Source organism: Astatotilapia calliptera, chromosome 1 (genome assembly GCF_900246225.1).
Source record: "Astatotilapia calliptera chromosome 1, fAstCal1.2, whole genome shotgun sequence".
NCBI lineage: Eukaryota > Metazoa > Chordata > Actinopteri > Cichliformes > Cichlidae > Astatotilapia > Astatotilapia calliptera.
The window spans coordinates 1,270,718-1,414,584 of record NC_039302.1 but is presented as its reverse complement, the minus strand read 5'-3'; the positions used below and the strand labels follow the sequence as shown (position 1 = coordinate 1,414,584).

Below are 143,867 nucleotides of genomic sequence, written 5' to 3'. Positions count from 1 at the left end.
CGTGGGAATTGCATCCGCACCATCACGAAATCAGTATCTAGAGGAGACCTGAACAGAGGAGGTGTGGCCGGATCTATCAGAAGTCCAGCAGTAACCGTACTGCCCAAACATTGGCTGGAGCACATTCCTAACAGGTCTCACACACTGACATGTTGCTTTAACCAGTCAGGTTTACTTTAGGGGACCTCTTAAAGGCTGAATATAGTGAAACTGTGTTATAAATTTCCTGTATCATATATTCACTATGAAATTATAGCCAGGAGCGATGCCTAATGATATGTTTTGATAAAGTCTCAGTCTAGTTTGCCAATGGAAGAACTCAGACTTGGTCAAACCTGGTAAAACATATACAGCCTGTTGAGAAAGTTTCTTTTTGATGTCCACTTTAAAATATTGGTAACAAAAAAAACGTAAATTAAAAATGATCAAGCAATTCAAATAGTTTCTTTTATACATATTTAAAAGATTAACTGTTATTTCTAACTTATGACATTTCAGAAGTGAACTTCTCTCATGCTGCCCATTATGTAAATCTGTAATCTGTATAGATTTCACTATAATCTAAAAAAATAGGTCTATAATTTTTCATGCAAAGACATAAAACATTAAGCCATGACTATGGCATCCTGCTAGTATGTGTCTCTGCCTCTTCCACATCCCCTAAAGTCAGCTTATTAACATGTATATAGAGATACTATTAATAATATGTATATATCAGGCCCCAAAGTATTTGGACATTGACACAATTCTTTTATAGTTTTGCCTCTGTACACCATAGTAGTGAATTTCAAATTATTTCAAAGCTTTTAACTGTATTTTAAATATGAGGGCCAAAGACAGGAGACTATCACTGGGCCGATAAAACAAAATACAAATATTAGAAAGAACTCCAAAAGTTTAGGGGTGGTCAAATCAACACTTTGGTACAATCAAATAAGAATGAAGGCACTCACAACACCAAGAAACTTGAAAGGCCACAGGAAGACAATGAAAGTGAACAATGACAAAATGATTTCCATGGTTTAGAAAAACAAAAGCATAACGTCTAGCTAAGTCAAGAACACTCTCAAGGCAAGAGACACCAAAATTAAAGAGGGTTTACAACAAGGTGCAAGCCACTGGTTACACCAGAACAAGAGGGCCAGGACTTCTCCAGAAAACATCTAACAGAGTGAACATATTTCTGAAAAAAAAAAGTTTGACAGATGAACAAGATTAACTAGTACCAAAATGACGAGAAGAGAAATGTGTGGCAGAGAAAAGGAACAGCTCGTGATCCACAACATGCTAAATTATCTGTCAAACATGGTAGAGACAAAGTTTGTATTGTGGCAAAGGGAACCGAGTTATACTACGCAGATTCGACGAAATGCTGCCAAACTGATCGTCCATGGGTTCCAGGCTTTAGTCAATCATTGACTACAAACGGCTGCCAATCAAGTGCCTCTTGATTTTGATATAACAAGGATTAAACGTTCAGCCCCAATTTGCAGCTAAATAATCCTTAATCAGCATTTTATCAGGGGGCAGAGATATGTAAAGACAGTATCATTTTCCCCTGTTCGACAACACTAGTGTTCTGTGGAGAGCACTGACATTTGTAATCCATGGAAAACAACGAAATGTAATCTGCTGTAACACAAAAGCTGATTGTTATTGTTGTCCTTTTTCATTATAGGCCTCCACCTTTTCTTGGTGGTCCTAGTGGTACCTGCAGATCCAAGTCCTACCATCACATGGTATACAATTCTCCACCTCACTGTTCTGACAGCATTCACTCTGACCCCTTGTGCAGGAAGACTGTACATTCTGTTCATCCAGTTGAAGCTGCTGGGATCATTACTGCACAGAGTTATAGAGGACGCCGTGGTCACACCACCCGCTATGTGATTGTCAATGAGCATGAACCCAGGAAAAAGTTGCTGCGCTCAGCCACACGGATCCCACGCCATTATTTCATGGAGGAACCCACAGAGATCATGGAACTGTACCCACGTAATGTCAGACGCTACACACCACGCAATGCTCACAGTAAACCACGTCCTTACCAGTCCCACGCATCACAGCAACATCCAAGTGAAGAGGATGAGGAGGAAGACCAAGGGAAAGGCAGGAGAAAGATGTCACTAGGGAAAACTCATCGGGCCCGCTCACCGTCTAACCTCCAACAGCCAGCACATTTCTACATTGGTGACCGTCTAGAAACCTACATAACTATATCTAAAGAAAACCACACAGCTCAAGGAAGATATGGGGCTCAAGACGTAGATGAAGAGGAGAATGGAGTAGGAGAAATAGCCTGTGGAGATGAAGAGTCACACTCTGAGTCACAGGCTAATGTGAGAGTAGTTGACCCTCTTCTTCTGCAAACCAGATGTCACATTCATTCCCCGAGAAGACAGTATCTGTCTCAAACTCGGGCCAGACATGTTGAGCCTCATGTGAAGTCCAAGACAAAGCAAAAGCTGGAGAATGTGCAGACTGAGTCAGACTCAGCTTCCCTGGCCTCTAGCAGTGACCAGCAGAATAGCAGCAATGACCAGTATATTCAGGTTATCCACAACAAGGAGCGCTATTTGAAGTCTGGAGCCAGGCAAGGACAAATGGCCAAAAAGAAATCCAAAACCAGCTTTGATCTAAAAATCACTGAATCAAATGATCTGGTCTGCTCCAATGTTTGAAATGTTGGTTTCTGTTAAATAATATATGTAGCATTAGGCATTAACTGACACTCTGCACTGAAAGCACACAAAAATGTCATTTCCTTTCTGTGTTTGTGTGATTCCATATCCTTTTGATGCTGTTAAATAATTGCACTAGCTATTGTGGAAGTGCAAAGAACAATAGAAGAATGTGTCTACTTGTGTAACATCAGCAATAAAAACATAAACAACTTAAATAATTACATTTGGTTGCCTTTTATTATAGATGGATAGATAAAATTGTATCCGAGCTGACTAAAAATACCCAGCTTAATTTGCTGTAATCACGGAAGAGGGTGTTCACGGGTGCGTGTGAAGCTGGAGAAATTTCTATGAGGACTGAGGGACTTCAAAATATGATAGATGTGAGCTTGCTCTCCCTAAATCAAAAGTATATCACTTTATTAAAAGCCACTGGGCTTTTTATCATGGGAATACTGGAATCACGTTTTCTAAAAGTTCACTGAAATCTATTTGTTAACGTTTAATGAATGAATGAAAAGTAATTAAATAAGGTTTAAAGGTGTTTTGTTTTGAAAGCTACCGGAAGTTTATTGTTTTTGATGACGCGATATCTCAGTAACTGATTCCGGTGCTTTGTTTGTACTTTGGGGAAATTAATTGTGCAAAATTACAATTTTGATGCTTTGAATCAGGCAGGGACAAAAGTCGCACCACCCTAAGCCAATGGAAGATAGTTGCTCCGCGATGCGGCCGCTGCGCAGCTCGTCTCATTCATTCTGGCTAACGCTAGCTTTGTAGCGGTGGTCCACACTAACCTGACCAGGGTTTGCGTTTCTAGCCTTCGTTAGGTACTTTTAGCCGCTGGACCTGACTTGTATTGTTAAGATCCAGCGTGACTTCAGTTTTGTGTTTCCCGTCAGCTATTTAATCAGTCTCGTTTGGATTAGGTGAGCAACATTAATTGTTATTCCCAAAAATGGATTTTGAACATAAAGCGAAAGCAGTGGCCGACTGCTTGATGAGCTACAGGAAGGATGAGTCTGGATGGAAAGTCTGCAAGAAATCGGTAAATGTTTCTTACATCCTCATATGAGCTCAACACTATTTCCCTACGTTTTCCAGATACATGCTGTTCTCTGGTCTAGTGGGTTAACTGACGTGGCCCGCGTCGGTAGTTCAAAGTTCACAAACGTTAGTTTGGGATTTCTAACTTGAAAGCTTCGCTAATAACATTTTGCATCCCACTCATTCACCACAGAGAAGTAAAACGTGTGTTTTACTACTGACTAGAATACATATTGGTGGTTTGTCAGTACCGGAGTCCGGACTTTCCGTACTCGTACAGGTCAGCTGTTCACACAGGTAGGTTTATAGTATGGAAGCGTTCCTACTGCAGCTCTCCTCTGGATAAATCTGTACTGAGTCCCAATCCTCTGAACCCTTTGCACAGTACTCTGTGAATTTTATTTCTTATATCGATTCTCCTTCAGCCTCATTTATCTGAATTGCCTCGCTGTTCTCAGAGACGCAATTTAGTTTGCATTGAATTTTTGAGTCTCTAATTCACATTCTCCCGTCACAATGCTGGTTTTCACTGAAGTGAACTACCTGCATCTCTGTACAGAAGTTACAGTGCATTGTTAGATCATCCTGCAATTGCGACATGACAGTAATTTGCCTCACATAGTAAATCTGTCCCATATCTATAAAATGAGATCAATCTTATTTTCTCATATTTTTCTTTTGTCATTTAGTGGAACTTCTTTCCTCCTCCCTGCTAAGAGTTTCTGTAACTGCAGTAAAATCCCCTCCATCCATCACTGATCCCAGCTGACTTGTACTGAAGTAAAAAATAAATCCTAAGACTAAAACTACATTAAAGTGCGTCACCAATGAACACTGATTATACAGAACGTTAAGCACATTTTTATCAGTGAATGTAAATCATAATCTTCAGCTGATGGAGAAACAACTCAACAAGCAGTTTTTATTCCACCAACGTGATGTTCAGAGTTCAGCTGTGACTTTAACAAACTGTTGTTAAAAACTCTAAATATATCAGGAATTTATGCTATGACTTCCGTGATCTGAGCAATTGTTTATTATGTCTGTTGCAATGAATTATGGGACACTGTTCTCTCCCACCTTTTCATAAAGGATGGTCCAGTGTACCCTCTGCTAATGGAAGCATTGAAACTCCTTTCTTTATTATTTGGAGAATTGGAACAGCTCTTGTTAAGGCTGCCACACAGATACTTCCAGGTCACATCTCTCAGTTAGGAGCCTGCCGAATCAAAATGAATTCTGTTTTCTGGCAGGCGGTGACATTCTACTTTATTTAACAAAAATTCAAAAGAAAAAAACAGGAATACAGAGGAAGTCCAGATGTCATGGTTTCCTAGTAGCAGGCGATTCATGCACATCCATTTAAGGTTTTGTAAGTGAGTTGTTACTTCTATTTTTAGACATTTGTATAAAAGTTAAAAATTGAGGTTAAATGATCACAATTCAGGTTTGGATTTACACATCTGTCAAATTGCTTTGTATTTGTATGTGGATTGGAATTTGTGAGTCCTCAAAAGTTAGACAGAAATCACTGTACACTGTACAGTACATGACTATAGGTCAGGAGCAGGTCATCTGTTAATCGAAAGCTTGGCAGTTCGATACCTGGCTGCTCCAAGGTGCATGCCAAATATCCTTGGACAAGATGCTAACCCCAAATTCTCTGATGCACATCGATGTGTGAATGTGCGTGAATGTTAGATAGAAAGTTGTTAAATATAGAAAAAAAGAGAAAACATGCTACATAAGAACCAGTCCATTTATCATGCGTAAATCTTACATGTATGCATTTGTAACACTGAGGTAAATCTCTCTGCTAGGAGAGACCTGGCAGATTGCTAGCAGTCTCTGGTGGGTAAGTCTACTGGTAGAAATTCATCATCATCTGCAGGGTTTATTTAAGCTGATGCTAGCTGAGAGCAGAAAACGTTTAACTTAGTGATGAATTCAGATGACAAACTTCATCATTAGTTATTAAGCTGATATCAGTGTTAGCCTGCTGTTATCCAAGAAGAGTAGGATCAACATCAAAGTGTTCCACACTACCTGGTTTATCCATATTCAAATATACAGAGATTCGTTTGCATATACCTAGTTCAGAGGATGAGCCACAGGGATATTCAACCGTAGTGTTCCCCCATCTGCAGCTACGCGCTGACTGAAGAACATTAACCTTTAGAGGTTAATGTATTTGTGGGGTTTGTAACTTGTAAATCTATGTTTTCTAATAGAGGGTTGATGAACTGGTCTGTTTATTTAGAAAATGAAACGGGAACAGAGTGGAAGCCCAGATGTCACAGTTTTCCTATGGGACTTGAACATAACATACATTTGTGGATCTCATGTATTTTAGACACATGTATGCACAAGAAGCTTTTAAAAAGAAAAATGATTCGATTTGTGCAACTCCAATTAAAAAAGTTGCACACAGATGATCGCTGTTTATTTTAAATGTGTGCATCAAGTTTGGATGGACACATTTGTAAAATTGTTTTTTTTTGTATGTGAATTGAAGCACACATTTGTGTGTACCCAAAGGTCACACACAAATCACTGTGCACATTTGTAAATCTTACACACTTGTGTATCATATACATGTGTAACTCTTTTCATGCAAATTTCTCTGCATAGGTTTTCAACAGACCTGACACGGTCCAGTATAACCAAATGCTGTTCACAGTTATTGTTCCGTTTTCTTTGGCAGAACGATGTCATTGTGTCGTGGCGACCCTCGTCTGAGTTCCCGGGGAATCTGTGAGGAATCTGTCCTTTTTTCACTTCTTTTGCACTATTGGTTTCCTGAAGTATTAAGCACGCATCAAATATACAGATTAGTGCTTTTCTGGAGAAAACATTGCTGTGCAGGTGCAAGAATAAAAACAGACATAAGGATAATAGTGACTTCTTAAACATGTCAAAGCAGAAATGCCTCAGAAAAATGTTTGTGCTTGTTGGGGTTCCTGGAATATTGGTTTTTTGCACTTCTGTTCATCAGTAATTGTAATCATACATTTATCTGTGGAGGATTTTATTCAACTTCTAGTTTAACTCAGATAAAAAAAATAGAGTAGTGTGTGTTCTTGACTTTAAAGTGCAGGTATCAAGGGGAATCTACCAGTTCATGGTGGAAATTCCCTTTTCAGTGCAGCTGGCCAAACGATAAGGAACCCATTTACTGGTTAAGAGACACAGATAGTGGACAGCATATACTCAGTTTCTTAAGATAAAACTAACTCCTTGTTACTGCCAGGGGCAGCACAAAAGTGACCCTCTGGGACTGATTTTTAGTTTTAGTGTTCTTATTTTCCACCAAGTTATCAGTTATGTTACTAGTTAGCTAACAGAAACCAGTGCAAGTCTGTTGACTGCAACCAGCCAACAAACCCAATGATGTCACATTCTGTTCTGCCACAAGATGGCGTTAAGTGATTCAAGTTTTTAAAGCACGTTTATTTCTTAAGTCCAGCTACATAGACAAGTTTTACATCTGTGTCTGTTTTTGAGGGCAGAGCTAGGACCTGGCGTGCACATATGTGGACATCACAGTTTGGGTTGTCTAGGCCAAAATACAAAGTTTTGCTCTGGGGCCTGATATCCACGCACGAGGACATAAAACTACCACTGTTCTTTTGAAATTTAAAGCGAATGTCCTCATATGTGGATCTCATCTTTCTCAGAAACAAATATTTAAAAAAGCCAAAACATCTAATTCTTTGTTTTTACATTCATCAGGTCCCAAAGAGAAATGAAAAACGAAATGAAAGAGTTTGGGTCTTAGGAGCTTAAATATGTGTAGAATATAAATTATTTCATTACACTGGCCTCATAATGAAAGCTTGTAAAGTTACAGCAGATCATTATTACTTATCCTAATGTCTGATGACGATATGAACCTAAAAATTGGCATATAGCTGAACTGCATTGCATAAATCAGAGTGTATTATTATGCTGAGTTCTTTTATTCGTGTAGCACAAGTGTACAACAACAGTTGTTTCAATGTTCTTTACAACATAAAGTAAAGACCCTACAAAATGATCCAATAATCCTCTTTAAGCCAGAAACTGGTTACAGTGGGAGGAAAAACTGCACTCAGGAAAGACACTGAGGGTAAAAATGGGCTGCTCTCTAATTAGATATCTGTTTTTTAAATTGATCATTTCATAGCTCCTATTTAAAGGAATCAGTTTGGAGCCATTGCAGTTTTCAGAAAAGCTAGTGAGTCCACTTTACATACTTAAATGCAGAGCTTTAATAATGCTCAGTGCATCACCTGCATGCGAATGTTTTTGCAAGTGGCATTTCTAACAGAATGTTTTGCTTCTGTTATCTGTGTGCGTAGGTCAAATTGTTTTCTTATACAACAGTGTGGTAGTCCTGCCTTCATAATCTTCTCTCCTCACTATGTGCCATTATCTGATTACACTGGCAGTTATAAGGGTGACGGGATTGTCAACGGCACTCCTGAAAAAGTGTGGGAATGTCTTAAACCGGTGCCCAATGGACTCAGAGTCAAATGGGACAACAATGTCAAAAGGTTTGAGGTTCTGGAACAAATTACAGAGGTGTGTTATTTTTTGTCTCCTTTCTGTTCAAACAATGTTTTGTGATTATTTTCATTATTATTATTTATTTAACCATAGAGTTTTCATGTACACTGGGGGAAATACTTATTTGATCCCAAGCTGAAGTTTGCACAAAAACAAATGTTTTTTGTTTTTTTTTTCAATTTACAGTAGTTTTCTTTAATAACAAGAGACTGAATATCAACCAAAAATCCAGAAAAACACATCACATAAAGGTTATAAATTGATTTGCATGCCTTTGAATTTCACTGAGATAAGTATTTGATCAATCAGAATTCAGTCTCCCACAGATTAGTCATCCAACAACATACTACTGATCTCAACGTGTTGATGAAATGAGATCGATGAAAATGACACCTGTTGGTGCAAATATTTGGAAATGGAAGAAATATAAAATGACAACAAGTCTCTCTTAGTCGGGAGTCCATGCAAGATCTTGCCTCATGGGTAAATCATGAGAAAGGTGCTGGACCAGTTCACAGCTACATGGGAGAAACTTGTTAATGATTAAGACAGATTAGGGGACCATGACATCAAGAACAGCATTGTTCGCATTATGCTTTGGGACTGTTTTTCTGCTAAGGGTACAGGACAGTTTGACTGTATTGAGGGGCCAATGGACAGGTCTGTGTACCATAAAATGAGTCATCCAGAATGACGGTGATCCAAAACATACTGCAATGGCAATAAAGGAGCGACTTAACACAAAACGCACTTGGTCATAGATTGGCTCAGCCAGTCTCCAGACCCGTTTTCATATAGAAAGTCTGGAACGAGTTGAAACTTCAAATTTAGAGAGTTTCTAGAGGAGTGGGCCAAAGCCCGTCCTGAGATGCATGCAAACCTGGCAACCAGGAAGAGTTTCACTACAAAGTCGTGTTTGCTTGGATCAAATACTTTTTCCCCTCAATAACAAGCAGATCAGTTTCCAACTTTTATGTAATGTGTTGTTTCTCTGCATTTCTGAGTAACTATTCTGTCTCTCTCTTCATTAAAATGAAACCACCAGAAAAATTAGGAACTGTTCATTTCTTTGTGAATAAACTTATAAATGCAGTTGGGATCAAATCATTTTTTGCCCCACTGTAGTTTTCCCCTCACATTCTTTAAAGTTCCATCAAGTCATTCAATTTTTAATTTTATTTAAAGCTGCATCAGTTTTTTGTGTTTTGTTTTGTTTTTGCTTTCCTCAAAACTATTTGGAAATCTTATATTAACCAGCATCTATTAATAAGTAGTATGAATGAAAGCACTTCTCACATCTCTTGCCATGGTTACGTGTTTGTCTGTTAATGAAAACTGATAAATTGGACCAATTAGGAAAAGTCACTTACTTTATTTTAAAATGAAATTCTTGCCTGGTGCAGTTTTAAGTGCTTATGCGCTTCACTTGTTCCACATTTGCTCACATTACAGCCGCACTCCACAATGGGTTAAATGTATTTTTCACCTCAGAGTTCTACACACAACACCCCATAATGATGAAATGTAAAAGAAAATAAAATAAAAATGTTGGCTTGAAATTCTTGCAAGTTTATTAAAAATAGAAAAACAAAAGTAACTTAACAGTCTTTGCCGTGACAGGTACAACTGAGCTCGGGTGCATCCTGTTCCCACTGATCATTTTTTAGATCTCCACCTGTGACATGTTCAGTTAATTGGACGTGATTTGGAAACGAACACATCTATCTAAGATCCTCTGGCAGTCTATGTCAGAGCACAAACCGAGTCATAAAATCCAAGGAATTGTCTGTAGACCTTCAAGACAGGATTGTATGAAGGCACAGATCTGGAGAAGCGTACAGGAAGAAATCTGCAGCATTGAAAGTCCCAGTGAGCACAGTGATCTTCATCATCTGTACATGGAAGAACTTTGGGACCACCAGTTATCTTCCTAGAGCAATCTGATCCTTAGTCAAGGAGGTGACAGTCCACTCACTCTCCAGCATTGCTATGTGGAGAGAGAATGAAAGCCACTTGTTTGTAAAAGGCATATGACAGCTGGAGTTTGCCAAAAGGCACCTGAAAGACTCGGATTAGAGAAACAAGATTCTCTGATACGATGAAACAAAGATTTAACTCTTTGGTCTGAATGCTAAATGTCATATCTGGAGGAAACATGGCACGCTCATCACCTGGTCAACCGTCAAGAGACAGGTGGGACTGAAAGATATTGAAGTGCTCCTGGTTTACCTCTCATTACATCTGAGAGAGGGTAAAAGTGCTTAATGTCTACAGGTGATACAGAGTTTATCTGTGTGTCAGTTTGCTATTAGTGAATCATCTTTCATTTTAGTCAAAAATGACAGAATCAAACACAGAATCCAAAGGTGTATGTGATTTTACTCATAGTTAACTGCTTCTTACAGGTTGCTCTATTCGGGGCCTACTTTTCCAGACCACTGTATCCTAATCCAGTTGGTTACCAGGTGCACGGATTTAGAGGAGAGCTACTGATAACTGGTGTGACTGAGAGGAATGCTTGAGCATAGGAACACTGGCAAATGTTCATGTTGGGTCTGTGTTTCCACAAGTCCCGCTAATTCTAGAGACTTATTCATCATGAAGAAAACAAGACAGTCGATCGATCGATTATTTGCACAAGGGAGGCCTCGTCTGTGTCCACCACGAAAGTGACCCCCAGATCTGACCACCTCCTGCTACCTTTTATTGGGAGACAGTTCACACAAAACACGTCAGAACAAAGCCACGCCCCCTTGGTTCTAAGACAAAGCATTTTATGTATATGTGTGGACTTGTGTAAGAGTGTGTGTGTGTGTGTGCGTGAGACCTCCTGCTGACCAAAGGGTCGTAAACCCAGGAAGTTTACATCAAAAGAAACAGATCTTTCAGATAGGATGTATCTACAATAAAACCTCCCCCAGCACAGAGTGGTTGGAGAGGTGGTCAGGATCAAAGCTTTGATCCTACTGCTTGAACTAAGACTGTACAAATTTAAGAAACACAATGGCAACATTCAACAATTAGACTTAACATCTCAGATGGAGCAGGGTTGGCAAACAGAGGGTTGAGTAAATTTGCAATAATTTCAAGCAAACTTTTTGACTTTGTCATTATAGGATGTTGTGTGTGGAGGTTAGGGGTAAAAAATACTTTAATTCATTTTGGAATAAGGTTGAACCATGATAAACATGATAAACACTGCGAATACTTTCTGGATGAACTGATATCAAAATGTGGATCATATTTGTTCTTTGTTAAGCTTTATTGAGTACGTCCCCTTGTCGTCCACTCTTGTGCAGGACATCTCGATCTGCCGAACAGTCACGCCCTCTGCAGCTATGGGCATCATAGCACCACGAGACTTTGTAGATGTTATTTTAATTAAGCAATACGAAGATGGCAGCATTTCTTCAAATGGTGCGTAATGACTCAACGTTTGTCTCTCACTCTTCTTGTACTTCTGTCTTTTTTTACTCTCTAAGGTTGATTGTGATGCGCACTTAAGCACCGTTTTTACTTCCATGGCTCTTTGAGATGTTATGATGATTGGGATAAATCGTGGGAGAAATAATTATCTGATCGCCTGTAAACTTGCACAGAAACGAACAGCGTTGGCTGCTTCAGCACCGTGCTGACCCAATCATGTGGTTAGAGTCAGAGCCAAGTCAGGTTAGTTTGAGGCACACAGTTTACGGTGCCACTCAACATGTCGTCCACCTCTCAGTTTTTGTAAGCTGGGTTGAAGAAACGAGTGATTGATCGTGAAGGGTTTTTTGCACCATTTTAGTTACATTTTAGCAAAGAAGCTCAGAGACGTACAGATACACAGATGGAGGCCCGAGCCTCGGCCATAACAACATATCAAAGCTTATGTGGTGATACTGTCTGAGTAGCGACACTTATGGTTATACCTATATTGTTATATACCGCAGCAGCTTTCTGCAGCGTAATGGTGGGTATAAATACAAGTGTCTGTGAAATGAGGTTTCGGCAGAGGGCAACGCGACCATTACAGCGAGTATACTGTGGCCTTTAAGGTGCCCATATACCCTCTGCAGTGGTTGCTTCGCTCGCCGCCCCACAGTCATCACACAGATGCAGTCATTTGTACCCGCCGCTAAAGCGTAAGAAGACGCTGCAGTACTCTGCGAAACGACAGGTGTCGCCACTCAGATAATATTGCATCATACTTGCTGATAAAGTCGAGAAGAAGTCAAAACCAGAAGCCAGGACTTTGTCAAGTGGTTGCTTTTTGCAAAGTTCCTTCCACAAACTCAAATTTGTAAATGGTTGCAACATCTTCCTCTGTGTGTCAGTGTGTCTCTGAAAACGGTGGTTAAAAAAACCTGCATGATCGTACACTTCTCTTCAACGCACCAGGCTGCAAAAAAATAAATAAATAAATGGTGCAAGACCGGCCGACGTGCCACAAAAATGATGTCTTGCAACGCAGGATGTGATGAGAAAATCGCCATGTGACACAAGCAACACGGTGAGCATAAAACAGCCTTAGGAGGAGCAGCCAGGAGCAGTGTGTGTGCCGTTTGGGCTGCTGCAGCCGTATACACCAGTACGCTCGTAAAGTGAGAGCAGTACGACAGCACTCTGACAGACAGCCCAAGTTCTAAAGACGACGACACTTGGTGATGTAAAGATGTATGACAAAGAAGCAGAGTGGTATACGCAAAGACAACTAACTTTATGAATCATTTTTTATTATTTTAAGCAGTGCTGTCCATGTGCAATGCACAGTTGACTTTTACCTGCACAATGCAGCGCATGAACAGTCTGGGACACTTTCTCCCTGACAGTGATATCACAAATGTCGACTTTATTGTAAAAGACATGATAACAGTGGAGTTGAAAATACTGGCTGTAACTGGATGATTAAAGCAGCTGACCTACTCCCTGGCCATAAAGTCAATTCGGTTTTTGTCGTGAATCGCTGTGTGGCAGGCAGGAGATTGGACCAAATGCAGGACTCACGGACATTGAAGGAGAGAACTGAAGAAGGCAGCTTTATTTTGGCTGTAAAACTCTTCATACAGAAAACAACCTGAAAACAGGGAACTAGAAATACCAACGTAAATATATACACTAAGACACTGGAAACCAGAGCTAGAAACTACAAGGAGCACAGAAGGAAAAACAGCATATTGAGGGTACGACGCGACAACGAGCAGGCGCAGACAGAGGACTAAAATGCACAACAGAGAAATCAGGGAATGGGAGACTGGAGGGAAACACAGCTGGAAATAATCAGGCAGACGAGACTGGGACAGAAGCTGAGCACAGAACAGAACTATCAAAAAACAGGAAGCACATGACAGGGACAGCGATGGGGTTATATGGTGCTACAAGGTCATTAAGATAAGATGGGGCCTGATTATTTAAGACCTTGTATGTGAGGAGCAGGATTTTGAATCCTGGATTTAACAGGAAGCCAAAACAGGAGAAATCTGCTCTCTCTTTCTAGTCCCTGTCAGGACTCTTGCTGCAGCATTTTGGATTAGCTGAAGGCTTTTCAGGGAGTTTTTAGGACTTCCTGATAATAATGAATTACAGTCGTCCAGCCTGGAAGTAATAAATGCATGAACTAGTTTTTCAGCGTCACTCTGAGACAGGATATTTCTAATTTTAGAGATGTTGCACAAATGGAAGAAAGCAGTCTTACATATTTGTTTAATATGTGCGTTGAAGGACATGTCCTGGTCAAAAACAGACATAATAAATAAATGAATAGGACATTCGTCAGAGAAAGGTATAGAAGAAAATAACTGAGGTAAAATCACTATATTATCAGAAGCATTTGCCTGTTCTGAAGACGCCATCAGTTTCAGTGATCAGTGGAGCGTTAGGAACTACAATGCAACATACTGATGCAAAATATGCTGGTTACTGTTCATATGCGTGAGACATGCAATAGCATTTTTATTGTGATGAGGTTAAAGTGCACGTTTACATTGTTACAATCTAATATTCTCAAAAACGTTATGAATCTTTGATTTATTCTCACATGGACCGGTATAAATAGACTCATATGGTTATGTGCTTGTATCTTTTGTGTGATATCAAAAAGCTACCAATACAATTCACCCGAGCTGCGCTCCCCAGTCTGGCTACGTGAGAGGATTCAACCATCCCTGTGGTTGCATCTGTGTCCCCGTCTCAGGGTGAGTAACTAAACAATGCATTTCATTTGTGTGTGTTTGTGTGTGTGTTAAAAGTTTCTCTCTTTTTCCCCCTTGTTTTTTCCAGAGAGCCCAACAAAACCCAGGTGCTGACTTTTTTCCAAACTGACCTAGGAGGCTACCTCCCTCGCTCTGTGGTTGACTCATTCTTCCCCTCCAGCATGGCGGAGTTCTACAGCAACCTGGCCAAGTCTGTTAAATCACTCAAGGACTTTTGACACAAAGAGTTCAATTCCTGCCTGAGGGCTGCTCACGAGTAGTTCAGATGTTCATGCCATTTTTAACAGTCTAAGTCAACAGTAACGAACAAGCTCAGATTATCAGATGATCACATGAACATAGACGTATTTGTACACGTGTTAAAAGCATGAAAAACATTCCTTTTTTATGAGAATAGTGTGGCATTAGACATTTCCTCTTCTTACTTGCGTGTATAGTAAACATGCACATTGCACGGCTCTTAGTCAACGTATGCTGATATCGTTTATTGGTTTTAACTTCATACCTCACATTTACAGCTGGTAAAAGAAGTATGAAACACATCACCGATGTTTCAAGTAAATATATTTCTAAAGTTCCTATTGACCCTTAAATTTTTACTATGTGTGTAACAACCCAGTTAATCCACACATGCAAAGAAATCAAACCATAGAGGTTCATAAAGTTATTTATAATAACAAAAAGGGGCAGAGGTTAAACACGTGAAGAAAGTCATGACTGCAACTGAAATCCATCAGTAATTAGAACGCAATCCTGCCACTTAGTGCAAATTAATATGAGCTTGTTCAGTCCCACCTGATGGCTTATAAAAAGTAACATTACCAAGGTGTCACACAAGAATCTCATGATGCTCTGCAGCAACTTTATTGTTGCAAACGATACTGATGGCACTGGTTACAGAGGAGGTTTTAAAATACTGAAGGTTCCAGTGAGCACTGTTGGGACCATAATCTGACCAAAAACCAGCCACAACCAGGTGATTCCTGCAACATTTCAGACAGAGGAGTGAAAAGAATAATCAGAGGAGTTTTCCAGCAGTGAAGGACCACTTGTAGAAAGCTACAGAAACACCTGGATCAGTAGGTACTGTTATTTCAAAGAAAAAATGAATGCACTCCACCCCCATGGCCTGTATCCATGTTCACCATGCGTAACTTCATTGCTGAATAAAAAGCATGTTGAAATACGTTTAAAGTTTGCTGAACTTTTAAACAAATGCTGGGAGAATAAAGTCTGTTCAGATGAGACCAAAACTGAACTGTTTGATGCCATAATAGAGATCATCAGAATCAGAATACTTTATTAATCCCGAAGGAAATTATGGAAAATTATCAAATTATTATCATCATCATATTATCCAAGAAACGCTATACCAACGGTGAAGTTTGGTGACAGGAACATCAAGGTGTGGGGCTGTGTTTTCAGCTTAGGGTGCTGGCATGCTTCACATAAGTAAATGAAGGATGTGTGGGGAATGTACGGAGACATTCTTGATAAGAATCTGCTGCTTAAAGACTTTATGGGGAAGAGTGGGCCACAACTCCCAGCAATGCATAGTTCTTCATCTTGAAGCTGCCATCACCAACAAAGGCTTCTGGATAAATTTCAGTAACCATGTTCAATACTTACACATCATTTTTTGACATCTATTGTTTGATTTCTTTGCATGTGTGGATTGGATGGGCTGTTACTGACATCTGTTAGAATTTCATGACAGTAGCACTGTTACAAATATTTACTTAAAAAATGAGTGACATTTTCTATACTTATTTTACCTGCTTGTTCGTGTTGTACTTGAATTCCTGTGGTTTTGTTCACCTGCAAACGATGAATATCTACCTCTTTTATCAGTTATACTAAAACGATGAAGTATACATTGGAATTCGTGGGGAGCCCTTGTAAGCAAAACTTTTTTTTTTCCTTCTGGCAAACCTAAAATGCCTTTAAATTGGATATTTTTAATGCTGTTCACCTGAGCAGAAGCGTCTTCCTGTGACTTTCATGGCTGTGTTTTCTGAAGCACAGTTTCCATTCAGTGGAACTTTGGTAGACTGGTTCAGTAATGACCAAATCAATTATATTTCATTTAGGAAAACCTAAAAAGGTTTTTCTTTTTTGTTGTTGTCAATTTTATACCAATTTATAAAACTACGACTGACAGATTTGATGTAAAAAGTTTTGAAAAATAACTATTTTAAGTGGCATGAGGTAACTGCATGTGTAAGACAGAATGATAAGAATAACTGCTGTGTAACTGGCTTAAGATATCAAACTGTTACAACCCAATTCAAAAGAAAAAGGAAATTTTCGGTGACGGTGAAGTATCGGCAAGGTACGGTAAACGTCACACGTGAAACAAACATAATGATGAAATGAAAGTGAGACAGAAAATAAAAATAAGTGGTATTTATAAGATGACTATAAGAGATAAAAATCACAGATGTTAATAAACGCTGTACGCGTCGTGATATTTGGACAAAGTTTTGTTCTGATTGGCTGACCCATTATGGAGGATAGCTGAATATGGGTAAGAGCTTATTTCATCTTTTTCTGTTTTAACAAGTAAGCAAACATTCAATTGAATCTGTAGAAACTACAGTAGTCTATTTGCAGTGTTTTGGGGTTTTTTATGGGGAGGGGTTACAGTTTGTAAATCCTAAAGACAAACGTACGTTTCTGAATGGAAGTGCACTGATTTTAATCTTAATTTAATCTAATTTCATTTTCAAGACAGAGTGGGGGACTTTGCTAGCACTTAATAATAATGCATAATAGTGTCATACTAAGCATTATCAAGGTATTAGCAAGAGCTTAATTCACCTTTTACATTGCATTACACTGTATTATGCCATTTATAAATATAGCTATATTATTATGAATATGACCATGACTATGATTATTGCTAGCAGTGATGTAGTGTCAGTGATTGCTGTACACGGTGTCCGTATACAAAACCACATACTAGGGAGGATTAATTACATATAAAAAAATAAGTACTTGCTAATAGGTAATGCTTAATAGTGTGACACTATAAAGTGCTACTGGAGCTTCACATTAATTTATAGTGTTTTGTTTCTTCAAATTCTATTGATGGAACACATGGATTAGGAATTTTTATTTCTTCAGCATTATGACAATTTTTGCCAATTTGGATTTCCTTTCGAAGAACCATAACTGACAGCATAGACAAATAAAATCCCATTATGATCAATTACCTACAATTATCAACACTTTAATGAACCAAGTTCAAACCAACACGTGTATAATAGTCCCCACTGTATTCACTGATTTGAGAGGTTGTAATCACAGAGTTGTGGTTGTAATCAGTAAAAATAAATGAATATGAGTAAACTTTGAATGCAGCTCTCAGTATATTTGTGAAAACGTCAATCAACACATTTGTGAATATTTTTTCTGTAACTGTATATCATAAAAAGTTATGAAAATATTTTTCAAGTGAAAATGTCAGAATACAAGAACATTTTTTTCTGCACTTTTTATTCTTCAAGCTCTCACGTTTTCCAACACATTCAGGCTCTGTGGTGCCTCGAGGCCACCCTCGTTAAATCTGCTATTGATTGTTTTGTCAAAGACATTCACACCATTGGCCTGCTGGTGTGAATGTCAGTATCCAAGACATTTTTGTGTAGGGCTCTTCCAGTGCTCATCCTGCTTCTCCTTGAATATAGAAGCAGATGATGGTCCCGTTGATGCGTTAGGACCTGTCCAGTTCTCTGGCTGTCTCCTGGAATTTCCTTCATAATCTTGAACAAACCTTCTGGCTATGGCACGTATTGATGTGCTTGGAGGATTTGGACTAGCTGTGCAAGGGTCCAAGTTTCACTTCACACTTACTATAGTTTCACTGACCCTAGCAAAATGCAAAACTGGTAAAAAAACAAAACAGAAACTATGAGAAGACAAAATGTCAGTGGCCTCCGCCTGTAAAACCGTTCCTATTTTGGGGGTCGTCTAATTGTTGCCCCTCCAGTGCACCTGATGTTAATTTCATCAACCCCAAACAGCTGAAACCCCCTGACAAGATCAAAATCCAAGAAGCTTAAGTGACTTCGTGCTATACTTTCATTAAAAAGGTGTTCCTTTCATTTGTTACTTATGACTGCATAATTGTTTTTCAGACATTAAAAACACCTTTACCTAAAACATGACAAATTTCACTATAACAGCCCAGCACAGGACTGCTGTGGTCAGTTGCATCGTTAACGGTGTTTCTTTTTTTGTGGCGGTTTTCTGTAGTTTTTTCAATCTCTTTCATCAAAAATCTCAAATGATTGTCAATTTCAAAGGCAGCTGTGGTAGCAAGTAGGAGTGAAAACAATCAGACATCACCTGAATCCCAGTGACTAAAGCCATTTATTGAAGATACAGGAAGTTGTTCATATGACCTGATTGGTGGCAGAGGGAGTAAAACTGCTTGTTATCACATACTTCAAATGTAGTCCAGTGTCTAATTTCAGGTTTTCATGTACTGCATATATGCTTGGACAATGGTGACACTTGTCATTCTAGATGTAACAAACACAGGCTACATAACTTTGTAGGTGTCATGGAGCAAAAAAATGTCTTCACAAATTTGCAAAGACACTAGTGATCATCTTAATCATCTCTATGACCATTAATTACCATTAATATTGTTATTTCAGGCACATGACTTAGACTGTGAGCACAGAAACTCTTTTTAATAATATTAATTTAAAAATAAAATTCAATCTAGTATATCAATTTCTGTAATTAATTGAATCTCTTAATAAGATTCAGTGTCAAGCTACTGCAGCAGTAGGCAGGCACAGGTACCTGCAGCTGTTGAGCTGCCTCCAGATTCCAAATTGGTTTTGTTTGTCGCCACATTACAAGCTTTTACTGTACAAATATCATTAAGCAAGCAAGTTAAAGCAAAACGAACCTTGCAGTGTTCAAACCCTTGCCAATTAACTGGGTTTTGTATTATTTCTCGAGATGTGCAGTTGTCCTTTAATTCTGAGAAATATTGTTTTGTGTGTTTCTTTAACCAATTTGACAGTTTTAGAGTCTTGTTTGCATATGTGGGATGTTTCCTTTTTCTCGCCACAAGATTGAAAAGCAACAGCTTGTGAAATTTCACTCTTTTCTTCTGAAATTCAAAGTAAGTAGATGCAAAATTACTGCATAAAAATGAAAAAAATTGCAATGTCTTTGGTATAAAACTAAAAGAATTATTAACCTGATGAGATTTTTTAAAAAACAAAAAAGAGAAAAAGTCCAACATCTGTGTCCTTGTTTGCTGCTGAGGCTGCTGTATGCTGCTGTTTTTTTGTTTGTTGTTTTTGTTTGTTTGTCCTGGGGTATTTGTTTTTGTTTTTTTGTTTTTTACTTCAATCAGTGCCCATAAGCTGTGCCGGTCATTCTGCACCCCCCAGCCTCCTCTTGAGGACCACTGTGATGGGTCCTTCAGGCAAAGCCTTGATCATGTTCCATGCCTCAAATCGAGTCATGTCTTGCAGACTTATTCCCTGGACCTGCAACACTTCATCTCCACTCTGCAGACCACTCTGCTCTGCCGCTCCCCCTGAAATATCCAAAAGACATTTTTTTTAATAACTGTCCAAATATTACGATTACTGCTCTTTTTTTTGGAATCAAATTCGTTTTTTCCCCAAAATAAACTACGAAAGAAACACTTGTGATTACGTTTTTGTGAATACTGCCAGCTTCGTGAGCGCACCTGTAAAGATCCTGTTGATGACTAAAGGTCTGTCTCCATGGATTGAGCCTTTTCCTCCCTCCAGAGTAAAGCCAACACCACCAGCACATTTCTCCAGCTCCACACTCATTGGAGCGCCCCATTCCTCCACTGCGACAGCAAAGACACAGAGTATATGTAGCCTGCATAGTATTTATAATAAAAATGTCTATTCTGACCTGGACAAACCTACAGAGCTATGTCTGCATTTTGTCAATGTTTCTCAGTTTAAACATTTGATGTTTTCTGTGTTCTGTTGTGAATATTTGAATAAAACATATGTGTATGATATTTGCAGTCTTTGCATTCTGTTTTTATTTATTTTGCACAGACCCCCAATTCTTTGGAAGTATTGCATTTTGCTTGATGGTTGTGTGATTTCTGCTAAAATAAATTGGGGATAATAAATGTATTCCCAGTTGTCTGACTGACCAGCAGGATTTGGCTCTTCGCTCCTACAGCTTCCTTCCTCTCTTCCCTCCTCCACGACTCTCTTGCAGATGACAACGACAGCCAGCTTCAGATTCCGGGCCTGACGCAGAGCAGTGGTGGCATCAGTGTGCGTGACACCCCACAGTGTTTGTCCATTTATAGACAATATCTCATCGCCTTTCTGAATTGTGCCCTCTTGAGCTGCCAGGCCACTGAGAAACACTTTGTGGACCTAAACACAAGATAATCAGTGAGACACATAGACACAAGTAGGAAACAGCGGCAAATTCAGAGATCAGGTAGAACTAGCCTTAACACAGTTTGGGAGAAGTTGATTTCATATTTGTTTTATTGTTGTTTTGTTAGATTGGTATAAAAATGAATAAAGCCAGATTTGACCCACACAAATCCTGACTAGATTGGAGTAAGTATCGGAGTACTGGTAAACAGATGAACAGATTTTGTTTACTCGATTACTTGAATATGAATACATGAATCTATTAGTAAAGAACTTCTAATGCTGAATTACAAGATAAGGAGAAGTCCCAACACCACTTATTACCTTCACTAAGGATCAGAGAAAGTAGAGCCTGAAATGACAGCTTCACTACCTCATTACATTTTTTATTAGACTCAAAATTTAAATGAGCATTTTCAGTTCTTGTGCAGCTGCTGGTAATAACTCAAACTTGTTCCTAGTGGGTGTTGGACTCTGCCAGGGTTGCACTTTGTCGCCAATTCTGTTTATAATTTTTACAGGCAGAATTTCTAGGCATAGCCACGTGATGGAAGGCTTCCACTTGGGTGGCCTCAGAGTCTCGTCTCTGCTTTTTGCAGATGGTGTGGTTCTGTTGGCTTCATCAGGTGCTTCCCTCCAGTTTACACTGGAGTGGCTCGGAGCAGAGTGTCACCACCTCCAAGTCTGAGGCCTTGGATTGGATAAGAGTGGAGTGCCCACTTTGGGTCAGTGACGAGTTGCTGCCCAAGTGAAGGAGGGTCTTGTTCACGAGTGAGGGGTGAGGGGAGCAGGAGATTGGCAGGGGGGCATCTATGGGAGTAGAGCTGCTACTTTTCCACACTGAAAGGAGGCAGTGGAGGTGGTTCAGTCTTCTGGCAAGGATACCTGCTGGGCGCCTCCTGGGTACAGTGGTTCGGCATGTCCCACCGGGAGGAGGCCCAGGGACAGACCCAGGACACTGGAGAGAGTACATGTTTTTGCTGGCCTGGGAATGCCTTGGTGTTCCCCTGGACAAGCTAGAGGAGGTGGCTGGGGAGAGGGAGGTCTGGACTTCTCTGCTTAGGCTGCTGCCCACGTGATCCAGGCCCAGATAAACGGAGGAAAATGGATGGATGGTATGGCTCATTATCACCAACAGATGTGACGGATATATCTGTTGGTGAAGCCAACTGAATATGTCGCAGAATATCAGCTGAGCAATCAGTTGATGTGGGCTTGCAATTCGATGACCTGATTTGCTGTGATTGCTGTCAATCACTGTTTCATGTTTTCTTTTAAACATTATTTTCAGTGGATATTCACAGGGTTCAATTGCACATTTTTATACTGCATTTTAAACTAATGCCAACTTTTCAGTGAATACAGTTGCAATGCTTTTTATTTCACATTAGACAGAATAACATTTTGGAAAAAATAGATTAGAATTCAGTAATATAAATGTGTAGTGTGTATCTTACAGTAACAGCTTTGTTCTCCAGGTCAGACCCTCCAGCAATGGTAAAGCCAAGCCCAGCTCCCTCGTCTTTATGAAGAATCACAACATGGATGTCCACTAGTTGCTGTGGAAAGATGTAGGTTTACTTGAGCGGCCATTTTTAAGGCATTTTTTCAACAGTAATCCACACATTTTTCTATTTTCTGGATCATGTTTTTCAAATGTAATATTTTTACATGTAATAATAATAATAATAATAATAATAATGTATACTTTATTGATCCCCGTGGGGAAATTCCTCTCTGCATTTAACCCATTCACTCAGTGAAGCGGTGGGCAGCCATTGGGCGCCCGGGGAGCAGTGTGTAGGGACGTGTATATGTAATATTTATTACATAAATATTTATGTAATATTTATGCATATGAAATGTTGCACTTGCTTATTTGAATTTTGAGGTTTTTTTTTTTAATATTTAGTTTCAGGAAAGTTGTTAAGATTCACTGTAGGGTATAATTTAATATTAAAATATGTATAATATAATACATTGTCAGAGGCCAATTTAAAAGGTTCAAAACAGGTTTGAAATACAACCATCCTTGTCATTTTGTTCCAAACACCAACTACAATATCCTACACAATATAGCAGAATCCAGTAAACTACGACACTGCAAAAATATTTAGAGCATGTATGATACTGTGTGGTAAAGAAAATCTCCAGAAGACAAACTGCACAGCGTAACAAAATCAATCATGAATAATGTGTTAACATTTTTCAGTATCCCTCATCCCACACCACTCTGCATTTAATCATAATTATTATTAACCTCTGTCTCTCTTCCACAGCATGTCTTTATCCTGTCTTCCTTCTCTCACCCCAACCAATCACAGCAGATGGCCCCGCCCCTCCCTGAGCCTGATTCTGCCGGAGGTTTCTTCCTGTTAAAAGGGAGTTTTTCCTTCCCACTGTCTCCACAGTGCTTGATCATAGGGGCTCATATGATTGGTGGGTTTTTCTCTGCATGTGTTATTGTGGGGTCTGTCTTAAATACACTCAACAAAAATATAAACGCAACACCTTTGTTACTGCTCCCATTCCCCATGGGATGGACGTAGAGACCTAAAATTCATTCCAGATACACAATATAACCATCCCTCCCAAACAGTGGTCACAAATCAGTCCAAATGTGTGGTAGTGGGCACATCTGCTATATTGAGATAATCCATCCCACCTCACAGGTGTGCCACATCAGGATGCTGATCTGACATCATGAGTAGTGCACAGGTGTACCTCAGACTGCCCACAACAAAAGGCCACCCTGGAATGTGCAGTTTTGTCTCACAGCAAAATGCCACAGATGCCACAAGCAATGAGGGAGCGTGCAATTGGCATGCTGACAGCAGGAATGTCAACCAGATCTGTCGCCCGTGCATTGAATGTTCATTTCTCAACCATAAGCCGTCTCCACAGGCGTTTCAGAGAATATGGCAGCACATCCAACCGGCCTCACAACCGCAGACCTCGTGTAACCACACCAGCCCAGGACCTCCACATCCAGCAGGTTCACCTCCAAGATCGTCTGAGACCAGCCACCCAGTCACACATTTTCACATATCAGACCAGCCTAATATTTGGCCCAATACTTGGGTGATGTTAAATTATGATGCTTTTGAGCTTTTGTTGAAAGGCATATCTGTGGCATCATGGCAGATTTCTACCATTTGCCATGAAATTTATTTTGCAGGCATTCACTTATATATCTATTTCATTTATATTCTGCCAAATCACAACAGCAGTTGCCTCAAGATGCTTTATATTGTAAGATAAAGACCCAATACAGAGAAAACCCCAACATCAATCAAATGACCCCCTTGGAGCAAGCACTCGAGCGCACCATTTCTGAGTAAAACTTTAAAGTTAATTTTTCCTAAGTTCATTGACGAGGATGTATGCAAATGGGATCACTGGTTAGACCCTCTGTTGTTTGCAGTGCAGGAGATGTCCCCGGTCTCCACAGGATTTTGCTCCTTTCGGTTGTTGTTTAGCAGGAAGCCGTGGTGGGTTGGATTTAATTACAGAAAATTGGGAGGAAGATACTTCATTTCAGTCTTTTTTTGTGTCCATTACTAAAGTTTCATTTTGTTACTTCATGATGTATAACTGAAAATGTTAATCTCTTACAGTTTTTACAACTTGTCTCTAAAGATGTTGTGAATTAATGGAACTGTGATATACGACATGTTTGTTTTTTTACCTTCAGTGTTTCTTCATCTAAAGCCTCAACTTCCTGAATCATCTTCTGTATTTCCTGTGAATTGATAGCTGTGATGACAGAGTGCGCAGAAGCAGAAACAGAAGCAGTCTCGTTGTGAACTCCACCCTCCCCTCGATCAGTGATGCACTCCTTCAAAGTGAACAGGCTGTATTTATGGAGACAGAAAGGCATTAGATCTGACGAGTGTCAGGTACCCATGAGCGCAAGCATAGGTACAAGTATAGAACTGTGCTCTATTTAACATGTTTTTAAAAATTAACTACTCCTTCTTTGATTAAACTGGGAGTATTTGTTAACTTAAGCCAAATTCCCTGAGAACAAAAGTTAAACAACAAAGCAGTGCATTTTGCATGTCCACATGTCTCAACTGAAGTGATACCTGAAAGAGAATCCTCTGCCTGACGTGTCCAAGGCTAGATCAGACTCCTGCTGGTTAATGGAGTCCAGTGAAGAGGTGTCCTGCAGGTTTGTGGAGGAAGGATTACCTCCACAGACGGTCAAAGAGCACATCAATGCTTGTGACACCTGTAACAAAAACACACTAAATCAGACACAAATTTAAAATCATGTTATTTTTGTGGGGAAACTGTAAACATACAAAGAGAATTACATCGGAAAGTCCAACAAATATTTTGAATCTGTAGATTGTAAATCGACCTTTGCTGATTTATGTGGAAGCCTTTTTCTTTCAAAACCCCTTCTTCTGTTTAGGTTAGGGAGACAGGTAAGAGGCCTGGATTTTCTTTTGGATTCCTCGTGATGGGTAAGTTAGTTTTGTTTTATTTCTAGAGCTTTTTCTTTGTTGTTTTGGTGATGCCCACCAGACTAATAAAATATTTGGTTGTTGTAAAACTGGAAACTCTGTGGCAGCCTTGGTCCTCCCCTGGGACCAGGAAGCAGGTGCAATGTCTTCTTGTGTTGCTCTCTGGCTTTCTCTAGGCTGGGGTGTAGCAGCACACACAACAGATACACAACATACATTCACCCTGCAGGAAAACGAGTGAAGGAGACCATTACAACCAAGCTGGGTTTGTTGGGTGCAGAGGTTGAAGAAACTTCCTCCCTTTCTTTAATCACACCTGCCCTGTGTCAGATGTTCCATTGACCCACTGAGAGGAATCACTTCAGAAACATCAGGAAAACGAGCTCATCCCAGGGATCAACTAGGATCATAATCTTCACCAGGGGCTCCCTCAGAGAGAAATCTCCTTCTCTACTGTAGATGAACAAACCCAGCACTTTAGGAGCACTCTTATACTGATGTTTGCTTTGTGTGATGGTAGAGTCACTTCCCATCATCCTCAGATAAAGCGCAGAGGCTCTGGACTTTTACAGAATGGTTTTATATCCAGTCCTGTAGAAAGTGCCAGGTGGTTCGTGCCAGGGTGTTGGGCCTCGGATGGGTTCAGCTGCCTGTCGCCTGTGGTTCGTTGAGACTCTCACTCTTAGGCCGTGGGTAACCCATCTGGGGCCTCCCTTCTTTTCCTGCTGGGATGGACACACAGCCAGTATGTGTGGTCTTATGTCTTCTGTACTCCTGGGGCTATGGATGGCCCGGATCTTTCTCTGTCTGCCTCTGGCTCCTGGGGGGCGCTATAATAACTTCCCACCCCTCATTATCAAGTACACTTCGTAACAAACAAAAATACAAAGAGACTCACTCCTACTCACAAACACCACAAAAAGATTGTTGATTTGTGTCCATTTTCACATGTAAGCGAAGCTGGTAGAGGAACAAAATAATATTGTACTGATAAATGTTAAGGCTGAATATTCCCAAACGTGGGAATATTCAGCCTTGACTATATAAAATAAACACAATATATGTGTGAGATTACCTGATTACTGAAGGTAATTATTTTCCCCAGGCTTTCACTCTCTGGGTTGCTCACGGTGTTACTCTCTGTGGCCGGAGCAGCATTCCGAGCAGTCCTTGACAGCTTTCCTTCCTCCTCTGTCCAGTCAGAGCTATTTTGACCTTCAGTTTGATTGGATCTCATAGATGTTTCAGAACACTCAGAATCCACAAGCTCAGACTCCAGGTTGGTGGGTAAGGCTTCACTGCTGTCATGCACTGGAGCAGACTGATAATCATTTATCCCTGACTCCACATCAGTGTTGATAGTCTGAGAATACATGGAATCAGTGGTAGACTGATTAAAATGAGTTTCATCTTCAGAGGACTTTTCTGTTGTTTGTTGACAAGCTTCATTGCTGGCTGAGGCAATGGCACAGGGCGCAACAGAGGCAGGTATGTTGTCTTCCTCCTTACTAGGTGCTGGATCCCTGGACTGGATCTCTCTGGAAAATTCAGTTTTGTTCTTCACATTATCTCCATTTGAGGCAGAATAGGAAGAGCAAGGGGCTCGGGATCCCTTCTCCACTGGAGAGAGGGTTGTTGAAGGAGCCAATGGTCTTCTGTTGCTCCCCTTTTCTGGAGCTTCTGGACTGGAAAAAGTCTCAAAAGAGTGAATCCTTTGCTTGATTGATTGGTTGGTTGCAGATGATGCAGATCTGATGGCAAAGTTTCTACTGAAGCTTGCAGCAGATGTTTGCTCTGATGGTTTTGCTTGCGTCTTCTGGTCCTGCTCATCCTTAATTTTCCTCAGACTCTGGCGAAACCAGGCAGGTTTGGGTGCCACTGGAGGCGCCTTTTTAAGTTCTGAAGGAGTTTCAGATTTATTTTCAGGAGTCATTGCGACTGTGTCATCGACCTCAAGGACATTCTCTTCGTCATTCATTGTAGCAGAAAGGCCGTGTACATTAACAGTAACTCTACTGTCTGTAAGGTGTGGGTAGTGATTCTCGCAGCTTTTCAGAGGAGGTGTTCTCGTGAACCCAGGGATCCCAAAGCTGTTCTTGGATAGGGTGACCAACACAGGCCTGTCTCTTTAGAGTTTTTCTCTTTGGCTGTGAGCAGTGAACAGCTGATGAACTACCTGTACACAAGACACAGACAAAAACAAAAGAATTTATTGTGCATTTGAAACATTTCATGTCACAAACTCAAAATCTGAATAGTTTTAACTTAAAGGTGGATGCATCTTAAAATCCACCAGCTTAAGAAAGACCTCTTGGGTTGGAATCAGAGTTAGGGTATGTCAACTTCTTTGTAAGGCATTTTTCTGTAGACACTGTAATGTCAAATTGTATAAGACTTCATTTGAATTGTTATATCTAGTTCAGGGGTGTCAAACTAATTTTACATTATGGGCTACATACACCACACTTTGCTCTCAAGTGGGCCTGACCAATCTAAAGAAGTTACATATTTAACTGCTTTTCTACATAATAAAGAAAAAGCTGCTGTGGTAAATAAAGAAATCTGTCAGCACGAATCTTTGAACTTCTTCTTTTTCTGTTTTTTAACTGTTGTAAGAAACATGAAATTTCTATAGTAGAAAGTGAAAACAGAAAGTTACAGAGGTTTTATTGGAGACATAGCTTAGGATTTGCAATTTGCTATAATTTGTGAAAGTAGATATTTTTCCCATATTGAACAGCAGGAATTAGGTTTTCTTGTCAGAGGTGGTTTTTAGGGAAAAAACAAACAAACAAACAAAACAAAAACAGCAGCCGACAACACTGTACACAACAGCAGACCAGTGCATAATAAGCATGGGAAACTGGCCTCAACGTACACCGAGAGATAGAGCTGTGCAGGAAATGGGATTTTATTCTGGTGGAAGCAAAACTGCAAAGTAACATGAAGTGCAGTCTTGGTCTTCTTTTGCTGCTGGTTCAGTGAATTTTGGTTGGAAAGTGACAAAACTGCAAAATTACAAACATTTACAACATTTAAAAAACAAAACAAAAAAGCAGCCCCTGCACTATGTTTAATCTATAAATCTGAAATTTGACAGCCTCATATAAAAAACAGTCTCTTAGAGCCATCTCATAGAATCTCTTAGAACCCAACAGGAAGTCAGCCATGTTGAGTCTGCTGACTAATTTTGGCTACATATCTCGCCATTTCTGGACCTCGTACTTTAACAAACTCCTTGTAGGGATTTCATCAGATCAGCGTGATCTTCAGTGAACGGAATGGCTGGAATGCAAAGCTTTTGAGGTTTTTGTGAAAGGACATTGTCATGGCAGCACACCAAATTACGATCACTTAAAACGAGTCTGCTGTAACTCAGTGACAGATTCTGCAAACTCCAGCAGACTTGACAGACATGATGAGAATCCGGATTGATATGCCATATATGACATATTTTATTGGTTTCATACATAAGAGTTTCAAAATGGCACCTTATGCATTTAGAAAGTCCTAAGGAAACACAGCATGAGCTACAAGAATGAAATTTGGTACACCTGTGTAAAATAATAAGGAGGGAAGGACACAAAAGTGCTTCCTAACAGACTTCCTTATTAAGTCTGTTGGGCCCTTGTTGGGACCATTTTTGCAGGATGTTTTACACAGTTTCAAGGCAACAGCCTCACACTGGTACAGGGAAGCCTTAGGGAGTTGGTCTTATGCTTCTTAGTTGTAGCAATCACAATAACACTCTTTTTTTTTTTTTTTTTTTTTTTTTTAGGGTTAAGCACAATATCATACTGGGCACCATAACTAGCACAAACTCTTAAGTAATCAGCACTGTGGTGGGACAAAATGACCACATCATCAACGTACATTAAATGATTAATAAGGTTGCCCACCATACAATCAGTCGTACAATCATTTAACTTGACAGAAAGATCATCAAGATCACCAACATACAAATACAATAATCCATCTTGTCTGACTTCTGTAGATACAGAAAAAGGTTCAGATACCTCTGTACCCAAATTAACTTGCATAGTTTGATGTAAATACCAAAAGTGTAAAATCCTTTATCCATTTGATATGCAGGGACCCCTCTGCTTTGCAATTTAACGAACATCTTCAGTTGATTAACTCTGTCAAATGTTTTGGAAGCATCTAAAAACATTTCACCTCTCATCTCGGAAGCTTCTTCAGTTCCAAGCAATTAGTGGACAGTCCCAGATTTTCAGCCCTATTGAGAGTGTCCCTAAGATAGTCCTGGACCCATCCCTCTTAAGGACACTATTTAGAGCATGGCTTGGACACTCCCAATAGGTCTTAAAATCTGGGACTGTCCACCAATTGCTCTGAGAACGTTCACAGACATTACAAAAGCTCCCTAATTTCACATTATACTCAAAGTTAGAGAGTGTGGTTATCTGTTAAAGGCACTTTAAAGATACTTTAGATAGTCTTTTTTCCAAAAAACTGGCCCCATACAGTGGCCCCTATCAGACAGACTCTGTCCTTAGTCCCACCATGTGTCTCACGTGGGTGAAAACCTCTCTCCCCCAATCAAAAAGCATATACAGACAGACACATTTGTAGGATCACAAATCCCACTTTATTCACCTCATTCTCACAAAGTCTTTTTTCTATGTAACATTTACACTCATACTCCAGAAGACGTATCAGAGAGCAACAGGGGTTAGTATCTTGGCCAAGGTTCTTTGGCATGCAGCCGGGATCAAACCAGCGACCTACTGAGCTAGAGCCACCAGATAAAACCAGTTTGCAGGGAAATCTACACTGACAGGTCCTTATAAAGTCCGCTAACATGACAAACCACTTTCACCACCTTCAAAAATACCAAGGCGGTTTTCTTACCCACCTATCCACACACACAGTGAAATATAGTCACACACAGAAACACACACCTCACCCACACACACACGGTACACACAGACTATATAAGCCAAGACAGCAGAGTTCTGTTCTGTATTTCAGCATGTAAATGAAAACAAATATGGCATCTCAGACTGACCAGGAATCTCTCTCTTCATTATCTCAGGGATAAAATAAGCACACATCATTACACATTTTTGTTAATATTATGACATATTTTCACTGTTAAACTGTAGTTTTTTTCAAAACACATCTACATTTTGAGAAAATGTATTTGTTAGACTGAATTACTGCCTACCTCATATTTTTATTTGAAGAAATATACGAGATAGAAAAGAAATTGCATCTAGTAATCAGCCATTCCTGGATTTGCGTTGTTTTATTCTTGCACAAACACAAAACAATGCTGGTCCTACACATTTTATCACCATGGTTGTGGGGGAACGTTGTCTCGATTCACTCTGTATTGTACCACTGCACATGGTTGAAATGACAGTAAAGCCACTTGGTCTGACTTGACTTGATAAAACAATGCAGATCAGTACTCAGTACAGTGCAGCACTGATTAACAATGCTGCACATTGTTTGATTGCCAGTTAATTTGAGTGTATTTTTAAAACATGTATACAAATAACAATACTTAAGAGAATTGTGTATTTGGTTTGTGTCAGTTGTTGAAAATAAATCTTATTAGTTATTAAAAATGTTAACGTAACATGTTCTTTCAGTTTGTATCAAACCAGAGAGATGCTAGCTTAGAATACTAATATGAATTTATGCAATGCAGAAAAACAATGTTGTGGTAATATTTTGTCCATATTGTCCAGCTCTACTGAAATGCTTTGTCTAATATGATGATCGCTGTGTGATTATTAGGTGATTCTAATGATTCTCACTAATTCTCATGATTTGTGTCAAGCAGAACTGATAGAGTACATAAGTGTTTACAACCAACCTTACTTGACATCTTTGACATTGTGTGATGTCATCAGGAAAGTATGTATGATGCTGTTAAGACTAATTTTTTCCAAGCTGTATACCCACGTATCATCATTCCTCTTTTGCTTTGTTATTATTACACTTTTTGACAGCTAAGCAGTGAACAGAAAAGGACACCAGGGTCCAAGGATTCATCTTTTTCCTTTCATTTGATATTCTTTCTTGAAGAATGAAAGGAGCTGACAAACACTGACAATTTTAGTACAGCTCCAACCTGTTATTAGGAGCACTGCTGCTGCCCTGGATAAAGTCACACCTTTTCTTTTTGTTTGGTGCTTATGGGTGTGTGGATGTTGTGTGTGTTTTGTGATGTATTTATCCTGTATGGCAAACTATACAGAGAAAGACAAATCCTGTATTGAAAAGGAAATGAACAGTCTTTTACTTTCTGATTAAATGCTAATCGCCGCAGTACCAGGCTGAGTTTGCTGTAACATTTTTGGAACAATTGCATTGTCAGCTTGTTCTATAGTTGCATTTATGTGGATAAATAATAGGTAACAGTACCTTGCCTCCGTCCTGTATCTCGACTGTTGTCGCTGCACAGCACAATGTCTGCCTGAGCGAAAGCCTTGCTCGTCTTCGAGTGTTCACGTTCTTCTTCCTGCTTCACAAACAGGAAGCATTGTATCACAAGAACTTCTCTAGCAGCAACCACAGAGAGGTGCAACAACGTACCATACTTCCGTTCAGACATTCAGCTGAGCAACTGTTACTTGACTTTTCGAATCAATACCTTCACACACATATGTATGCACAGACATGGCGATATCGATACAAAAACTAAATGAATTAATAAAAGGAAATCACAATGCTGTTTAACTATAACTGTGCTGTAGTTGTTATGCACAGCACTCGAGTAGAAAAGCAACAACCATCATATTTACCTTTCACACTCTTGAGCAGCACACTAGGTTTGTCAGAGTGGGCAATAAACTGAACTGAGGGTTTGATATCTTGCCCAGGGATACTTTGGCATACAGACTGCAGCAGCCACGGCTCAGACCACCATTAGTGGATGACCTTCTCTAGCTTCTACATGAGAGTCAGCCCACTCGCTTAATAATCCAATGAGTTCCAACTAACAAACCAAATAAAGGCTGCTTTATTAGAAGGCAGATGTAAAAGTGTAGATATTAAGCACTTTACTGCCAAATGATATTAATACAGTAATTAAGTTAAATGACAGGGTTAGGTTTCCTCACATTTCTAAAAGCCGAACCACACAGCGAACCACACACTTCTTCACATACAATTCTTAAGAGTAATCCCAGAATCTTTTGCAGGGTTTTTATATACTGATAAAGAGCTACAGGAGGCGTGAGGAGTGCAGTGAGTCACATGGTAGGTCACTCGTTGCATCTGTAGGATCATTAGTGCACTGAGAGAAACATGATTACTTACACAGGTTTAGCGTGCTAAGAAAAGGCAGCACAGTACGATGGCAGCCGTTTCTGCTGATACATTTCAGGGTAGGAACTTAGAGTGGAAGTGAAACGATTGTGATCTGTCAGTTTCATCTCGCATGCATGTTTTCAACTTCCTTATATGGGCACTAAGCTTAGACACTGTTTGCTAAACAAACATGAACGATGAGACACAGATGTCTCAAAGCAGAAGGCCAATACAGCAAAACCAGAAAACAACAACGCTTTGCCTGAGTGTGTCCCTCTCAGCTTTCATCATTCAAATTGCTTCTTAAACACAGAGAGCACCCAATTTAAGCTTGAAGGTTTCAGAGCTCATCACAGCACAGAAACAGCTTTAGTGAAGCTTATAAATGATCTTCTTATGGCCTCTGACAGTGGACTCATCTCTGTGCTTGTCCTGCTAGACCTCAGTGTGCATTTGATATTGATCAATAATATTTTATTACAGAGATTAGATCATGCTGTAGGTATTAAAGGTATTGATCAGCAGTAGATTAAATCATATCTTTCTAATAGTCTCCAATTTGTTCACATAAATGTTTTTACATGCAGAGCGCACTTTACATACTAAATTTAATTTTAGAAACCACACAGTTTCACGCTAAGACCAATTCTGTTTGCATTATAAATGTTTCCCTCAGGCAGTATTATTAGAAGGCACAGCATGTATTTTCACTGTTATGCAGATGATGCCGAGCTTTATCTGTCCATGAAGCCAGAAATCACACCATTTAGTTTATGCCTCTGAGGGAACCTCAAAGGCATAAAGACCTGGATGACCTCTAATGTCCTGCTTCTAAATCTGGATCAAACTGAGGTTATTGTGCTCAGCCCTAAAATGTTTAGAAACATGGTGTCTAACCAGATGCTTACAATGGATGGAATTACCTCAGCCTCCAGCAACGCTGTGAGGAACCTTGGTTTTGTTTTTGACCAGGACATGTCCTTCAATATGCATATTAAACAAATATGTAGGAGTTCTTATTTCCATTTATACAACATCTCTAAAATTAGAAATATCCTGTCTTAAAATGATGTTGAAAAACTAGTTCATGCATTTATTACTTTCAGGCTGAACTGCTGTAATTCATTATTTTCAGGATGTCCTAAAAGCCTTCAGCTGATACAAGATGCTGCAGAAAGAGTCCTGACAGGGACTAGAAATAAAGAGCATATTTCTCTTCTGGCTTCTCTTCATTGGCTCCCTGTTTAATCCAGAATCCGATTTAAAACCCTTCTCCTCCCATACAAGGTGTTTCATGATCAGGGCTAATCTTATCTTAACCTCATAGTACAATATCACCCCAAAAGAGCACTTTGCTCTCAGACTTAAACTTTACTTGTGGTTTCTATGATATTTAAAAGTAGAATGGGAGGCAGAGGCTTCAGCTTTAAGGCCCCTCTTTGGTGGAACTAGCACCCAGAATGGATTTGGGAGATTTGGGGCCTTGTGGGGGCTAGCTTTTAGACTAACAGCAAATTTAGCACAAGTCCAGCTGAGAGGCCAGCGGTGGAGACAGAGCAACTCTGGGTGCTGACCCGGGAGGCCAGAGGCAGAGAAAACAAGCTCCCATCGCTTTACTGAATGTTGTTGATCCTCCTGTGGCTGAGCAGGCACTCGGTGTCAGCAGGGACCTACTAATGCTGACAGGGATGGCACTGGAGAACCACTGGAGGTCAGTGACACAGGGACCCCTCTGGCTCAGGTTCAGCTGGACTATGACCCACAGGCTCTGGGACCTATTCGCAGTAAGGACCCTCAGACAGTGAGGAACCAAGAGCTTGGGATCTTGCAAGTACAAGAGGCCTTACAGGTTGTGGGTTTGTTGGCACTGAAGTCACTGAAGGCTCTGGGTTCGCTGGGAATACAGGGAACTAAGGGTTCACTGGGGATATCAAAAGTCAAGAGCTGAGCGGCGTGGGATGTAGGCTGCAGCAATGGAGAAGAGCTGGCACGTGTGGAGGCTGGTGAGCTGGTAGCAGGTATGGCAGTGCAGGGTTGCAGTAGCAAAGAGCAGACCGATGGTGAGACTGGTGAATGAGTGTTCCCCTCTCTCATCTCAAGCAGAGGAGAAGCAGTCGGCCAAAACATGGACCTGCCATGAAGTCCAATAACCTATCCATTCCATCCATCCATCCATTTTCTTCCACTTATCCAGGGCCAGGTCGCAGAGGCAGCAGCCTAAGCAGAGAAGCATTTCTGGTCATTTCTGCTGCTTGTAGCCGGGATCGTGTTCTTTGGGTCACTACCCAAAGCTCGTGACCATAGGTGAGGGTAGGGATATCGATCGACCGGTAAATCAGAAGCTTCACTTTTATGCTCAGCTCTCGCTTCACCACGATGGTGACAGTGGTACTGTTCAGGCAGATGGGATTTATTTACAGTGAATCGATGCACAGTGAAAAACAGTTCCAAAAACGTGATCCTTGTGACTCACAGTGAATTCCAACTTCCTCAAATCCCACACCAATATTTACAAAACACCACTTGACTCTCCTCACGTGCTGGCCCCACGGTTTCCTGAACATAAGACACAAGACACAGTCGTTAGTTTCACTACTTGCCAAAAATGTTATTTTCACCATGATGAAATGGTGATTCACCAACAGTGTTAGGGAGTAACGGAATACATGTACCAGTGTTACGTATTTAAAATACAAGACATGAGTAACTGAGTATTCAGAATGCAGTTACTTTGTTGAAATAAATGGATTACACGGCGGTATTTTCCTGTTTGATATGTTAGGCTATGCTCTCTCTATTTTTGGTAATTCCACGCCATTGGAAACCCAAACAAACACGCAATAAGAGGATCTAATCATAATGACGTGAAGAAATATTTAAACAAATTATTAAATATGAAGGCAATAAGAGAGTGTTACAGGCATCGCCCTAAAGCATGCAGCCTGATGGGCAGTGTAGTCCGTGCTGCAGGGAGAATGGACGGCCATACCTGTGATGTGTCTGTGAGCGAGGAGGGAGAAAAAGGAAAAGTACGAGCTGTCACCGAGCAGAAACGGGAGCTGGAAGCATGTAAATATAATAATAACCACTGCAGCCTGACGAGCCCAGTTGTAAGTAAGCTGTTAAGACTCGACTGTACACCGTGTTCGTGTTTTCCTCCGAAACAATAAGCTCTGTTGCAGCAGCCTTTCAACGCCTCTCTCTGTCTCCCACTAGCAAAGTTGACCCAGACAACAAAGTAAAGCTAGTTTTCAGCTACGAGCCCGACACGAACCCGACGTATCAGCCAGAGGTCCCTTTACTACGGTTTGGAGCCGCGGACCTGTTTTATAGGGCTTTGGAGCGTGATGTCACGGGGGTGGGCGTGGAAAGGATTTTGGCCCGATCCGCCATTTTGGGGGTCTAGCGCAAGTGAAGGGGGAGCGAAGGCACACACAACAGCCATGGTTCGTTCTTGCTGTGTGGTCGGCTGCAATGCTCGATCATACGACCGGCAAGAGAATAAGCTTGAAAAGGGTTTATCTTTTAATTCTTTCCCAACCCGGAAGCAACATGACGCAGCTCGTGTATCGATGTTACCAAACGAAGGCGTCTAGCCTGGATAGCAGCTGTGAGACGAGCTGACGTGCAGCTCTCTTCCATCTCCAAATATCTGTTGGTGCTCCGGACATTTTCATTCCGGTAAGTTCTAAATATGTTCATATCTTTATAGCCTATTAGTTTTATTTTCAATGCGCTCTGAGCTCATAGCAAATTAGAACAAACATCCTACTGACTGATTTTGCAGAACTACCTTCTATTTATAGAGTTGCTAATTATTTGGCATTATTGCAGCAAACCAGCCGATGAAATGGATGAAACATTGTGACTGGGTTCCAGCGCTACACAAGGGACCTGCTTCAAACATACCACCATGCCAATCAGATTACTTCTTCCATGTGAGGGTGAAGAGGTGACCCTCCTGGATAAGACAGTGAAGGTTTGCTGGGTTTGGTGAACAGTGTGATAATAAAACCAGGGAAAAATGAAACCTGCTCCTGTTAAATATTCCTAAGTATTGTGTTGTTAAAATTGCTGTATTTTTTCAAAAGATACAGTAAATAAAGTAATGTTAGTAGTGGGTGATATCATGTAAACACTGTCATGATTTTGTGTAAACATTTTGTCATTTGTAAACTATAAATTACATCATCATTGTAACTGATGTGATGTTCTATAAGGCGAGGAATAGTTTTCTATACGAGATCGCTGCAAAAAGTGCAGCCTTACCTAATGTGCACCTACTGTTACTCATTTATATTAAGATTTAAACATCTAGTTGGTGTTGGTGTGGAGAGTAGCCTTCAGTAATAGTAATAAATCACATTCATGTAGTTGTAAAAAGCATGATAATATATTAAGTAATCCAAAGTATTTGAAATACGTTACTCTCATTTGAGTAACGTAACGGAATACGTTACAAAATACATTTTGGAGCATGTAATCTGTAATCTGTAGTGGAATACATTTTAAAAGTAACCTTCCCAACACTGTTCACCGAAGCACAAGTTGGGGTTCACTGACTGTTGTCACGCAACGTTCCAGCATCGACTGAAGCTACACTGTTAGATAGTGCCCAGGTAATGATCCATCAGCAGAAGGTGTGGCTGGCTCAAGAGCAGATCAGCATATCTTTTCTGTTTGACGAGTGGAGCATTACACAGGGTGGTCTGCAAAGAGTGCTTTAGGAACCTTCCTGCCACTGTCTACAGCATCATCCATTAACAGGGTTTGCAGGGCTAAGATGTATTCAGAAATATGCAAGCAGGAGATGGTGAATAAAGTATCACTACTATAGTATAATACTTGTAACTCCTGGGAAAAAAAACAGGTAATGCTTTTCCTTATGTTTGATAAACAGGTTATTGATCAAAAGTTGGAGGAAAGCCACATTTCTCCTTATTTGGGTGAAATCCACCACTCAGGTTTCTTCTTCTGCAGCTTCCTAGGCATCCCCTTATGTCGAGACGCCACTTCAACCATCACCAGGACAGCCACCTCATGGCCTCTGTCAGGCCTGTAGAGCGTCCACATTCCTGTAAAGGGTCTTAGTCTTGTCTGTTGTATCAGAGTAACAGACTGCTTCCAAAACTACACTGTGTGCAACAAAGTACAAAACACAAATATGTGGTGTTAATTATGAGATATTAGTCTTACAGATAAAAATAAATCCCAGCAGGTCTCATTTGTGGCACCCCAACCATGTTTCCAATCTTGGTTCAGGAGACAGCACTGCCAGAGTCTCCCTGCTTAGTTGAAAATCAGGCCTGGGATCCATTTTATATATATTACATACTAGTTTATATACTGTAGTAAATGTATACAAATTCAGTCCCAGAAATTATCCAGAAACTAACTAAAGGTAACATGTAATTCCTAAAAGCTTGTAGATTAAACAAAGTTATTTTAACTGGATAGGATTATCTCGTAGCTGAGGTACAAAACATGCTGGTGACAACAGTGCAACTGCTGTAGGTCCTGGGAGATTCAAAAAAACTGAGCAAGATTTCGAGCTCCATTTTTACAAGCCTGTGCTTCACACTGTAACGGTTGCTAGGCGACAGGAGATAAACCCAGGTGAGGGTGGGAATAGATCGAAGGCTAGAGCATCCAATTTCACTCTCAATTCCAGCCTTCACGGTCCACGAGGAACTCGGCCTATGAAGGACCGAGGCTACATAGACTGGGTAGGCTGGGTCCTTTGAAAGATGCAGCCCCTGAATTTGTACACAGTCTTTGTGTGTGTTGGAGGGAGATGGATATGTTTAAAGAACCACAAGCTCTGTATCAAACAGGGCTTTCATGAGAAACCGAGGTGCCAAATTGCCACGCTGGTCATGTGCCACCTTGTGTCATCTACATCAAGAAGATGTAACCTCGTTTGATCTAATCACGTGTAAAGTAAGCGACTTCATCTTTGGTCAGTTCAATTACACAACACTGATTATTCTGAATACTTTAATGTTTTTGTATCTCTGCAACTAATTTCTTCTTAAAGCTGGCAGTCATGATTTTGAAGCAAGAGGTGGCAGATCCCCCGTTAATGAACAGACCATCAGTGAACACTGATGAAATAGACCAAACACTAATTAAAGCAACAGGTTGGCTCATATTGTGTTTTTTAGTTACCTAAAGTGTTCTTTGTTTCAGGACACAACTATAAATATTTGTAATCAACAGATTATTTAAGTGCAGGGTGTTTGGCCAACATGACACACATGAGCAATGAGTAAGAGCATTTTGAGAACACTTGCTCTTAATTATAGAGCTGGCCTACCATGTGACTGATGTTTCCTTCGCTGCCAGATTGACTTCACCCTTTGCAGCAGTTGGTTTCACTGGTTCTGCATTTGTTTTGCCCCCCCCCCCCCCCCTCCCATATGTACTAGGACATATGCCCTATGTTGAAATATATAGAGCACTTATTGGCCTTCTAAGTATTTGTGCCTGGTTCCTTAAACGTATGGCCTGTTTCTATGCTGCCCAGTGTCCATCAGTCCCTCCTTTTAAACGCTGTTAAACAATTTGAAATCAGATGAGTCATTCTGAGGGTAAACAGAAGCTCCAGCAGCTCTGTGCTGAGGAAACATGGTACATTCACTTATTTTGCACAAAATTCGTGTGTCTTGTCATCATCACTAACCTATGTATTTAAGTCCTTAGTTTCCTCCCGTCCATGGTCTTGTCATTGTCGATCCCTCACATGTGTTCTCATCTCAGTGTAGTTCAGTTGCTGAGTTCAGTTCAGTTTGTCATCTTCTGTTTTCATAATCAATCCTCTGTAGTCCTGCATTTGGGCTCTTTCTTTATATCCACACACCTGAATCATGACACAAGGCTGAAGTTCAGCAGGTTCGAGTCCAGTCCATGTGTTTTTCCCTACTTTCCTGTCTACTGCCCACTATCTTTCTATCTAAAAAAGGTTTTAGCAACCCTGCTATAACTTGCATTATTGTAGGGTCTTTTTATATTGTTGTGGGGTCTTTAACCTAAAATATAAAGGACCGTGAGGTGACTGTTGTGATTTGGTACCATGTAAATGAAAATGAACTGAATTGAATTATTCTTTGTGTAATCAAGAGTTGATATGAGTAATGAGTAATACACTTTTCCCGTGATTAAAGCGGGGGTTACGTTCTGGGGCCACCCCTCGAAGAAGAAACCTTATGTTTGTTTTATTTTTACATATTTTAAGCCATAAAAATCCTCCACACACTTTTGAGATACATCCTTACGTGTTCAGTGAAAAGTTCATAACCTCGACCAGGTGGTGCATTTCAAATATAAAGCCTAAATTAAATAAATAACTAAACCTAAATAACGCCCTGATCATAGGCTGCATCAGCGACATGATGTTTGACGATAAGACTGTATTTATATTATACATTTTAAATTAAATGCCTGCAGGCCACAGAAACCAGATATAAATTTACAAATAAATCCGTGATGTAGTGTCCTCGAAAGGTGAACTACGATTTGGCGCGGGAATACTGTATTTAGCTAACTAAATTTATATATTGGATAAGGTGTAACAGATGTTTATTTATGCTTCTTATTCTGATTAACATGGAAAACAAAAGTGTAACACACATGAATCTACTGTATACACACAGATAGAAAATAAAAATAGGAGCAGACTGTCTGTGGGTGTAAGCTTGAATTAAAGCTTGATTTAAATGTCACTGATCCACTATTTATGCAGCCATAATAATAGACCACCTATCCTCGTTTGTTTATTGTGTGCAGTGTTTCTGCCCATATGAACAACCACAGTGCACAGACTAATATTTCTGTCCTCTGTTAGACTTGGAGAAACCTGTAAAATGGAGACTAGTAAAGCATAATTTGACTGTCCATCCATCCATCCATCCATCCATCCATCCATCCATCCGTTTTCTTCCGCTTATCCAGGCCCGGGTTGTGGGGGCAGCAGCCCAAGCAAAGAGGCCCAGACCTCCCTCTCCCCAGCCACCTCCTCCAGCTTATCCGGGGGAATACCAAGGCGTTCCCAGGCCAGCCGAGAGATATAATCTCTCCAGCGTGTCCTGGGTCTGCCCCGGGGCCTCCTCCCGGTGGGACATGCCTGGAACACCTCGCCCAGGAGGCGCCCAGGGGGCATCCTTGTCAGATACCCGAACCACCTCAGCTGGCTCCTTTCGATGTGGAGCAGCAGCTGCTCTACTCTGAGCCCCTCCCGGATGGCCGAACTTCTCACCCTATCTCTAAGGGAGAGGCCAGCCACCCTTCAGAGGAAGCTCATTTCTGCCGCTTGTATCCACGATCTCGTTCTTTCGGTCACTACCCACAGCTCGTGGCCATAGGTGAGGGTAGGGACGTAGATCGACCGGTAAATTGAGAGCTTCGCTTTTACACTCAGCTCCCTCTTCACCACGACGGACCGGTGCAGCGTCCGCATCACTGCAGCCGCAGCACCGATCCGTCTGTTGATCTCCGGCTCCCTTCTCCCATCACTCGCGATCAAGACTCCGAGATACTTAAACTCCTCCACTTGGGGCAGGAACTCGTCCCTGACCCGGAGTGGGCACTCCACCCTTTTCCAGCTGAGGACCATGGCTTCAGATTTGGAGGTGCTGATTCTCAGAATTTGACTGTGTAATATGTAAAGTGTTTTAGAGCATAACTGCAGAGGAACTTTCCATTCTGGTAATGCTACCCACCCTCTGTAACATACCCTGTGTGGCCCAAACAAGCACAACAAAGGCACAATGAGTTTTTCTCTCTTTCAGCATGAAGAAAAGTTTGCATAGTGACATGAGTGTGAGTCGTTACGTAAGCCAACGTTAATGAGTGAACATAAGTGGCTGAATATCAGCTGAGCAGCTAGAATGTTAAATCATCACATTTACTGGTGTTTGCCTTAGACCCACACTTCTATAGTGTTGTCCAGATAAACATGCGTCTCTGCAAATGAACAATTACATGAAAACGTGAAAATCAGCCTAGCAGTAAGAACTATCCTAATTCTGTTTCCTCTCATTTGATCATGATTATGATGGATCTGTTTTGCCTCAACTGTTTACATGCAGACACATCTGTGTCGGTTATATGTGGAGTTGGACTGTAGTAATTCAATTCAATTCAATTTTATTTATTTACCGCCAAATCACAATAACAGTCGCATCAAGGCGCTTTATATTGCACAGTAGATCGTACAATAATAGATTCAGAGAAAAACCCACCAATCATATGACCCCCTATGAGCAGCACTTTGGCAACAGTGGGAAGGAAAAACTCCCTTTTAACAGGAAGAAACCTCCGGCAGAACCAGGCTCAGGGAGGGGCGGGGCCATCTGCTGCGACCGGTTGGGGAGAGAGAAGGAAGACAGGATAAAGACATGCTGTGGAAGAGAGACAGAGATTAATAACAGATATGATTCAATGCAGAGAGGTCTGTTAACACATAGTGAGTGAAAAAAGGAAAAACTCAATGCATCATGGGAATCCCCGGCAGCCTACGTCTATTGCAGCATAACTAAGGGAGGATTCAGGGTCACCTGGTCCAGCCCTAACTATATGCTTTAGCAAAAAGGAAAGTTTGAAGCCTAATCTTAAAAGTAGAGATAGTGTCTGTCTCCCGAATCCAAACTGGAAGCTGGTTCCACAGAAGAGGGGCCTGCAGAGCGAGAGCGAAGTGCTCTAATAGGGTGATATGGTACTACAAGGTCATTAAGATAAGATAGGGCCTGATTATTTAAGACCTTGTATGTGAGGAATCAGGATTTTGAATCCTGGATTTAACAGGAAGCCAATGAAGGGAAGCCAAAACAGGAGAAATCTGCTCTCTCTTTCTAGTCCCTGTCAGGACTCTTGCTGCAGCATTTTGGATTAGCTGAAGGCTTTTCAGCGAGGACCATCCTGATAATAATGAATTACAGTCGTCCAGCCTGGAAGTAATAAATGCATGAATATTTCTAATTTTAGAGATGTTGCACAAATGGAAGAAAGCAGTCCTACATATTTGTTTAATATGTGCATTGAATAGAATAGAATAGAATAGAATAGAATAGAATAGAATAGAATAGAATAGAATAGAATTCAACTTTATTGTCATTGCACATGTCACAGGTACAGGGCAACGAAATGCAGTTTGCATCCATCCAGAGTGTCACAGGCTGGGTCTCCGACCCAGCACTCTGAGTTCTCTTTGTTTTTTTCTCAGTTTTTTGACATGTTATTAGTTTTTGTGTTATTTCCTATTTTGCCTTTAGTTTGGGCAGTTATTGTTCCTGTTTGGGGTTTTGTATTCATTCATCACGTATTAGGTCTGTCTTATTGTGTTGTCATGTTTAGTTTTCAGTGTTTCCTGTTTTATTCTGACAGTGTCGTGTGTTCTTTGGTCATTGTATTTAGTTTCACTCTCTCTTGGTCCTGTCATTAGGGTTATGTTTGTCAGCTGTTCCCCCAGGTGTCGCCATTTCCCCTGATCAACTCATGTCTGTATTTAAGCCTTTTGTTTTCTGCTTGCCTTTATCAGTTCGTCTGTTTATTTGACCTCAGTCTTAGTTACGGTTTTCGTCTGTTATGTATTATTAGTCTTAGTCATGGTCTTTGCTTGTTATTTTCCACCACAGTCATAGTTTAGGTTTTGGTCTCAGTACCGTTTAGTATTTTGTTTTTTAGTGTCTTGTCAGTTTACTTTGGTTTCCTGGTTTACTCCTGCCGTCATCTAATAAAGGATCACTTTTCTGTTCAAACTTACACTACTCGTCATCATTTGCTTTTGGGTCCTGTTTCCATTCACATCGGCGCACCCCGCCGTGACAGAACGAACCGAACAGTATGGACCCAGCGGATATCTGCGAGGATTTTTTTGAGTTCAGTGCACGTGTGACCATCCTCCAGGGACAATGGAACATCTATTCTGTATGCAGACAGGAGAGTGAGAAGGAGTCAGTTAAAGTTCGGCTTCGCCAGATCCTGTCTGCATACCCTGTCTACACGGCAGAATTGTCGGAGGATGTGCAGGATTTCGTTCGCACTGTTTTTTCACTACAACAACATCAGGACTGCGAACAGGAATCACTGCCGCCGCCTTGCGAGCCTGAGACAGTTCGTGTCGGCTCGCTGAGACTCGCTGCAGCGTCCCCACCTCACAGCTCACCAGTTTCCACGCCCTCGTCACAATAACGCCATGCTCTTGCCACGGTCCAGTGCGGGAAAGCACTGGACACCATAGACTTGGACCACAACGAGCGCCAGTCAATATTCTGCGCTCTATTGGAGGAGGAGCTCCGGTGGAAGCCATGGCTCATTCCGGAGCACGAGCCCTCTTTCCGGGGAATTCGACTGGTTCTCGGGGGACCTCGGAGTTACCAGGGACTTCCGCCCATCGCTCCGCCGTCTTCCACTCCCAAGAAGAAACGGCGTGCGCACCACCGACGCTCCGCATCACGAACGCAAGGGAGTGACTATGTTTTGGCTCCTCATGTTTTTTCTCCGGAGGTTAGGGAAACTGACACTGCTTTTCCGGTTCATGAGCCCGGCTGTAAAGAGACTGTTTGCACAGGAAATGCTAGCCATCAGGCTCAGCTAAGCTGTTGTGGGACTGCAATCCAGGCCGGTTTGGAGCCGGGGACGGAGGTGCTGCTTGTGCAGCCTTTTTCAGTGTTAGCTGGAGGGCCCGAGGAGCCCGTCCGGCCTCACGTTTCGTCTGCTGGAGGTTCGGGAAAACCCAGCCAGCTTTATGTTTCGTTAGCTGGAGGGCCCGAGGAGCCCGTCCAGCCTCATGTCATGTCAGCTGGAGGGCCCGAGGAGCCCGTCCAGCCTCACGCCACGTCAGCTGGAGGGCCCGAGGAGCCCGTTCAGCCTCACGCCTCGTCAGCTGGAGGGCCCGAGGAGCCCGTCCAGCCTCACGCCTCGTCAGCTGGAGGGCCCGAGGAGCCCGTCCAGCCTCACGCCTCGTCAGCTGGAGGGCCCGAGGAGCCCGTCCAGCCTCACGCCTCGTCAGCTGGAGGGCCCGAGGAGCCCATTCAGCCTCACGCCACGTCAGCTGGAGGGCCTGAGGAGCCCGTCCAGTTTCACACCTCGTTAGCTGGAGGGCCCGAGGAGCCCGTCCGGCCACCTTCTGCTTCACCACCTGTGGCTGCAGTGCCACCACCTGTGGCTCCCGTGCCGCCGCCTGCAGGACCACCGCCTGCTGCTTCTGCGCCTCAACCTGCAGGACGACGCCTTGCCTGGTTCTGCCACACCTCTGTCTAAGAACTCATACAAACTCATTTCACCCACTATAGACTGTGTGTTGTTGCAACTTACACAGCCTCCTGCCGCGTCAGCTGGGGGGCCCGAGGAGCCCGTCCAGCCACCACCTGCGCCTGCCTCGCTGTCACCTGGTTCTGCTTCTGTTTCGCCTGGTCCAGCTTCAGCCTCCGCTTCTGCTTCGCCTGGTCCAACTTCAGCCTCCGCTTCTGCTTCGCCTGGTCCAGTTTCAGCCTCAGCTCTTGCTTCTGCTTCGCCTGGTCCAGCTTCAGCCTCCGCTTCTGCTTCGCTTGGTCCAGTTTCAGCCTCAGCTCTTGCTTCTGTTTCGCCTGGTCCAGCTTCAGCCTCCGCTTCTGCTTCGCCTGGTCCAGCTTCAGCCTCAGCTCTTGCTTCTGTTTCGCCTGGTCCAGTTTCGGCCTCAGCTTCTGCTTCGCCTGGTTCAGCTTCAGCCTCGGCTTCTGCTTCGCCTGGTCCAGCTTCAGCCTGTACTTCGCCTGGTCCAGCTTCAGCCTCGGCTTCTGCTTCGCCTGGTCCAGCTTCAGCCTGTGCTTCGCCTAGTCCAGCTTCAGCCTCGGCTTCTGTTTCGCCTGGTCCAGCTTCAGCCTCAGCTTCTGCTTCGCCTGGTCCAGCCTCTGCTTCGGCCTCGCCTGGTCCAGTCTCCGTTTCTGCCTCGCCTGGTCCAGCTTCTGCTTCTGTCTCGCCTGTTCCGGCCTCTGTTTCTGCCTCGCCTGGTCCGGCTCTAGCCTTTGCTTCTGCTTCATCTGGTCCAGCCTCTGCTTCTGCCTCGCCTGGTCCAGCCTCTGCTGCTGCCTCGCCTGGTCCAGCCTCTGCTTCGGCCTCGCCTGGTCCAGTCTCTGTTTCTGCCTCACCTGGTCCAGCTTCTGATTCTGTCTCGCCTGGTCCTGCCTCTGCTGCTGCCTCGCCTGGTCCTGCCTCTGCTGCTGCCTCGCCTGGTCCAGCTTCTGCTGCTGCCTCGCCTGGTCCAGCCTCTGCTTCTGCCTCGCCTGGTCCAGCCTCTGCTTTTGCCTCGCCTGGTCCGGCCTCTGCTGCTGCCTCGCCTGGTCCTGCCTCTGCTTCTGCCTCGCCTGGTCCTGCTCCTGCTTCGCCGTCACCTGGTCCGGCCTCTGCTTTTGCCTCGCCTGGTCCTGCTCCTGCTTCGCTGTCACCTGGTCCAGCCTCGGCTTCTGCTTCTGGTTCGTCTGGTCCGGCTTCAGCCTGTGTTTCGCCTGGTCCGGCTTCGCCCTCGACTCCTGTTTCGCTGTCGTCAGTTCCAGCCTTCGGTTTTGTTCCTGCTTCGCCTCCGCCTGGTCCAGCTTCGGCCTCTGTTTCTGTGTCGGCCTCGCCTGGTTCTGCGGTTGTGTTGCTGTTGCCCGAGCCTCGTTTTGCCCCTCGGGCTCGCCGGCCGCTTTCCGGGCCTTCTGCTGGACATCATTGCCATCGGGGTCGGCCCCCTGAATCTTTGACCTGTGACCTGCTGTGCTCTCGATCTTCGGGTCGGCCCCCTGAGCTCGTGGGCTATGGACTACTGGACCATTGGCCTCCGGGTCGGCCCCCTGAACTTTTGATCTCTGGCCTGCTGTGCTCTCGACCTCTGGGTCGGCCCCCGGAACTCATGGATTTTGGCCTGCTGGACCGTTGGCCTCCTGGTCGACCTCCCGAACTTTTGGACTCTATTTTGTTTTGCTGTCGACCTCCGGGACGGCCGCCTGAACCGCTTCGCCTTTCGCTCCTGTTCTGCCGGGTTCGTGGCCGCCCTCCTGAAGCTGGGTCTCGGTCTTTTGTGCCCTTGTTTTTTTTGGCCTGTGTGCTTCTGGTGTTTTGTTTTTGGTTTTGTTTCCATTCACATCGGCGCACCCCGCCGTGACACAGAGGTGCTTTAGCCATGATATAGATATATTACAATATATATTAGCAATAGTATAGATATGTGAGTATATTACAGAAATGGGTCTATTATGGTATGTTATAATGTACACGGTATGAAGTATGTTGTGAATATTCTATAACTATAAGTATGTACAGGCTGTAGTGAGTACAAGCTATGAACAGGATATAAATATGAAAAACTATACAGAATCTGAGATATACAGCTATACAGAAATGTGAACTATGCAGGTTATAAACAGTTGTAGGATTTAAAATTATCGTATGTACAGAATGACTATTTACACAGAGCTATACAGTAGTGCAGTTAAGATAAGTGAGATATAATTCCTACAGAGGCTATATAAAGTGCTGGTGGTTGTGAGTGGTGGTTCAGTCCATGTTATTATTGTGTGTTTGAGGGTACAGTTGTCCATTGTGTGTGTGTGTGCAGGTGGTTGTGGGTGTGTGTATGTTCAGTCCATGTGTTAACGTGGGTCAGATGTCAGGAGGCAGAGTTCAGGAGTCTGACAGCTGTGGGGAAGAAGCTGTTCCGGTACCTGGTGGTCTTAGTCTGGAGGCTCCTGTAGCGCCTCCCAGAGGGCAGGAGGGTGAAGAGTCCATGTGATGGGTGACTGGGGTCTTTGATGATTTTCCCAGCCCTTTTCAGACACCGCTTCCTGTAGATGTCTTTTATGGCAGGAAGTGGTGCTCCGGCGATGCGCTGGGCAGTTTTCACGACCCTCTGCAACGCCTTCCGGTCCGAGGTAGAGCAGTTCCCATACCAGACTGTTATACAGTTGGTCAGGATGCTCTCGATGGTGCAGCGATAGAAGTTCACCAGGATGTCTGAGGACAGGTGGTTCTTCCTCAGAGTCCTCAAGAAGAGGCGCTGGTGAGCCTTCTTGACCAGCTTGGAGCAGTTGGTCGTCCAGATGAGATCCTCGGAGATGTGGACTCCCAGGAACTTGAAGCTGCTCACATGCTCCACAGCCGTCCCCTTAATGTGGATGGGTGGATGTGGATCAGCATTCCTCCTGTAGTCCACGATGAGCTCCTTGGTCTTCTCGGTGTTAAGCAGCAGGTTGTTTGTGTCGCACCACTCAGCCAGACGATCCACCTCCTCCCTGTAGGCAGCCTCATCGTTGTCACTGATGAGGCCAATCACCGTGGTGTCATCTGCAAACTTAATGATGGTGTTGGAACCATCAGCAGGTCTGCAGTCGTGGGTGAAGAGGGAGTAGAGGAAAGGGCTCATCACACAGCCTTGTGGTACACCGGTGTTCATTGTGAAGGTAGATGAGCAGCGGTTATCCAGCCGGACATGTTGGGGGCGGTTGGTCAGGAAGTCCAGTAACCATTTGCAGATGAGGGAACTGATGCCCAGGTCTGTCAGTTGTGAGTTGTGAGGGGTGGATTGTATTGAATGCTGAACTGAAGTCTATAAAAAGCATTCTGGCGTAGGTGTTGTTGTTGTCCAGGTGTGAGAGGACAGAGTGCAGTGCGATGGAGACTGCATCCTCTGTGCTCCTGTTCTGGCAGTATGCGAATTGGTGGAGGTCCAGGGTGGGGGGAGACAGGATTTGAAGTGTGCTAGGACCAGCTGCTCTAAGCACTTAGTGATGATGGAGGTGAGTGCTACTGGGGGGTAATCATTGAGGCTAGATGGGTTGGAGTTTTTGGGTATCAGGACGATGGAGGTGGATTTGAAGCAGGCCGGTACCACAGCGTGGGCCAAGGACAGGTTGAGTATGTCTGTGAGCACTCCTGCAGGCTCCCCAGAACACGCTCTGAGAACACGCCCGGGGATGCCATCAGGACCTGCAGCCTTGTAGACATTGAACCGGCTCAGAAGGACATATCCTGGTCAAAAATGACTCCAAGGTTCCTCACAGCGTTACTGGAGGCCAAGGTAATGCCATCCAGAGTAAGAATCTGCTTAGATACCATATTTCTAAGATTTTCAGGGCCGAGTACAATAACCTCAGTTTGATCTGAATTAAGAAGCAGAAAGTTAGCGGTCATCCAGGTCTTTATGTCTTTAAGACATTCCTGCAGTTTAACTCATTGGTGTGTGTTATCTGGCTTCATGGACAGATAGAGCTGGGTGTCATCTGCATAGCAGTGTAAATGTATGCTATGTCTTCTAATGATGCTGCCTAAGGGAAGCATGTATAATGTAAACAGAATTGGTCCTAGCACTGAACCCTGTGGAACTCCATAATTAACCTCAGTGTGTGAAGAGGACTCTCCATTTACATGCACAAACTGGAGTCTATTAGATAGATATGATACAAACCACTGCAGCACAGTACCTGTAATACCTACAGCATGTTCTAATCGCTCTAATAGGATATTATGGTCGACAGTATCGAACGCTGCACTGAGGTCTAGCAGGACAAGCACAGAGATGAGTCCACTGTCAGAGGCCATAAGAAGATCATTTGTAACCTTCACTAAAGCTGTTTCTGTGCTGTGATGAGCTCTGAAACCTGACTGAAACTCTTCAAATAAACCTCTGCAGATGATCTGTTAGCTGTTTGACAATTACTCTTTCAAGGATGTTTGATATGAAAGGAAGGTTGGAGATTGGCCTATAATTAGCTAAGACTGCTGGGTCTAGAGATACTTTTTGAGTAAAGGTTTAACTACAGCCAGTTTGAAGGCCAAGTAAGGTAATTGAATTTATTAGGAATCTCATAATGATGATAATCATATCACTTGAATGCATCAGTGGGGAAGCTTGATAAAAATGACGTCAGTGAGCTCTCACCATTTACTTCAACCATCGCCAGTTTGGCACGACTGTAGTCATGCTGATGCAGTTACAGTGGGAACAGAAAACTGTATTAATACATATATTCATTTTTTACCTGTATATATTTTAAATATAATTATAATGACTAACTGATGAACAGGATGTTCTGATAGATGGATAAACTGTCATAGTATAACAGCAGTCTGGAGCAGGTAGGAGGTCCAGCAGGCATGCAGCGTGGAGGTTAGCCAGACGACTCGTAGGCCAGTCAGTTAGATAGAACAACAGACCTTTATTTGGCAATAGCAGAACAAGACCATACAACCAGGTCTGTATGGCTCTACACTACATACATGTACAGGTAGTTACCAGGTAGCACCAGCCTGTTACAATGGTAAGGTCTCTCTAAAACAGGTGTGTGAAAAGCAGCATGCTTAATTGTAATGGGTACTGGCGCACTCACTCTAGGACACTCTCCAACTACTTGTCACGGCTGGCGGAGTGAGCCGTGTGGTGTGAAGGGAAGGGAGGACCCAAAATGCAGCAGTGACTGATGATACGAGTGATGTTTATTTACAACGTGACAATGGCAGAAACAGGCAGTGAGGCATGACAAAACAACTGAAGAAACCTAAACTGGGAGAACTAAATGACAAACCTGAGACCATACAAAAGGGGTGCGGGGCAGAGAGACGCAGAGACAGGAACACCATAGAACACAGAGATACACGGAGGAACGCAGACGAGCCGACAACGAACACAGACCGACACCCACTAAATATACACACACAAGGTAATCAGGTAATCACACACAGGAGGGAAGAACAGCTGAACCTAATACACATGGGGACCGGAGGAGACAAGCTGAACACAATAACAACAGACACAGACCTTCAGAACAGAACAGGAAATCCAGAACACGAGCCTTCAAAATAAAACAGGAAACAGACTGATGTACAACACAACACGGGGACATGAACAGAGCACCAAGGACAGACACAGGTAGGGCTGACAATACACCAACCGAGGGCGGGCGGCGGGGGCCCAGGACGGAGGGACCAACACCGAGCAAAACAAGCTCCAGCGGACCGAGGGAATTGTCCAAAACAAAACACACATGCTGGAGTACAAGGACAAAAACACAGTTCAGGAGGCCGGCCCAGGGGCTAACAGCTCAGAAGTCCAGGACAGTTCATCTTCTGAGGCCGGCCACGTCGGCGACGCAGATCCATAAGCCGAATGAGCGGAAGGCAGCGGTGGCGGAGTGGAGGCAGTTCAGGGGGCCGACCGTGCGGACAGCAGCGGCGGCAACAGGGAAACCGTTCAGGGGGCCGACCGTGCGGACAGCAACGGTGGTGATGACACAAGTCTGGAGGCCGACCGCGCGGAAGGCAACGGCGGCATCTAGGAGGTCGTCCATATCGACGATGACGCTCCACCAGCGGCCCGACAGACGACCGCTGATGTCGAGGCGGCAGTCCGGGACCCGATGGCGGCGTGGCCTTCGTAGCACCAGACGAGACCGAAGCAGAGGCTGGACCAGGCGACGCTGAACCAGACGAGGCTAAAGACGCTGAAGCTGGACCCGGCGACGCTGAAGAGGATGATAAGGATGCGGAGGGTGGACCAGGCGACGCTGATGAGGGTGCTGGAGCCGGACCAGGCCACGCTGAAGACACGGAGGCTGGAGCCGGACCAGGCCACGCTGAAGACACGGAGGCTGGAGCCGGACCAGGCGAGGATGAAGCAGCGGCTGGACCAGACGAGGATGAAGCAGCGGCTGGACCAGACGAGGATGAAGCAGCGGCTGGACCAGGCGACGGTGTGGGTGAAGACAGGGAGACTGGACCAGGCGACGGTGTGGGTGAAGACAGGGAGGCTGGACCAGGCGACGGTGTGGGTGAAGACAGGGAGGCTGGACCAGGCGACGGTGTGGGTGAAGACAGGGAGGCCGGACCAGGCGACGCTGAAGCCGAAGCTGGACCGGGCGAGGATGAAGGCTCGGAGGCTGCAGCTGGCGAGGATGATGAGGCTGCAGCTGGCAGCTGGACGGGCTCCTCGGGCCCCCCAGCAGGCGAAGCAGGAGGCTGGACGGGCTCCTCGGGCCCCCCAGCGAAAACAGTCTCTGGACCAGTGGGCACCGGGGCCCCTGGAACACACAGGTCAGAACCAGTAGGCGCACGGGCCTCTGGCAGGCACAGTTCAGAACCAGGAGGCGCACGGGCCTCTGGCAGGCACAGTTCAGAACCAGCAGGCGCACGGGCCTCTGGCAGGCACAGTTCAGAACCAGCAGGCGCACGGGCCTCTGGCAGGCACAGAACAGAACCAGTAGGCGCACGGGCCTCTGGCAAACACAAGGCAGACTGCAGCTGCACAGAGCATTGACCCAGCTCAGGCAACGACAGCCGGATGCAGTCCTCAGCTGGCTTCTTAATCTCCAGGGGTCCAGAGTCGGCCGGGGGCTGGGACCCAGCCTCTGGGGAGGCCCTGGAGTGCGTCACAGTCTCTGGGCTGGCCAGCTGTTGCGGACTGACAACTGCGTTATGTGGTGTGTCTCTCTGCTTGACATGAACAGGTGAAAAAACAGTGCTTTTCCGGTTGGATGGACTCAACTTGTAGTACAGGCAGAGCTGGTGAAGATGGTGGCTGAATAGGTGGCTGGGTAGATAATAAAGCTGATGAGTCTCTTGCCAACTGAGCTATTGACTGAGCTATGGATCGTAACCAAGTGTCTAATAGGCCTGTCTTCTGTAACTGTAATGGAGGTGGCGATTGAGTGGCTAACAGAGCTAGTGGCTGCTGGGCGGCTAACTGAGCTACCTGCTGGGCAGCTGGCTCAACAAACACAGCCCCGGAATAAACAGTCATTCGAGCTGGCGAAACAGACGGAGTGTCTTTTCCACTCACCACAGCCGGCAGTTCCGAAGTCCTAATCTCCGGCTGTGGGGCGACGCGCCGACGGCGCGATCGTCGCTTCCTCCCGGGCGAAACCTCCGGCGGGCCGGGCAAAACCTCCGGCGGGCCGGGCAAAATCTTCACCGCCGGGCTGGGCAAAATCTTCACCGCCGGGCTGGGCAAAATCTTCACCGCCGGGCTGGATTGGGAAGCGGTAGCGGCTGGAGGGCGAAGGTGCAGCTCATGAAGGAGGAAGTCCCGTGCCAGCGGGTGAAGCGAGTCTAGCAGCCAGGAGTGTGCAGAGAGTAGCTGCTGTAGCCTGGCTTCTACAGCACGGTGGAACTCTTCTTCCTCCTGCTCGAGCCACAGGTTTACCAACCTTGCGACCGTGTCGGTTACCTCCTCCCGAAACTCCTGGGTAGGTGCGAATGCTGCTGGGTCCATGTTGGTCGGCTCGTACTGTCACGGCTGGCGGAGTGAGCCGTGTGGTGTGAAGGGAAGGGAGGACCCAAAATGCAGCAGTGACTGATGATACGAGTGATGTTTATTTACAACGTGACAATGGCAGAAACAGGCAGTGAGGCATGACAAAACAACTGAAGAAACCTAAACTGGGAGAACTAAATGACAAACCTGAGACCATACAAAAGGGGTGCGGGGCAGAGAGACGCAGAGACAGGAACACCATAGAACGCAGAGATACACGGAGGAACGCAGACGAGCCGACAACGAACACAGACCGACACCCACTAAATATACACACACAAGGTAATCAGGTAATCACACACAGGAGGGAAGAACAGCTGAACCTAATACACATGGGGACCGGAGGAGACAAGCTGAACACAATAACAACAGACACAGACCTTCAGAACAGAACAGGAAATCCAGAACACGAGCCTTCAAAATAAAACAGGAAACAGACTGATGTACAACACAACACGGGGACATGAACAGAGCACCAAGGACAGACACAGGTAGGGCTGACAATACACCAAACTTCAGGTTAACCCTAAACTAATACAGATCAGAAAAAACGCAAAACGCTGGGTCAACGACCCAGGACCATGACACTACTACACTAATGGGAGGACAACCCCTAGCAGTCCTATGCAATAATAATGGTTGTCACAATGGTCAATGGTTCCTCTGTCCTCGCTGGCTGAACTTGCCATTTCTGTGTTTCTTTTCCTCCATCCTGGACCTCACTGTGTCTCCCTCCCCTATCTGTGTGTGTGTGTCTGTATCCTCTTCTTTATGTAGCGTCAGGTGCCAAAAGGATCCTGCACTAAAGCCACACCTTGTTGTTGAACCGATCACAAGAGCACTATTTAAAAGAGTGGCTGAGCTTCAGTCAACACTGGATCATTAAGTGGCAATAGTCAGTTTTGTTATTTCGCCAAGTTGGAGGAGACTCGTTGTTGTGCTTTGTTGCATCCAGGAAACTGTGGAGAGTGTTGGAGAGAGCTGTGAGCACATTGTAAATATTTCTGTGAGAATGAAGGAGAATCTGTGTGAGAGATGGATTGTTTGCATCTGGAGCTGGGATTGTCATCACAGAGGGATTCAAGATTTATTGGAACTGTTTCCACCTTGTTGTTTTTTGCATTGTAAATAAACTCACTGTTACCATTCAGCATGTCCTGTGATTGGGTCCTGCTTTCTGCTGCACAACCTGATATGAATACCATTTCAGAGATAAACATTGCTGGAGCCTCCTCAGTCCGTTTGATTGACTTATAAAATGGTGTAATGGGTTTGTCATCTCCCCAGAAATCTGATCCCTTTGGTGCTTTGGCTGGTAAGTGTAGGAATATTAGTAATACAGTAATACAAGAGATTAGTAAAATTTGAATACGATAGAAACACAATTTAATTCCAGCATAATTTAACACAGCTGTTAAATGCTGCAAAAGCCTTAAAATCTGGGCTGTCAAATATATCTTGCGGGTCACATTCAATTATATCCAGCCCACAAGATCATTTCATGTACATGCACTTTCTCTGAAGGTGTTCTTGTGGATGATGATCAGACTGTTTTGGATTTTATAAACAAATACATCACAGTTTAGCTGCCTGATCCACATACACAACATGAACTGTACAAACAAGTAACAGAAGTGCAAAAACAGAACCACTCAAAGACATGAGTTTGAGCTCTGGATGCCGTTTTGGTTTCCCAAACCAACCTGCAATGAGATTACAAGACCCTGTGAAGATGATGAACTGAAAGTAGATTTGCACCACCAGGTGAAAAAATTCAAACTCCTAAACCAAGTTTTGATACCATGACGTACAAGAAAGTTATTTAGCTGTAAGAAACCATCCAACTGTAAGCGGAAACAAACTCCGCTTTGCTGACGATCTGTCACAGCAGGTGATAAAGTCCCAGATGCAGCTGTGGCCAGCGGCCATGAAGGCACGGGTTGAAGGTGAGGCTGCATATTACACTGGACAGGAACTCACCTGCTAAATCAGGTGACACAGAATCAAATGTCTGTAAAAGCATACTGTCTTATACATTTAAGTTTCCTATTTAAAATATATTCTTGTTATTTTTGTGAAGAATCTTATTCTATCTCAAAAGATGTTAACTTTTGGAGAACTTAATGGGGTAATGATCTGTGGTTTTCTCATGGTTCAGAGCATTCAGCAGGTGTTTTAATATTAAAAAAAATACTTTTAATGGTGGCATTTTGCTCACATATACAAATCCTAAAGGTCATTTATGATTGTTCAGCTATTTGCTGATAAACTTTACTGGAAATAACCTCAAGTCATAGTTCCAGGAGACTTTAATATCACCCTCAATGCTATGATGGATAGATTGCCACCTATCTGCAATAGTAGAAACACATTCCTTGTCTCCGCCCTTCTGGACCAGCTGGTGAGCATTGTGAGGGTCATGTTTTTCGACTTTTCCAGTGCACTCAGTACCACCAGGCTGACACTCCTGGGTGATAAGCTGACAACATGCAGGTGGATGCCTTTCTTGTGTCCTGAATTGTTGATCGCTTTACAGAAAAACCACAGTGTGCATCTTCAACACTAGTTCCCTGACAGGTTATCAGCAACACAGGGGCACCACAAAGGACTGTCCTCTCCCCCTCCCTCTTCACCCTCTACACCACAGACTTCCTCCACTGCACAGAGACCTGCCACTTCAGAGGTTTTCTGATAACTCTGCTGCCACGGTTGTTGGATGCATGTGAGGGTGATGAGATGAAGTACTGGGCTGTGGTTGATTCTTTGGCACATGGTGTGAGCAGGATCTGCAGCTCAGCTTGACAAAGACCTAAAAGACTGTGGACTTTAGGAGGACCAGGAAACCTGTGTCCCCTGTTTCAATCCAGGAGGTCAGTGTGGACATTGTGGAGGACTTTAAATACCTCAGAGTACACACTGATAACAAACTGGGCTGGGTCAAAAACACCAGTGCACTCCACAGGCAGTGTTGGGGAGTAACGGAATACATGTACCGCCGTTACGTATTTAGAATACAAAATATGAGTAACTGTATTCCGTTACAGTTACCGTTTAAAAAGGTGGTATTCAGAATACAGTTACTTTGTTGAAATAAATGGATTACACTGCGGTACTTTCCTGTTTCATATTGTCGCGGGTCAGGACTGTTTGGGTTTGTTTGACAGCTACGTTCTGTTGTTCCAGGCGGCAGCGTTACGGTTGCCATGGTTACAGGGCGACGCTCTATCTCTCTCTGCGACTGTGTGTTTCCTGGGTGAGAGAGCGCCTTTTCGTTGTTGTTGTTGTGCTAAGCTAACAGGCAGAATGCTACAAGCATAGCTCTAAAGAATGTAGCATCATGGGCAGTGTAGTCCGTGCTGCAGGGAGAATGGACTGCCATACACGTTATGTGTCTGTGAGCGAGGAGGGAGAAAAAGGTGAGTGGAAAGGTACGAGTTGTCGTCGAGGAAAAACGGGAGCTGGAAGCATGTAAATATAATAATAACCACTTCAGCCAAGAAGAGAGCCTGACGAGCCCAGCTGTAAGTAAGCTGTTAAGACTCGACTGTACACCGTGTTCGTGTTTTCCTCCAAAAACAATAAGTTCCGTTGGAGCAGCCTTTCAACGCCTCTCTCTGTCTCTCGCAAGAAAAGTTGACCCACACAACAAAGTAAAGCTATTTTTGGGCTACGAGCTGACAGGGACCCCGCCATATTAGTCAGAGGTCCCTTTACTACAGTTCGGAGCCGCGGACCTTCAGTAATAGTAATAAATCACAGCAATAGTACATTCACGTTGTTGTAAAAAGCATGATAATATATTAAGTAATCCAAAGTATTCAGAATACGTTACTGTCATTGAGTAACGTAACGGAATACGTTACAGAATACATTTTGGGGCATGTATTCTGTATTCTGTAATGGAATACATTTTAAAAGTAACCTTCCCAACACTGTCCACAGGAAGGGCCAGAGTTGTCTCAATTTTCTGAGGTGGCTGAGGTCTGTTAACATCTGTTGGACAACACTCAGTCTGTTGTGGCCAATGCCATGCTATTGCATGCTAGGCCCGCATGTTGAGGGTACCAACAGACTCAACAAACTGATCTGCAAGGCCCGTAATACTGTGGGGATGGAGCTGGACTCCCTGAAGGTGGTGTTGGAGTGGCAGATGTTGTCCAAGGTAAGGACAATGCTAGGACAACACCTCCCACCCACTCCATCACGTTCTGGCCAGTCACAGGAACACGTTCAGTGAGAGACTGAGATTACCCAAATGCACCCCTGAGCAGCACAGGAAATCACTTCTGCTCCTTGTACAACTCCGCCATCTAATGCACAGTACACAGTGCAACAGCTACACCCTTTTGCACACAGTGAAAATAACAAAGAACAAGTTTTACAGTTTAGAGTAAAATGTTGATCATATATATTTCATTTCTGTAACATTCTGGAAATTTATAATTGAGCTATTTGAGCAATAAAATCATATTTTCTAAACTTTTATATTTTATTATTTAATTTAGTTTGCTCTGTTCCTACTGTCTTGGAGCAAGTGTAACCACATAATTTCCTTGGGGATTAATAAAGTATTCTGATTCAGATTCTTAATCTTCAGTAGTCATTTTAACGAGATTAAAACTGACAGCACTACCTTTCAGTGATAGATTTGACTTAATAGAAATATGGAGTAATAAGGACAATACAAGACTTTCTAGACTAGACTATTACTTGCTTTCTAAAAATATTATACTGTTAAAATTTTTTCCTTGCCCTAACTGATCATCAGTCTGTTCATATTGCTGTATGTCCTGACCATATAGGTCTGACTACAGCAACCCTGAGTTCAATTCAGAGCAGAATTCCTCTTACTTGATAAGTTAGAAAAGTATTATACAAAATTGAATACAAGTACTCATCTGGCGTTTCTAAACTCTTTACAAAACACTCCCAAACTTGAGATGAGGTCTGGGAAGCGCTTCCGCTCCCTTAAGGCCAAAACAGAGAGAATGAGGAGGAGCTTCTTCCCCCAGGCTATTCGGGCCCTGAACCAGGTGTAGGACTGGACTCTCCCACACGTCACCACACGCACCACCACACATTTCCTATAATCCTATAATTCCTATAATTTATAATCCTTATCTTTATAATCTCTTCTGCTATTTGCACATTCTTTACTGTAAATTCCTAAGTTAATTTGTAAATTTTTGTAGTAAATTGTAAATATTGTAAAACTTTTCTTCTGTCATTTAATGGTCGGGCATTGTACAGCTACAAGCATTTCACCCCCATGTCATACTGTGTATGGTTGTGTGTGTGTGACAAATAAAATTTGAATTTGAATTTGAATTTGAATTTGAGATGAGGATCTATGTGATGTTTCATTATTACCCTAAAGGACAGCTGAAAAATAAAAAATCAATAGGGACAGATGGCTTCTCATCTGAAGTCTTTAAATTATTAGCTCCTCAATTAGCTCCTGTTTTATTACAACTGTTTAATGAATGCCTATCAGTTAGTGCATTACCCTGGAGTATGACTCGAGGATTGATTACTGACAATTAATTCTCAAACCTAAAATAGATTTGCTTGATGATTCCATCTTGGCACTTATCTTTGTTTTTACACCATTTATTTAACAGACATTGCTTTGGGGAGTTTTTTTGCAGTGCTGTTAGAATGCCAACTGCTCTATTCATCCAGATTTGATGTGCAACGGGGCATCAGAGAACGGTGTCCAATTGCACCACATCTTTTTCTTCTTGTTGCTCAGCTGCTTTGCTCCCATATAAAATAAAGCAGCATTTCTATCACTAACAGGACAATTCTTATTGGTCACCTTGCTGATGACACAACATCGTTTTTAAAAGATAACTCACAGACTTCTGCAATTCGTCTGTTAGAATCCTTCTCTAAAGCTTCTGGTCTTTGTCCTAATCTTTAAAAGCGTGAATTATAAGCAGTTAAAGAGTGTAATGCTGATCCTGTCTCAAATATCCCTGTGAAAAATTCACTTACTTTTCTAGGCATTAATATTGAACATCATGAATCACAGCAATGTTTCAATAACTTCAATCCCATATTAGAAAAAACTAACAAAGATTAAACTCGTGACTTCTATGAGATTTGAAATTAAAAGGAAGGTTTTTACTATCAAAGGCTGAAGGAATCCTAAGACTAGCATCCATCGCATAATCCCTCATATATGTGAAACTACAGATAAAGCTCTGCTAGATTTTGTATGGAATACCTGGACTCATTTTCTGAAACAATCAATCTTGATGAATGATGACTGATGATGAAATTTCTGGACCACATTTTCTTGATGTTACCACAATAAATTATACTTTCAAAATTAACTGGATAGATAATTAATTAAAGATCCCGCCTTCTTTATGGATTTTTATTCCACATTATGTATTTTTATAGGTAGACGGCCTTGATTTTCTTTTCCTCTGCAATTACAAAATTAACAAAATTCCTCTACAATGATCATCTTTTCATAAACAGATGCTACTTGCATCTGGCTAATTTGTAAACATAAACATGTTTTGCTCTTCTTAACCCTTTCACGCATGAATTATGACAACCTCAATCTAGATTTTTTTCAATATTCATATTTATGCATGAAAAAAGATTTTTGAACTTCATTTTTTTTAAACATGTACTTTTCAAAGAGTTTTTTGCATGTCCACTTAGGTGTACAGCGTGTTTTTAATGTGTGGCAGGGTATGGAGTGACACATCAGTGCCCAATGTAGTGGTTTATGTACAAGTGTACCATCAGCACTGACACAAATACACGGAAACAGCCTTTGAATAGCTGTAACTGTAGAGACCACTATGCATGAAAGGGTGTACCTGGCCTGTACCGCTACGCTGGCTGTCTTCCAAACGTCATCCCCCCTTCCTTGTTTCACTGGTATGGTAATGGTATGATCCAAGTCTACTTGCATGAGATTCACCGCATTGTGTGCCGATTGAAATAATGTCTCACCTCTGCCTGGATGGATTCTCAGCAGTGTTGAAGATTCAACTCCCACATACAGACGCACCATTAATAACTGACATATAAAATTATCTTGCGGGCCAGACATAACTGCGTCAAGGTTTGACACCCCTGATGTAGATAGTAATCCAGGAGGTAGTGGGTGGATGGCTGTGTTGATTTGGCACTATATAAATAAAACTGACTTGAATTGGTCTGAGCTGTGTCAACATGAAGGATCAGTCTGAGAATACATCGTCAACAAAAGTACGTTTTCAAAATCGCTTTATTCAGTTACTCTACTTGAGGATACTTCTGTGACATCAGTGGAAGGATGAAACATTATTTCTGTGTGTGAGTGATTGACTGATCTGTTACTGCTCCTCTCTTTTCCCACTTTCCTTTATTTTGGTCACTTCAGGTAAACTCATTAAGGCTGTTGCTGCTGTTATTTAAAAACCTGCTTCTTTATAGAGCACCTAGCAGTGTTGTGCCAATGTGGTTATCCTTTTACACACTTTCCCAGAAATGTGCAATTGTGGTTTGTCCACTAGAGGGCACCTGAGAGGCACCATAGTGAGTTGTGGTCTTTTTCTCTTGCCAGCATCACAGGCCAAACCCTGTTTTATGTGGACTACAAAGTTCCAGTTGCTTGGCCTTAGATATAAACACACAGCATAAAACTGCAAGTTACAAACATTCTCATCATGGAGACAAGTCCTTAACTGTTAGAGAGCAGCTGTGGCTCAGAATACAGAGCCATCTACTAACTGAATGGTTGATGGGCCAATCCTCAGCTCCTCAACAGACTGTAAAGCTGCTACACAAGTGCCAGTCCAAACAGACTGGCACTTGTGTAGCCCCTTTCTGCACAGCACTCAGAGCACTTCCTACTACAAGTCTGAGAGAGGAGTCTGGGCCAATTCATAAACCTTCTGATAACTACCACTACCACCTCAGCCACAACCTGATCCAGATTCTCCATTTAAAAAAAGGTTTTAAATAAAAAATAAAAATAAAAATAAATAAATAAAATAGTAAATAAAATAAAAAATGCTAAAAGCAGTCAGCTAACGTACTTAGAAAATGCCTTGGTAAAACAGATTTGTTTAAGTCTCTGTGGACTTGGTGAAGGAGATGTATATGCATAGAGTTTAAACTGCATTTCCATAGTGTTTACACTTCAGTTGGAGTCAAAGAATGCAATCCTGCTGTTATCAGTTAATAGGGCCAAACTGAATGGGGGGTTTGGAGTTAGATAGCCTTTGTATTATTTTAGTTACCGTCTTTTTTTTAACCCTTGTTTTTTTGCTAGCCACTATGAGTTTGTGTATCCTTAACTAGGGATATTTATTCATGTACTGCATCACAGTATCACATGGGCCATCTGCCATAACCGGTTGGGGTGAGCAGAGGAAGACAGAACAAAGAAGAGAGAAGAGAACCAGAGAGTGATAAAAACTAATAACTGAATGAAGCAAGGTCTTTGATTTTGTGTAAACCGGACACAATGCAATTCTGCCCACAATTTGGAGAAGTAGATAAACACAAAACTGGCTTTTGCAACTTTAGCCCTCAGATGTTCAACTACACTGAGGTTGGGAAAATGTGCAATCTATAAAATGATCAGATGAAAACAATAAATAGTTTTTCAGTGATTAAACTTTATTAGTCGCAGCATTAAGTACAGTTGGAGTCAAAGCCAGAAATGCAATCCTGCTGTTATCAGTTAGCTATCAGGGCCAAACTAAGAGCCATTAAGGGATTTTAAGTTAGAAAGTGTTTCTTTCTATTGTTTTAGTCGCCATGACATTTTTTTTGTTTGTGGGTATACGTCAACTGTGAGAGACAGAATGTAAAAAAGAAATCAAGGATATCACGTTGCATGATTTTTAAACAATCCCAAGCTTTTTGGATAAGCTGAACTTTCATTGAAGAAGCCTGACGGGAGTCAGCACTCCCAGTGCTCAAGCTTTCTGCTTCTAAATTTAGTTAAAACTGAGGTTATTGTACTCGGCCCTGAAAATCTTACAAATCTGGTATCTAACCAGATTCTTACTCTGGATGTCATTACTTTGGCCTCCAGTAACGCTGTGAGGAACCTTTGAGTCATTTTTGACCAGGACATGTCCTTTAATGCACAAATTAAACAATTATGTAGGACTGCTTTCTTCCAGTTGCTCAGTATCTTTTTTCCTTTCTTTTGCCTGTCCCGTTTGCCATCAGAATTATTGTCTAAAGGCAAACAAAGATGCCCAACGGATTTACTTTACCAAATGGACCATCCCAGCCTTGCCATAATGGTTTATTTGATTCACCTTATATTGTTTATTTTATTTTCACTTGCTAAATACGGGACAGACTTGACTGGGGAAAAGAAAGAGGGAAAGAAAAACAGCGGAGAAGAGGGACGGGGATAAGGGGCAAAAAACAAACACCAACAAAATAAGCAGACAAAAAATCCATCTATCGATCACCTGGGTCACCTGTTGAGAAAGAAAAAAGAAAACAAGCAGACGAAAAAAAAAGAGCAACATAATAAACAACATCACAATGATATATGTGAATATGACAGTAAATACTAAATATTAAACATTATTGTGCAGCACATAAGATCAACAGAACACAGTGTGCTTTGAGGTAGGAGCCAAAAAGGGTGTAGTTTGTGTGTGTGATCACCCGTGTGTACACCTGTGAGCATGGACGCGCTTGTTTTTTGTTTTTTAAAAGGTTCCTTCATGTAATGATCTGCTAGAGGGTGTGGGGGGGCCACAGCCCCGTCCTCCAGGGCGTGAAGCAGGTGTGGAGGAGATCAAAACTCCAGACATCCAGAGGCCCCCAGAACACAAGAGACCAAGGAAGACCAACAGAGGGGCAGCCGCGCCACTGTCCCGGAAAGAGCTGAGTATCTCTAAAACTAGAAATGTCCTGTCTCAGAGTGACGCTGCAAAACTAGTTCATGCATTTATTACTTCCAGGCTGGACTACTGTAATTCGTTATTATCAGGATGTCCTAAAAACTCCCTGAAAAGCCTTCAGCTGATCCAAAATGCTGCAGCAAGAGTCCTGACAGGGACTAGAAAGAGAGAGCATATTTCTCCTGTGCTGGCTTCTCTTCATTGGCTGTATGTTCATTTTTGTTCATTCACCTCTCTGCATTTAATTATTAGTTATTATTAATTTTTGTCTCTCTTTTACAACATCTTTGTCCTTTCTTCATCCGCTCACCCCTAACCGCTCATGGCAGATGACCCCCCTCCCTGAGCCTGGTTCTGCCGGAGGTTTCTTCCTGTTCTTTGTCCACTGTCGCCAAAGCGCTTGCTCATAGGGGCCATATGATTGCTGGGATTCTCATTGTTTTATTGTATTACCGTAGGGTCTTTAGCTTACAACAGCAGTCCCCACCCCCCAGGCCATGTATTGGTCCGTGAGTCGTTTGGTACCGGGCCGCGAGAGTTGAGACTCGGGTGTGAAATTCATGGTTTTCAGGGTTTTTATCAGTTTTTAGTGTTTGTTTTTTTTAATCGTGTTTATCGTTAACTCTGTTTCAGTTCAGTTCTTGTGTAACGTGGTATACCTCAGCCTTTTTTCCCTGTTTGTATTCCTTAAGTATGGCTTCTTGATAGCCACCCTTCCACTGAGACCATTTCTGATGAGGCTTCAGTGAATAGTCGATGGATCAGCTGAAGGGCAATGACATGACTTTGAGATACTGTTCATCTGCTGTAGATAGTTTACAGCAGATGAACAGTATCTGCTGTAAACTATAGCACATATATCCTCCACTTGTTCAGTTTCCTTTGATTTTTTAAGAACACACTGCACACTGAGATGTACCAGGTTTTCAGCTAAAAGCTCTTTGTTGGAGCAAAAATACAACTTTATGCTGTCAAACTGTTATTTTTGGCATTTTTAATAGATTCAACGGAAGGAATCCCTTGGACTGAAATTAAGTGCAGCAGAAAATGTTGCAGAAAACAGGATAATCTGGGATATCATTGGCTAATGACAGGTGATTAACAAGATTTTAGCAAATGAGTGTGCAGTTACAGCCAGACTCAAAACACCAAAGCTGCAAATGTTAATCTAAAGGTTTAGAAATGGGATTTCACAAACCCAATTATGCGTCTTAGTTTTTAATTTATATTAAATATGTTTGGTTTTTTTTGGTTTTTTTCCAACAATATCTTTATTGCGTTTCAGAATTACATACAGAAATTGGAGTACTTCCACAGCAAAGGAGACATCCAGGGCAGCTAAATTATTGTATAACAGTCAATCGCCCTCCCTTGCAAATCAGACACTTATAAGGTGTTAGAGAGCAACAGTTAAGTGGAAGTACGAACTATATGACCTGTAAATAATAACTTAGTCAAACAAAGGAAAAAGAAAACACAACCCCCCCCCCCCAAAAAAAAAAATAATAATAATAATAATAATAATAATAATAATAATAATAAGCTTCTCTATTTCCAAGGGTTGCTCAACATCAACTCAGGTACACTATTGTGCATGGTTCAAAGTTACAAACTCAAATGTACAATTCACACAGCATTAAAGATCAAGTATAAAAGAGATTAATTTAGGAAACTGCAGAGGACCACCAACATTTACACCCCATCTGCCCCATCCACCATACTGCCAAGATCCACATTTCCCATGTATTGCATAAAGGGACCCCAGATGTTTTGAAAAAGTGGTAGTTTCCCCTTGATAATGTAAGTAATTTTTTCCATAGGCAAAGTTGTGGACAATTCCTTAATCCAGTTAATGTATTTTGGTTTACTGGTCTCCCTCCATGAGAGTGCTATGACTCTTTTTGCCAGCAGTAGACATAAGTCCAGGGCGGTAATTACCTTTCTAGACATAAGATGTCCATCAGGAAATAACCCTAAAATAAAAAGTTTAGGGTCAAGAGCTAGTTGTGTACCCAATATAATATCCAGAGCTTGTTTAATCTCTTTCCAAAACCGTTGTACTTTATTGCATTGCCAGACACAGTGGAAAAACGTCCCTTTCTCCTCTCCACACCTGAAACACAAGTCTGGGATATCACCATTATACTTATTAAGCTTTTCTGGAGTCACAGACGTCCTCATTAGCCAATTATATTGCAATACTTTGAGACGAGTATTGGTAGTTTGTGTTTGTGCTTCAGCACATGCCTCCTCCCAGTCTTCGGAGGATAAGTCCTCCTGTAAATCTTCCCTCCAGGCATTAAGTTTTCCTAAAGAAGATTCAGGGGAACCCCCTACTAACATATTATATAATTTGGAGATTATTCCCTTTCCAAAGCAATCTCTTTTCATTTCTGTTTCCAAAGTGGAAAACGGAGGGATTGACAAACACTGATTTTGAGATGATCTAATAAAGTTTCTCACTTGTAGATATTTAAATCGGTGTTTGCATGGGATATCATACTTGGAAATCAACTCCTCAAATGACATCAAAATCTCACCCTCTGATCCCACGAGATCCCCTATTGTCTTTAAGCCTTTGTCAGCCCACTTCCTAAAACCAGGGTCTGCTCTGCCTGGAGGGAAAAATTGATTACCCCATATTGGGCTAAAGCGTGCGAAAGAGGTGGGTTCACCCAGGTACTTTTTAACCTGATACCAGATCATAATCATATTTCTGACTATAGGATTTTTTGTCTTTTTTTTCAACATTTTGACTTTTGCTGAGTATAGGTACTGGGGAAGGGGAAGAGGTACTGAACTGTTTTCCATGTTTGTCCAAGGCGGGGGGGATTTATCTGTAAAATAATACATCATAGTCCTCAATTGGGCTGCCCAATAATACCAAAGTGGATTGGGACATTTGAGGCCTCCTCTTTCATACGGTAAGTACAAGAGTGATAAACGAAGCCTTGGTCGTCTATCATTCCACAAAAAACGTACAAAAATTGTCTTCAGGTGTGAAAATAAGTTAGCAGGGGGTGACAATGGGATGTTCTGGAACAGGTACAAAAGTTTGGGCATTATGTTTAACTTAAGAACATTAATTCTCGCTATAAGTGACAAGGGCAAGGGCTTCCATCTATCTAGGGATGAGGTGATTGAGTCTACCATAGGGGTGTAGTTAACTCCAGCAATATCTCTCAAACATGGCACTATCTTAATCCCCAGATAAGTAAAACAGTCCACCATTTTGAATTGGAAAGGATTTCCAGCACCCTCTCTCTCTCCTGAGTTAAGTATCATTAGTGAAGATTTTTCTTTGTTCACTTTATATCCTGAAATCCGTCCAAATACGTGTAGTAGATCCAACAAGGCTGGGATAGACTCCTTCAGCTTTTCCAAGAAGAGAATAACATCATCTGCAAATAAAGCAATTCTGTGTTCCTGTTGGTTTACTGATAGACCAGTTATGCTCTTATGGGACCGCACCACAATGGCAAACGGTTCGATTGCTAAAATAAACAATAAAGGGGACAAAGGGCACCCTTGTCTACGGCCCCGTTTGATTTCAAATGGTTTAGATATAATTCCATTTGTCAGTATTTCAGCATATGGCTCATTATATAAAAGTCTAATCCACCGACAGAAATGATCCCCACAGCCAAATCTTTTTAATATTTCAAATAAATAGGGCCACTCAACTCTATCAAAGGCCTTTTCGGCATCTAATGATAGTAGAGCAGTGTCCGGTTTTCCCTCCTGACTATGAAGAATATCCAACACTCTCCTCACATTATGAAATCCCTGCCTGCCCGCAATAAACCCATTCTGATCACAGGTAATTAGATCAGGTAAAAATCTCTCCAGTCTTCGAGCCAAAATTTTGCAAAGTATCTTTAGATCCACATTAAGGAGACTTATCGGTCTTAGGTTACCACATTTATTGCACGGTTTACCAGGTTTGGGCAGTAAAGTTATCAGGGCTCCTCTTAATGAGACCGGAAGGATTCCCTTTTCAAATGAATCCGAAAACATGTCAAAAAGAGGGGACAGCAGTTTAGTTTTAAATTCCCTATAAATTTCTGTCGGCAGCCCATCTGGGCCTGGGGTATATTAAATATGTTATAAAAAATATAAAAACATCAGTTATTTTTAAACTGTATTTTTTAATTGGCTGTAAAAAATGAATGTATTTCATTTTTCAGTACTGCGTGAAATGCTTATGTATAAAAGTGGCTAACTTGGGATTTTTATAACATTCAAAAAAGTATAGCAATGATGCAGACGTTAAGGAAAAATAAAATTAGCGTTTACGTGTTGCTTAAAACAGATTTAGTGGGACACTGAGTCAAATATTGATTTTAACTGGTTGCTTCAACAAAGTTTTCCAAACGGAGAGTAAAATACTACATGTGGTGACTTTTACTAACGCAACATTTTTCTAGTTTTTGTGTGCTCATGAACTGTGAAATATTCATGTTAACAAATCCTGATTCACCCCTTTTAGCACTTAAATTCACCCCTCCACAGACAGCAGTAATGGAAACAGCCAGGAGTGTTGCTTTACCAGCATACAATGATACAAATCTAAGACAGTGCTGAACATCCTCAGCACAAAATGACTCTTAGTTAATTCTGTGGTTTGTGGGGTGTACCAGCAACTGAAGAAATGGGTTGAAAGAGGAAGAACTAGTTCGAACAACAATGTTGGACAATTGCAGAAGAAATGTTACTTTTCTTTGGATGTATTAATAATGCACTTTATCTTTGGTAAACTTTGATATCTAAGTAAAGGAATATAATCGAAACAACATTGATATTCATCATGTTTTCTGTTTAATAATTCATTTAATAAGACTGACACTGACACAAAGTACATAATAGTTGATATAGTTTTCGCTTTGATGTATTTTTCACTGATGCTCAGTAAATTAACACAAATCTTGACAGATTTTCTAAAACCAAATATTTGGACTCAATGAAAGGTTAATAAATTAAAGCTACATAACCAAATGAAATTTAACTGGTGAGCGTGCCATGTTAATGCCATGTTCATTGAACTAATCGAGACACCTGCAGCAAACTTAAAATTTTAGATGGAAATATGGTGGCAGGATAAAATTTAATTAATTCAAAGGATCTTTTTTTTTTTTAGTGTACTGATTCGTAGTGCATGCAATGGCTGTTTTCTCATATTCACTGCTTCTGCTTTTGCAAAACTATGTGTAAACAGGACACAATGCAATTGTGCCCACAATTTGGAGAAGTATATAAACACAAAATTGGCTTTTGCAAGTTTTGCCCTCAGAAGAATTTCATCAGTGGGCAGTTTTTGTACTTATACCTCAGTACATCACCACTTTGTAGTTTAAATTAAACAATCAAGATGTGACTGAAGCAAAGACTTTAATTTAAGGGGTTTAACAAAACATTTGCGTTGACTGTTTAGGAATGGCAGTCTCTGAAATGAGCAGAGACTCAAAAGCAACAGGAAAAATCTGATTTTTTTTCATTACTCCAATGAAAATGTCAGTGCCTTTATTGCAGACACCTCCAATTTAGAATAGAACAGAATAGAATAATCCTTTAATTGTCCCACAAGGGGAAATTTGGTTGTAACAGCGGCCAAAAAGACACATATACAAACAAACAGGACACAGGACAGAAACATACACAATTTTTCTTGCATATTTACATTAAGGACAGTGGTTACTATATACAGAGAGTACTGTACAGTTATTAAATAAAATAAAAATAACTACAGATAAGAGGCAAACCAGGTTGTACTGCGAATCGGTTAATTAACTTATTGCAGTTACAGCGCAGATGTGAACATCTGTGTTTGTTGGGAGCAGTTCTGATTGTACAGTCTGACAGCTGCAGGGAGGAAGGAGCTGCAGAAACGCTCCTTCATGCATCGAGGATGCAGCAGTCTGTCACTGAAGCAGCTCTGCAGCAACATCTACATGCATGGGCTGGGAGACTCTGTCCATCAGAGATGCTATTTTGGCCACAGTCCTTCTGTCTCCCACCACCTGCACTGGGTCCAGGGTGCATCCCAGAACACAGCTGGCCTTCCTCATGAGTTTATCCAACCTCTTCCTCTCAGCTGCAGATAAACTGCTGCTCCAACAAACCACACTGTAAAAAATGACAGATGCCACCACAGAGTCATAGAAGGTCTTTAAAAGCGCTCCCTGGACTCCAAATGACCTCAGCCGCCTCAGCAGGTAGCGTCTGCTCTGACCCTTCCTGTAAAGAGCATCAGTGTTGTGACTCCAGTCCAGTTTATTACTCAGGTGAACACCCAGGTACCTATAAGAGTCCACTATCTCAATGTCCACTCCCTGGATGTTCACATACTGTGGACGTCCTGTGAGGTAGTCCAGTATCCACTGGGACATGTGGTGGTCCACTCCCAATAGCTCCAGCCTGTCTCTCAGAAGTCGTGGCTGGATGGTGTTGAAAGCACTGGAGAAATCAAAGAACATGATCCTCACAGAGCTTCCAGGCTTCTCCAGGTGAGTCAGAGCTCGGTGCAGGAGGTAGATGATGGCGTCCTCCACCCCGATGCCAGGCTGGTAAGCAAACTGCAGCGGATCCAATGAAGACCTCACCAGGGAGCGCAGATGGTTTAGAACCAACCTCTCGAGGGTCTTCATCAGATGCGATGTCAGGGCTACCGGCCTGTAGCTGCTGAGGTCCTTGGGACGGGAGGTCTTTGGTAGCGGTACCACAGGAGGTCTTCCACAGCTGTGGTACTTTCCCCAGTGACAGGCTCAGGTTGAACAGATATCCTAGGATGCCACACAGTTCATCTGCACAGCATCTCAGGAGCCTGGAGCTGACGCCATCTGGACCTGCAGCCTTCTGCACCTTGATCTTGCGAAGCTCATTCCTCACTTGAAGTGCTGAGATAGAAAGAGTGGATTTTGGGGGAGGGGTGTGTATGTTGGAGTCCACAGAAGCCTGGGGTGGGTGTGATGGCTGGGAGCTGAGAGGTGTGAAGTCCTGAGATGAAGGACAGGCGGTCCCTGAAGATGAAGGAGATTGCAGCAGGGGGGACGATGCTGTGGTGGGCGTTTGATCAAACCTATTAAAATATTTATTTAGGTCATTCACCCACCCCAAGTCTCCTGCAGCCTGGGAGGTTGGTTTTTGTCCTGAGATTGTCTTCAGGCTGTTCCAATTTCATCTTCAGAAAATGAACAGCATGCTCTGGTTAGTCACTAGGAGAGTTTTGAAGCAGTTGGCTAAATGTTAGCAGAGTATAAGGCTGTAAACTTAAGAATTCACCCTATAACTTCTATCAGCAACCACATCTTCAGTGAACACTGACCCCGTGCCACTAACAGCCGCACATACATGCCTGTGCCATAACACTCCTCCACCATGTTTGACAGATTTAAATACATTGATGGTAACTATAATATTTGGACTGTGACATAATATAAAGACAGCAACAGCCTTTTTGTCTAATTTCATAATATGTTGAAACAGACGTGTTTAAGTAACAACTGTCATTTTCAGTTGAGTAATGAGTACTGGTTGAACAGCATGCCATATTAGGACAGAATTCAGCTGGCCTTTCTAACTATATAAGCCGAACACTTGTGTTTTCAGCAGGTATTTTCTCAGTCGGCTGCTCTTCTTCAGTAACCAGCCATGATCCTCCAGGCGGCTGTGCTCAGCGTGTTCTTGTGCTTCGCCCACACTTTTGTTATAGAGGTAAGCGTTGTAGTTAAGTATGCAGACGTAGATTTCCTCTCTGATTTGACCAAGATGTTTTATTTTGTTAAAATGGAATACAAGCTTTCTTCAAAACAAAACATAAGAACACAAAGAGAATACTTCTGTTTTTCATTTTATTAATTTATTGTATAAATTGGAATTTGCAATTTTAATCTTCAAGCATTTTTGAACTTGCAAACAAATCAAATACTAGTCCTTATAAACCCTTTTATCTTATTACAGGCACCTTTTTAAAAAAGTGTTGAAAACTCCGGTAAGACTTTGCTATTTTTTACATTTAGCACTTGTATGTCATCACACTATGAGATATGCTCTTATTCATGTTGATTTGTATTCATTTATTTATTTATTATAATTGGTCCATATTGGATTTGCCTGACTCCTTGACATGTCTTTGTGATGTTGTAACATGTGACCTTGTCCTTATAGAACAGTCAAACATATGTGCTTCATATTGAACAGGAAACAACACTGAGGGTGATGATTTCAGTATCTCGACACTGCTGGAGAAGGCTAATGCTAATCTTGGTATGTTCAACTTCACTTCAGTTCCTATTCATCAGTAGTAAATATACAGCTTTAGTAACAACATCCAGGGGCTAACCTTAAAAACTGAGTTGATGTGTTAATGAAACCATCGAAAGTACACGGAAAATATGTTTTTCTTTCCATACTTTACAGGAAAGAACTTGGATGAACCTCTGGTCATATTTGGAGACATAGCAGTGCCAACAGGTCTACAGAACGCTGATTCGTGTACGGCTCGAGGCTGTTTGTGGCCTAAAAACAATGGCAGAGTTGTTGTACCTTATCGAATCTCCGACCAGTACTGTAAGTCTAGATACATGGAAACATTCCTTTTTATTGAGCTTTCTGCTAATTTTTCAGGTTTAACTGAAAACTATTAGAATGATTTTCTCCGTCTGTAGGGTTTGTTTTGGGGTTTGTTTGTTTTTCCATTAGTGGGCAAAGCTGCTTCCCAAACCTTTTCCCTCTGAGATTCCACATTTTAGTGTCCTCTAAATACAAAGAGAAATCAACGGGTTCTCATCTCAGGGCTTCAAATACAGCTGTTTGGTCAAAAGACTAAACACTAAACAAGTATTTTAATGACATACAGAAAGGTTTTTGTGTACAGAGAATACAAAGAGTTTAAAAATACTACCAAGGAAACTGAAAAGGACAGTTTATTAAAAAAGGAATTAGTCAGTTACACATAAATTTCCTCCGATATATAAAAAAAAACAACCTAAATATACATCAATCTGTATCAGATAGATGTAATATAAAATTATATATAAAGCTTTGCCAAAGCTTAGCATGGAGACTGATACAAGATATTCAGTCGCAATTTTGAAGACCTTAATGTTGCAGATAAAATTGCTGTTTTCTCGGTTCTAATGCCTTTTTCCTTCCATTGTGCTTTTGGCTCAATCCAACCCAAGAGGCGCTCTTTAATTCAAAAGTGCAGGAACTAGTTAGAGGAAACTACAAATAAAATTTACACCTTTTTCCAGTGTCACAATCAAAAAAAATTTATTTATTTATTTTGGCAAGTTTGACAAGTTTTCTCCAGGGAATTACCTGACAAAGCATCCAGAGTGCCACAGACATTACACTGGGGGTGTCTTGTTATTGAACCTATGATATATCCCAATATAATAACACTCAAAGTTAGTTATAGTTAAGATATGTAGATAAAATGGGACAGATGTATTTTACCCTGAAAATTTCTGTTAGCTATGCCACATCAAAGATACTGGGGGGGAGCAGTTCAATGTTATGACCAATCTTTACAAGCTTCAAGCCAACATAATGAAGAATATTTTATGCTTTCTATAAATTCATTAAAGTTGTACAAAAACATCAGCTGATTTTGAGGCAGTAACATAGATTTGATTGATTTATAGGCCAGTGTAAGTAGTAAGCAGTTACTCAGGAGTAGCAGCATTGTGCTCAGTCTTAGTTGAATATAATGCCACAACAAACTAGAACCACAATACATGTTTTTCTGTGAAGCCCGCAGGGAACGTAACGTCATCGAGCAAGGTCTGAGGTCATTTGAAGCAGCCACGTGCGTCAGCTTTAGGCCCCAGAGCAGAGAAAGAGACTTTCTGGACATTCAGTCTCGTGATGGGTAAGTCCAACACAAAGTAGGCATTTATACTTGAATTCTACAGGCAAACTTTTCATCTAACGCAGGATGTTCTGAGTGAGGAAGCTGTTTTACTGGTTTGTCATAACATTTTTATTTACCGCTCTTTTTCAGGTGTTACTCTTTTGTTGGGCGTCGTGGGGGTGGCCAGATAGTGTCACTGAGTCGCCAGGGCTGTGTTTTCCACCAGATAGTCCAACACGAGGTGCTCCATGCCCTGGGCTTCGACCATGAACAGACGCGTTCAGACAGAGACCAACATGTACGCATCTTGCTAGAGAACGTCATCCCAGGTGGGTCACATGACAAACAACAGCCAGAAACAACAGTCAGAAAAAATCTTTAAGTGGTCAGGATGACAAAAAAAACTTCTACATAAATGACAGTTCATTTACCAACAGTAGAGCAATAATCATGTTTTTTTAGAATATTTCAAACAACCCAAAGTACAAACAATGTAGGGCAAAATGTGAAACATTCACAATAATCAAATCTGTCTGTGGAATTCTTTTATTTATTTATTAAATTTATTTATAAGTTTGAGACTAATCTATTTGAATTGGAAGAATGTTTTGTTCCTCTGTGCTTTTCAAAAAAAGATGTATGTATATGTGTGTGCAGCACGGTGGCACGATGGTTAGCACTGCTGCCGCACAGCAAGAAGGTCCTGAGTTCAATTCCACCATCAGGCCGGGGTCTTTCTGTGTGGAGTTTGCATGTTCTCCCCGTGTTTGCGTGGGTTCTCTCCGGGTACTCTGGCTTCCTCCCACCGTCCAAAGACATGCAGCTTGTGGGGATAGGTTAATTGGTTAATCCAAATTGCCCATAGGTGTGAATGTGAGTGCGAATGGTTGTCTGTCCCTGTGTGTTGGCCCTGCGACAGACTGGCGACCTGTCCAGGGTGTACCCCGCCTCTCGCCCTATGACAGCTGGGATAGGCTCCAGCGCCCCCCGCGACCCTGAAAAGGATAAGTGGACGCGAATGGATGGATGGATATGTGTTGTATATTAGTCTTTTGACCTGCATTCCTTCACTCACCCCAACCTGTCATGGCGGATGGCGCCCCTCCCTGAGCCACTGTCGCCAGAGTGCTTGCTCAAAGGGGGTCATATGATTGTTGGGTTTTTCTCTGTATGTATTATTGGAGGGTCTACCTTTCAATATAAAGTGCCTTGTTATGCTTTGGTGCTGTATAAATAAAATTGAATTGAATATTAACAAAAAGTATTAAAGTTAACCAAGTAATTTTATTGTCCAAACCTGAGTAGTTTTTGTATATTAACCCTGTCATGCATGAATTATGACAAACTCAATCAGGATTTATTTTCTTAAGTATTTGTATTCATCTTTAGGCATGAAAAGATGAACACAAATAAATCCTGATTGAGTTTGTCATAATTCATGCATGACAGGGTTAAATAATAAAATTACAATGAAACATTTCATACATCTATTGTAACATTAAACGACCAGTGGGTGTGACACATCAGTGTGTAATGGTTTATTTTGCAAGTATACCATCAGCAGTGACACAAATACAAGAACACAGCCTTTAAATAGCTGTAAACTGTAGCAACCACCATGCGTGAAAGGGTTAACATAGGCAAACATTATTCAAAATGGAAGTCAGCAGCAAAAGAAGTCACACCTCTTAAGTGTAAAAGTAGCATCAAAATAAATGCACAAGTCACTATGTGGAAGCGCAAGGTGAAATGACTTACAACTGTCCCAGCCCTCCCATGTCCATATGGAGAGCTCTCTCTTTAAAGCTGGAAAGCTCTTGTGTCCATGGACACAAATCAATAGATTTCTTTGTTTTTGTGCAAAGGAAAAAAGTTACCCAGGTGCTCTCACACAGCTGTAGGGTGAACTGAACTTTTGTGACATTTTAATGCTCAGCCTGGAGTAAGAGACAAACATTGACTGAGTTGTTTGAACCCCCACAGGGATGGAGCATAACTTTAGGAAAATCAACACAAGGAACCTTGATACTCCCTATGACTACAACTCTGTTATGCACTATGGAAGGTAAGATATCAGTTCACTCCCTGAACATGCTTCAAATGTATATTTATTTAAAAATTATGTCATAATAACACAGTTTTATTTGACACAGTTTTATCTGTTTTCAGTCCTTTCATTTTCAAGATTTTAATTTTCTACATCCTGTGTACATGTGTGTTGTAATCAACTTCTCTTACCACACTGGCCATTGAGAAAACCAGTAATTCAAACCAGTATAAAGCTGTGGTAACCAATCAGAATCAGAATCAGAATCAGAATGGGTTTATTGCCAGATGTTGAGGTTTACAACATTAGGAAATTGCTGCGGTGCTTCAGTGCAGACAATAAGAATTAAAGTGCTATGTAGAAAGAAAGATATGTGCATGAGATATACATGAGAATAAGAATTAAAAGTGCTACGTAGAAAGATATATACATGAGTGCAGGTGGTGATCAGTGCCAAACATGAAATGATGCAGTGACACAGCGTAGGGTCATGTGTTAGTGGCGGGGACAATCATGTGGTTATTGTTCATGTGTCCCACAGCAGAGGGGAAGAAACTGTTCTTATGGCGAGAGGTTCTGGTGCGAATGGACCGGAGCCTCCTGCCCGAGGGGAGCAGGTCAAACAGACTGTGTCCAGGGTGAGAAGGGTCAGCTGAGATCCGAGCTGCACGCCGCAGTGTCCTGGAGATGTACAGGTCCTGCAGAGATGGGAGTCTGCAGCCAATCACCTTCTCAGCAGAGCGCACAACACGCTGCAGTCTCTGTTTGTCCCTGATAGTGGCTCCAGCGTACCACACGGTGATGGAGGAGGTGAGGATGGACTCGATGATTGCAGTGTAGAATTGCATCATCGTCCGTGTTGGCAGGTTGAATTTCTTCAGCTGCCTCAGGAAGTACATCCTCTGCTGGGCTTTCTTGATGACGGAGGTGATGGTGGGCTCCCACTTCAGGTCCTGGGTGATGGTGGTACCCAGGAAGCGGAATGAGTCCACAGAGGTGATGGGGGTGTCAGTCAGGATGATGGGGGGGAGTGGGGCTGTGTGCTTCCTGAAGTCCACAATAATCTCCACTGTCTTCTGGGCATTCAGCACCAGGTTGTTGTGGCTGCACCAGGACACCAGACGTTCAACCTCCCTCCTGTAGGCAGACTCGTCCCCGTCCGAGATGAGCCCAATAACGGTGGTGTCATCTGCAAACTTGATTAGCTTGACAGACTGGTGGGTGGAGGTGCAGCAGTTGGTGTACAGGGAGAAGAGCAGAGGAGAAAGAACACAGCCTTGAGGGGAGCCGGTGCTGATGGTCCGGGAGTCCGAGACATTCTTTCCCAGCCTCACATGCTGCTTCCTGTCCGTCAGGAAGTCAGTGATCCACCGGCAGATGGGATCAGGCACATTCATCTGGGAAAGCTTGCCTCGGAGATGGTCTGGAAGGATGGTGTTGAAGGCAGAGCTGAAGTCCACAAACAGGATCCTGGCGTAGGTTCCTGGGGAGTCCAGATGCTGCAGGATGAAGTGTAGGGCCATGTTGATGGCGTCGTCTACAGACCTGTTGGCTCTATATGCAAACTGCAGGGGGTCCAGGAGGGGGGCCGTGAGGGTCCTGAGATGGGAGAGAACTAGGCGCTCAAATGACTTCATGACCACAGATGTCAGAGCCACGGGTCTGTAGTCATTTAGTCCAGTGATCCTAGGTTTCTTGGGGACAGGGATTATGGTAGAGGACTTGAAGCAGGCAGGCACATGACATGCCTGCAGTGAGGATGAAACAGTTTACACATTGAGTGCTATAACAATAATAATAATAACAATAATAATGATGATAATTTTATTATCAGTAATAATATTGCAGCTGCCTACAACGCACACATTTATAGACAAAAGCCACATTAGCTCGTCACAGAGTGCTAGCTTGCTGCCTAACGAGCAAATGCTACATGATGGACAATAATGGCGTGCAGGACTTTGCCTTTGGGCTCTTTTTGGGCAGATGATAAACCTTGAAACATTTATATCCCATTCTGTTAAATGTTTGAAATGGCAATAAGGACTCTGTTTGGCAGAGTCAATTAGGTAATAATTAGGTAGATAATCCTCTTGACTGACCTTTCCCTGCTGCATTGCTCAAGCTGAAGCCCATATTATAATTTCATGTTTTTAGCCTTCTCTTTGTAGTTGTTATAATGACACTTGTTTGAGACTACAATCACAATTTGCCTTACTACTGTGTGTTTGCACCCCAGGTTTGCCTTCTCAAGAGACAGGGAGCCAACCATCGTTCCCATACCCGATGAGAATGTAGCCATTGGCAGAGCTACAGAGATGAGTGCCAATGACATCCTTCGAGTGAATCGCCTTTATACCTGCAGTATGTACCTCGTTTCTTTTCGTTTCTTTTTCTTTCCTTTTTTATAAAGAAAAAAGGAAGCTGGATTAACAGTTGGAAGGTCAGTGGTTCAGTTCTTGGCTACTCCACTCTAAATTCAATTAGTTTAATTCAATTTTATTTTTATAGCTTCAAATCACAACAACAGTTGCCTCAAAGCACTTTATATTGTAAGGTAAAGACCTCCCTCCTGTCTTATAAACAAGTAAACAGAGGTCATGGCAGCCATCTGCTTCGACCGGATGGAGGTTGCAGGAAGTGAGTTTTAGTTTCTGCAGCACTTGGACAGTATTGGACAGTATTTACATATAAATAGTTATTGCACAGTGGTGGTTTATAGAGGGAATCCTTGGAATGTGGGTGGGACTGTGTTTATCAGTGCATGTGTGAGTTCTCTAAAAACTTTAGATAATATCTTTAAAATGATAGCGGCACAAACGAACATTTTTGTAGCACAAACCAGCAGAAATGTAGCACAATTGATTGACACCAATTTTGTTTGATTTTGTTTGGAGTGGTTAGCACCAGAGTGTGAACAGACAGGAAGTCAGAACATCCAAGTCTGAGGCTCTCGATTTACTGGTGGATTTATGTCCCTGCTCTCACCTATGGTCACGAGCTTTGGGTAGTGACCGAAAGAATGAGATTGTGGATACAAGCGTCAGAAATGAGCTTCCTCCAAAGGGTGGCTGCCCTCTACCCTAGAGATAGGGTGAGGATTTCAGCCATCCGGGAGGGGTTCAGAGTAGAGCCGCTGCTCCTCCACATCGGACGAAGCCAGTTGAGGTTGTTCGGGCATCTGACAAGGATGCCTCCTGGGTGAGGTGTTCTGGGCATGTCCCACTGGGACAAGCCCTGGAGTAGACCCACTGGTGAGATAATATTACACTTGTAGTCAAGACCGCCTAATCCGAGACCAAGAAATAACCAAGTTAAGATGAGACAAAGACCGAGACAAAAAAAGTCTTTAAACTGCAGCCAGATGCTGTTTCGTTTACGGGTGTCAGGCATATTTATGTGTTTTTGCTTTCACACAGCCCTCCTCACCGCTGTCCACTATCTTACTCACTGAGAGGACAGACGCACGCTCCACGTGACTGTCGCGTCTCTCACCCTCTCTGTTTTTCACATAATGATATTATCCTATATCCTCGCATGTGATTGGCCGCAGTATGGAGGGATTGGAGCATAGCTGAGCCCCTGTGTGAGAGCCGAGCAGCTCTCACACAGGAATTTAAGGAAATTAGGTGAGGGTAGAAATGACTGAAAGATTATCAGGCTCTATTTTGAGTTTTGTTCAAAAAAGAATGACTTCATATAGGAAAAAAAAATCACATATGCAGGACACCTTAAACTATTTTTTTAATTAAGCAGCAAGGCAGAACAAAGTCGGGGCTGCATCAAACTGTCTGTATTTCTTAATTGCAAATGGCACCAAATTGTATTCAAACTGAGCCACACTTATGGAGCTCCACAATTCTGTTCCTGGTGTTTTGGTTGACATCTCCTGATGTTCCCATGTCACAGAAACAGGCTCTGTGTTTTGCCTTATATGCATCCACAGCTGTGCCACCAGTTTACTCACATGGACTCTACGAACCAATCAGAAGCTTCTTCAGCTCAGAATGGAATCGTCTGCAGTTTTCTTATTAATTAACAATAAACTTAGTGTATATGTACTCCTACATTTGATGAAAGTGATAAAAATAGAAGCTCTGTCTCTCTTTATTCTGACATTTAACTAATTCGAAAGATATTTCAATATTTATTTATCTAAAACAGAAGTTTACTCTAAACTGATGTTTAACAGTAGAAAAAAGTTTTTATGTTTTTTCCATAAAGTGTAAACATCTGGTTTCAACTGTGAATATCCTGCTGTGTATTGAAATCCCTCTTGTTTTGCATAGATATACTGAACAACATCCAAAGCATAATATATAAAATAACATCTACCAGAGTTTTTTCTTTGAAAGAAGCTCCTTATGTCCATTGTTGTGTTCATCAGTACACAACTGAAACCGATTGAGAGGGTTTGTTTAGCCGTGGAGGGAAACAACTGAAAATATGAAATGAAAGCTAAGACTCTAAAAAATCAGCGTTGCTGTTCGGCTTTTTATTTGTCTATTTGTTGATTCACTCGAAGAGCAAGTAACGCAACCAAGTGATCAGTTTGATATCAATCTTTTGTGATACACCGTCATATTTACATTATTAGTTCAGTATGAATGATTTGCTTTGGTACCTGGTCAAACTTAAGCTCTCCTCTGTCTGCAGCAAACTCGCAGGCAGCAGCTTCTCGCTCACATGTGTGCTGTGCTCAGTCGCCTAGTGCCTGAGCTCGGATCATATCAAAATTAGGGGGAATTTACGACGGTGCGCTCTGTGCTTCGTGTAGAGATGGCACGATACCACTTTTTTATGTCCGATACCGATACCGATATCATAAATTTGGATATCTGCCGATACCGATATGAATCCGATATAGTGTTTTTTAATCAACAAAACTGTTTTTTTAAATATCTTGCTGCATTTTGCAAGTCTGCAAGTTCATACTCAAGTTTAAAACAACAACTACACTAAAGCTATTCTGTTATACCTGTATACAAAAAAAATATTTCATAGTTCAGCAATACTGATCAATCTAATAAACTTAGACCTACACCATCCTCCCTATTCTGGTATTTTAAAGAGTACTTAGCGTAAATATTAAGCAACCTAACTAATAGGGTTCCAACTCCCAGCAACAACAAAAATAAATAAATAAAAAATAGGGAACCACCCCTCACGCTCCACCTCATGATGCTTAATCGACGTAATCAACCTTAATTTGATGCAGTGTGAAAAAAAATGCACAGAAATCAATTATTTTTCAAGAAATATTAAATAGATTCAACATCTTTCTTCAACAAAATTGCAGACTGCACAGATGGAACCTTCCCAAAGTAAAAAGTACTATAGCTTACTAGGGTATATATATTAGACTTAATAGTCACTATATACAGTAATTGACTTCTATTCATTTTACATCAAATTAAAACTTTGGGTGTCAGATAATTATTTATTAAAAGCTAGACATTTTAAATGAGAATAAGAAAGAAAAGTATGTCTTTGTGCCCCCTTTTCCCTGTTCATGCCCTATCGGCCCCCCTGGCTAAACTTTGCTAGATCCGCCCCTGCACAGTTACCAGCGTCAGCTACGTAGAAAAAGATCCTGGTGTAGAAAGTAATATTAAATAAATTCTAACAACAGCTGATCAAGCTTAAACGTGCTGCTGTTGTTCAGCCGCTGGTTTCCTCTTTCTGGTGCAAAGTGGGCCAAAAGCAAACAAGAGAGACGATCAGCTGATCACAGATCAGTTTCATGATTGAAGTAGCAGCCGGAGAGCGAGAGGCAGTCGCTTGTTAAGCTTAACGTGGGAATGCTTTACAAACATTCAGAGATGGACTTACACACTTGCTTTACTTCTCTCGGGGATAACTTTGTCGGAGATGAAATGCCGGGTTGCTAGCGAAGCTCCAAATGCTATCCAGACCACCGACAGGTCCGGCATGCCACAGCTGCTCTATCACGTGATGCATACTGCTCCGAGTGCTAACGTTCTGAGGTGAGTTACGGCGTGTTGCAAGTTTTGTGAGGTGCTTTCGTGATATTTAATGGATCGGATTACATTTTTTATTTTTCTCCGATATCCGATCCAGTAATTTAGGTCAGTATCGGACCGATACCGATACGTAATATCGGATCGGTCCATCTCTAGCTTCGTGTGTTGTTTTTGTTTTATACAGTTGTCAGTCAGGCATCTAACTAACAAATTACACTCCAAAAGACCCCATGCTTCTGAAAAAATGACCCGGGCTTAAGCCCAGTAAGCCACCCCCCCGCTCCGCTGATGGTTGACTCCAAATCTCCCGAACACTATGTCGATTTGAGAATGCAAGACCGAAACAGCGAGACCAAGACCGAGACCAAAGTCAGTCGAGACCAAGACCACGTAAAAGTGGTCTCGAGACCAAGACCAGTCTCGAGACATCCAACTCTAGATAATATCTCTTGGGTGGTATGGGAACTCCTTGGTGTTCCCCTGGACAAGCTGGAGGAGGCAGCTAGGGCAGGGGTGGGCATTCTCAGTCCACGAGGGCCGGTGTCCCTGCAGGTTTTAGATCTCACCTTGGGTCAACACACCTGAATCACATGATTAGTTCGTTACCAGGCCTCTGAAGAACTTCAGGACAGGTTGAGGAGCTAATTTAGCCGTTTAAATCAGCTGTGTTGGTTCGAGGACACATCTAAAACCTGCAGGGACACCGGCCCTCGAAGCCTGGAGTTGCCCACCCCTGAGCTAGGGAGAGGGAGGTCTGGGCTTTTCTGCTTAGGTTGCTACCCGGCCCCAGAGAATCTGAAGAAAATGGATGGATGTATAGATGTTCCAGGTGTGTCGCCATGTGGGGAAAAATGCTTCAACACATGGTTGGGTTGGTAGTGTACCGGGGGCTTCTATTTAGGACTACGCTTCCTCCTCACCATCACTCAGCAATCATGTTTTCCCAACTGCTCGGGAAAATCCGATGGAAGAGAACTGACGGGGCCTCCGGAGCTACAAACAAGCTACATTTATAACAAGTATAGTTATTAGTAAAGTAGGCCAAGGGGTAACTAAACATCTGAGCAGGAAAGAGTAGGAGAGACAGGTGAAGAGCTAATGCTAAGCTAGCGAATCCCTAAAGACACAGTGACTGAACACTGTAAATATAATTAGTGGGTGATTCAACAGAGTGTGCTTTGGATAAAGCGCAGGAAGATTACACTATGAAATAAGACGTTATCTATAAGTTTTTAATTAAATTGGCTACACAGATAAGCAATGCAAAAATACCACTGTAAGATAGAACAGGAAGTGATACTCCAGACTGAGACAACACCAAGAAGTATTTTGAAATGACCTTGAGCAAGATACTGAACTCTGAGTCGCTATTGATAAATTTGTGCAAATGTGTGTCTGGTACTTAAGTATAAGAAAGAGCATTTACATGAATGTTTGTGCGACTGGCTAATAAGAATTTTGAGTGCTCAATTAGAGCACAAAAACACTGTATAAGTGCCAGTCTACTTGCCGTTTTTCTGCACCACCTTTAGTTTCCAAACCTACTACTGCACCCATTTGTGCTTAAAGGTTGAGAGGTTTTCAAAATTCAAACAAAATGTAACTGTACTATGAAGCTGTCTCCTCCTCAAATAATAATTATATAGAAAAAGTTGGGACAAGCACAAAAACCTGGAATCCTGTTAACAAACAAGCAGAAAAACCAACGTCACTGGGGTAAAACGTGTTTGAAGATCAAATATGTACACAAAACTGACATTGGGTGATGCAAAATGGAGGGAAGAGGAAGCAATTTCTGTTTGGTATTATTGTCTATAGATAATAATATGCTTCAGAATATCATAACCATGAGAGCATGCTTATTTAATTATCTGCTTTGTGTGCTGAAGACCTTAAATTCTTTCAACCTATCTGCTCAGCCCCCGGCTTACTTTTCTACCTCCACTAGTTTCACAGAACAATCATGGAGACTAGTAAACACCAACATAGATATAGTACATCAAACTGTTCATCAAACTCAGATGTTCATGTGGTGTCTTAAAGAAATGCAGCAGCGTTTAAAGATTTCTCTCTGTTTGTTGTTTGACAGGCTCAAATGTGCCCATACCTGTGCAAAGGAACAAGTTGTTCTAGAAAAAGTAAGTAAATAAGCTCGGATGTTTTCGAATTTTGTTTACTTCATTATAATAGAAAATCATGTTCCTATACATTTATTTTACCAATTAAAGCTTTGTCAGGATAACTTTAGTGGAAACATTTGGTTTAAAACAAAAAACAATGAAATGTCATATATTTTAATTGATCAGGGTCAGAAGCATGTAGCTGGGATGAGTGAAAGGCATATAAACCAGAACACCAGACGAACACATCTCCTCAATTTACAGCCTGTGTTTGTGATTTTTTTGTGCAGATACTACATATGTGTAACATCTTCTTTCTGTTTCCACAGACAACCAAGAGATGGGAGAGATTGATGCAGCTTGAATTTTATGCTTTTCAAATTTGCCTGAAATAGCTTTGTTTAAAATGAGAAATGAAAATGTATCATTGTCTATACTTTTCACCTGTCCGTTGACTTAATCCCAATCACGCTTGTGTAATTGCTAGTCAGCTGTATGAAATACTAAAAAATGAACAAAAATAAACGTTCATTTTCATTTCTAGTAAGTTTGTTTCTTTATTCCACAAATCCTACAAGTCTACAGGTCAAAAATACACATTTAACAAGTAAAGATATGAACTCAGTCTTGTACTAGTATTTTCCTGACAAAAAGATATAAAACCAAAGGTTAATCTACTTAAGTAACAGTCAAACAGAGTGGAAATGGCTTTCAGTGAGAAAAACAATATTATTTTCCCAGTATTACTCTCCTCAAAGTAAGAGTAAGGCCAGTCAAAAGAGTAAGTGAAATGCACACCGCCTTCGCTCCATGTTGCTTTACTGTTGACTGAACTGCTAACTTGGGGTTTGCTCTCTCTGTTAGTACAAGAATTAATAATTGATCAACAAATTGATTTACTCTGACTTACAGAAACCTGGTTGCAGCAGGATGATTATATTAGTTTAAATAAATCAACCACCAATCATCAATCAAATGTGTTATGTACTGCTGTACTTTATTCACAATGAGTAAATAAGAATTTCATTAAAATGACTTTATTTTGGACTGTCACTTTAATTTTGTTTATACAGTACCAAATCCAAACAACAGTCGCCTCATGGTGCTTTATGTTTAAGATAAAGACCCTACAATAAACCCCAACAGTAAGATGAGCCCCTGTTAACAAGCACCTGGAGTCAGTGTGGAGGAAGAACTCCATTTTAACAGGAAGAAACCTCCAGCAGACCACGGCTTAGGGAGTGACAGCCGGTTTGAGAGGAGGACAAAGGGCAGAGAGGCAAATATTAACTTCATGTGGCCTACAGATTAGCTCGACAACAGTGCATAGAGGGCTTCATGGAATGGGTTTATATGGCCAAGCAGCTGCATCCAAGCCTTACAACATCAAGTGCAACACAAAACATCAGATGCAGTGTTGTAAAGCATCATTGTGAGGGGCGCTTTTTGTTAGGAGCTGGGCTCTGTCTTAGATCCAGTGAACTAGTGTTGGTGTGAGGGTCTTGGGGTTTGGGGTCTGGGATGCAGGGGGCCTGCAAGGAGTATGGAGCACCAGTGCCCGGAGTCGCCAGTTTCATGGTTTGGTCTCTCCATGCGCAGGGGGGGTCCACGCCTCCGCAGGGGGGTCCACGCCTCCTCGGATGCACTATCATGTGGAGCGAGCTGGCCCATGTTGGGAGGTACGATCTGCGCTTTAGGGAATCTCAGGAACCTCAAGGACCTTTGGGGGAAGCAAAATCCCACACCTAAGCAGCAGGCGTGGGGCATTTTGGGTAGGTTAGGGGCAGCTTGTCTTGTCCTTTCTTTGTGTGTGGATAACTGGCATGGGATGCAGCACATGGAAATCTGCAGCAGTGCAAGGCTGTTGTTACAGCCCTTCTAGGTAAACACAGTTCAAGTGCTGCAGTAGAGAAAATCTGACAAAATTGCACGGCAAAAAAAAAAAGAAATAAATAGAGAGCAACTTTCCCCTGGCTGCTACACACCTATCTTTCATTAAAAAATGTAAACCATTATGTGACTCACAATTCAAATCATGTAATTTTATTTATAGAAAATAACATTTTTATTTCTTTAAATAAAGAAAGTTTTAACAAAGCTAACACAATAGCTCGATGATAAGCATAAACTTGTTGCCGTCACATTACGCAGCACATTTTAGGAGAGCTGGTCTGGGAGTTTGCCTTCTGTCGGATGAACTCTGGATAACAAACCAGAAGAGGAAAACAGAGAAAAGAAAAAAAAGTAGACACATTCCAGTGAACAAACAGAAAAACAGTCTTACGGCATTATTGGTCTTTCTGTGGAGAAATATTGTTAACTAATATTGTATGACTGTTAAAACTGACAAATAGTCTGACCAGTGAAAGGAAGTAACCTCCCTGATTAGCTCACCTGCCAAATCTGTCCAGGAGATTTCCACCAACCCCTCATAGAGGCCTTTGGTAGGGTTTTCTCCAGCTACGAGCACTCCATGAAGCCAGATTAACAGCATCCGGTGACCATGATCTTTGAAGCTTTTCTTACCTTCAATTTAGATTTATATCAAGCATTATCCATCTGAACTTTTAGTTAAACACAGTCACTGTAGACAGTTCTTATACCATCAGAACATTTATAGAATCACAGTAACTAACTAGTTCATATAGTCCACTGGGTCTGTATTGTAACCACAGACCAGCGTTAAGCAAGCGAGGTACTTGGCCAGTAAGCAAAGCTGAATGACATCCTGATATCTTACATTTTAAGTGCTCCAACAAAATGAAACAATATTTTATTTTATATAATTTAATATTTTATTTAAAGTTCAACTTTAAATTAAAAAAAAGGTTCAACAGGTTAAAAGTCAAATAGAGTTTAAAAGCAAGGTGTCAAAGATCTGGCATTTGGAATTAAAGAAAAAAGCTGTGCCCAGAATGTAACTCTTGCAACAGTGTACAAAAGCTGAAAAACTTATTACAATCCATGTTGCAAACTGCTGTCATCTTGGAGAGACTGCTCTTGGTTGGAGGACCAATCTACCCAAAGAGAAAGATTAGCAATTATATCCAACTATGTCCAACAAGGACAAGTGTGGGTTTGGATGGACGGAGGTACAGTATCTACCATTCAGGAGGAGGGCAATCTGGTGGGCAGTTTAGCCAAGTTATTGGCCAGTAGTTGGATGGGACCGGCCCCTTCTTGGGATCCTTGGGGATCAGGACAGCCTTCGGTTAGACATTCCGGGTGGGTCTCAACCATTAGCACCTGGTTCATTTGTGCTGCAGGATGCTAATGGAGTTAGCTTGTTAGCTTCCCTATCCAGTAGGTGTTAAACATGGCAGGGAATGGTGCTGTCCAATCCCTCTGCTTGACATGTCTGCCACTGTGATGGTTACTGGATCCTTTCAGGGAGGTTGTTGCAGTCTGCTCTTAGATCCACTAGGCACTGAGCATTTCTGTTATGTGTTGCATCCTTCTTACATATACTCTTCAGTATTGCTCTGTCTCCAGCGTTGGCGGGGCTGTTCTCATTTTGTTCTGCTGCCATTCAGACTATACTTTGGGTAGTTCAGTGGAGAACATCTGGTTTATTCTCCTGGCTTTTATCTCTCTGGTTAACCAAGATTCAGGTATCAGGTATAGGCAGTTGTAGTTGTGCTTCAGGTCATCATTATAAGACAAGATATTGTATGATAATAGACGTTTTTCTACAAAAAAGTGATGTTGTACAAAAACCAAAAGAAAAACAACACCATCTGCTCTCTGAAATATTAAGGATTAAGCATCCATTTACTCATGTCAGACTATCCATATATTCTAAATAGATCTGTAGTTCATTTGTTGTAGTAGAATTGTAGAAAGAATTCTTGATCTGGGTTAAAATTGACCTAGACCAGAGTTAATCACCTCAGGTACTCAGAATGCTGTAGAGTGAATCAGTCAGTGCCAAATTTGAGAATTTATTTTCAATAAAATCACTGGACCCATGAAACAGTGCTTCTATGGTTCTGGACATTACAGGCCTTATATTACAGTTTTTCAAACTTGTATGATTTCCTGTGTAAAGATTTATATATATATATATATATATATGAAAAAACCCAACAAGTACAAAAAAGGTAATAAAAATAGCAATAAAACTGTCAATAATTTTTTTAGGAACTCAGCACTGCTCACCTGTCCACTGTTGTTCTATAGCTTGTATATGTGCTTCACTAAAGTCCCAATGCTGAGCGAGAATCTTCCACTCCCCATAACACAGATGCTTTGTGGCGAGGGTCCATAAGACAGAACGGAAGTGCTGTGTCTCTGGCTGATGGTCCTGTTTGAAGCTCAGAGGTCTTCTTACCTGCTCACATCCCCCGTGATCCTGAATTCAACAGGGAGAAAGTTTTGTGAGTCGTTCGAAGTTAAAAGGATGTTATCACGTTTTATGCATTTGATGTACAAAGAAAACAAACTCTCAGTACCTCTTGCTTTTAAAACTAGCACAAAGAATTTACAAGATACTTAGCTGGTTTGTTAAATACCTTCTCCAGGAACAAAAGGCAGTACACAGCTGTTTTACACCTTAAGCTTCACACTCCCTTGCTTCCTCCAAAAGTCATTTCCTTCTAAACCTAATACGTGGTTTTGTCATCTAGCAAGAACTGCAATCAAGCATTTGCAATAACTAATAAAAAAAGCACTTGGGACAATTGTGTTGGTGACAGCTTTTGTTATAATATCAATAATATTCATATGAATATGGGATACTGTTACATGTTTGCACAGACTTTTGTGGAATATGGAGACACTCCTGGCATTATATGAGCAAAGTGAGACTCATTTTTTAGGGTTGGTGGAGATGAGTGTGAAGAACTGTGCAACACAAGCACTTAGTTCCAGCATGTTTCATTGTATCCAGACACAGCTAGAGACACATCTACAGCAGCATCTCTGTGCAGGACAAACGACAGTTGACGAAGAAACATCGAAAACTTCACTTCACTCCTCTACAAAACGTTGGCTCCTTTGTTTAAAAGGCCAAAATGAATCGAGGGAGAACGAGAAGAGGATCGGCGAGTGCTTCACCTCACAATTCAGTACAGCTGATTAACCTGCAAGAAGAAGTTCAAATGATACAGGCTGAAAATATCAAATTAAAAGAAGAGGCAGAAAAATCAAGAGGAGAAGCTAAAGATTCAAAGTTTGAAACTGATGTAGTATTGCAGGAATTACTGCATGTGGGTCTCAAACTTAAAGGAGAGAAAATGGGAAAACAACAGGCAGAAAAGGAGAATGAAAAGATGAAGAAAGAACTGTTGGAAGCTCAAAAAGCATTGGAGGAAGAGAAAAGCACAGCACAAGAAGCCAACAATAAATATCAAACTGCAAAGAAGGAGGCAGGAAATGTGATGCAGGAATTACAGGAGGTGCAGGAAGCTTTTGAAGAGGGAAAAAGGAAAATGCAGTTGGCAACTCAAGAAGCTGCAAATGTAACAGCTGAAGCTGAAACACTAAGGAAGGAATTACTGCATGTAAAGCAACAACTTGAAGAGGAGAAAAGACGTAAAGATGAGGCAGAAAATGAGATTGAAAATTTGAAGAAAGAATTGTTGGAAGCTCAAAAAGTGTTGGAGGAAGAGAAAATGAAAATACAGGAAGCAAAGAAAGAAATGGAAGATACAAAGAGTCACACTGAAAACATGAAGAAGGAACTGATGAAAGTGCAAGAAGAACTTGCAGAAGAGAAAATTGAGGTGAAGGTATTCAAGAAAGAAATGACGGTGACCAAGAAAGACTGCAAAGACGCACTGAAAGAAATGCGAAAGCACAAAAAGGAAGCTAAAGAGCTCCTCAAACACAAAGGGAAACTGGCCAAACAGCAGCTGAAAGAAAAATTTAAAGATGCCGAGGAGCAGCTCAACAAGACCTTAAACGAACTGAAGGCAAAAGAAAAAGAAAAGCAAGCTGAGGACAGGAGGGGATTCTGGAGCAGACTGCTGAGAAAGAACTGACTCAGCAGCATCAATAGTTTCTTCCTCCTAATGTTAAAATCTCCACCTTTCTTTCACCCCATCCTTCTTCTTGGGACGTTTGCTTGTTTTTTAAAAACTGAAATGCACAAATAAAATTGCCATAACTTGACCTCATGTTGCCTGCTTCTTTTCTTGTGTGTCTGTGGATGTAAAACAGTAACACACTTTCTGCTCTGTGTCTTTAATTGTAAATAAATGCAATATGTTTTCATTTTAAAATGCAGTGCAAAAAACTTCTGCTCTGAATCTTTTTTTTAGCAAAAAGCTTTTTGTTGGCTGTTGTGGAAGTTTTCCATTTAAATAAAGCCTGCAGACGAGCGGTGAGCGGTAGCTAACATTCTTTAATCAAACACACAAAGAACAGACAACCAAGCTTGATGAAGTCCCTGCATGACCGCGGGACAGACGGTCAGCAGAGTCTGAGCCCAGCATGGCTCTCAGTTAAATATCTCCAGGAACAAAAGGCAGTACACAGCTGTTTCACACTCCCTTGCTGCCTCCCAGAGTCCTCAAAGACACAAAAGACTCTTCCTGTGGAGTTGTCTGCTTCCCCCAACTTCCTTACTACACCCCCACCATTTGTCTTACTGTATGAGTGTGAGACATGTTAAAATCCAGTGGCACCAAAGCATCATACAATAAAATAATGTGATTAATACATAAGTAAAAGAAATTCCTTTACATGCCCCTTCCTGATTTCTTATGTTTTAAGCATCTTGGAGACCTAGTCATAGTGTATGCTCTGAGTTGTTCTCGTTCTTTATAACTATGCCTGTATGCCAGGATTTTTTTTTTATTACAAAATCCAAAACAATTAATATGTATATAATGTGAAAAACTCAACAGGACATGGGTGCTGATACGCTGGAAAAGAGTGAAAATGTATTTATCGAATATGAGCACAGATTTCATATAAGGAGAGTGTATTTAGTATTAATATAGCGTTAGCAACACTTACCTTCTCCCATTTAGAAAAACGGTCAGCTTTAATTATCATGTCCACCAGGACGACATGGTTTCCTCTTGCTGCCACTTCCAGACATGTTTTTCCCTGCTGTGTACATTAGATGGCCAGAAAAGCATTGCTTTGTTAGAAGACACAGCTATGAGTGTCATAGATCTGAATCTATACTAAAACAGTTATCATGATGCTGTGCTACAAGATTAACTTTGTCCGGACAAAGAAAAAGTGAACTACGCATCAAGGTTTCAAATGGTGTGAAAAAAGATAAATATTCTACTTAAGACTAGCGTAACAAAGATCTTAATTAATATGATATAGAAGGATCAATGCACCAACTGAAAACTGTTTTTATTTGTTAGTGTACAATGTGAAATACACAGCTCAAAAAAGTAAAGGAACACTTGATCATCAACCACAAGTTAAACTTTACGGATATCAAGCTGTCGTCTTCGGAAGTGTAAGTGAATCAATTAATTTCACCTTTTTTTGGTGCAAATCAAACAGGTGTACTGAAGACGTTCCAAGACAAACCTTACTGTGTTATAGCACCACTAGAGGGGGTTGCCCTACTTTACTAAGGAGGTGGCAGATGACATCAACAGGATGTACAGCGTTGGTAGGGAGGCATTACAGTATTCACATGCAGGTAAAGGGGGTGTGAGTGTGTATATGGGTGTGTGTGGTCATACAGGAATGCAAGTAAATACGTTATCCTCCGACACACCTCTCATCTGTGCAGAACTGCGCTGAACACGTTCCCAACCGGAAGTACAGATACCGAGGTGCATCATGGGTAACGTAGTATAAACAGTTACAATGAACAAGCGGACTTTTAACAACTGTAGTAGTTGGGGGAGTCTCGTAGTGGGTGTGTGAGTATAGTGTGGCAGCCATTACATGCTTGTGTGTCTGTTCTGAGAGAAACCATACCTTTGTAACGGGCTGGCGCCGGTGACTACCCATCTCCGCACATGTACGTACGGACAGAGTAGAGCCGTGGAGACTTGGCTTGTATGGTCTTATGTTGCTAACATCAAATAAATGTGTTGTTCGATTTAACTGACTGACTTTGAGTTATCCAGCTAACCTCCACACCACATGCTCGCTGGACCTGCTAGCTGTTCTTCCTCGCCAAACTGCTCTTACAGTTCCAAGACAATCTCCATAAAGTAAATGATTCTGCAGGTGATGGGACAGACCATTATTCTCTCCTAGAATTGCTTTTTGATATCCTCGTCAGTACTGGTTTGATGAGAGAGTACCTGCAGCACATCCAGGTTACACTGTGGCCATGTCCACACTGAGACGCCGTTTTCGGTGAAGGAAAACGCAGCGTTTTGAAAACGCTATCCAAAGCCGTTTTCGTGTTGCAGTGTGGACAGCGAATCCCGAGCCTTTTCAAAAACGATGACACATTTTAGTGATGTGATGCAGTCATGTGACCAATCAAACTAAGATAGCGGAGGGCATTATACAGCGTTTGTTTTGTTTGCTCTCAGTTTTGACAGCGCTATTAAAGATTAACATCAGTCTGTACGTGCTCCAGAGCTTTTCTTCAAATTCTTTAACTCTCACTCGCTTTTGCAACTTTGTACTTTTGTGTTACTCGCAGCAACAACTCCAGCTCATTGTTAGTCCATTTAAAAAACTCGGTGCTTTTCCTCAACATTTGCCGCGACGTTTCAAAGAGCCGGAAAAGTAAATAAATGGCAGACGGAAATGAGGCAGGCCGAATCTTCTTGTGTTTCACGCATGCGCAGGACTGGAACGGAAGCGTTTTCGGCTGTTTCAATGTGGACGCACAACTCTGTGAAAACGACTGAAAACGATAGTGTGGACGCGGAACGTTTTCAGACAAAAACGCCATTTTCAAATTTTAGTGTGGACGTAGCCTGTGTTTCCCAGCACAGTCTGAAGAGTGAGGAGCAGATAGTAGGAGACAGGCCAGAGCTGAAAGTTCATCGCAGTGTGAATGCTAGATAGAATTGTGTGTATGCAGGTTTGAATTGGTAAATTATGTTGTGTAAAGCTCCTTTATCATTAACCATGCTAGCCAACAGTACCCTGTACTGCTGGGATGAAATCCTCAGAGCTTGTCTTAATGCACTCGGTCCTGGGTTTGTGTTGCAGGGCAATACCCAGTGACCTGGCAATTATATAATGATGAAGACACTGATGTCACTGCCTGGCCCTCATGTTTCACACACCTGAATCCCTCATCCAAATCTGGGAGGAGATCCCCCCACCACCATCCACCATCTCATCCAGCCTTCAAAAGGCTGATGATTATGGTTTTCACTGACCTTTGTGACCCCTGACCCCTTCTTGTTTTCAATGAATTTCAAAACGTACGTCAAAGTAACATGAATATTTTTTAAGGTCTGATGTGTGACTTTAGTACTCCATTTATTGTTTTGAGCAGTGTACATAATATTCTGTGTGAAGCTGTGTGTGGTACCTTATCAGTTAGACTGAGACTAACTCTAGAAATCAGCATCATCTCAGCCAGGTCATGCCAGCCATGTTCTGAGGCAATGTGTAGTGCGGTCTGCTGCCTCTGTCGCCCACATGACAGACAACCATTAAGTAAAATTACTGTATTATAGGACATTTTATTATGCATTGTGTTCATGTGGCTGTGGAACTTTGTACTTACAATGTCAGTGGCATTCAAGTTGCTGCCAGCATCGATAAGCAATCGTACAACTTTTGTGTGATTGTTGAAAACAGCCAGGTGGAGTGGTGTGCAGTGTTGCTGTTTCAAAGAGAAACAGGTATTAAAAAGCTGCTCTCTATGATATTAACTTTTAAAACGTTTACAAGTGTTTACTGCCTAATTTTAGATTTCTTCTTCATTTTATGCACCAAAATGCTAACATGCTAACATACCACTGTGTAAGAATACCCATATGGAAAAGATATATATAAATCTTATAAAGCTTTGTGTTATGTGAAACTTGTGTGAAAAGCATACAAGAGTGAAAACAGATATAAGATCCTTTGATAAATTATATAAATGAAACTTGTTTTGGATACTTACTAAAACAATATATGAAAGTAATGAGAAAGTGGCCACTTTCATGAGTAAATCATATAAGCCTTATATGAAGTAAGCCAAATCTTATGCAAGTCTTTTATAAATTTCTTCTATTTCTTTTGCATATGGGTACTTTAAAAGAATTATCATAATTATTTTTTTCCGGAGATAGCTAACAGTGCTTACATTGTTTATAGCATCTACATTGATTCCTGCCTTCAGCAGCAAGCTGGCCTCTCTGTCATGACCATGCTGTGCCACATAATGGAGAGCATTCATTTTTCTCTACAGACAGAAGATAAATATTAATTCATGAAAATAACACTGCCAACCCACTCTTGAATTGCATATTTAAGTAAACAAGCATACATTAGTTTGTGCATTGACATTACAGCCAGAATCCAGCAGAAGTCTAACGCATTCATAGTGACCTCCGTCAGCTGCCGTGTGCAATGGTGTGAGATCATCCTACAACAACACAATACAACAGGTACAATCAAGGTCAAAGGTTTTTACAGTTTAAAGCTTATTATTCACAAGCATGAAGAAATGTGTTTTTTCAGGTTCAAAATGCTTGAGTGATCCAAGAGTTTGGTGAGTAGGAATCATTTTTGCTTAGAAGGGTCTTGCAAGGCCAACAGGTCCTGGGTCAAAGGGCCAGGCTACTTGAAACTAGAGAAATCGCTGTGATTAGGAGTCAGCTACCTCACCCAGTTTACTGAGGAAACCACATAAACTAACATTACTAATAGTTTTTCCCCATGCTGTGAAAGTTCTTTTATTTTTTGGCAAATTCAAATCTGGTCTTCCTGTTCTTGAGCGTAACCAGTGGTGTACACCTTGTTGTAAACTGTCTGAGCTGGCTAGTATATTCCTTCTGGTTGAAAATGTCCCAAATGTTATTTTGGCTCCTCATAAAACTTTTTAATCTCTCTCTGATATGTTTATTTAGTTTTTCATTTAATGATGGCTTCTGTTGCTTCATCAACATCTCCTTAAAACTCATATTAAGTGTTCCAGTAAACAGCTACCCAATGCCAAGTGTAAATGGTTGTCTGCCTCTCTGTGTTAGCACTGTAACAGATTGGCAGACTGTTCAAGGTATACCCTGCATCTCTCCCCATGGAGGTGAGATAGGCTCCAGCCCATCAATGACCCTGAATGGGTGAGTGGATGGCTAAAAAGAAAACAAGAAAAATGCTTCAGTGGCAGGACCCACTGATTGATAGGATTCACCCTTCTTTAAGGTTCTGGACATCATAAGGCTGCTCTGGTCTGCAACACAACACACAGTTAGGTACACAAGTGTTTTGGCAATTACAATTTCTGTAATTTGTTCAATCTTAGCCTTCGCTTGTGTCAGCATCTCTTTGGACCTCATACAAAGGGTTTCACTGGACATCTACTAAATGTAAGTTCAACACTTATCTCTATATCTCTGCTTAATTACTGATAGAATAATTATGGGAAAAGTCTTAAATGGCCACAAAACTGCTTGGCAGCCATGTATCCAAATGCTTTTGAGCCTCAAAGGTTTAAAAGAGTATAAAAATTTCTATAATTCCTAAACAATTAATGCAACACTTCTGTTAAACCCTTTATAACAACCCTGTTTCCTGCACCCTGTCCAGAGGTGCTGGATCTGGGGGGCATCCGTTCATCTGGGTCTATGGCTTGCAAAGCCTTGCTCCCTGTGGGACGCTGTTCTTGATGGTGGGATTGGTTTGGGATGGCAGAATGGGTGGCTTCAGGGGTGGGCACACGGTTGTCATAGAGATGTATGGGCTCTTTCTTCGGTACTCTTAGGGGTGCATAACAAGTAAACTATCATGGTAACGGTAAATGGTAAATGGACTCACACCCATTCGCACATGCTCTTTGGTAAATGGTAAATGGCCTGTATTTGTATAGCGCTTTCTATGTAAGTCCTTTTTATCTAATGTTCACACACATTCTTCGCGCGCTGGATGCATCTGAGAGAAACTTGGGGTTACTATCTTGCCCCAAGATAATTGCCATGCAACCTTGTTTGGTTTCCCAGATGTACAAATCATGGCAAACCTCCTGGCACTTAACAGCGAACACTATATTATTCTATTTGTGTTGGTGGAACCAATTTTTGGCACAGTGTGTTTTGGGGTTTAAAAGCCATAGTAACTCTGTGTTTAGAAAAAAATGTGTCTCAATTATGGCCTGGCCTGTATTTATAGCGCTTTACTAGTCCCTAAGGACCCCAAAGCGCTTTACATATTCTGTCACACACACATTCACACACTGGTAATGGCAGCTACGGTGTAGCCACAGCCACCCTGGGGCGCACTGACAGAGGCGAGGCTGCCGGACACTGGCGCCACCGGGCCCTCTGACCATCACCAGTAGGCAACGGGTGAAGTGTCTTGCCCAAGGACACAACGACCGAGACTGTCCAAGCCGGGGCTCGAACCGGCAACCTTCTGATTACAAGGCGAACTCCCAACTCTTGAGCCACGATCGCCCCAATTGTTCTGATACTCCTGATACATACGGGATCACTAAGGGTTTTTGCTTAGACGGCAGTTTCACCTTCTTTCCTGGATCGGCTGGAGCTTTTTTAGGTGCCTTGGATGAGTGACAAAACATTTCTTCCACTGAAAACACTACATCCAGATGAACAGAATCAACTTTTTGAAATTTCCTTACCTGGATGCTTGAGCATGCATTTAAGACATTTTATATTAGAAACTGTGTGGGAGTTTCCATGGGAGTGTATGGGAATGAGTCTAACAAAAGCATAGGGTATATTTTCTACTTCTTACAATAATTGTAAACCTTGTAATATGTCTGTTGACTAACTAGTAAAAATAACAGAAGTAACTAAAGAACAAACAGAATTTCTTGTGGAAAACTGAACCAGCATGTGTGTGGGATGAGGCTGAAGGATAGTTTACCTTAAGAAACTACAATCAGCAGAAGCAATTCCTAGCAATGCTGCCGTTATTTCAGGATACATTCATAAGGTTGGAAATTAGACTTATCAATAGAACATATGTAAAGATTTCTGACATGGTTTTTTTAATCTTTTTATTATTTTTCTTATTAGCGTGAAACATACATAAAATATAATTACCATTATATAAACAATCACACATCTATGTCTATACATACATATTTATATACCTAAATGAGTATATATATATACAAAAAAACAAAACAAAAAAAAAACAAAAAAAGGAGAAAGAGAAAGAGGGGAAAAAAAGAACAATACACCTGCCCAGACCAATATATATAAACTTGGAGCAGATATGGGAGGAGGCCATCCCTCCCAGCTTACTTATTAAAGTAATCTATAAAGGGCTGCCAAATTACGTAAAACCGTTTAACATGATCTCTCAATGAAAACTTAATTTTCTCCAACTGTAAATGATACATTGTGTCTCTTAACAAAGCAGAGTGAGTTGGGGGGGCTTTATTTTTCCAATTCAGAAGTATAAGGCGTCTTGCAAGCAATGTTTTAACGCTCAAAACATGAATTTGTTTGTTATTTAAGTTTTTAACTGTAGCTACACCAAAAAGTGCCATTACTGGGTCTGGGGGGAGCTGTTTTTTTAAAAATATCAGACAATGTTTTAAATATTTTAGACCAGTAGGTGGCGATGCTGGGACATGTCCAAACACAGTGAGGCAGAATTCTGGCCACATCGATCACATCTTGAGTCAGCCCCTGGAAACATCCTTGAAACCTTCAGTTTTGACAGATGGAGCCTATGCAGGACCTTAAATTGTAGCAGTCCGTGCCTGCAGCAGACAGAAGTGGAGTGAACCAGTTCTTGTGCTTTGGTCCATTGATCTTCAGTGATGTTAGTACCCAGTTCCTCACTCCAACTGTTTCTCAAGTGATCCAATGTAGTTGTACTGTCTATTTGCGAAAGTTGGTTGTAGATCCTGGAAATAGCTCCTTTCTTTAGCGGGTTCATCGGGAACAGATCATCTGAAACTAGCTTTTGTGGTTCATTGGGAAAGGATCGAAACGTTTCTTTAATAAAATGACGTATTTGTAAATACTTGAAAAAATCTTTTTCTATGGAAAATTTTTTGCTGAAGTTGTTGAAACGAAGGAAAGAGATTATCAATAAACAGATCCTTGATTGTGTGTATCCCTTTGGAAGTCCATAACTGGAATGTGGATCCTGAGAACAATGTGTATGCTTGATTATGGATTAATGGTGTAAAGATTGAACATTGACGCCAATGAAAATGCTTTCTAATTTGAGACCAAACTTTTAGTGAGTCAGACACTACCGGATTTTTACATTTATGCTTACCCAGATCTGAGTTTGAATGAACCAAAGATTTAAGAGTATTGGAGAAAAAAGTCAAACTTTCCATCCGTTCCCAATCAGGTCTATGTTCCCCGCCCCAGAATGACATACAACGTATGTTACAGGCCCAATAACAGAGCTGAAAGCAAGGCAACCCCATTCCTCCTGTAATCTTGGCTCTGTGGAGAAATATCTTTTTTATTCTGGGTGTCTTCTTGTTCCAGATAAACTGAGAGATTAACTGGTCTATTTTCTTAAAAAAGGTTTTTGTGATCAATATTGGGATACATTGAAACAAAAATAAAAATTTGGGTAAAGTGCTCATCCTAATGATATTTACTCGTCCAGCAAGCGAGATGGGCAGTTTAGACAGTCTTTCCAAGTTCTGTTCAGTTTGATGGTATAAATTAATAAAATTAAGTTTGAAAAGGCCAGAGAATTCACGGGTTACAGTTATTCCAAGATATTTGAAAGTATTTGAGACGGTAAAAGGAAACAAAGTCAATGTAGCGCTATCTAACTTTTCTAAAGAACTAACAGGAAACAATATGCTTTTTGTTAGGTTGATTTTGTATCCAGAAATTTTCCCAAATTCAGTTAAAACTGTCAGAATTTTTGGCAATGATTTAGTAGGGTCAGTGATATATAGTAACAAATCATCTGCACAGAGAGACACCTTATGTTCTACACCAAATCTCCTTATTCCTTTATAATCCTTTGTAGAGCGTAATTGAATGGCGAGAGGTTCTATGACAAGTGAAAACAGCAATGGGGACAGAAGGCACCCTTGTCTTGTAGAGCGGTGGAGGAGGAAAGGACTAGAAGTTATATTATTTGTGTTAACCGAGGTTTTGTGTAAAGCAGCTTAGCAAGGGAAATATAATTAGGGCCTATGCCAAACTTTGACAGGGTCGAGAAGAGGAAACCTACTCGACCTGTCAAAGGCCTTCTCCGCATCTAGTGAGAGTAGTATTTCTGACATGTTTTTAAAAAATGTTGGTTTGTGTTTTTTAAGAAATATTCTAGATTTACTAAGACACGTTTTAACATCGTCATTATGGGTTTTTCACTGTGGGCTGATAGAAAATGTAATTTATACCGCTTAAAATGAATAAACATGTACAAAAGAGAAGGATTCGTAAATGTTTCTGAACATACCCCTTTAAGTGTACAGGCTCATCATCATACTTACTATATTCCTTTTATCCACACTGACACCAGTCTCTAGGATCTTCTGTAGGATCTCTGCGTGCCCTTTCCTTGCTGCTAGGTGCATAGGCGTGTTTTCTTTCTGTAATCCAGACATAACAATATATAATAACTAATATATATATATATATATATATATATATATATATATATATATATACACAAATCACATCCAGTTTGCGTTTAGTTAGACCATCATTTATTTTTCACACACCTCCAGGCTGTGTAAGGGCTATCTGACCAAGAAGGACAGTGATGGTGCGCTGCACCAAATGGCCTGGCCTCTACAGTCACCTGACCTAAACTTAGTGGAGATGGTTTGGGATGAGATGGAGCGCAGAGTGAAGGCAAAAGGACCAACAAGTGCTCAGCATCTCTGGGAACTCCTTCAAGGCTGTTGGAAAACCATTTCAGGTGACGACCACATGAAGCTCGTCCAGAGAATGCCAACAGTGTGCAAAGCAGTAATTAAAGCAAAGGGTGGCTGTTTTGATCTGAATCAAAATATACAATATAAAAAATGTTTTGAGTTATTTCTCACTTTTTCGTTTACTTCATAATTCCATGTGTGTTCATTCATAGTTCTGATGCCTTCATTGAGAATCTACAATGTAAATAGTCATGGTTCTCACTTGGCCTTGTTTTTATAAACATTTCAACACATCTTTTCAAGTCAGTTTCAAAACTCTGAAATGCTGGCTGCTGCTCAGCACAAATTACCTTGGCAGAAGTATGGGAGAGCCTAACAAAGCTTTTTTGCACAGCTTCTGCTTGTATGGCTAAACACATCTGCTGATTCAAAGTGTGTGTATGTGTGTCCATGTCTAGCTATCTTTGTGAGGACCGAAATCTGCATTCTGCTATACTTGTGAGCAGAGATGGGCAGTAACGCATTACTTGTAACGCGTTACTGTAATCTGATTACTTTTTTCAAGTAACGAGTAAAGTAAGGGATTACTATTGCAAAATCGGTAATTAGATTACCGTTACTTTCCCGTAGGAACGCTGCGTTACTGCGTTACTAAAACCGTGATTTTTTGCGAGAATGTCTCATGACAGTGACGTAAGCGAGTGCGACGTTGGTGACAGCAGCTGTGTGCAGATCAACAATGGATAATATATCGAGTGCGGGAGAGAGTATGAGCGTGCAGCGTTTAAAGTGTGGAAGTACTGACCTTACTTTGAGTTTGATTCAATAAAAAGTGACAAAAACATTAGTGTCCGCTGTGCGTGGGAAGAAAACTTCTTTTTACAGCGAAAAAAACCCCTAAACTTCCAACAAGCACCGAGTAGCTACGACGTAATGGGAAACTCACAGAGACACTCGCGCGGATTCTTCAACTGACCGCAGCACACCTACACCAGGGTAACCCTCCGCCTACCCTGCTCCTGCTTTACAGGTGAAAATAGAGCAAAAGCACCGCTGAGTCTTTGACTTTATTTATTTTCTGCTGTGTTTTACTTGCATCTGTTTGAAAGAGTGAGTGAAAACACACAAAATATTTTATTTTATGTGCTGGAATGTGCAGAAAATAGGTTTAAATGTTAAACTAATTTATTCAAGTCAGAGAATGTTGCATATAATTAAATGTTTTGCTTGATGCATAAAGTTAAAAGATTAAAACTAATAAAACAAGTTAAAAAAAGAGACTTTTCCATTTGATTACATTTTGTATGATGGATTATGTAGAAAAAGTAGAATTGGGCTGAAAGATCTATCACTTTATCACCTCTTCAGGTTGTAAATCGTGTTTTTAAAAAGTAACTAAGTAACTAAGTAACTAAGTAATTAATTACTTTTGAAAATAAGTAATCAGTAAAGTAACGGGATTACTTTTTGGGGGGAGTAATCAGTAATTAATTACTGATTACTTTTTTCAAGTAACTTGACCAACACTGCTTGTGAGAACCAACAGTCACTTGTGAGGACACACAACCTGGTCCTCACAAATTTGAAGGCATTTCAAGGCATTTTTGAGGCTCAAAATGTGGTTTTAGTGTCAGGGTTACAATTAGGTTATGTTTAGGTTTAGGGTAAGGGTTAGGGTTAGGCATTCATATTTAATGGTTAGGGTAAGGGGCTAGGGAAAGCATTATGTCAATGAAGGTCCTCACTAAGATAGCTGAACGGGGTTGTGTGTGTGTGTGTGTGTGTGTGTGTGTGTGTGTGTGTGTGTGTGTGTGTGTGTGTGTGTGTGTGTGTGTGTGTACCTTGTCCTTCAAACCAGGCATGTAACCCATTCCAATCAGAAATTCAACTGCTTCAAGCTGTCCATGTTCAGCAGCTAGGTGTAGAGCTGTCTTCCCTGACTGAGCAGAAAGACATACACATATGTTACATATAGTGTATACAATAGTGCTTCACTGAGTGCTTCACTGAGTGCTTCACTGAGTGAATGGGTTAAATGCAGAGCAGGATTTCCCCACAGGGATCAATAAAGTATGCATTAGTATTATTATTATTACAAACAAGATATAATAATTCCATTAATATCCATATAATAAAAACTCCATTCATTTTCAGCTTGATTTATTGATATACTGCTTATACGCTGCTCAAACATTTTAGGAAACACTTAATCTGAGTATAGCATCAACTAAATAAAATTTCTGGGATGTTGATCTGGTCAGCTAAGTAGTAAAGCACTCAAAGCGCTTTGTACCAGATTCAATAGTGATGGGCTAAAGCTTAGGTCTCCCAGTTTGCCTACCAGATGCTGTGGGATGATGGTATTCTTCTCCAGGTGTGCAAGGTTCCGGTACAGAGCCAAGGAAATGGCATCCTCAATGGAGTGAGTTTGCCAGTAGGCAAACTGGAAGGGGTCGAATTTAGAAGGGAATCTAGAGCTAATTGACCAGGAAACATCTCCTGGACCGCGAGTCTTCTATGAAGAGCCGTTTTTCTTTGTCACCAGCGGTCGCGGCCGCTACTGTGTGCTGGCGGGGCCCGTGTCCCGGGGACGGAAAAGCATGAGGCAGCAGGCAGCGGCCCGCTCTGGCGCCAAAACGCTGATGGTAGAAACAGAGGTCCTGTCCACGGCGCCGCTGCGCCACGATCTCTGCCATAAGCAAAGGGTGGGATGCTCCGGGGCAGGTCGGCGGGGAAGTGGAAGGTGCCGCCGGCGAGGCAGGAGAATACGATCCGCTACCTCAGCCAGGGAGCGATAATCCTTCGCACCCAGGAGCGGAGAGTTGGCGAGGCTGGCTCTCACGGCTACCGGCAGCTGTCGGAAGAAGATGTGGGCGAAGAGCGAAGAGGAATCCCCTGTTGTCCAGTCCAAGCAAGGATAGCATGTGCTCCATCAGTTCCAGAGCCGTACTGCCACCCAGGCCTGAGAGGGAGAGGAGCTTTTCGGCTCGCTCTGCGTCAAAAAGGGCATAGCGCCGAAGAAGCAGGTCCTTAAGGGTGGTGTATTTCCCCTGGGTCCCAGAGGAGAGTCAATGCACGACGGGTGGCTAGCGGGTCGAGCAAGGCCACCACATAGTGATATTTCGTGTCGTCGTCAGCCAAGATGCCACGAAGAGCGAACTAAGCCTCCATGTGCACGAACCACGACGGGGGATCGTGAAGCCAAAAGTCCGGCAGCTCAAGCGCCACAGCAAAGGCAGCTGCAGCAGGAGGCAGAGGTCTGGCAGCCGCTGATGCATCCAGAGCGGAGCCGGTGCCACCATCAGGCTGCAGCATGCTTGAGTCAGGGGTCACCAATGTGGAGGTAAATACAGGCGACACGAGGGCTCTTGACTAACACTCCTCATGTATTACTCATTACCACACAACTGAATACTTTTCCCTCCAAAACACAGCAACAACACTTCCTCAGAACTGGGTGTGAGTCGAGCCTCCAGTGGTCCACCACAGTAGGATTATATTTAACTGCTAAAACTTTCTGAACAAGTTTTACACCACTGAAAAAATAATATGTGAGGGCATCATTTTTTATATTTTGACTTTCACTTCCACTCCATTAAGTGACGTGGCATCCTTTATTCCTAGCACATTACTTAGTCCATATCAGTATAGATATCCAACATGATTTTATGTTTTGAAAATGTTCCTTTTTGGGGGGCAGTGTATTTTGCGCAAATAATTTTTTGCTAGGAGATGAGAAAAGAAAGGAAGTGTTTGTTCTTTTTATGACTCAGTTAGTACAAAATTGCTCTGTAAAGCTAGTAGTCCGTCACCTTTTCAACTCCATCTAGACTGATGCCTTCTAGGTGCGCCAAGATGAACTCCAATACTCTGATGTGTCCTCGCTGAGCAGCACAGTGCAGCATATTCAGACCGTCCTAAGATGAAAAGGATATCAGGTCAAGACAATAACCTTGTTATAAATAAGTTGCATTGCAACCCAATAAAAAAAAAAGAAACCCTGTTAAATTCAGATTTTTTAACAGTTCAATGAAATATGGCAGCTCTTACTTTGTTTTCAGAGTTGAGCTTGGCTCCACAGGACACCAGGATCTGTAGGATGTTTAGGTGACCAAACCAGGATGCCAGAAGCAGAGCATTCATCCCAAACTGTGGATGATATTTACAAACTAATGAATCGGAACACAGAGAAAAATGTCTGACATAGGAATGGGAATCAAAAACCGGTTCTATTAGAAGACTGGTTCCCAGTAGTTTAATTCCTTGGAATTTAGTCTGCCTGCCTATCGATTCCAGTTGCACTTGCGCTACAATCAGCTGAATTTAGTGTGTGCTGGAGGACGAAAATAGTGGCACAGTCCACAGTTTGTATATGTACATTGCTATTATTCTTATTGCACAAAAAGGACAAGACCGTGACAGTAAGATGGAAACTGCATCCAGGACAGAAACAACTGCATTATGTTGCTAACACAACTTTGGCTCTTTGCATGCACAGACAGCATAACAAACCCATCATTGTCAAATTTCTCTAAGATTATGTTAAATGATGGTTTTCACAAGGTATAGCAATTCTATTTTCAATTCAGTTTTATTCATATAGTGCCAAATCACATAACCAGTTGCTGCAAGTCACTTTATATTTAAAGGTAAAGACCCTACAATAATACAGAGAAAACAGACAGCCAAATGACCCCCAGTGTCTGACAACTGATGGTACCCCCTGAAAACCAGAACCAATGCAGGGGAATACTGATGTATGACTACCAGTTGAACAACTTTGGCAAACATTGGTGTGGCTGCTCATTGGAAGACACAGTGGATTCGAGCATGTCAGGTGAGTATGGGAACTACCCTCAACCATTTCAACTGAAGGCATGTTTTTTAGCTAACTGTTAGATTACTGAATTCTTATTGTACACATGGGCTTACAAGCAGGATATGGCTGTAGGGCTATTCACAGACAAAGCTACTAGCTATAATTCTAACTATTCTAAAAATGTCACTACCCATTATGAACTAAATATCAATTTAATTAGTGTTAATTAGTGTGGTAGATGTATGAGACTGACAGCAAAACCCAGGGTAAAATAACTTCAGCAACAATACAAATCCACAGTGAGTTATTCCCCATATCAAGGAATGGTGTTATGGGCGTGTTATCGTTACCACGTTTGCGAGACTAGTAGGGTCCGCATGAGCGCAACATCTGCATGCATGCACAGACTAGCCTATGCCGACAACCCCACAATGTTCCAACTATGAATGCACCGAACCAAACTGTAACAGGAACAGGTGTGTGCCGCTGTCTTTATCCACATCTGTAACAGAATACAATCCCCTTTCAGCTTCCCCCTTGAACTTACAAAGGAATTTTGTAACTAAGGAAGTGAGAAATTGTTCTTGTATCAGTTCAAGTTTACTTACACTGTCAGTCTCATTAATGTCCATATCATGCTCCAGTAGGAGACGCAAAGCCTGTTCATTCCCAGCTCCTGCTGCCCAGTGCAGTGCTTTTCGGCCTACCTACACACACACACACACACACACACACACACACAAAAGACAATAACAGCACAGCGTATTTCTTGTTTGTTAGTGCTGACATTTTGGATTAAAATCACTTGTCCATAATAATTCCTTTGAGCTCATTCATTCGTTCTTGTGGCAGCTGAGTGCGATGCGGCAGGAATGAGAATCAGGACACCCAAGTCTGAGGCCGTGGTCCTTAGCTGGGAAAGGGTAGAGTGCCCATTCTGGGTAACGGACAAGTTACTGCCCCAAGTGGAGGAGTTTAAGTATCTCGGGTCTTGTTCACAAGTGAGGGGAGATCGACAGATGGATTGGCTGCAGTGATGCGGACGCTGTACCGGTCTGTTGTGCTGAAGAGAGAGCTGAGTGTAAAAGCCAAGCTCTCAATTTACCGGCCGATCTACATCCCCACCTTCACCTAAGGACATGAGCTTTGGGTAGTGAAAGAACAAGATTGCGGTCAGCCATCCGGGAGGGGTTCAAAGTAGAGCCGCTATGCTTCCACATCAAAATGAGCCAGTTAAGGTGGTTCGGGCATCTGACAAGGATGCCTCCTGGGTGCCTCCTGGGTGAGGTATTCCGGGCATGTCCCACTGGGTGGAGGTCCCAGGGCAGACCCAGGACACGCTGGAGAAAGTGTCTGGGGAGAAGGAGGTCTGGGCTTCTCTGCTTAATAATAATAATAATAATAATAATAATAATAATAATAATAATAATAATAATAATAATAATGGATTGCATTTATATAGCGCTTTTTGAGACCCTCAAAGTCCTTTTCAATTCCACTATTCATTCACTCTCACATTCACTGGTGGAGGCAGCTATGGTTGTAGCCACAGCTACCCTGGGGCAGACTGACAGAAGCGAGGCTGCCATATCGCACCATCGGCCCCTCTGGCCAACACCAGTAGGCGGTAGGGTAAAGTGTCTTGCCCAAGGACACAACGACCAGGATCGAACCGGTTGTAAATAACAAATATACATTTCAAAAAACATGGTGCAGAAACATTTTGTACAAGTCAAAGGAGCTTGCAAAGAAAAGCGTCTGGACTTCTTTAAGTTGCTTGAAGACGTTTCACCTCTCATCCGAGAAGCTTCTTCAGTTCTAAGGTCAAATGGTGGAGAGTCCCAGATATAAACCTAGTGGGAGTTTCCCCCCACAGAGGGACAAAAGGACCCCCTGATGATCCTCTAATCGCCTGAGCCAAGGTGTGAAACTGGGTGTGGGTCCCAATCAGCCAGAGTTTCGGGTGTGTTCATTGTGAAACCTGGCCCCACCTTATCATGCGAATTCCTGAGGTCAGATGGCCCAGGATGTGAGTGGGTGTTAAGGCGTCTGGGGAGGGATCTCAAAACTGGATTATAGATGGCAGAGAGTTGGTGTCGTAAACCCCGCCTCTGTTCAAAGATGGTCGCTCACAGTGGACACACCATCTTTGATGATCTTTGATCACCGTCTCTGATTATCACTGGTTCAAATGTTTAGGGATAACTGGTAATTAAATTTGATAAGTAATTACATAAAAACAACAACAACAACAACACTAAATAGTCCACATTTTGACAAACATGCTAATAAGGTCTTCTTTAATTTCCGTACATAATCTGGCTACAATGTAGCTTGCCATCGCCAGTGTGTGAATGTGTGTGTGAATGGGTGAATGACTGAATGTAGTGTGAAGCGCTTTGGGGTCCTTAGGGACTAGAAAAGCGCTATACAAATGCAGGCCATTTACCATTTACCATGAGTCTTTACCAAGCATGTCACGACCTGCAGGATCAGCCAGGTGCTGATCAGAATCTCTCCACTCCTAGCCCTCCTCTCTTCTCTTTTTCCCTCTCTCTCCCCCTCTCTCCTTCTCTCCCCTGTTTTGCCAGGGCGGAACTCATGGCTCAGCCCCGCCTGTTGGGTTATCATATAGCCCGACGGGCGGGGCTGAGATAGATTTTGGTCGCCCGACCGGAGATATCGCTAGCTCCGGGACGTCGGGCTAGCGATTTTGCGAGCCCTGTGGCGGGTTCACGCCCTCGGTCCACGCCTTCCTGGATTGTGAACACCTGGGCCTCATCAGACCAGCTGGTATATTAGAGGGAGGAGATCAGCTGTTCAACGCTGGATTGTTGTGAAGGCTCTAGTCAGTACACATCTAGCTCAAGTTTCCTGTGCCTCTGTCTCAGAGACTTAACGAGTGTTTCTTTGTTCCTAGATTCCCCGGACCCGGATTGAACTGAGCGCATGTGTGATTTCCCCGTTTTCCCTGGAGCCCTGGACCCCTGCCCCTCACGTCTTGTATATAGCACTAACCCCGCACTGTCTGTACATACACTTGGTGAAGATCTGTAAATAAACAGTCTCTGTTTAAACGCTACTCAGGAGTCCTGCGAGTGGATCCTCTAAGCAACCCGTGACAAAGCAAGACAATAACCAGGGCATTATCTCAAAAAGGACTTTAGTATAGCATATAATATATTATGTTATAAAATATTATCCATCAATGCATATAGGTGGACCAAAGTCCAGGACAGCTTAGTTATTCTAAGACAAATTTACAAATTTTAAGTGCCGACGGCCCGCTAGCATGCTCTATCAAAAATGTGCTTTGTTGTGTATCTGACGGACGAAAGCTGAACCAGTTCCACACCACTGAAGCTGCAGCATTTTTACGAACCAGTTCAGGTTCATCCGTTTCATTCAACGATCCGCTCTCGCCCTTCTCATTCTCCATCGCTGCCATGCTTTTTCCACCATGTGCGTATGAAAACAAAGGCACTGCGCATGCGCGTTTCACCCATACTCTATCGCGATATTTCATTTTCTTATCGTTGCCCAACATTATACCGGTATTACCGTGAATGGTATGATATGGCCCAGCCCTACAATTAACTTCATCATACATAAATAACCCAGGAGTCTTCGAAGTAACTTTGGTCCATCGAGACGACAATAAAATGATAATATGGTCTCCTGTTAGTTTGGAATTGAATATTGGTCAAGGGTTCCCTTTGTTCACTTCAGACTTTCAGTACAACTGTGTATCACACCAGTTACAAAATACTGATGAGCAGGACAAGGAACTGAGAGCAGTAGCAGTCAATGAGAAATCTGTTCCAGATCGTGAATAAAACCAGAAAGATAGTGACCGACTCTAGACAACAGAGGACAGATATTTATCAGAGCCTGTGTTTATCCTGGGACAGGACGTTAGTATACAGTTGTGTTCATAAATGGTAAATGGCCTGTATTTATATAGCGCTTTACTAGTCCCTAAGGACCCCAAAGCGCTTTACATATCCAGTCATCCACCCATTCACACACACATTCACACACTGGTGATGGCAGCTACAATGTAGCCACAGCCACCCTGGGGCGCACTGACAGAGGCGAGGCTGCCGGACACTGGCGCCACCGGGCCCTCTGACCACCACCAGTAGGCAACGGGTGAAGTGTCTTGCCCAAGGACACAACGACCGAGACTGTCCAAGCCGGGGCTCGAACAGGCAACCTTCCAATTACAAGGCGAACTCCCAACTCTTGAGCCACGATCGCCCAAGTTTACATACTCTGGTATATGCATATAGATGATAAAAGAAAAACATTTCTTTCACTCATGGTTAGTGGTTGGCTGATGCCATTTATTGTCAAACAACTGTGGGAAAAGGTAGTTGACTTCTATAAAACAGGACAAGGAAATAAGAAAATATCAGCAGTGTCAAACTCCAGTTAAGAAGTGAAAAATGGGGGTTCTGCTGAAACCAAACCACAGTCAAGTAGACCAACTAAAATTTCAGCCACAACTGCCAGACATATTGTTTGGGATGCAGCTCCCCCAATCAGAAGCAGGACCTGCAGACTCTTAAAGGTGCCGAACACTCATACACAACAGACCAGACATACTGACACACCGATTCAAAACATGGCCAGGGCCACATAACAGAGTAAGCCAGAATGAGACTAGGCAAGAAAAGAAAATGAGAATTTAGAGGAGTAAATAAGACCCAAGGCTTGGATTTTCAAAGCCATCAACTGCTGACATCCAGAAAAGTCTGTGCTTCAGCATGCTTACTTTGTTTTTGGCATTGACGTCCACACCCTTCTTGATGAGTTCTTGCATTTTCCATGTGTCATTTCTTTTGGCAGCATCGTGAAAATCCTTTTCAGACCACAACACTGAAATCAGACAAAGAAAAAACCTTAAGCGTCAAATCTGTGCTGGAGTTGAAATGTCATTTGCCACCTTTGAACCTAACCCCACCCATTGCATAAAAGTTAATAATCCAAGAAAAAGTTTACAAGAGGAAGACGGGGGTGCAGAAAGAGTGAAATAAGCTACATGAATGTGTGAGCCTGAGTGATGCTCAGGCCACAGATAAATGGCCTGAGCCAAGTGGCACCAAGTGGCACAACAATTCACTTCTGCCACAGTTTCTTTTGACATAAAGGGACTTTAGCATGACATTCAAGTTCCAGCACCACTCTGCTTGAAGCTAAAACTAAGTCTTTGATCTCTATTGGCATTCATGACCTGTGCTACCATTTGTAACTGTGGAGACACGTATGGCTGCAAAGGAAATGAATTTAGTATGGTTGTTAGCTGTACTTTCTTTCACCCTCATGTTGTGTTCTGGTCAAATTTGACTGATTTAAAACATTTAGCTTTGAAAAAAGTTTCATCAGACTGACCTGAACATTCCATGACTTTGTCCACAAAAGAGTCCACACACTCAAACGCAAAACACACTCCTTGGGTTCCCTGGCAACCACTACAGAAACATTTTCCCTAGTAGAGCCTCTCTTCCACGGAACAACTCCAACTGTGTTGGCAGTTCTCACAAACAGTTGAAACATTGTTTCAAAGGCATCAAACTTGTTTCATAAATTTGGTTTATAATACTTTTTTGGAAGCAAAGCCCCCCCAAAAAAGCATAGAGGCAACTATGTGGCAACACCAGGGCAGGTTGATATACCCTAAGTGAGGCTCTTGATTACACAGTTGATCACTACACTGGTGAGGACAAGTGAGAGAATGAAACTGACAATGAGGAGGAAATAGAGGAGGAAGTGTCAGAAGCTAAAGACAGCACTGAATATAATTTGTGCAATCCAGACCAAGATAAGATGAGGAGGAATTCAGTGATGAAGATGACGCTGCTGTCACATTCAAGAACTTCAGGAACTTATCCCCACCTGACAATCACGTTAGGTTTTCTGCTGAAAATTTCATTAGAACCTGCAAAATTTGCTGTGTCCTGGATGATGACATCAAATCCTGCTTCGAACAGTTACTGACTGTGTTGATCTAAACCATAGCGGCAAACTTTGAAGGGGAAACAAAAACAGAGTTACAAAGAAAGTTGGAAGGAAGTAACCCAGAAACAGATCAAAGCACAGATGAATCTTTGGATGTTGAGTAATGAATTCAGATCCAGAAATATTCAACCAGCAGTTTATGGGATGCAGCGTCTGGTCAGTCAATGTTTCAGGCCACCATGTCACTCCAATAATCGTACATGTTTTTTCGGGTGATTCTCTTTGACAGCCACGATACAGGACCAGGTTGTCATCATGAAGACAAACTGGCGGTGATCGGAGAGGTCTGGGGCAAGTGTGTGGAGTGCCAGCCACTATATTTCAAGTCCAAACGTCACAGTGAAGGAGCATCTGCTGGCTTTTAGGGGACACTGCCCTTTTAAACAGTATGTGCCAAGCAAGCAGTCTAAATACAGCATAAAGAAATGGGCAACATATGAAATATAAAGTATTCCCAGTCACTTTTGACACAACAGGTGTTACTCTGTTTGACTGTAAAAATATTGTAAATGGTTTAAAAAAAAAACAACCTGTTCCTGGTAACTTTGACCCAATGTAATCTGTGACAATTGTTTCTCGTAGTCAAAACAATGCAGAAATTACTTTTTAGTAGTCGAATTCACAGAGTATAACCTCGGATTAATGAAACATAAATAACAAACAGAAGTTTAGAAATGGTTTATATGAGAAACAGAAAAGCCACTGGGCTGCTCAGTCACTAACTAACATTACTGTACTTTTATTATGAGTGTTAGACTGTAAGAGTAACAGCTGAATACTAAATGTGTTCAAACAGCAGCATATTTCTCTCTCTCCACATCTGTAAGGACAGGTGAGAATGAGACTTTATTCGAGCTTTGAGGGATAAACTTCACATCTGACACTGATTCTTCTCTCTGATTACAGGAGCTGCACTCAGATTCAGACATCAGCAACACCCAGTGATGATTTATGCTGAAAACAGTTTTTTAGTACTGGAAAAAATTAACTGATGAAAAAAGAACAAAGGCTAAACTAAGTTAGCCCTAAGTTATTAAGTCGTATTGTATCACGCACTTAACTGTAGATTGTTATTCATACATTCATTTCATCACGTTTGGACAACTGTATTTCACTGTTTATATGTGTAAGAAAAAACTCCCTGGAATTCCTGCAGGTTGTTCAAAACGCTGCAGCAAGGCTTCTGACCAAATCTTCCAGTACTCACATGTGACGCCATCTTGGCATTGGCTCCCCATTGAATTCACATTCCACTTTAAGATTCTGATTCTGACTTTTAGAGCTCTCCATGGACAAGCAGCAGTTTACATTATTGAACTTCTACAGCCCTATGTCCCTAGCAGGTCCCTGAGGTCATGTGATCAGGGCCTACTTATTATACAGCATACGAGGCTTAGAACTAAGGCAGACAGAGCTTTTGCCTCTGTGGGCCCTAGAGGAACCCAGAGGCAGTAAATCGAGAGCACTGGCCTACAGCACTGGCCTAAATCTCGGCAGTGTCTCTCCTTCCTCAAAATACTTAAAGACTTCCATCTGCCTCTGAAGGTGCTCAAGAACTTCTACTCCTACACCATCCTGACGGGAAATACCTGCACCTGGTATGGGTAAAGCACCAAGCAGGACGAGCTCTCCAAAGAGTGCTTTGCTCTGCCGAACACATCATTCCCTCAGAGCTTCCTGACCTGCAGTCTGTTTACACCAAGTGGTGCAGTACCACAACCAGGAAGATTATGAAGGACCTCTTCCATCCCCACAATGGACTCTTCTCACTGTTGAGGTCAGGGAAGCGCTTCTGCTCCTTTAAGGCCAAAACAGGGAGAATGAGGAGGAGCTTCTTCCCCCAGGCTATTCAGGCCCTGAACCAGGTGTAGGACTGCAATCTCTACACATCACTGTACATGCACTTAACAACAACAATAATCGTCAGTTTTGACTGTTTGATCCAAGACTGTCAATCTGCACACGGCTGATTTGCACACCTTTTTATTTTAATTTTTAATTTCAGTGTGTTCTTGTATTTTTAATGGTTGAGAATTGCACAGCAATAAGCATTTCACTGCATGTTGTACTGTGTATGATTGTGTATGATAAATAAAATTTGAATTTGAAAATTGAGCCCTGTGGAGTGCCACATGACATAAGCATTAGATGCTTCAGAACTGCAAAGGTTTACAGACAAAGATCTATCTGCCAGATAAGACCTAAACCATTTAAGCACAGTGCAATGCAATGATGTAGCAAAGATATTAAAAATGTTGTGGTCTATTGTGTCAGAGGCAGCAGTTAAGTCAAACAAAACCAGAACAACAAGTTTACCAGTCACATGCGATAAGGATGTTGTTAAACACCCTTAATAATACAGATTATGTGCTATAAAGAGTTTTACCCAGCCTCCCTGGGAAAGTCTATGCCAGGGTGCTGGAAAGGAGAGTTCGTCCGTTAGTCGAACCTCGGATACAGGAGGAACAATGCGGTTTTCGTCCTGGTCGCGGAACACTGGACCAGCTCTTTATCCTCTCCAGGATACTTGAGGGTGCATAGGAGTTTGCCCAACCAGTCTACATGTGTTTTGTGGACTTGGAGAAGGCATTCGACCGTGTCCCTCGGGGTGTCCTGTGGGAGGTGTTGCGGGAGTATGGGGTGTCTGGCCCATTGCTACGGGCCATTCGATCCCTATACGACCGTTGCAAGAGCTTGGTTCGCATTGCCGGCAATAAGTCGGACTCGTTCCCGGTGGGTGATGGGCTCCGCCAGGGCTGCCCTTCGTCTCCGGTTCTGTTCATAAATTTTATGGACAGGATTTCTAGGCGCAGCCAAGTGGCGGAGGGCTTTCGCTTTGGTGGCCTCAGAATCTCATCTCTGATTTTTGCAGATGATGTGGTTCTGTTGGCTTCATCGGGTGAGGGCCTCCAGCTCGCACTGGAACGGTTCGCAGCCGAGTGTGAAGCAGCGGGAATGAGGATCAGCACCTCCAAATCTGAGGCCATGGTTCTCAGCCGGAAAAGGGTGGAGTGCCCACTCCGGGTCGGGGATGAGTTCCTGCCCCAAGTGGAGAAGTTCAAGTATCTCGGGGTCTTGTTCGCGAGTGATGGGAGAAGGGAGCCGGAGATCGACAGACGGATTGGGGCTGCAGCTGCAGTAATGCGGACACTGCACCGGTCCGTCGTGGTGAAGAGGGAGCTGAGTGTAAAAGCGAAGCTCTCAATTTACCGGTCGATCTACGTCCCTACCCTCACCTATGGCCACGAGCTGTGGGTAGTGACCGAAAGAACGAGATCGCGGATACAAGCGGCAGAAATGAGCTTCCTCCGAAGGGTGGCTGGCCTCTCCCTTAGAGATAGGGTGAGAAGTTCGGCCATCCGGGAGGGGCTCAGAGTAGAGCAGCTGCTGCTCCACATCGAAAGGAGCCAGCTGAGGTGGTTCGGGCATCTGACAAGGATGCCTCCTGGGCGCCTCCTGAGGTGAGGTGTTCCAGGCATGTCCCACCGGGAGGAGGCCCCGGGGCAGACCCAGGACACGCTGGAGAGATTATATCTCTCGGCTGGCCTGGGAACGCCTTGGTATTCCCCCGGATAAGCTGGAGGAGGTGGCTGGGGAGAGGGAGGTCTGGGCCTCTTTGCTTAGGCTGCTGCCCCCGCGACCCGACCTCGGATAAAGCGGATGAAGATGGATGGATGGATGGATGGATGGAAAGAGTTTTACCCGACCCACAGGAGGTTATTCATATCTAGAAAATGTTTTAGTTGACATGATACAATTTTCTCTAAAACTTTGGTAAGAAAAGGCAGCTTGGACTGAGGCCTATATTTAGCCAGTTCAGTGTGCTCAAGAACAGGTTTCCTAAGCAATGGCTGCATTACTGCACATTTAAAATTTACAGGAACTAGACCAGAGGACAGACTGCTGTTTATAATAGCAAGAACAGACTGCCTGCCCTATAGCAGTCAAAAAAAAGAAGAGCTGAGGCCTTAATATAGCGAACCACATCCTCTAAGAGTGAGAGGGTCACCGGCTCAAACTGAGTAAAAACAGCAGAAGGGACAGAGGCAGAGAGGCGAGTCAGCAGCTGTGATAACAGCCCTTGTGGTAGCAACCTTTAAAAGAAAACACACAGAAAACCATTGCATATATCAGGAGAAGCGTCTAAACAGAAACAGAGGCAAAGGTGTTAAATAACGTGGGCTATGGCTGTTTTAAGAAATGAAATCTGTAAAATATTCCTTTTTTGCCTCTTTAACAGTATTCTTGTAGTGACACTGGCAGTCTTACAATTTGAAATGACAGCTTTTCCATCTGTGCTCTGCTCTGTGACATTCCCTCCTGATAGCATGAGCTCTGTCATTAAACCAAGGTTCAGGTTTAGAATTAGGCTGCCTGACGTTACTAGCCAGAGATGAACTATTTGTTATTAATCTCCCGCTCTCTTCAACAGCTTGTCCTTTCCTCCAAGGATGGTTTGACAGGAAGAATAAAACCAGGAACAGGAAGGGCCACAAAGCTGATTAAAATCAGCAAAAAACTGAGAGGCAATGGGAGATAATAGCCCAACATTGCTGAACAGGAGGGCGAGCTGCAGTACATGTAAAACCCACATTAAATAAAACACACATCTGAGAGTACAGAGGTACAGACAGGTTAGTCACAGGGAGACTATATGAAAGAATAAGGTCTATTGTGTGTCTCCGCTTATGAAGGGCCCAGTACAGAGTGAGCAACAATAAATAAAAACAAGTTGCCCCCCCCCCCCCCCCCCCCCCCCTGTACTGGATAGAACAACAGGGGGAGACGAGCAACTCCTTTTTCCCACAGGATGCAAAATGCAGTCAGCTTATCGTCCCTGAAGCGTCCCGAGCAGGTGAACCTGTCATTAAATGGACATTAGCGCGTGATAATAGCAATAGAGGGGATTATAGCATTAAATGTGACCCATCCTTTCTTGTTGCCAATAAATGTCTTGAGCAGTAGATGGCAGCTAGAACTGGAATTAAATGTAGGCTCTTATCTTCACTTCATCTACGTCCATCCAATCCTTGCACCTTTGCGTCCCATGCAAGTCAGACTTCATGCTGCTGATGTGAGCAATTGCATAGAGTATGTGTCCTGGTGTGAAACCAGTTACTAGTGGTTTGCAGTGCATGCTCTCTGCATTAGTGGGAAACCACTAACTATTCTAGAGCACTCAAAGCACTTTATACAACATGCCTCATCCACCCATTCATACAAGGGTTTTTTTCAATGCTTAATTGCTTTCCATCTAACATTCACACATATTCATACTCCAGTGGTTGCATCATAGAGCAGCTTGGGATTAGTGTCTTGCTAGAGGATATTTGGCATGCAGACTGTTGCAGCCAGGGAACCACAAACCTTCGTATCAGTAGGCGACCCAGTCTACCTCCTAACTAGACACACCATCATGAGACATCCACTCACCATCCACTGCTCAGCCTCCTAGTAGATACACCCATGGTATCGATTTCAAAATCCTCATTATGGAGTTATCACAATCACAAATTTGTATGTCCGTACTGCTCGCCTATCTGGTGGGCAACTATAACCCATCAGCTTTTTACAGCTGAAGGGGGAAAAAATTTAGTTTTCATGGTTTTCAATTCCGCAATTCAGCAAAAATGGTCAAGGAGGGGGGGGGGGGGGGGGGGGGGGGCAGACACAAATGGCCAGCATGAAGCCCAGAGGGCTAACTTACTCTAATGCAATGTTTAAATTAAGGTCCCAGTATGCCTGCCACAACATCATCTCACAGTCACTTGTACCTGTAGGACTATTGTTCCAACATCTCACTCTGTGTACCTGTATGTCTCTAAGCTCCTGTATTTGAAATATCACTGAAATGGTAGGAAAAACCGTTACAAAGCACACTTGTGTCTTCAACCCAGCTGGATCAGGAAAAGCCTGATGCACCAGGTTATAACAATTGAGACCTGGTAACACAAAGACTGTGTTCTAACTTCTCAACATGACATAAGAACATGACATTGACTAAAATCATCCACATTTTTCTAACCGAAAACCTTAGATGACGAGTACAGGCTGTGAGGGACAGTTCCCTGTACAGCGGTATCCAAGCCCTCCCTAACTACAAAGGATAGAGCCCCCCCAAGCCCCAAAATCACCCTCAAACTCGCGAAAGGAGCTCAACACCTTCTTTGCTTAGGTTGAGGTGGACTGCTCAGTTTGCTCTCTGTGGACTAAAGCTCAGCATTCAACACTATAAAACCAGACATCCTCATCATCAAACTGGACCATCTTCATATCCCCCCCTACCAACTGCTCCTGGATCAAAGACTTCCTCACAAACCGGCCTCAATCAGTCCAACTCGGACCCCAAACTGGGTGTTTGGTACACAGACCACTACTGAGAAAAGCAAGGCTACGCAGAGGGTAATGACACTGCCCAGAAAAATCATTGGCTGTACTCTGCTACAAATTTTGTGGAGGGTGGCACACTGGTCTGGTGCTCATTGGTCTGGTCTAGAACAATGACGAGTGACGAGTCTGCATACAGACAGGAAATAGCAGTCAGAACCACCTGGAGCTGAACCTGCTCAAGATTGTGGCGATATTGGATTGTCGGAGACCCCCCCACGCCTTCCTCCCTTCTCACCATCCTGAACAATAAAGTATCCGATGTGGATCACGGATTTGAAGTGGTCCTCACATCAGTCTGTCTGGAACAAGGCCCAGCAGAGGTTGTATTCCCTGCAGCAATTCAGGAAGTTCCACCTGCCACAGGAGCTGATGGTCATCTTCTACACTGCAGTCATCCAGTCTGTCCTGTGTACATCAATCATTGTCTGGTTTGGCTTAGCCACGAAGCAGGACAGGGCCAGACTGCATCAGAGAGGATCCTCAAGCAGAAAACATCTCTGCAGATCCTGGACATAAACTGTTCTATTTTTACAAAAACCAGCCACCACTCAGCCATGACTCAGGTCATATGCATATTGTACTGCACAATCTGCACTATTCAAAATTAATACTTAAGGTTCATCCAGGTTGCTCTATGTTCAGCCTATTTATATCTATCATTCATGCCCAGCTGCAACTTGTCATAGTTTGTATAGTTTCTTAAGACCTTCCACAACTTGCACTTTTCTAACTTTCTAACCTCGTATTTATGTTCTCCTTCTGTATATATGACTTATTTGCTTATTTAAAAATGTTTATTTTTTACATGCAGAGAGTAAAGCGAACCTGAGTCAAATTCCTTGTTTGTGTGCACAAACGTGGCCAAATAAAGAAGATTTTGGTTTTGAATCAATGCATGCAACACCTGTTTCAGGTAGAGAAAGGCAGCAGTGTCCTCAAGATTGCTTGTTTATTTCTTTTCATTCAAAAGACCCTCAACGGCAGTAAATGTTTCTAAAATAGACAGTATAAAACTGTGGGTGATTATCTACATCCATCTTTTATACTGAGTATAGTTACATCTCCTGTTCCAAATGTATCCTGAGCTATGAATGGTTTCTTATTATCCTACAAAGTATCAACAGGCTTTTTCAGTGCAAAATCTAAACAATTAAATGAATAGATACAAAAAAATAGAACAAAAAAGAAATCTCAGAAATCATATTGACTTTAAATGTTGATGACAGGAATTTAAACTCCTCAACAGTTTACTCAGTCACACAAAGAAATCTGTGAAATTGCACTTTTAATTCCTGTTTCCTGTTAATTGCAGTGTGGAGAGCAAATGATCAGGATACTCCAGTCACTCTTTTGTCAAACTTGAGCAGCAACACAACCATCACAGGGGCTTTAATGGGGACAAATAAAATGTGATAGGCTAAGATAACAGCCACTATACAGATAAGATTACCCAAACTGCTAATACATAAACTGTGCCTCTAGGCTGTTGGCTGAGCGTGAGGGTGGGCTTCCCTGCGCCACAGACGGACATCCTGCGCTGAGCGAGGACAGAAATACTTACAGAAGTCGTCCTCCGACAGCAGCTCATCGCCCATGACTGCTGCTCCTCAGAGCCGCTTCTACCGGCCCGGCTCCTCTTCCATCACTCGAGCCCGTTATCCTTCTCCAGCACAAGTTTATCCTGCGTGCTAACGTCAGTACATTTGTCAAGCTACACATGTCAAAACCAAAGAACCACCATATCCGGTCTATACCTTCAAAATAAAGCGAGCACGTCTTCAAAGCAGAAACGACGCTTCTCGGTCTTTTTCTGGCAGACAGCGAAGCGTGACATTCCCGTCACCAACTGCTGTGATCTATGGACTCAACTCACCATAAACCACATATTTAATAAACAGATAGATCTATCTAAAATAGACTTTTGGCCTGATAGATTTCACTTGGGACCAGCTCCCAATTTGGATTCTGGAGACAGACACTATCTCTACTTTTGAGATCAGGGTAAAAACTTTTCTTTTTGATGAAGCATATAGTTAGGGCTGGACCAGGTGACCTTGAATCCTCCCTTAGTTAAGCTGCAGCAGGTGTGGGGATTCTGTGTTTCTTCTTCACTCACCTCTCTGTACTCAGTTATTAGTCATTATTAATCTCTGGCTCTTTACCAGAGTGTCTTTATCCTCTCTCCCCCTCCTCACCCATTCAGTAATGCCGATGGCTGCCCCTCCCTGAACATTGTTCAGCTACAAGTTTCTTCCTTTTAGAAGGTTTTTCCTTCCCACTGACTCCAAGTGCACGCTCAGAGGAGCGTCGTCTGATTGTTGGGTCTCTCAGTATTATTGCTCTGGTGTAAACTTAGAGCTACATAAATAAAACTGAACTGAAATGAATATTGCAATTTTTAAAGCGTGTCCGAGTCATAATGGGGCTGTTTCCTCTCTGTTTCTTCCTGTTTCTCATGTCTCCTGCTTACTTTGGAGTTTATAAAACCATCTCCACCTCTCTTCTTCCTGGCATGGTTTTGGAGCAAAAAGGCAGCTGGTAACTGGCCAGTCATATTGATTCTGTAACGTGTTTGTTGAATCTCTATCTGAATATCTGGTGTGCTGTCTGAATGGCTATCCCACAAAATGACCAATAATGAATTTGAATCTGAACAAATTAATGAAGCTAATGATCTTGTGTGTCTTTAATCCACTAAAAACAGCTAAAAGGTACTGCAACCATTCCTCATCACTGGCCCAAGTAGAAGATCTCTCCTTGAGGAACAATTGAACCCAGCGCTGTTGTCATTTTAATTTCTATTGTGAAACTGTTATTAATATAAAATGACAAACTTCACACTACAGTCACAACAGTCCAAGTAACCCGCTAATCACATAAAAACTGTAAATTTGAAGCTGCAAGCAGCAAGTGATGTAATTTTATTGAAACACTTATTGTTTCATTACATTTTTTACTGATCAAATATACTTTCATTTTGCATTGGTTGACCATCACACCACATTAGCCAGTGTTTATTTCTAAAAAGGGTTTTTAAAAATCGCTGTTGGGATGTTAACAAATTTTAACAAAGGTGCAAAAAACAATCGAAGAAATTTCAACCCTCACCTCAGCAGGATGATTATATCAGGCTACAGTATAACAGAAGGAAGCTACAGTGCAGCATGTGTAACACTGTTGATAAATGCTTCAAATGGTTTGTAAGACTGAAGACATAACAACAAAAGTAAATCATTTATCTTTATTTAAGCAATAGCAAACTTTATCAAAGAGTACAAAACTTCAGTCGATCTACTGTTATGAAAATATGCTTACATATTCTGGAGGACATAAAAATTACATTTCTACCACTAGAAAAACCCGGAAGATTCTTCATTAATAATCAGTTCAACATTCAGACAGGGGAGAATGATGCACATACCCCCCATACAAAAGACAAGTATTAGAGAATAGTAATAGGCATTAGTGAGAGCTGCTCTAAGTGCGTTTCTGTGCAATATACAGTACATTAATGAAATGATATTACTAATGATAAAAAAACCCTGTAAAGTAAAAATATTCCTTTATTTGCTTTATCAATGTTAAGAGTCTGAACAGATCCTTACCTACACCGTACATCTTCACCTTCACCAGTGACAAACACCATGAAGGCGGTGATTAAAGTATAATTTCTCTAATAGCAACTTGTCAGCAAAAACTTCCCAATGAAAAGGAGAGAAAAAAGCTTCTGAGGTTCACAAATGATTAGAAATGCTTTTAGGCATTAACAGAAGTGCTTATTTGTAGCTGTATATATTTAACCTATATTTATATATTATATATTTAACCTCTTAGGACCTGGCGTCCACATATGTGGTCATCACATTTTGGGTTGTCTAGACCAAAATACTAAATTTTGCTCTACAAGGGCCTGATATCCACTCACGAGGACGTCATCCTCCCACTGTTCTATCGAAATTTAAAACGGATGTCCTCATATGTGGATCAGGTAAAAAAAGAAATCAGGTAATTCTTTGTTTTTACATTCATCAGGTCCCAATGAACCCAAATAGCAAAGAGAAATTAAAAATGCTGCCATGAAAGAGTTTGGGTCTTAGGAGGCTAAAGCATTGATTCATCGATACTTTGTTAGTCCTCACAGCTCAGGTGAACAGAACCTTCAAAGACCTGCTGTGTACCAACACTTCTCCTGGATTTGAAACATTGATCCGTCTAGAAGAGCTCACAACATAAGAGATGACTAAAGCCAGATGCTATGCTTCCAGTTTTTTTTTTACATAAATCCCTTTGGATAGCAAGAAAATTACCTTAAGAAACATTAAAGGTGTTAAGGCACACAGACAAATCTGTGCGTAGCAAGAGTTCACACACAAATCCATGATTTATCAATATTTTCGTACCTGAATTTGTTTGCACTGTAGAAACAAATGAAGAAGTACCATGTGTACAAACAAACACAAATGGCTGCCGAAGGACATTTAATGAAATGAATACTACTATAACTAAAGCTACTATTAATAGTATTAAGAATTGTTATCATTATTATTGTTATTATTATTGTTGTTGTTGCTTTCATGTAATATTAACAGTTTTACAAAGCACAACATGCTCAGTTACAATTAAATAAAAAAGTAAATCGTATGCAAAGAAAACAAAATACTAAATTGAAACATTTTTAATTGCAACATATTCCAGTATTTCTTTGATCTTTTTTTGTCTTTTATCAGTTTATCCTCCCTAAAATTATCTTATTGTTCATTTAAAAAAAAAGACTTCTATCACTTGCGGTCTAATTTTTTTGTTCGTTCATACAGTGAGTTTTGTCACGTGGAGCCGACAGACTTTCCAGCTGCTTATACTCTGTCGGGTCTTTTTACATCAGTTTCAAACTTTTTTTACTTGAGTCACAGTGAGTGTGTCTCTGCCTTAGCGGTGCAGGCTGCTGTCTCATGACATTACTGCATTTTCCACTTCACCTCCAGGTAAACTAATTTATTTATACAGGGAAATGGAGGAGTGGCTGTATGTTTTATGCATATTGCACACGGCAAGCATGAGCGTGCTGATTTAGAGTCTGATTGACTACCAAAAGTAAATCATTTATCAAACACGTGCAAGAACAAAATCAGCCAGTGCATTTGTTGCATAGGGTAAGACTGTTCCCACGCACATATTAGTAATGAGGGCCATTATTTTGTATCTACAAAAGAAAACACAGTAGTAAAAAAGTATACAGTAACACATTACTTTCCGCTGCAGAAAAACATCCATTAGAAATAATTCCACAAAAAGTTCCAAGTGCAGCAAAACCATCGACAATAACACAGTTTTGTCCATCAGACTATTCCAGCCATTCATTCAAACCCTCTTTAATACTGTTGCACACCACAGCGCATTTAAAAAGCATAACGCTCAAAAACCTTAAAAGCACTTTGAGGTGACTGTTGTTGTGATTTTCTATATACAGTACTGTGCAAAAGTGTTAGGCAGGTGTGAAAAACTGTTATAAAGAACGTTTTCAGAAATATAAATGCTTGTTTATTGAACCCAAATGTATTCTGCAGCAGGACAACAACCCCAAACACGCAGCCACAGTCATTAAGAACAAGTACTGGAAGTGATGCTCTGGCCCCCACAGAGCCCTGATCCCAACATCATTGAGTGTGTCTGGGATTACATGAAGAGACAGAAGGATGTGAGGAAGCCTGCATCCACAGATCTGTGGTTAACAACCGACCAGCCGAGTTCCTTCAAAAACTCTGCAAGTGTACCTAGAAGAATTGATGCTGTTTTGAAGGCAAAGGGTGGTCACACCAAATACTGACTAGATTTAGATTTCTCTTTTGTTCCTTCACTTCATTTTGTTGATTGGTGAAAATAAATGATAAACACTTCCATTTTTCAAAGCATTCTTTGTTTATAGCATTTTTTCCTCACCTGCCTAAAACCTTTGCACAGTACTGTAAATAAAGTTGAACTGAATTGAATCCAGTACAGTGTCCAGGTCAGGCCTGCACACCATGATCATACAGAGTGAATAAGCTCATCATAAACGACCATCTGTGATGATACAGAATACCACTGGTTCTTCACTTTTAGGCAAATTGTATTTAGTGGGGTCTTTTTACATTTTCCATGATGTGACTGCACTATCACTGTCTAGGTAAAGGGTTTATCAGTTGGTCAATTTCAGTCAGTGTGTGACGTTCACCAACTCTTCCTTTTGCTTCCGTTTGTTGCAAATTTCAGTTTCTTGACCTCCCTGAGGACGTGGTCTGCCTTCTTCAGCTTCTCCATGGCCTCAGCCAGCAAATCCCCCGGTACATCCTCCTCTTCACTTCCATGGTCCTGGGACACTTTGCTCAAGAGCTTGCTCGTCTTTTCCATCTCTAGAGCCACTTCAGTCTCAAGTTTAATGACATCATCACTAGAACCCCCAGCACTCACAGCTCCACCTCTGCTAGACTCTTTCATCTGATTACAGACATCAGATTCAGACAGCAAATTTCCAATTGAGGCTGACCTGCCCTTGGCTGAGGGCTTGAGAGGAGGGATGGGTTTTATGTTCTTAGAGCTAACCTGAGGCACTGTTGTGACCTGTGCTGGTCTTAAAATAACAGATACCTGAATGCTGTCCTCACTAGCATCCACCACATCCAAAGCAGAATGGCTTCCCCTGAGTGCAGCTGTCGCAGCTACCAATGTGTCTTGACTTCCAGAGCCTTCACTCTCATCATCTGAGTGCTGACCACTGTCTACAGATTTCTCATCTTGCTTTTTTTTCTCCCCGGACAAGTGATAAAGCAGTGGACTCAGGGTAAGGGTCTCAGTGGTTGAGTCATTCAAAGAGAGGACTTCACTCTCGGCCAGTGCGTCTTTTGAATCGACAGAATTGAGTGAGGCAGTATTGTCGGGTCCCTCTTTAGGATTACTCTTAGCCGAGGTGCTCTCTATCCGCTGTATGTCAGGCTCGGCACATTCATCAGGCTTTTTGTTGAATTTTGGATGGGAACTTGGACTCTTTCTCAGTGACTCTGTGGGTATTTGTTCCCCACAGTCAGATACCATCTTTGTGTTGCTGCTAACTGTTTCTTCTGTGCAGTGACTCTCGTGTTTATCATCTTTCACATCAGGTGACGTTTCTTTAGCAATCAGCTGCACTGCCTCATCTGTTTCCACGGCTCTTTCTATAGTCTCCTTCCTACTTTCATCTTCCTTCTCATTATCCTCATTACTAATCCCTTCAACCTGCTGGTCTGTCTCAGAGCCAGAATGGGAGGGCTTCTTCTCCTTGGATGGAGGCATAGGAGGGTGAGAGTGTGGCTTGGACTGTAAAGCATCAACATTACTCACAGAGCTGGGTTTACTGGGAGGCATTGGTGGTGGAGCTGCCTTTTTACTGGCATCAGAACTTGTTTCAGAAATCTTCTCATGTTTTGCCTCTTCTGTAGTTTCTTCAACAGGTGAAGTAGAGGGTTTTGCTTCTTTCGATGGGGGCATTGGTACCTTCAAATAATATAGCAATTATAGCAAGGCCATGATATCCAAACACAAAGACATGCACAAATGTTACAACATTTCACAATTACAATTTTTAGAAAAATTTGACATACCTTTTTCTCTGAACCATCATTCTTTTGAGGTTCATCTTCATGTGCTATGCTGGGTTTAGCCTCCTTGATAGGCGGCATTGGAGGTTTGATGACCTTTTTTTGGGGACTGACGTCTGGATCTGGCTGAGCTTCCTCCTCGGTAATTGACACCAACTGTTTCTCTTTGGAGGTCTCACTGCCATCAACATTGGCATAATGTGCTCCATTAGGCATTACGGCATCTTCAAGATCAAGATCCAAGCGCAGGATTCCATCAGATGACACATCAGCTACCTAGAAGAAAAATATACGATTAAATGACACAGAGCACACGGACAGGAAAGAACTGAGTAGAGTTCACCTAAGGGTGAAGCTCAGGAAATTTAAGGAACCTACGGGAACAAGATCAAGGCCAAACTAGAATACCAAGGATTTGTGGAGTAGTGCAAATTAAATCAGTAGGTTCAAGGTGAGAGACAAGCAGTGGGCAAATAAGCTAAAAGTTTCCTTATGATAATCTGTTTACAAGCCTCTGCTGCCTCCTCCATCACACACCCTTGCCTTCACAGACCATCACTACCCTCACTGGGTTTGCTATTCTCCTTTCACCCCATGTGAACTCTGTGAATTAGACTCCACCCCCTTATCTGATAAACAGTCCCTGCTTGATCGTGATAGCTGACACAGCGGTATTCTAGGGACCTGTACTGCTAGCCAACACGTTTAGAACCTGAGTGTCAAACAGGAGAATATACCAGTGTTTCAGATAACATTCACCTCATGGAGGAAGCTGTACTGCAGAATGTTGCTCAATTTGAGAACTATTTGCCGTATCGTACGATATCATCCACATACATAAACTAAGATTTACAAATGTGTACAGTGATTTGTGTCTAACTTTAATCATTTTGGGGGCAGATTTCAGCACTCTTTCTTGTGCCTTCTTGTCAGAATGGTCTCCACTACACAATAATAAACAGAAGTCAGCACAGCTGCACCAAAACCATGCTGCGTCAACCTCATTATTAAAACAAAACAAACAAACAAACAAAAACAGCTGTTGATGGCCTCATGAGATATGCAGACCAACACTGTGAGTTGATGATGCAATCATCTTCATGATGCAGAGACCTTACTTTCATGTAGAATAGAATAGAAAAAAGTAGAAAAGCCCACAAACAAACAACAACTGAATGCTGCAGTAAAGGCCTGCAGAGCGTTAAAAAGGAGGAAACCAGCATCTGGTGATGTCCACGAGTTTAAGACTTCAGGCTGTCATTGCCAGCAAAGGGTTTTCAGCCAAGTATGAGAAATGAACATTTTATTTTCAGTTAGCTAATTTTTCCAATTACCTTTGAGCCCCTGAAATGAATAGGTTGTCTTAAAAATGCTTTAGTTCTTCACATTTTGATGCAATCTTTTTGTTTAACCTGCTGAGTTAAAGTTGGAAGTCTGAACTTCAATTGTATTTCTTTCACTTAAAATTCATTGTGGTAAAAAATGTCTTAGCCTTTTTAATTATTATTGTAATGAGGGCATAAATCAGAGGCAAGCTTTAGGAAAAGCAGTACACTAATTATTTTTTGACTCAGTCTTGTAGACATCCAGAGTTTCAGGAAACAAATTCATCAATACGTCATCAATGCCAGTCAAGTAACAAAATTGTAGGCCAACAAACTGACCTTATTTATTTATTTTCACTTTTTTAGTTCACAGATCGAGATTCAACCCAGAACCAGGAAATGGAGAGGATTATGGGTTATGGGCCTGGATCCGTTTATAGTGGCTTATTTTGTTCTGGGATGATCTGTTAAAAAACATCATCCTTCCAAAACTGTCCTGAAATATGTCAAATCTAGATGATCAGTTTACAAACAGCTCTATAAAAGCCAAGGCACTTGTGACATATTTGCCTTTTTCTGAGGAAACCTTACATTCAAGAAACTTTTTTTTAGTTAAATGTGAAACAGCAACTATCAGTGAAGACTGACATCAGATCAAATCATCAATACTCACACTGGGAACATTAAAGTTTTTCTGATCTCAAACATTTAATTTAATAATGGCAGAAACAATTGAATTCTTTATTATTGGAATTATAGAAAAAATGAAATGTTCATAAATAAGTGCAGAAAAACCTTTTATTGAATAAATCTGAGCAGAGGGTGGATCCACCTCTTGTCTGTTGCTCTCACAGGTCCATCAGCAAACTGTCTAATCTGTTCCTTCACACCTTTTCTCTTATATACATTATGTACATTTTGAATAAATACATTCAAAATGAATGTAAAATTAGGATTCAGCTTCATCTAATGAAAGTTCAAGCTGGCTGCATGATGATCGTGGATATAATAAAATGATACGTATTATGTCAGACTCATTCTGTCTGTGATGATGACAAAGTTGCCCAAGCTGATTAAAATGACTCTTTTTATATCGTGGTAAGCACTGAAACTTGTTCATATTCCTTAGATCACATGACCTTAAAACTCACTTTTTGTTTACATGTTGCCATGGTGAATGATAATCACACCTAACTCATGCTTAACATCCTCGGAGCTAATTGAACTTGCTCTGATTGGCTGTTTTGGAACAGGAAACTCGGTGTTTTGCCAATGTCAGAGTTAATTAACTCAGAACATGCTTACAGAAACAGGAGCCTGCTTTTCTACCCCACCATGTAAGCCTCAGTAATTTCCATCCACTATCTGCGCTTCCTGTGATATGCAATGCAACCTGCCAGTTCTTCAGTGACATTCGGTAGAGTCATTTCCTTTCTTGCATAAGTACTGTGCCTTGTTGGAGATTGTTGGAGTCGCTCCTTTTTAGGTACTAAATTATTATCAGAGGGTGATACGTTGCTCTTACTCTCAGACATGGCTGGGCTTGTGTTATTGTTGCACAAGCAATGACATTGTGACAATATAAGTAAAATTGATATTGTGAAAAATTTATAACAATATTATCACAGGCATTATTATATGGCACAGCTGCAGTCAAAGCCCCTTACTACCATAAATGGTCAATATGATATCAAATTTAAATAATATAAATCTATCTAAAACCACAGTGACTCACTATTCTAACTCACTGCGGTTGGCAGCTTATTTTTAATGTACTGGGCCCAAACAAATAGCCTTTCTATTAGAATATAGCATCCAGTGGCATACAGCATGGACATTTTTGATTTTAAATAACAGGTAAATCCTGGCGTTACTAATCACATTCATTCTGGCTCTGCATCTTAACACAACACAACCTTAGTAATGTAGTTACGTTGATTAGTTACGATGTGGGTTTCATGTCAGTTAATACAAATCAATCAAAGACCCAGGTAACCACGGAAGCAAAGTTTGTATTAAGAGCAAATTAAAACAAAAGACACGTTACAACAATACTACAAGCACTATTTCAATTTGACACGCACCTCTTTCATGTGTATCCTGGTCGGTGGACGCCGGTTGCGGTTCCCTTTGGGTCTTGTTCGAGTAACGTGCTCTAAGTTGCTGCTTTGATCAATCTTCACCTGTGAAAATAAGAAATAATTTGAGTTTTAAAACTACATGCTTATTAAAACCGAGACAAAGACAAGATTTAAGATAAATTTATGGCTCTATCGCATGTTTACCTCATCAAAAATTTTATTCTTTGCTCGATTAATGCCATCACTGAGGGCTTTAATCCAAGCCTCCTTGTCCTCCACTGTCTGAGCCTGGAATTTAACATCATGGACCTGTGAATGAATGAAGCAGACAATAGTCAACTCAAACTAAGGTAGATAATCAAACTGCGACACAATAACAGGAGTATTGACAGTTTTTTCTTCTATTTTTAAAAACTGTGCTCATTATTGTGTTTTTTTTAAGAATAAGAAATAATCTATTTAGGCCACAGGCCCTTACGTAGGAATTCTGGTTGTGCTTACTGACCATGAACCGATTTTATGTGGTACACGGCGCTCAAAAATCTGTCAAAAAATGTTTTAGTACGACTTTGCTAAGCTACGAAGCCGCACTGCTTGATGGATTGTTGGAGCATTACGTCAGGAGCCTCACGGAGGCATCTGGGTCCAAAACTCCGTCAGTTTCTGTCTAAAAACTGAATTCTTTCATCTTTAATAAAATGATCAGCGTTGCTGCTTTACCAGGTGTAACTATTAAGTTTAACATCCAGGCATCCATGAAAACAGAATTTATTCAATTTAATGGAGTTAGAAGTTAACAGGAAGTTAGCTCGCTAGTTTCCATCTAAGCACGATATAGCACGTTCTGACTGAGAGATTTATGAAAGAATTCAAACGTACAGCTCTGCTATCACTTCCAACATAAATGAAGACAGAAAACTAAACAGCAGTGACGTTTGTAGGGTTACTGAAGTTGGGCTAGCTGGTATATAATGATGTGCTACGTGACCGCTAGCGACACAGCTATGTTAGCATAACATAAACACAGTGAAGCTGGAGGATGAACGCTAACTTTTTTTCCACTCGATAAAAGTTAACGTGAGGGATTCTGGTGGTCAGGGACAAATGCAATCACATGGCAGGATGCTGTAAACGGACCAAACTTCAGTCAGGAGAACAACTGAGATAATCCATCCACAATACGAGGTTAGTCATTAATATACTGCAACAACATGGGAACAGAGCAGCTGCCAGAGAATTCAACATTAATGAATCAATGTTACAGAAGTGGAGGAAGCAAGAAGAATGACTGAGTAAAGTTTGACTTATCAATTTATCTGTTTCGCTTAATGCGCCTTATAATCCGGTGCGCCTTGTCATCCGAAAAATACGGTAGGTTTAATAAACATGTGCAGATCAGGAAAAGAACTCTAACTTCTCTAACTCCCAAAGGTTTTATTAGAAAATAGGAAATTTCCTGTAGGGAGTATGACTGTTGATGCTCGTCCCGTGACACTATGTCTGAGAACTGTGAAACACCAAAAACTACCTGCAGCCTCAACTGTCATTCCTCTCGTCTGCCGGCTACCTTGATTTTCAGCCGCTTATCACATTTGCCAGCGTCTAAGCAGTCCTTGATATCATTTTCCTGTCATATTCCTTCATCATTTATCAAATCAGCCTTTGGAGAACTGGATGCAGCTTCCACCATATCATTCTGAGCCATTTGTGACAGCTCTGGTAACCGTGACCCGCTGTTCATTCGCATCACTGGCTGCAGGCTATCCGGTTGTTCAGTCTGACGTCACTAGCCGTGTCTGGGCCTAAACTCCGCTGCAGGTCCATATATCAAACGATCACTGTGGCATTACTGAGAGTTGAAAAACTGTCTAAAGTCTTTCATCTTTAATAAAATGATCAGCGTTCTGCTCTACCAGGTGTAACAATTGAGTTTAACATCCAGGCATCCATGAAAACGGAATTTATGACATTTAACGGAGTTAGAAGTTAGCAGGGAGTTAGCTCGCTAGCTTCTATCTAAATACAATATAGCATGTCCTGACTGCGGGGTTTTGGAAACAAATTAAAACGTACAGCTCTGTTATCACTTCCAACATAAATGAAGACAGAAAACTAAACAGCAGTGACGTTTGTAGGGTTACTGAAGTTGGGCTAGCTGGTATATAATGATGTGCTACGTGACCGCTAGCGACACAGCTATGTTAGCATAATATAAACAAGCTAACTTTTTTTTCCACTGGATAAAAGTTAACGTGAGTGTTCTCGGTGGTCAGGAACAAATGTAATCGCATGGCAGGATGCTGTAAAAGGACCAAACTTCAGCCAGGAGAACAACTGAGATAATCCATCCACAATACGAGGTTAGTCATTCATACTGTATACTGCTGCATGGGCTGGGCTGTAGTTACATCCTAAGGTTTTAAAAACTGAGCTTAAATAAATGATTAGCGGTAATAAAAGCCGAGGGAGGTCAACAGTGATCACTGACTGTTTTAGGAGCTTTTTGAGATTAAATAGAAGAAAATACAAAACATTAAACATGTTAACAACACAAAAGCCATATTAAACGCAGACTACTTTAGACCCGGAAGTAGGATTCGTCACGTCATCACTGAACAACCGGATTGCTCACCAGCATCACTGCAACCAGCACCACTAATCTGAGCCTGCTGCTTACCTGCACCACGATCTACAACGTGTTCTTTGTGCAGGCAGGACAAATGTTTGTGACAGGGACAGAAAGAGATAGAGAGACAGACTCTTCTCTCACCTTATTTGTGGACTTTGCCGATCGTATGAGTATAAGTCTTTGCTTCTTCGTGAAGGGGCTCTTTAATTCATGACATTTGTCATAGTTTTCCAGGTCAAGCCTCTCCAAGCAGTTCTGTAGGTCCTGCAACACAAATGACTGATATTTGAAAATTTGTGTGTATAATTTAAGGATAAAGCCAACATCATTTTAGCTTATTATCTTATCAACAAGCAAGAGAGAAATTAGACCATCTACTTGATTATCTGATGTTAAATAAAAGTTAACAGCTGCAAGACTACAAGAATTAAATGGCAATATTGATATAAGTTCATATTCTCACACCCGATGTATTGAAACTTTATATACCTCATTTTCATACACCACAATCTCTGTCTTCTCCACCTGGATGTAGCGGTCTTTATAGCTTGCCAGCAGTCTGCCATAGCCCTTCTTCAACCAGCCAGCCTTACTCAGGAACTTAGGCTCTTTCTGGAGGGCTGGGTCCTCTTTTGCACCCTGTATTGATACAGAGGAAGGAAGTCACACTCAGTACACACCAGCATACTTGCAGGATGCAGACAATTATATTCACTTTCATTTTATCACTGCTCTAAATGACGGTCGTACAATATACCTGTACAGGAAAAGAACAGAGGTGTTGATTCTCTTCTGCACATTTTCACCAACGTGGAATCCAAATTTATGAGCAACTAAAGTGATTTATTAGCATGAGCACATATTAAAGGTTATATCAAGTAGTGTTACTGTCATTTGTCACCCACAGCCCACAGAAACTGTCAAGATACTGAAGCCTGGATGTGTCAATGTGATAAAAGTGCTGTTTTTCCTGGAGTTTTGTAGAGTCCTCATTTTCCTCTGCGTCGTCGATTCTGTCACTAGTTAGTAAACATAAACTAATATGTCTATCAGCTGCAACCAACCAATCACATGGCATCACGTTCAATGACAGAAGATGGCTCTAAACATGTTTTTAAAACTTTATGTACTTATTTCTTAAATCCAACTTTTGCATCTATGTCGGTTTTTGAGAGCAGGGCTCTCCTCATATATCAGCACCTATGTGGTGACATCGTCTGAGTGGCAACAACTACCATCCAGGAGAATACTGCGGCAGCTTTCTGGATGGGCTCCTACAAGTGACGTCACAAAGGACACTCCAGTCATTATTAGAGGCACAAGAGTCGTCAAACAACAGTGTGCAGTGCACCGAATTTGGATTGTTCCAGGCAACTGAGTCATACCACTGAGGATATCACCCTCACCAAGGAGGTTTTGTTTTTGGTAGCATTTGTATGTCATTCTGAATGTTAACAGGATCGCTTTGACCTCTCCTGATAATAATGTTATATAGAGCTATATAAAAAATGTGTTTGTATGGACATTTGGGAAATGACACTGGAAAATGGGAATCTAAATATCACATTATAGTTTGCATCCAATATCATATTTGACCTCTGACCTCACTTTTACATTTCACATCTGCCTTTCTCTCAAGTTGATACAGATGTATAACAGATTGTGAGAGCAGCTGAGAAGATCATTGGAGCCTCTCTTCCCCCCACCACAGACACCTGGAGCACCCGCTGCATCCACAAAACCTCACTGTCAGACTGCGAAACAGTTTCTTTCCCAAGCCGTCAGACTCCTGAACACTCGGTGACTGGACTGACACACACACACCTTTATACACAAAGTGACTTTTTGCACAATGCTCAGTCTTTTGCACATTTCTATTGCACTGCTGTGCCTGCACTGTCTTGTGTCTGTATCATTCTGTTCTGTTGGCTGTTGCACTGTCTTTGTTTTGGTTTTTTGCAACTTTTGCACATTGCACTTTGCGTGTTGTTTGTCTGTTATATGTCATTTGTAGCACCAAGCTCTTGGAGGAATGTTGTCTCGTTTCACTGTGTACTGGACAGTTCTTAAGAACAAACCTTTGGTTTCAAGTGAGACTGCTTGCAGACGTGCAGACCTTTAACATCTGCTGTCAGGTGTCTTCCTATACAGACTGCTGAGACAATACTAGCGCTAAAAACTGTGTAATCTCCAGTGTGAGGAAGAAACTATGGGTCATTATGTGATATTTAAGTCAAAGTCAGACTCAACTTAGACATAGATTGGTTGAGTTGTAGATAAGTAGATGGCTGATTTGACCACAGACTGTGGTGAAATTAGCAACTACTGCAAACTCAAAAATAAAACCTGCTGGTGTATGTAAGGTGAAATACCTCAACGCTGCTGTCACTTTGCTGTTAACTTCCTCTGTGCATGGTTTTTTCTGGCTTTAAAAACCTGTGTGCTGTTGCTCATGCTTTGGGTATTACACAGCAACACGGCACAGAATTCAGTGGATCAGCTGTGGTCTGGCACACCGTGCAGCTTTCTAAGTCGGAAATGATATCCAACCTATCCATTCCTATTCAATCCCATGTTGAAAATGCCAATATTTTTGAATGTGGAGCCTTGTGATAAATCTGATCCTAGTTTTTAAGCCAATTTTTAAGGTGCTTCTGAATGTAGAGTGCAGGTAGATGACATTCAATGTTTAAACTTTGAGCAATAATGTTTAACCCTCCTGCCATCCTTTAAAAAACTCACACCCATCACCCTAGGGACCATTCTCAGCCACGCCATAAAAAGACCATATATCCATATTTTATTCCACTTTAAATTAGCCAACCTTGTAAAACTACTTCTCCCTGAAATATTCATGTAAAGTTTTAATTATATTTTCGTTGTTTTAACCCTTCAAATCCCAGTGTTATTACATGAGCGCCCTGTGTTATAAGCCCCAAAAACCAAAAAACGAAACTAAATATTTCCACAAAAAACCAGTTGAAGTAATATGTGATTGTCATTATAAGTAGGCCTTTAGATGGACCAAAGATTGGCACCAACATACATTTTGACCTGCCATTATTTTTTTTGCATTTTTTTTGCAATTTAAAAATTAAAACTTCAAGGCCCTGAGTCTTCATTGACATCCAAGAAAAGAAGAAAAAATAAAATCATATGATGATAATTTGGGGTTGAAAAATAGCATTTATAATGGAAGTCAATGGGCAGAAAATGGTCCCCAGGGTGATGGGTGTGGGGATTTCTGCTGCTCAGCCATTTTAGGCTGATTTAAGGAATTCACACTGGAATATTAACATTGACAGGTAAAAACTATCCTGTGGCAAGTTTGGTTATATTCCACTGAACACAGTGGAAATGGCAGCCATTTAACACATAGCAGTGGCACAAAAAGGTCCCAAGAAGGCAGGAAGGTTAAATACTGCTGAGCAACATTTTGTTCATGGAAATGTTTGGTCAGTTTAAACCGTGATCCTCTTCCAACTGCAAATAATCTAAGATTTCTTATTATGGGTTAGGCTAAGTGGGAGCACTCTTAAGCACTTTTACTGTAACTCAGAGTATCTCTTATCTTAGTGAAGAGCACCGCAGCAGCAAATGAAGGGTAAAAGGGCAAAACTGAAAAGCTAGCTTTCAAAATAAAGTGATAGCACAACTAGAATAGTCATTGGTGCTCCTGGATGGAATTACTGTGTAGGGCTGATCAAACCCTTGGAACACAGAAAGGTTTCCATTACTCAAGCCTGAGCCGACTGCTGCAGCTCTGCACTATGATATCAGATGGTAAGTTACAAAGTTCCAATTTTGGACTTAGACAGGAAGTCAGACGCGAAACAATGTTTTACCTAAAACTGCCCACACATGCTTGTGATCTATTACCTCTCCTATCTGTGGTGTTGTGGTTGCTGCAAAAATGGATCAACACCTACCTACCATCGCTCTGTTAAAAAAACATGCAGGGATAAATTATAGTACAGTTACAAAGTGACAAGATACTAAGCAAAGGTATCTCATGCAAGTTGGGTCTTAGAAGAGGATTAGAAAACAGAGTAGGTGCTTTTGTGGAAGTGGTACTTTAAGTTTAGGGTGTATCTGGCATTCATTCCCAGTTTAAGTCTCAGCGTAACTCACACTTTAACCCCCGACAGGCTGGAAGAAGACAGCAGGGTTAAGTGGGGGGGTTTTTTTGTTTGGTTTTTTTTTTGGAGAGGGGGGGGGGGGGTCAGAACATATTGTTAGCAAGTCAATTAGCCAGTCAGTACGAGTACCTACCACATGTCTGAAGTTTAAAAAGGTGCAGCTTCACTGTTTAAGCCTTAGTAGGTTCCACACACAACTGTAGAGTGAATAACACTATCAGTGTTATCAGAAATCAGTGTAGCACTATTATTCAATAAGTCAACTTATTGTATAAAATTGCAGTCCATTCTAGATTTAAACCTAATTTATAGGCCTACATATATATATATATATAACATATATATATATGTGTACATATAACACCACAGACCACAGTGGTGTCCTAAAGTTTTGATAGCAACTGACCTCACAAAAATTTCCACTTTGTGGTCCTTACTCTTTAGTCAGTGTTTGCAAAGCAGCATCTCTCTTTATTTCTAGTGAAAACTGAGTCAACTTTCTATGGTAAAGAGCCACAAAACTCTGCAGAACAGCTCATATTCTGTAGGCCAAAGAAGTAAAAGATGATGGGGACAACACATTTTTTAGAACACTCTTGCAGCCGTGACACATAGCACATTAACACCCACAGTCTTGTGTTCATAATAAAGTGTCATGCTATATTAGTGCACACAGTTCTTCATTATGAATTCCCAAATGTAAATAGTAAAAAAAAAATGTACTGCTTCTCATTAGCATTACAAATGTATTTTTCATATTGAATACAGGGGATGAAAACTACTGTAATGCACTCTGGACTCACTGTTCTCCAAACAAAGATTAGCGCAACCAAAAGCACCAGTCCAACACCTCCTGTTATAGCATTTATCTGCCAGTACACTGGCTGTGTTTATGACTGTTAATGACTTACATATCATTGAGACTCATAGTTATGAATCGGGCCTCTTTTTTGTATGCATCAGTGTCGGCTAGCTGCCACTCGTAGTATTAAATATTCCTTACATTTTATTACAATTAAACTTACACAATATGAGATCCTTGATGTCCTGGTATGTTTTGTGCTGGTGTTTTAAAAGAGGTTTATGCCCTTCTTGATATGGAAACAGCATATTGTCCATTGCTTACTATGAAAGGTGGACCCAAAGTATGATGGTGTGCAGACATTCATCCATTGTAGGGAAGAAAGCTTGACTGTGATGATGAGAGAGAGCTGTTTTCTGCCCGACAACAATGTGAGTTTCTTTTCTTTTCTCTGACGAGGTCAGAGAGGAATGGAGAGTGTAGATGACTCAGAGCCAAGGCGATTGGTCATCACAGAAGGGCTGTGACGCTTTCTGGGTGCAAGTTTAAGAAAATAGGTGAGCAGGGAAGTGCAAATTAAAAATACAGAAACACAGTCACATGGTGGGACTCTCCAGGCATAAACATGCCCATGTACTCGTTTCAGTTCTGCTTTACATGCAGATCACAGAGTGACCCGCTGATGAGCTAGAGACAACCTTTAGTGAAGCTAGCCCACACAGTGAAAATGTAGGACTCAAATCTTACTGATCTCTGACACATTCTTAAATCTTCCAGCAGTTCTACTTCAGGCAGTTTTTATGGCGTCTTCCTCAGTGAACCCGAGCCAAGCTGGATGTGACGATCGCCACAGAGTCACACTGATGTTTTCAAATGCATTAACTGATTTCACCATCAGCACTGCAAATTCCAGACTGAACAGATTGCAAAAGAGAGGCTGCTGCTTTAATCGTGACACTGTAGACTGAAGGTAGAGAGCAGCTAACAAACAGCATACTTTTGATGAATCCCACTCAAAGGGCGTGGCACCACATGCATTAAGTGTGCACAACAAGTTCCTTACATACAGTAGTTGACATAGTATGTGTCTTTCTGACTTCCCTATTCTGGTAAACTGGCTTCCTCAAAATGCCCAAATGTAACTGAGGTATGCAGGTCATATATAGAATACTGTGACTTGGGTAACTGTGATGTTTTTGAATGAAAAGCGTCAAGTTTTCAGCAGATGACCAGACTATCTGATCCTGAGACTGCGGCCGCAGGTTGTCATAAATCATAACGTACTAAGATAAGAGAGGCCCTCACTAACGCAGCCTTAAAACTCAGAGAACAACTGCCGAACGTACACTTCAGCTACTTTCTTCCGTTTGATTCTATTCTGCCTTTTTATCCTGTTTGTGTAGCCGTGCGAGGCTCGGCATGTCCTGCTGCTGTCCTGCCAGAACCAACCAGGCAGCCAGTGATGAACCGCTAATCGCGTTTACCAGAGTTTCTCTCTGAAAGGCTCCACATTTTCTCTCTGCGCTCTTTCATTAACGCGGTCAGTTTGTGGGTGGAATTAGCCGCCCTGCCCTGGCTGTGGTCCTTCCACCCTGACTCTGCTGGAAGGAGCAGATTCCGTGGATCGGTGACGTGGAGACAGGTGAACAGGTGTTTCCAGCCCCAGAACGTTTTCACTGCAGTTGACTGAAGCAGGCAAGCCCGTCTGCTGGAAACGTCACCTAACAACTTGTTGCTTCGCATGACTCTCCCATGAAAAGTGCTCCAGCTTCACTCTTTGGGCCTCAGAAGCTGATCGCGCCTTTGCAAAGTACATTATTCTAACGTCACGGGGTGCTTTGATTCAACGCTTCTGTCAAAAGTGGTGAAACTGTCACAAAACAAAAGCACAACAAGGGCAGGCAGCACACGCAGTAAGACTCAAGGGACTACTCACATCTTCCATGATAAAGACTGGGCTCCGTTATGTGGCTGCTGACTAGCCCAGAATCACTCGACGTCGCCCTTTCTCACCAAAAACGCTTGAGTTGTCGCCTGCGGGCCGGCAGCTGACACATTTCCAGCGCACACGTTAATGAGCAAAAATAAGGAAATAGTCCGTTTATGACAAGGAGGGTCGGCCCGTTTTCCTTTTTTTCTGACAGAAAAAGTTCGAAGAAAAAAAAAGTAGTTTCCGGTTGAAGTCCCTTTACACTCTTGAACTGAAAAATCTGCAAGGAGGAGCAACGCGAGCAGTGTGTGCGCGTGCAGCAGCCACGCATCCTCGCAGCACGCTTGCGTTAAAGTGGACATCTGCGTCTGCGGCCCCGCGTCTGCGTCTGCAGCGGACCAACAAGACCCGCAGCTGCAGCTCCAGCATCCTTTGACAAGCACACTCACAGCTCGGCCATCACTCCGTGGATGAAACCGCAGGAAACTTTTCCACTGCCTGGCAGACAGCGGGAGGGGGAGGGGTTTGTTGTTTGTTTGTTTACTTTCTTTTCAAAGTCGTTGTACATAATAACTAACATCACAGTGCTGTGACCTAGCATGTTCGCTATAGTCACTACTTCATTCACTCAGCACTTCCTGGTAGGTGTGGCTGTTCCTGTTGGTTTGTGAGGTTATGTTTGAAATCTGTAGCACGCATCTTTCTAATCCGCAATCGAAGTGGTCGCACAAATTCTGAAATAGAATGAAAACAGACGGCGTATCACCCCAACAAAATATAAAGAAAGCAAAGGATTTAGTCATTTATTTAGTTATATTTATTTTAAAAGACATTTTAAGAGTTTTCAGGGAGCAATACCTCAAATGAGGCCAGTGTGGTAAAAAAAAGTTTTGATGCCAGCTACATCCTTGGAAAAGGTGTGTAATTCCAAAGACAGGGAAAAGAAAAGTCAGTCAATCATAGTGAATTGGCAACAGGTCAGTAAAAAGAACTGGTATAAAAATGCATATGAGTCACTCTGATAGAAATGTGTTAGCCCTGCAACAGACTGTTGAGACCTGCACAGCGTGTACACTTCCTCTTGCCCCATGGTAGCTGGGAAAGGCTGATAAGGATAAGTGAAAGAGAGTGGATATATTTTTATTTCTTCTAGAGTGTGGGGCGAGAGAAGAAGATTGGCAACGAGCTCTACAAGGCAACCCTAACCATGTTTAAAGAGTCTGGCAATCCCACAGGTAGAAGAAGAGGAAGCTCCAGAAACAGCATAATGTGACCTTGATTACACTGTTTTCAGTGCAATCAGAGAAGACTGAGCTAAAGACTGCCACAACAAGGACAACAACACTGCTGATGATGCTCATGGCCAGAGGAACTCACACCCAAGGTTGAAGGTACACACTTGCAGCTCACATACCCGGTAGCATACAGCCTTTGTTCACATTAGTTATGTCCTATCTTGAAAATTCAGGTGCCACACACTCAGTCGTTAAGGGAATTTCCAACTCCTCCAAAGGTTAGTGGCAACTATTTGTCAGGGTGTCAGGACACATGATGAGAGAAAGTTTCACTGTACCACTTACGATGGTGCAATGATGAACTGGGGAAAACTTTTAAAAAACAAAAACTTGAATAGAAGTGAAGTGAACTGCAAGTTGCTGGAGCAAGTACTGGGCTACCAGTCTGATCAAGCACCACTACAGCCATGGATCCAGATGGGGGACACAGCAGAGAGCAAGCTTGGAAGTTGACCTTCATATGTATCGATTCATATTTTTGTAAACAGTCATCACTTCCATTGAAAGAGAGGAAAGCTGCGGCTCTTCCTCCTTGGACCCTATTATTCCATTTGCTACAGTCAGATTTTCACTGCACAGCGTATGCTGTGTTGTTTAGCTTGTGTTTGGGAGTTTTGTCCTTGGAATGAACCAGTTTGTGTGTGAGTGTGTGGCTCGGATGTCGTTCTTGGAGAAGTTTCTCTGATAAACCTGCTATGTAAGGCATGACAGTGTTGTTCCGTTTGTCAGTCTGATGCTCCCTCGTTGGTGTCTGACCTTTACTGTGCATCTTCGCTGATTTGATGAAGGCCCAGTTGGGATAACATGTCTGTGTTCCTTTTCTTTCCCTGTGTGTGGTCTGTGTGTGTGGGCTTCCTTCAGTGTTGAGGTTTTCATTCTCCTTGATATGGACACAGACACAGCATTTTTTAGATGGATTATCGTGGAATGTAATTAATTTGTGGTTAAAAACTACGAGTGACGAGTGACTAGATCGTTGATAATGTAAAGGTGATGAAGAATATTTTACCTTTCATAAGAGAGGCAGAGATTAATAATAACTAATGCGTAAGTGCAGAATGGTGCACAAACACAGAGTGAGTAAAAAGGTGAGAGGAGAAGAAGCACTCAGTTCCTGATCCAGCACTAACTAAAGCCCTATGCTGGTTCCACAGAAGAGGGGCCTGAAAGCTCAATGCTTTGCCTCCCATTCTGCTTTTACAAACCCTTCAAGTAGGCCCCCAGTCTGAGAGTAAAGGCTCTATTGGGGTGATACAGTTCTATAACGTTGTTAAGATAAGATGGGGCCTGATTACCAAAGGTATTTTACTTAAGGAGCAGGATATTGAATTCAATTCTGTATTCAACAGGGAGCCAGTGAAGGGAAGCCAAGATAGGAGAAATATGCTTGGGGAGGGAAACAGATTAACTACAGATACTGATACTGTGACAGCCTTCGAATTTGAAGTTCCCAACACCCCCTCAATTAAAGAGAGCCTAGGAAATCTGATTTAAAAAGTCACATTTTTATTTTTTATCAACAACAACAAATACAATTAAGGGGAAATAATCCTATGTAATGCTGTAAACAGCAGGTCTGTTCAATAGTTTAGTTCCAAAGGGTCACTTCCCTGTTCATTTGTTCCCCTTTTGGCAACAAGGGAACAGCCAACGAGTAGTCCCTCTTCCTCTGCACAGCAGCTCCTCCCAGTACTGCTTCCTGATCCACTCTGTGGTACAGAAACAAACAAAGACTGGTACTTTGCTTTTAAACAAACTGCATCACAGACATCCCAGCTGATACCAACTATGGATATCACTCTCAAAAACAGATTTAAATGGTGCTTTATTGGCATGACAGTTTATAAAAACTATAGTTACAATCTGTGAATGCTCAAACTACTAACTTGGTTTGTTATAATTGCCACTGAAAGATGGTGAAAGCTGTAATCTAAGGCTAAGGCTACATCTTTGCAGTGTTGTGATTGCAGACATTCCCAGCTCTCTGTGAACAGCGCTAATCGGTGGTCATGAGAAACTTTCTTGACGCATGCTCGTCATCCAAGTTAATCCCTGTAAATCCCAAAAAGCTGATTGGGAGAAAGTCACTTCTTCAGCGCTTCTTTGTAACTGTTGATTGGTTCACAGTCCACACCACACGGTGGCGGTAATTCACTGTGTGGTTTCTTGCCAAACACCAATAAACGCGAAGAAGAAGGAGCAGGAGCAGCATGTCTGCAGACAGTGTCCCCGCACAGACGTCTGAATATGCAAACGGAGGTTAGTAATGAAGTCATTCTGAAAGATACCTATAGTTTCGGTTTGGTTCCGTTTTTTAATGATATCTGTACGCACGTATGTGACGTATTTCCTCTGCTGTTTCTCAAAGTGGTCGCCATATTGCGGGGCGGGGGGGGCAGCGGTCTGTATACAGAGGAAACCGTCACAAGTTCCAAAATCCAGCGATTTCTAAGCGTTTCGTGTGGTTTGCTTTGCTCTGTTGTCTTGTCCGTGTTTGACTGACACATGCGGACCGATCATCTGCTGTCTGGCTGTGCTGCGCACCATTAATGCGCAGAAAACAAAGACTTCAATAATGTGATCGCAGATACAGACTGGCAGCTTTGCCCTGGTTGTTCAACTGAAAGCGTGAATGGCTGATTGAGGCAGGCTGTTAAAGGCGTTACACAAGAACCAGGCTGCTTCCAGTTTCCATTGACTTTGTGCTGCTGCTGTTTGGGTTGCTGTGATAACACAGCTGTTGTTACACGTGACTGAACTGTAAAGACGCCTGTGTGACAGCTCAGCGGTCTAAGGTGATGCTGACCCCTCACTATATCATGACTTAGTATTAGCTATGATGTTATTAAACGCTGAGAGCATTCAGAGTCGTAAGAGGGTTACGGGAACGGTCCAGTCAGCTGGGGGAGGGAAGCCCAGGCTGGACTATTAAAATGCAGCACTCAGTGTAACTACATATTGGGTCGAAGCAGCAAACAACAACTTGAATGGCGTGGAAGGTTGCAGTGTAGTGAACAATGGGCTTTCCAGGAAATACAATTAGAAATTAGGAAGTAGATTTCAAATTGAGCTTTACTTTCCCTGCAGTGTCCAGCTGCTTTCACACCCTCTGACCCAAATCCTCTCTCTCTGCGGGTTTAAGACACTGACCGACTTGTTGGGGTTTTTTTAATCGGACTCTTGCGAAAAGGCCTAAATAAAAAGTCAGTTTTGTAGTTACATGTGTGAAAATACTAACTTAACGTTGCTCAGAAGTTAATGAAATTTGGAGAGTTCAGTGTCAGTCTGGTGTCCTGGTCAGTGATGGAGACAGGCAGCATCGTCCCTGCAGCAGTTTTAGAGAAGGATTACTTAATCAAACATGTTTGTAAGGCTGGAAAAACATTGAGCTTCTCGCCTGTGAAACTTAGACCTGCTTCTTTCATTCAAACATCAACGGTAGTGTCAAAGTCTGGCATTTTATACTTTATAGGAATGCCTCACAAGCCATAGTCACGAGCAAGATGGCAAAACCACGTCTGTGTTCACTAACATTAGCCCGGCTAGCTAAGCAGCTCCAGACAAGTTACTAAATTCTTGATGTGATTTACATGATGTTGGGTTCCATGAATAGTTGTGTTTGTGTCAGCTTTTAAAGTCGTCTTTGTCCATTTCAGGAAACAAGAGGATACCGTGTCCGCTGCACGCCTGTAAGAGAGTGTACCGCGACACAAGTGCTCTGGAGAGCCACATCAAAGATCATGATATCCCGGCTCAGTCTCTACCTGGTGAGGTCCTGCACTCCAACTGTGGACATAAACAAATAAGGTTGCGGCTGGAAATAAACCAGTATTGAAGCGCATAATAAAAGCAAACATGGTTTATTTCTATCAGTCTCCAGTCCTGAACAGTGCTTTCCATCAAAACATGTTTTTGTGTTCATGATATGAAACTTGGTATAATTTCTTTAGACAGTGTGACTGCGTTGTTTGCTGTAACACATGTGGCAGTGATGGCTGTGCTGTTGTCTGCTGTACTGCACTGGGACTCTTAAAGTAACTGGTCATCATTAATGGTTAACAGTCTGAGTTTTGCTGTTATTCACAGCTGTGGTTTTGTTCAGTGAGACTTTTCGCACCGTCTCCGTGTTTTTAGTCTATTTGTTATGTTGCTTTAGAATAAAGTGTAACCGAATCCTGAAAACACTCAAATGATGTTCAAGTGTGTGACGATGTTTTTCCTGTTCAGAAGTACACCACTGTCGTCCAAAGTTATTCCTCTAATAAATGATAGATACTCAAATGTTATTTGAACCATAGTGATAAAAAGAGCGTAGGAAATAAGCAGAAACTAACAACCGTGATGTTAGAAGAGAAGTAAGCTAGGAACCCATCAGATAACCTGCTGACTTATGGTTCTGCACATGTGTCGGGCAGAGGGGAGGGCTTTTCACCCAGTACCCTAATAGTATATTCTAAATGTCAGATTATAGCTGAATCCCAAAAATCTTGCCTTACAGTTTCTGCATGTTCCTGTGGACAACAAAGGTTGTATCAGATGACAAACACTATTTTTGATCTCCTTAGGTAAAGTGCTGCTGTGCTCTACTGTCGGCTGCGGTGGTTCTTTCTCCAACATGCAGAAACTGATGGAGCACATGAGGCATCATCACAAACCCAACATTTTCTTCCAGTGAGTTGGCCTGTGTTCTCCGGATGTGCTGATGTGCTGTCAGTGAGCTGTAGACATGTTTACAATCGTCTGGCTTCTCTTTCTGCAGGTGTGAAAGCTGTCGCACTAAGTTGCGCTCATACCGTGGCCTGCTGACTCACCTGCACACCTGTTCTAAAGTCACACGGAGTAAAACGAAGCCTGTTGAACAGACACCCCCTCAGCTTGCTGCTGTTACCAACCCAAAACCCACAGAGCAGCACCTCCCACGGCTGGAGTCGGTGTCTGCACCCCAGCAACTGCCGCCTCAAATCCCAAACCCAGATGGAGCCATCCGCCCTGCTGATCCTCAGGCACACTCCTCAGCCCCACCTCTGCTCAGTTCCCCTATCTTGCATCTCCAAGAAACCTCCCCTCTTCAAAACATTAATGAAGCTCGTACTTTGCCTAAGGAAAAAGCCCCTAACATGCCCCCATGTCTAAAGATGGATGGTCCAAAAGCAAGCGCTGACCCTCCTGAGTTCCAGGTTCAGCACCAGCCACAGACCAGGTCACCTGAGCCCATCCCTCCTGCTCCAGGATCAGCACCTCATTCTCCTCCTGGGTCATCGGCTATCTGGAAGAAGAGTCCAGGTGAGTTCGGGTTCACTGCAGACTAGCACCATGGGAACAGTTACTCAGCCCAGCGCAAGTGCAGCAGTAGTTAAATAAAGTAGTTTCCTGGTTGATCATTGTTTTTGAAAGGATGATTAAAAATGGTCGCAGATGAAACCCGTCACCTTTTGCAAAGCCTTAAATGTATCCTGTGACGTTAGCATGCTTTTGACTGCTTTTGTGTAAGTTTAATCAGTGAGCAAATCAAACACTCACAGTTATTTGTTTTGTGCATTAGGTTTGGCCTGCAGCAGACGCATCCTTTGGGAGCACACCAGGGGGCGCTATACATGTGTACAGTGTGGCCATGTAGTAACCAACCGCAAGGAAATGACCCTGCACATCAGCAGTAAACACGGCACCATCAAAGCTGTAGAAGATACAGGGAGCTCTGCTACTAACACTTAGTGTGGCAACTCTAGTTGTCTGTATGTGTCGAGGTTTTAGCCAAATTCTGAGTGCTGGCTGTGCACAGCAGGGTTGACTCAGAGCAAAACACCCGCAGGAGTTATGTGCATGTATCTGCTTGGGTAATGATGCTAAGAAAATTGTATATTACTGTTTCTGTAGAGCATCTAACATCTTCACCTCTTGAATAAAAGGTTCAGACGTTTTTGTGAAAGTTTTTGTTTAAATATCTGACTTTTGGGTCACTCCAGTACAAACAAGAAGACCACAGAGAAGATTGAAGGAGGACATGCAGAGGTTTGGCGTGGCATGAGATGAAGGCAGATGTGACCAACTCTAAAGAAAAGCTGAAAGATGAAGAGGAGTGCAATAGTTTTAGATCACTAAACCCTGTTCAGTGAATGAACAGTGAGTTAACTTAAGTAGTTACTTCCTCCAAAACATCACCTTGTC

The 143,867-nt window shown here is 42.0% G+C and overlaps 6 protein-coding genes and 1 pseudogene across 10 annotated transcripts in view; 4 read left to right on the top strand and 3 right to left on the bottom strand.

The window, feature by feature from the left end:
- The window catches only part of tmc3 (transmembrane channel like 3), a 40,685-nt gene extending 37,811 nt beyond the window's left edge, over nucleotides 1-2,874 (top strand). Inside the window, exons 21-22 of the mRNA XM_026186713.1 lie at nucleotides 1-134; nucleotides 1,679-2,874. The exon at nucleotides 1-134 is cut by the window's left edge and continues 140 nt beyond it. Of these exons, the coding sequence (XP_026042498.1) occupies nucleotides 1-134; nucleotides 1,679-2,681 (1,137 nt within the window). The 3' untranslated portion in view covers nucleotides 2,682-2,874. The remainder of the gene's footprint in view (nucleotides 135-1,678) is intronic.
- A 390-nt stretch (nucleotides 2,875-3,264) lies between these two features.
- stard5 (StAR related lipid transfer domain containing 5) lies at nucleotides 3,265-17,828 on the top strand. Its single transcript, XM_026186577.1, has 6 exons — nucleotides 3,265-3,732; nucleotides 6,436-6,485; nucleotides 8,162-8,294; nucleotides 11,579-11,696; nucleotides 14,359-14,452; nucleotides 14,538-17,828. The coding sequence occupies exons 1-6, from the start codon at nucleotides 3,643-3,645 to the stop codon at nucleotides 14,686-14,688; spliced, it is 636 nt and encodes a 211-aa protein (XP_026042362.1). The 5' UTR covers nucleotides 3,265-3,642; the 3' UTR covers nucleotides 14,689-17,828.
- A 993-nt stretch (nucleotides 17,829-18,821) lies between these two features.
- il16 (interleukin 16) lies at nucleotides 18,822-32,678 on the bottom strand. Of its 2 annotated transcripts, none has more exons than XM_026186353.1 (9): nucleotides 32,646-32,678; nucleotides 31,749-31,848; nucleotides 26,428-27,528; nucleotides 24,969-25,114; nucleotides 24,569-24,734; nucleotides 22,338-22,439; nucleotides 20,643-20,874; nucleotides 20,193-20,321; nucleotides 18,822-20,036 (listed from the first exon to the last, which is right to left on the bottom strand). In XM_026186353.1, the coding sequence occupies exons 3-9, from the start codon at nucleotides 27,328-27,330 to the stop codon at nucleotides 19,870-19,872; spliced, it is 1,845 nt and encodes a 614-aa protein (XP_026042138.1). In that variant the 5' UTR covers nucleotides 27,331-27,528; nucleotides 31,749-31,848; nucleotides 32,646-32,678; the 3' UTR covers nucleotides 18,822-19,869. The 2 variants fall into 2 exon arrangements, with proteins under 2 accessions (XP_026042138.1, XP_026042231.1); XM_026186446.1 differs by having other exon boundaries at nucleotides 31,749-31,845; nucleotides 32,646-32,662.
- A 37,722-nt stretch (nucleotides 32,679-70,400) lies between these two features.
- Nucleotides 70,401-83,328, top strand: LOC113032986 (low choriolytic enzyme-like; annotated as a pseudogene).
- Nucleotides 83,329-83,868: 540 nt separating this feature from the next.
- On the bottom strand, nucleotides 83,869-117,602 carry ankdd1a (ankyrin repeat and death domain containing 1A). 3 transcript variants are annotated; one of them, XM_026185981.1, is made up of 15 exons: nucleotides 117,453-117,602; nucleotides 108,258-108,361; nucleotides 104,089-104,187; nucleotides 102,712-102,810; nucleotides 102,474-102,578; nucleotides 100,503-100,601; nucleotides 98,275-98,373; nucleotides 93,154-93,252; nucleotides 92,971-93,069; nucleotides 92,404-92,502; nucleotides 92,206-92,304; nucleotides 89,742-89,837; nucleotides 86,940-87,132; nucleotides 85,176-85,307; nucleotides 83,869-84,981 (listed from the first exon to the last, which is right to left on the bottom strand). In XM_026185981.1, exons 1-15 carry the CDS (start codon nucleotides 117,484-117,486, stop codon nucleotides 84,920-84,922), a joined length of 1,518 nt encoding a protein of 505 aa, XP_026041766.1. In that variant the 5' UTR covers nucleotides 117,487-117,602; the 3' UTR covers nucleotides 83,869-84,919. The 3 variants fall into 3 exon arrangements, with proteins under 3 accessions (XP_026041766.1, XP_026041893.1, XP_026041831.1); XM_026186108.1 differs by lacking the exons at nucleotides 108,258-108,361; nucleotides 117,453-117,602 and adding an exon at nucleotides 103,831-103,982 and having other exon boundaries at nucleotides 104,089-104,145; XM_026186046.1 differs by lacking the exons at nucleotides 104,089-104,187; nucleotides 108,258-108,361.
- Nucleotides 117,603-121,829: 4,227 nt separating this feature from the next.
- plekho2 (pleckstrin homology domain containing, family O member 2) lies at nucleotides 121,830-136,929 on the bottom strand. Its single transcript, XM_026185562.1, has 7 exons — nucleotides 136,414-136,929; nucleotides 130,026-130,175; nucleotides 129,678-129,800; nucleotides 127,112-127,216; nucleotides 126,911-127,009; nucleotides 123,505-123,777; nucleotides 121,830-123,397 (listed from the first exon to the last, which is right to left on the bottom strand). The coding sequence occupies exons 1-7, from the start codon at nucleotides 136,420-136,422 to the stop codon at nucleotides 122,099-122,101; spliced, it is 2,058 nt and encodes a 685-aa protein (XP_026041347.1). The 5' UTR covers nucleotides 136,423-136,929; the 3' UTR covers nucleotides 121,830-122,098.
- A 327-nt stretch (nucleotides 136,930-137,256) lies between these two features.
- LOC113032627 (zinc finger protein 414) lies at nucleotides 137,257-143,628 on the top strand. Of its 2 annotated transcripts, XM_026185669.1 has the most exons (7): nucleotides 137,257-137,798; nucleotides 137,876-137,920; nucleotides 139,830-139,961; nucleotides 141,359-141,469; nucleotides 142,268-142,373; nucleotides 142,462-142,985; nucleotides 143,245-143,628. In XM_026185669.1, the coding sequence occupies exons 3-7, from the start codon at nucleotides 139,913-139,915 to the stop codon at nucleotides 143,412-143,414; spliced, it is 960 nt and encodes a 319-aa protein (XP_026041454.1). In that variant the 5' UTR covers nucleotides 137,257-137,798; nucleotides 137,876-137,920; nucleotides 139,830-139,912; the 3' UTR covers nucleotides 143,415-143,628. The 2 variants fall into 2 exon arrangements, with proteins under 2 accessions (XP_026041454.1, XP_026041535.1); XM_026185750.1 differs by lacking the exon at nucleotides 137,876-137,920.
- The last annotated feature ends 239 nt before the right edge of the window (nucleotides 143,629-143,867 follow it).

What these genes read in the sequence shown, in the direction of transcription:
- stard5 (XM_026186577.1), top strand. Translation starts at nt 3,643, where the DNA reads ATGGATTTTGAACATAAAGCGAAAGCAGTGGCCGACTGCTTGATGAGC. An exon ending in GGAAAGTCTGCAAGAAATCG is followed by an intron (nt 3,733 to 6,435) that starts GTAAATGTTTCT and finishes TTTCTTTGGCAG; the next exon opens with AACGATGTCATTGTGTCGTG. An exon ending in TGGCAGCATTTCTTCAAATG is followed by an intron (nt 11,697 to 14,358) that starts GTGCGTAATGAC and finishes GATATCAAAAAG; the next exon opens with CTACCAATACAATTCACCCG.
- il16 (XM_026186353.1), bottom strand. Translation starts at nt 27,330, where the DNA reads ATGAATGACGAAGAGAATGTCCTTGAGGTCGATGACACAGTCGCAATG. An exon ending in GGCAGAGGATTCTCTTTCAG is followed by an intron (nt 24,735 to 24,968) that starts GTATCACTTCAG and finishes CCATAAATACAG; the next exon opens with CCTGTTCACTTTGAAGGAGT. An exon ending in CGAAGAGCCAAATCCTGCTG is followed by an intron (nt 20,322 to 20,642) that starts GTCAGTCAGACA and finishes TTGCTGTCGCAG; the next exon opens with TGGAGGAATGGGGCGCTCCA.
- ankdd1a (XM_026185981.1), bottom strand. Translation starts at nt 117,486, where the DNA reads ATGGGCGATGAGCTGCTGTCGGAGGACGACTTCT. An exon ending in AGCTCAACTCTGAAAACAAA is followed by an intron (nt 102,579 to 102,711) that starts GTAAGAGCTGCC and finishes TTTTCATCTTAG; the next exon opens with GACGGTCTGAATATGCTGCA. An exon ending in ATGTCAATGCACAAACTAAT is followed by an intron (nt 93,070 to 93,153) that starts GTATGCTTGTTT and finishes TTCTGTCTGTAG; the next exon opens with AGAAAAATGAATGCTCTCCA.
- plekho2 (XM_026185562.1), bottom strand. An exon ending in AGAATAAAATTTTTGATGAG is followed by an intron (nt 127,010 to 127,111) that starts GTAAACATGCGA and finishes TTATTTTCACAG; the next exon opens with GTGAAGATTGATCAAAGCAG. An exon ending in CCAGGATACACATGAAAGAG is followed by an intron (nt 123,778 to 126,910) that starts GTGCGTGTCAAA and finishes TTTTTCTTCTAG; the next exon opens with GTAGCTGATGTGTCATCTGA.
- LOC113032627 (XM_026185750.1), top strand. Translation starts at nt 139,913, where the DNA reads ATGTCTGCAGACAGTGTCCCCGCACAGACGTCTGAATATGCAAACGGA. An exon ending in CCCGGCTCAGTCTCTACCTG is followed by an intron (nt 141,470 to 142,267) that starts GTGAGGTCCTGC and finishes TGATCTCCTTAG; the next exon opens with GTAAAGTGCTGCTGTGCTCT. An exon ending in TATCTGGAAGAAGAGTCCAG is followed by an intron (nt 142,986 to 143,244) that starts GTGAGTTCGGGT and finishes TTTGTGCATTAG; the next exon opens with GTTTGGCCTGCAGCAGACGC.